This window comes from Adiantum capillus-veneris, chromosome 21, assembly GCF_014529385.1.
Source record: "Adiantum capillus-veneris isolate H3 chromosome 21, ASM1452938v2, whole genome shotgun sequence".
In the NCBI taxonomy this organism is placed as follows: domain Eukaryota; kingdom Viridiplantae; phylum Streptophyta; class Polypodiopsida; order Polypodiales; family Pteridaceae; genus Adiantum; species Adiantum capillus-veneris.
In genome coordinates this window covers 143817251-143943073 of record NC_140951.1, presented here as the reverse complement: position 1 = coordinate 143943073, position 125823 = coordinate 143817251, and the positions used below count along the sequence as shown (strand labels likewise).

The 125823-nt window shown below is 42.1% G+C and overlaps 2 protein-coding genes across 6 annotated transcripts; one reads left to right on the top strand and one right to left on the bottom strand.

Moving 5' to 3' along the window:
* Nucleotides 1-4528: 4528 nt before the first annotated feature.
* Nucleotides 4529-58920, top strand: LOC147431873 (protein ANTI-SILENCING 1-like). 5 transcript variants are annotated; one of them, XM_086494343.1, is made up of 12 exons: nt 4532-4710; nt 4802-5125; nt 35074-35245; nt 35390-36627; nt 36799-36825; nt 36899-36991; nt 55818-55890; nt 55973-56066; nt 56148-56256; nt 57770-57886; nt 58024-58117; nt 58224-58920. In XM_086494343.1, exons 2-11 carry the CDS (start codon nt 4811-4813, stop codon nt 58078-58080), a joined length of 2295 nt encoding a protein of 764 aa, XP_086350469.1. In that variant the 5' UTR covers nt 4532-4710; nt 4802-4810; the 3' UTR covers nt 58081-58117; nt 58224-58920. The 5 variants fall into 5 exon arrangements, with proteins under 5 accessions (XP_086350471.1, XP_086350470.1, XP_086350469.1 ...); XM_086494342.1 differs by having other exon boundaries at nt 4532-5125; nt 58229-58920; XM_086494341.1 differs by having other exon boundaries at nt 4533-5125.
* A 30730-nt stretch (nt 58921-89650) lies between these two features.
* Nucleotides 89651-91512, bottom strand: LOC147431872 (uncharacterized). The gene is made up of 2 exons (XM_086494340.1): nt 90667-91512; nt 89651-90438 (listed from the first exon to the last, which is right to left on the bottom strand). The coding sequence occupies exons 1-2, from the start codon at nt 91375-91377 to the stop codon at nt 90181-90183; spliced, it is 969 nt and encodes a 322-aa protein (XP_086350466.1). The 5' UTR covers nt 91378-91512; the 3' UTR covers nt 89651-90180.
* Between the last annotated feature and the right edge of the window lie 34311 nt (nt 91513-125823).

Here is a 125823-nt window from a genome sequence, read left to right as displayed (position 1 = left end):
TGCATGTTCGCATGTTTTCAATTTTATATTTTATGAAACATCTTTGCCATGGGTATTCTAATAGGGTAACATGGGTTGATTTTCCATACATGTTCATGATGCAAAAGCTAGGACTTGTAGATCCTAGGTTTTTGTTAGGTTTGATGAGACAGACAAGGTCAAGGTAGAAAGAGCACTAAGGAGCACTCGATTGGTAACCTAACAAGACATTATAGTGCCCTTTTACGTTCTTGGAGAAAAAGTCAACACTCTTGCTAATCATAAATTTTTGTACCATTTGGTCTTGCAAGCCTCTCAAGTGGATATATTGGTGCATTCCAACAAAAACACAACAATAGCAAGGTCAATCCAACCGTAAAACGACTTTATGAAATTTTCCAAATCTTCAAAGATTTTTTCCCATTAACTTCAATGGGTTGTTGTTCTTGATGCATGGTTTTTAACGCACCACAATTTTTGGTTTAGAAATACAATTAGCTTAAAAAATCGCATTTTCTCAATCTAATGACCTATTATTAATGTCTCTATACCTACGCTTACAATTACGATCGAGAAGATGTTTTCATGATATAGTTTTGTCCTTGACTTGCATATATTGTTATAGAAACTCTCAAAAGCATTAAAAGTTTCCAAATAGGACAATTTTGGAGACAACTATAAAGCAGTAAAACTGCATGCATGAGAAAATTGGTTTTTACATTATGTCCTTTACATTTAGTTGAAAACATACTAAATACTAACCAAATTATATGTGTATTAGGGAGTCTTTATATAAGCTACAAATTTATTATGCTTGCCCTATCAAATCACTTTTATATAGGATATACGCTCTCATCTAAAAATAACTCGATTTTGGTTCAAGCCAAAAAAATCCAATCATTCCATCTTTAATTATATGGGATATTAGGTGCCATAAAAAGGAAGAATGGTCATGTGATATGAAATCCATGTGCACGATCAAATTTGCATCCAAGTGATTTCCAACTTACATAAAAATCCCAAATGTTCAAATTTTGTCAATAAATCAATATTGGTCAGTTTCTTGTATATACTACATAACTTGAAATACAAACATCTACTATTCCTTTTAAGCACTCATGCACATTGAAATGACAATAACTATCTATATAGCACTTTAAACCTTGCAAAGATGACATTAAAGGTAGTTATATCATAAATTATGAAAAAAATCCAAAAACAACAAAACATTTTTAGCCTAGTTTAGGTTGAGAGATCAGTTGCAAACATAAGGCTGATGGTGGAATCCATATGCAACATGCCCAAGTTTCTTTTAGCTCATTACACAAACGTTTTGGATGTAAAACACCTCAAGAATCAATTTTATCTCTTTCAATAGTCCTAGGAAGTTGCTTGGTTAATAGACCACAAAATTGTCTTAGGACATACAAGTGTCATGTTACCAATCTAGTGTTTAATGCACAATGAGTTGTTTCGTGCTGGTTTAGAAGACCTGCCTTGTGAATTTGTTGGTAAAGAGTGAAGCAACTAAGGTTGAGATTGAACTTCCAATTGTTGCAGGGAAGCCCTTCTTGCATTAACTTCACGCACATGTTTTTTGTGGTAGCTTGAGAGGCGATAAATTTTAATCAAATGAGTGTACCTTAGAAGTAATTATGAGTGATAATTAAGTATTTTTCTTGTTGGAGTGTTTTAATCTTGGACGAGAAAATGGAGACAAAAAATAATGCAATGAAGAAGGTCCAAGAGAGAGAGCTGCATGTGATTGCAAGCTTACTCTGAGCAAGGGCTCTAGTACCACTTTAAGAGGAGCACTTCACAAAAGTGTTTATGCGATGGAATGGGCAATCAAAGCTACAACCAAAATGGAAGATCAACCACACTTTACATGCATAGTGTATCCATTGTTCTATAAGTATTGTACCCTAAACCCTTCTATGGGTTGAATAGATTGATATTCATTTTAAATTCATCGTTGTAGTTTAACAGTTTATATTGGTAGGTGGTGACACTGTGCCAATATGGTAGCATCTCGATTCCTAGCTTGCAAGAGCATCCTTCCAACACTTGGGTAGAGTGAGAGAGAACACATGGATCTATTCGGATGATTGAATCGATCAATTTAATGGTCACAACGCATGAAGAGATTGTCCATGGTCCTTAGACTATCCCGATGGTGAGTTTCTAGAGGCCAAGGCAAAGGTGTTCTATGGTAAGTTATCCTATTTCTCTCTCCTAAAGTGATGTTATGTTTTGGCCACTGTGGTTTTTTTGTAGCATTTCATAAAAAGTGTAAACAAAAGGGGAATAGTTATAATGAAGCCCTCAACCAGCCCAAAGACACCCTTTCTCCGAGCACCAACAACAGAAGACCAACCCAAAGGGAGCAAAGCAACAAACAAGCGAGAAGAGAGAGGGAACAAATGTTCATCTCAAAAATCACAATGGATGCTGCCTAATGGCCCCAAGTGGTGGTTTTTTTGTAGCATTTCATAAAAAATGTAGACAAAAGGGGAATAGTTATAATGAAACCCTCAACCGGCCCAAATACGCCCTTTCTCCGAGCACCAACAACAGAAGACCAACCCCAAAGGGAGCAAAGCAACCAACAAACGAGAAGAGAAAGGGAACAAATGTTCATCTCAAAAATCACCATGGATGCTGCCTAATGGCCCCAAGTGTCAATTGTTAAGTCCACCTTTGAGGGTCTGCAGGCAAACTTGGAGGTTGAGGAGAATACTTTCAATCAACACACCACATAGGAAGACAAGAACAAGGTAGTCCGCCTCTTAAGCTATGTGTCGATTGTTCTAAGTTATTTGGTTGAATTTGAAGAGAAGGCAGATGATGAGCAATGCCGCATAGGGCTACAACTCGCCACGATGAGAAACTACTCAAAGATAGTCGTGAGCGTGCTAGTGGAGAATCGATACGTCGCATAGAGAAAGAGGAGAGAGCTATGCGAAGCGACGGACTGCATATACTATTTTCTTGGCTTAGCCAAGGTACGTGGGCTTGACCACCACGTCCGAGAGGCTCATGAGATTCTAGGACATCCAACACCCTTATACCCTTAGAGACACATTTGATGTTTCAATGATTATGGTGGATACATATTATTGAGGGGTTATTGAGAAGGCAACACTTATTTTGAGTTATCATTTATATTTTTCTCCTTGTTTTGCAATTCTCGAAATGCTACATCAATTTGTGCATTGTAAATTGAGAGAGAGAGTCAATTGCAATAGGGTTGGTTTGGAACATCCCTTTAGGACTCTTCGAGAATCTGCGCATCGATTTCTCAAAAAGTGCTCGCCATGAAATACTCACCAAGAAACATGTTTTTGTGAATTCCCTTGAGAAAGTAGTGAAAACTCTATCTTTGGCCACACTCTCGGTCTCTATTTGGCATCTTTGTCTGATTGAGCATCTTGCTCTCTTCCTTTCCATAAGTATTTGTAGTATCTGTCTTTGAGTCTAGATCCAAAGCTCTGTTAAACATTAGAACCTCCTTCTTACCACATAGTATGCAAGACATCTATACATTTGGTGCTCCTTGTTTGTGCCTCAATCTCAAATGTGTGTGACACTAGTGGTTTTTAAAATAAAAAGAAGATAAAAGGTTTCCACAATTTAAAGAACAGTAAAAAAGCTTTGACAACATCTATAATGCAAAAGTGAAGGGTGATAGTGTGCCTAATGAAATTGGAAAGTCAAAAGACCTGGTACATATTTTTGGCTTTCTAAAAGAAGCCTCAATGTTGAGTTTGGTTAGGCATACTTTCATTGTTTCCAGTGCCATGATGGAGACTTACCTTAAATGTTATTTTCATTTTAAAAATATTAAATGAATTTTTTTATTTCACATCCTTACACGGCTTAACTTCACTTGCATTCTATTCTTTTAGAATGCTAAAGTGAAGCTTCACCTTGCATAATTATAGTAAATTCGATACATATACATACATACACACATAAATATATTTATTTATTTTACACACACACACACACACACACACACACACACACACACTAAATGAGCAAACCATGGTAAAAGGGAGAAAAATGGTGAATTATGTGAGAACTTAGTTAAAAAATCTTGCAAATTCAAAAATTCGATTATTATTTGTTTGCTTCTTTGCAAGGAGGAAACTTAGTCCCTTAATAAAAGAGATATTCATGAACAATGCTTTACCTTATATAATTCTAGTTAAACTCAACCTTATGATTTTATCATTTTCTTATTGTTTTAGAAAGTCACCGTGACCCTTTCACTTGTTTTATATAAAGGGGTTGTCTGGCCTCATCTATAAGGGTTTCTATAATTTAAAGAACAATAAAAAAGACTCGACAACATCTATAATGCAAAACTTAAGGGTGATAGTGTGCCTAATGAAATTGGAAAGTAAAAAGACTTGGTACATATTTTTTATATATAAAGGGGTTGTCTGGCCTTTATAGACGACGAGGGTTGTCTGGGCATACATTGTGAGTGAATCCTTTTGCTTTCTACTCTTCTTTTTATTAACGTTTAGCTTAGTCCTTTGTGCTTCTTAGGGTTTACCTAAGCTTAGTTTCATGTCCCCCTTGGCATGTCTTGGATTTAATTACTTCTAAAGGGGTAATTTAAGAGAGAGAGAGAGAGAGAGAGAGAGAGAGAGAGAAAAGAAGAAGAAAGAAGAGCATTCGCAGGAAGGAACATTCCCAAGTGGCAACGACATAACCAATCTGGCGAGTCTTGAACTGAAGAGGGAGAGAGAGAGAGAGAGGTTTTAAACCAAAAAGCGAAAACCGTGACGAACTCATTTCCAGCTGCATGCAGGGTGTAAGCATGAGCGAGGAGGCAGATATTCAATGGGGAACAATCCAGGTTTCTGCTACCAAAGCGAATATCTTTTACTATTCCTTCTTCAGTGAAGGTGTTGAGTACAAGCTCTATGACAATGTCCAAGTTTACAATGGTCCTAGAGAGCCTTACATTGGTAAAATCATTAAGCTCTGGGAGGAAAAACAGAGCGGCATGAAGAAGGTTTTGATTCGCTGGTTCCTCAGACTCCGTGACCTTGATTCACAAATGGAGGGTGACCCCAAGGAGCTTTATCTTGCTTTTGGCAAGGGCATAGGTGTCACAAATGAAAACGACCTCGTGAGTTCTTTATTTTGTTTGTAACGTTCTGATTATGTCTCGTATTTGGTATATATACTCCAAGGTTAGACGGCAATTCAAATTCAAGCCATAGGTTTTAGATGTCAAGATCCATTGTATTGTAGAAATGTTCATTGCAGCTAAATCCCTGAGCATGTTTCACACTTCTAGACATGACAAACTGTTCATTTTTCTTCTTAGTTGTATGTCTGAACATAGAAGGATATGTATTTACCGATTAAGTTCCATAGATATAGGCAAATGCGCTTATATACGTTGACATGTGCAAAACTGTTCATGGATTCTTTCTTTAATGTTTGCAGTTGCGCATACGCAAATGCTTCACACATGGAGACACATATGTATTTTCTTTGCGTTAGGTCCTACGCAAATGAAGGATAGGCATAATAATGTTACTCACCTACATCAGAACTGCTCATAGTTGGAACTTGCTATTGGCTCTTATTTCACGCTAGACAGGCATGCATTTAGGCATTGCATGGATGGGTTTCTTCTATGCATGGCGGCTTTTTGGTTTTTCTTCTCATTTGCTGATGCGTTGATCGGCTTTATGCCAGTATGCTCCGAGGGATGTTTGTGGGCGATTTGTTTTTACTTTTGACAGTAGATACTAGGTGACCTTCCTCCCATGGATACATGTTTTTTTTTTTTTTGGGGGGGGGGGGGGGGGGGGGGGGTGTTTCAATAATGTAGATTTATTGATGACTGTCAGGCTGGTATGCCCCCTTGTCTTACCACTGCCTCCAAAGAGAGCAGGATGCCAAGGACAGATTCTTGTTTTCACTCTGGTCTGTAGGTACTTGGCACTCACGTTCTTTTGCACGTAGTCCTGGTCAATGCAAGATTTGCAGGGTTTTCGTTGTCAGAGTGGGCACTTGCTAGAGCAGTTGGACTGTTCTTATGTTGGCAGCCAGCAGAATTGATAGGGGGCTTTGTATATTTGGCAAGTCTCTGCTTTTTGACCATGCCCCCCGTATCCTTGCACATTCTTTTCTCCTGCCTCTTTGCGCAAGGTTGTGGTTTGAGGAGTCTTGACTCTCTCCTCTTTGAAGAGAATCTCATAGAGCAGCTTATTGGTATTTGGTCTTCAGATACCCAGCTTTTTTGAATCCTTGGTTTTTGGCATTGATCTTACCTCCTTTCTTGGGGACAATGGTCTCTTGACAGTTCTTTTGAATTATAGGATGTTGCTATGCCACTGTTTCCACCAACACATTTTTGATGCCAGACGGATACCTGCCTCTATGTGCTTGACTTCTCTTCTCCCAAAGGAAGGATATGCTACTTTGCTCAGATAGTGGAGGCCCTTCACTCTTCTCTCTTGTGGCTCGAGTGATCAGTGCCTGGTTTTGGTCTTTCTTGCTAGATTCTATTCATGCTTTGCAAAACTGTTTTCTTCAAGATGGTTGTATTTAGGACGACATTTTTGCAAAATGAGGCTATTTCATGACAGACAGATGCTTTCGCTTTTAATTTTACGAGGTAAACTGCTTTTCACTTCCAAAGTGAATAGGGCCTGCTATTGTGCCTTCTATCAATTGGAAAAGACATTGGGGTCATAGTTCTTCAATTAGCAAATTCTAATGGTATACCTCCACTCAATATGGGCAAAGATTGATCTTCTTGTCAGAGTGTGCAATGGAAGGGGAGAGAGAGAGAGAGAGAGAGAGAGAGAGAGAGAGAGAGAGAGAGAGAGAGAGAGAGAGAGAGAGAGAGAGAGAGAGAGAGAGAGAGAGAGTGTTGCTTGGCATATTTCATTTGATGATTGCACTCCACAGTCATTGTGGTTTTAGACGGCAATCATGACGTCTGCTAGAGAGACTAGATAGATTTTATGTGGGCGCATGGGTAGCATCCCATGGTGATACAATTATGATTTGGCCTGGCACAGGACTCTCTGATCATGCCCCAGTTTCTTTGCTCTTGAGTTTTGAAATTTCCTTTATGCCTAGACGTGGATCGCGTATACCTAACTTGGTGTTAAGAGGATGCTTCATTGTCTCAGCTGATTCGGAATGTTTGGACACTACTTTTTTAGACCTAGCATCCCATGTGCTTACATGCATCACTGCGTCCTCTGAGGCTTGTAGACAGACCACTGCAGAGCGGCGACGACGCCTGTTTTGCAGAGAACGTACCTACAACTTACAAGACTACTTGAGCTGCATTCGTCGACAGCTTGAGGAGTTTCCAGGAGATGAGTTCCTGGGTGAGCGTGAGGTTGACACCAAAGAGACACTTAGTCACATTCAGACTGAGAAATCCGAACCCTGGGACTTCCATTAGAGCCTTACGTGATTGTGTAGAGAGATTACATACATATTTTGACGAGGTCCTTCACATAGCTTTGGATTATTTTGAGCATTTGTTTACTCTTGACCATCTTACAGATGATATTTTGTGTGCTAGAGAAGAGGTTTGGTCTCATGTGTAGCCCGTGGTTACGAGGCTATGTGCCATATGTTACTAGCCCCTTTCACTATGCAATAGATGCATGACGCAGTGGTGGGCTTGGATAGTGTCTCTTGTCCCGGAGAGGACGGGTTGTCTGGACAGTTCTTTTTGAGTTTTTGGGATACTCTCAGCCGACAAACAACTGACGTGTCAAGACAATGAAGAACAGAGCAAACCTTCAGATTACGGCCGAGGAGCCTAAACCCTAAGAAGAACAAGCAACAACAGAAGAAGAAGTCCTACCAACTTATGGGACCCAAGAGACAATGGAATTAAATTAAAGCAGGACCCTTACTCACACACAAAGGCTTGCGCAACCAACTGATGACATGGTAGACTTGTACTGGTGCTCCGAAAATTGCGCTGATATGATGACGTAGCAGACTATACGGATTTCCGCGTTTCGTTGTATGTTTGAAAACCTCGGAACGACGCAAGCCGATGCTTGAGGATCGTTTCGTTGTATGTTTGAAAACCTCTGAACGACGTAGGCCGATGTCTGGGGAGTGTCCATGCTAGAAAACCTCTGAACGACGCAGGCCGATGCCTGGGGAGCATTTGGTTGTATGCTTGAACCTCCAAGTGACGCAGACTGCAGTCTGGGGAGCGTTTGGTTGTACAGTCCTCTGAGCTCATGGCTTGGACCTTTTTAGGTTATTTGCGGGGGAAGTGGCGAGGTAGTCGTTCAGTAGCTTCATACCGTAGACCGTTTGTCTCGGGGGAGTGCTCAACGGTGTTGTTTGTTGTGTTTTGTAACATGCATATGTGAGCATTTGTGTTGCATTGTGATGTGCCAACCACTGAATATTCCTAATTGGACGAGATTGCCTGGGTATGTAACTTTAGTGCATCAAGACACCCGTGGAAGATCAATGCGGTCTCGGTGTGATGGCTAATTTTACTATGCCAACATATCAAGAGTTCCGATCTAGATGAAAGGAGAAGCCAACTCCTTGATAAAAAAAGAGCCGAAAGGAGAAGCAAACTCCTTGATCAAAAGAGCTGAAAGGAGAAGCCAACTCCTTAACAAAAAAAATAGCAAACTGATTGTCCCTCGGAAATTTTTGAGCTAACTTGAGTTGTTTTGCAGGTATGCTGTAATCGTGGACGATTACTCTCTTTCAAGAAGGGGGGATGTCACAAACTGCTGACCAGAGCCAACCTTAAGATCACGGCCGAGGGGCCTAAACCCTAAGAAGAACAAGCAACAACAGAAGAAGAAGTCCTACCAACTTATGGGACCCCATCCGATGGGGCCGAAGAGACATAAAGGAATTAAAATAAAGCAGGACCCACACACACACACACACTCACACTCACAAAGGCTTGCGCAACCAACTGATGACGTGGCAGACTTGTACGGACGCTCTGAAAAGTGCACTGACATGATGACGTGGCAAACTGTATGGACTTCCGCGTTTTGCGTTGATTGCTGACGTGGTAGTTGTACTGAATTCCGTGATTTACGTTGGCAGTTTTTGGACATTGCTTTTAAGTTCGAAGAATTTTCATGTAAATTGCTTTTGGGCCTAGGGCCTTTAAATATGAGGCCATGGGCTCATTCTCTGGCATGCTTCCTTGCGAAGGTGCAGAGTTTGGAGTACCGGCTTGTAGTTTGTTGATGCAATATAAAGAAACATCGAAAGGGGCGCCAAGGTTTGGGGCCAATACTCTCTAGGGTGGAATTCCGCCCCTCCATGTCGTGTGTCGTCTCTCTCTCTCTCTCTCTCTCTCTCTCTCTTTTAGTTCAGGTGTTATTGAAGTGCTAAAAGTTTGTTCAGTTTGTTCTTTTTTGTTGGCACGTGGTGCCCGCCCTGTGACATAGCCCCGTCATGCTTTCAGGTTTGCAACGCATATTTGACACAGGAGAGATGCCTGTCTCTATGTGTTCAGGACTTATTTCTCTTATACCAAAAGGCGGAGATGGATTGTCCCTCGACAGTGGAGACCGATCACCCTCATGTCTTCTGTGTATAAGAGCTTCGCTCGCACGATTAGTATGTGCTTGAAACCCTTAATGGCCGATCTCATCCATGCTTCGCAGACAGGTTTTGTGCAAGACTGCTGTATCTTAGATAACATCTTCACTTTCTATGAAGCACATCCCGACTGAGGGTCCTAAACCCTTAAAAGAAGCAATAGAAGAAGTAAAAGTTCTTGCAACCTTTGGGACTTGGTCCGATGGGGCCCAAAGGACCTAAAGGCATAAAAATAATGCAGGACCACACGCACACACTCACCTGCGTAAAGGTTGATGATGTGGCAAAGCTGTACGGAATCCCGGATTTCACGCTGACATGCTGACATGGCAGCAGTACTGGTTTCCACAATTTCCGTTGACAGTGCCAAGTGGCAGTTATACGAATTTTCGCAAAACGTGCTGCTTGTTTTTGGGCGCAAGCTTTTGAGCCAGTTGCTTTTGAGTTTCGAGTTTTTCATTAAACTGCTTTTCAAGGCCAAGGGCCTTTAAATAAGTACAAAGGGCTCAGTCTTTGGCACTCTTCCAGGTGAAGGTGCAGAGCACAAGTACCGGCATTGTACTAGTAACTGACTTCAAGTAATATAGAGAAATATCGAAAGGGGCGCCAAGGTTTGGGGCCAGTACTCTCTGGGGTGGAACTCTGCCATTCCCCATCTCGTGTCGTCTATCTCTTTCAGTTCAGTTGTTATTTGAAGTGCTAAAAGTCCGTTCAGTTTGATCTTTTCCGTTGGCACGTGGTGCCTGTCTCGTGATAGCGCTATCAGAGCTTCAAGCGTGTTTTTCTGGAATCATATCGGTCCCACCAAAGATCAGACAGAGCAAACCGGCGCTTTCAAAAGTTTACGCCTAATTTTATTCAAAGAATCTTTGTGTCCCGACCCCTGATTTATTAGCCACTCCCACCCTTACTTCATCCCGCATCGGGCGCGCTCCCGTCTTCACCGCTTTGTCTTATAGGGCATAAGCCATAAAGAATGTAACAAACTTGGACACTTCAAGTCAAGATTCTACCGCGACACAGCAGAGATTCTCTTCAAAACAATTCACCGTTCACAATTGATTCAACACGGCCCGGCGGAGTTCCGTGCCTAGAGATATTGGCCCCAAAGACTGGCATCCCTTTCAATATTTCTTTTTGTATTAATCTGTGTTCAAAGTACAAGAGAGTGGGAGGGTTCTCACTCTCAAACTCTGCGTCCAGATGCTCTGAGTTGTGAGGGCCCTGCCCACTTATTTATAAGTTACAAGGGATGCCCAAAAGCAGAGCCCCAAAAGCAATCAATGAAAAGCCTTGAAAAATAAAGGAATTGAGCCCCAAAAGCTGCCAATTTCAGCCCACTCAAATCAGCCTGCTTAAAAAGCAGATTTCCGTATAGCCTTCTGCTTTTTGTGCCGCAATTCACGGAGTTGTCTATAGTTGCCACGTGTCACAGCTTTCGCGTTTTCCATTGCTGCCACGTCAGCCTATCTCCACGTTTCACGAGCTTGCCAGTTGGGGGGGGTGTGTGTTCTCTGCTGTCTATGTCTAGGGCCATGCCACGTCACCCATTTGTAACATACCCCCCTCTTGAAAGCATTGTAATCGCCCTCGATTACGCTTGCAAAACAAACAGAGGCCATAAACTGTCTTAGCAGACACTGACTGTTAGTATCGACGCACTAGGAACAACACATCTAGCACATGTACCAATCGACAGTCACATACAAGACATCACAAGACAAATCGCATCAAAAAAATAAAATTCATTCCAAATTCAGACCGTGATTAATCGGCAACGTATTTAGTAATCGCATCTAGATCCAATCGGGACCTCACAGATGCTCGATTAACTAGTCCTTATTGCAATCATGTCTATAGAGATTTATCAGACTGAAATGCTGCAATCATTTCGTCTATTAGTTCTTGCACTTAAACAAGTCAAGTACAAATGAGTATCGTATTATCGGGAATCTCAAATCTTAAAGTCGTTATAGCAGAATATTGTCAACTCAGAGTATCCTTGAAACCCAATAGGGACATCAGTGACTTTATTATCAAAAATCGGGGCAATCTGTTGACAAAGGAGCGGAGTGACTCCCCTCTTGTGCAAGCCCGTTGCACCAAATTCTGCCCAAGTTGAAATCGGGGTTCTATCGGAATAGACTATACTAAACCGAATGCTTCAAGGTAAAGATTCACAATCTGAGGAGTATATGTCAGGTACTCCTTCTCCATCCATTTCGCATCCAATGCAGGATATTTCTTGAATTTAACCAAGAACCGCCTTCTCGCTTTACCTTTTATCTTTCTATCTTTATGTACCAATATCAGTATGGAACTAGTATCTCCTCGCGGGTTGCTCATTTGGCTCCCCATGATCGGGCACATCGCCTTTAAAAGGCTTCAAGAGACTCACATGAAAAGCATTGCGAATCCTCCAAGTATCGGGGAGCTTCAGTCTAAAGGGGACATCATTTATCTTTTCTTTTATCTGGAAAGGTCCTGTCGCGTGACACATCCAACCCTATGTGTCTGTGGACAAGCTACAACAAGACAAGGGTTCAGTTAGTCCAGTCAGTCTAGATTTAGAAGTGTTCTGGCACTTTTGTGAGTTTGTTCGCAGACCGTGCATGCCCAATCACTTAGTGTAGATGCATATCCTCTGATTGCACACAACATGATCATAAGCATTCCCATTAGAATCCATCAGAATCCTTCAGGGGAATTTTCCAGTGCATTTAGCCTATTTTCCCTATTTTTGACATTTTTCACTTATTATTTTTAAGCGACTTTTGTTGGAAAGTAGGTAGGGCAAATTGAGTAAGTTTGTATATAAGCAAACCTAGACTAGCACTAATTGGCAGAAGAGGCAGCAAGAGCACTCGCTCAACAGGCAACTTCTTAGCAGAACCCCAAGCCCTACCGTTTTTGCTTCACAGCAACCACCTAGCGTTTTTGGACTAGATCAGTGAGCGTTTTTGCTCTTGCAGATCCCTGGCGACAGAAGACTCAACAAGAAGCCTAGCGTTTTGCATTTGCAGGACATCCGGCGACAGCAGAACCATTTTCAGCCCTAGCGTTTTTGATTTGCAGATCAGCCCCAGCGTTTTGCAGATAGACCGCAACGGAACATCAAGAACCATCAAGTTTTCAGTTTTCAGTCCTTAGACATCGCAGATCAAATCCCGAACCTCGCAGATCTCACCTTCCCGCAACAGTTCCTCGCCGCACGGTCAGTTTCCACAAGGTTTACAGTTTCAGCCCGGAAAACGCAGATTTCAGCATCTGCCTTTTTAGCGCGTCGTCGTCATACCGTCGTCATCGACATCGTCACCGACATAGAGTCAGAATTCAACAAATACAAGATTTGCAGATTTCAGCCCTTAGCGTTTTCAGATTTCAGCCCATCTCGTCGTCGTCCTCATCGGCGTCGACATCGTCGGCAAGTCCAAGCATTGTAGAGATTGTGCAATCATAAGTAGACCGCTCTCGCCATGGAGAGTGGGGCCTTCGGAGGAGGGTTTGACAACATTCTGGTGTTGTATTCTCGTCTTTCTCTATCTCTCAGTCTCATGCACTTCCAACAGTGTCCATTCACTTTGTTTGTGTCCATTGCACTCTTTCACTAAAGGAACAGAAGGCTCTTCCTTTCATAAGTAAAAGGAACCTTGAGCACAGTTCGGAGCACTCATCTTGAGCAAAGTACAAACATTCATTCCGCTGCACCTTACAGGTCCATAGTATCTCATGCTAAGCTTTGGAAAAAGCTGCTCCTTTCCCTTTTTCTTTCTCAGGCGTGCCTTCTCAAAACGTAAGAGCACCCAATCGTTCTCCTTTAATTTCAAATCGCGACGATGTCGATCTGCTGCCTTTTTGTGTCTTTCTTGAGATTTTTGTAAGGCCTCCTAGACCTTTGCAAGAGCAGTGTCCAAGTCCCTCGTGTACTGGTCGGCTTCAAAAATCTTATCTTTCGTGCTTAAGAAGGGTGGAACCTTTGGAGCACCTTTAATAATCTCAAATGGCGCCTTCCTAGGCAAATTTCACCAAGGGCAAATACTTTTCCCATTGAGTCTTCTGATCCGAAATGTAAGACTTCAGTAAATCCAGAACGGCTGAATTTGTAATCTTAGATTGCCCAGCTGTTGAGAACTGCAATCGTGTGCCAATGTTCTTCCAAATTGCCTTCCAAAACAAACTCGTGAATCGGGGATCTCTGTCAAAGACAATTGTCTCAGGCATGCCATGTAATCTGAATATTTGGGCAATGACCAGTCTCGCTAAGTGATCCGGCTTGACTGTCTTCTTCACTAGAATGAAATGAGCTTGCTTGCTAAATTTGTCAATAACAGTCCAGATACCATCGTGCCCACTCTTATGTCTTCGGGAGATCAAAAATGAAATCCATAGCAATACTTTCCCAGGGGCGGGTGAGAATGGGTAAAGGTTGTAATAATCCTTGTGCTTTATGCTTGTCAAACTTGACCTTCTTGCATACCAAGCAACTGTGTACAAAATCGTCCACGTCCTTCTTGAGTCTCGGCCAAAAGAAGTATCTCTCTACACCTTTCAAGGTGGTATCAATGCCGCGGTGACCCGTAATTGGTGGACAATGGCATTCGGTTAGAACCTTTTCCCTCAACAGTTGTGTAACGCACAACATCGTTTTCTTCATCAAGCAGCCATCCCGAATGGAATATCCCGCTACTACCTCCCCATTCTGTATTCGACCGAATACATCTGCAAAATCAGGATCTGTGGCGTACTGATCGACCATATCCTCGCAGGTTCTATGGTGTATCGCGGAAATAGCCAAGACCAACGGCTTCCGGGACAAAGCATCTACCACCAAGTTCTTCTGTCCCTGCACATGGACAATCTAGAAGTACAAGATGTTCGCCCACCACATGTGCTTTTCCGATAGCTGCTTCTGTGACAAGAAGTAGCGTAAACTCTGGTGATCTGTAAAGACCGTAAAATCGGCTCCGAGGAGGTAATGTCACCACTGAGTAAGAGCATGGATAACTGTCAAAAGCTCTTTCTCATATATCTGTGCTGTCAATTCCGGCCTTGAAAACAATCGGCTCTCATAGGCAATGACATGGCCTTCTTGCATTAAGACCGCACCCAGACTATGACCACAAGCATCACAATATACTTCGAATGACTTTTGCAAATCCGGCAAAGTCAAAACTGGTCCTGTAGTCAATTTCTCTTTCAATGTCTGAAAGGCAGTCACCTCTGTGTAACCCTACGAGAAAGGGACTCCTTTCTGTGTCAAGATATGCAAAGGGGAAGCAACCTCTGCAAACTTTCTAATGAACTGCCAGTAGTAAGAACATAAGCCCAAGAAGCTTCTAACTTCATGGACATTCTTTAAATCCGGCCAATCACGTATAGTCTCAATCTTGGCCGGGTCCATCTGCACTCCTGCTACTGAGACAATGTGTGCCAAAAGGTGTATCTGTGGTAGGAAAAATCCACTCTTCTTTGCATTAATCACCAACTTGTGATCTCGCAATGCCTGAAAGACGTGTAGCAGACGTTCTCTATGTTTTGCCTTATCCTTGGAGAAGACAATAATGTCATCAAAGAAAGTGCCAACAAAAAATCTGTACTCTCTGAAAATACTGCCCATCATTTGGTTAAAGGTCACTGTAGCATTGGTAAGGCCAAAAGGCATCACCAAAAATTCAAATAAAGCGAAGGTCGTCCGAAAAGCTGTCTTGTAGACATCTCCCTGCGCGATTCGGATCTGATGATATTCGCTCTTTAAATCGATCCCGCTGAAACAAGAGGATCCTTGTAGTCGGTCTAGAATATCATCGATCCTAGGAATCGAAAATTTGTTCTTGATGCTGATTTTGTTGAGAGCTCTATAATCAATGCACATTCTCCAAGATCCGTCTTTCTTCAAAACCAACAATAACTGAGAGTAGTAAGGTGAAGTACTCGACTGGATAAGACCCTTTTCCAAGAGGTCTTTCACTTGGTTCATAATTTCTTCATTCTGGGCTCGGCTCACACGGTAAGGTGGTTGGTTCGGTGGTGTGCTTCTAGGTATCAGATCAATGGGATGATACTCAGGACGAGCTGGTGGCAACTTGCGTGGCAGGCCCTCAGGAAAGCAATTGGCATGAGTGTGGCGAAAATCTTTGCGTTCTTTATCAAGTTCAGACATATTTGTCCTATGTTCATCATTCAACTCTTTCAAAAAGATAGAGTAAACAAACAGACTGGATTTCATTAATTTTGAAACGACCGAAGCCGATACAATAGGGACAGATTCTCCTTTAAGTTTCACATCAAGTACAATGGTTCGGCCCTTTTCAGTAGTCAATGTCGCTTTCTTCACCTGATAATCGACCACGGCGTTGTTCTTATGGTACCAAGGGACTTCCAAGAGGACAACACAACCTTCCAAGGGCATTATGTAGAAGTCCTTATGCCCCAAATACCCTTGACACTGCAATCGAAGTTTGCCAATGAGATTATGAGACAGGTGTAATGGCCACGTCCCTGTCGGGTGCCGCTAGAACTGCCTCTGCTTGTGGTCCCATCCGATTGGGTGTAATCTTGAGCCGTGCCGCTAATTTAGGTGAAATGAATTTGGCCTTGGCTCCTTCATCAATCAAGGCTTCTTGATCTTCCACTTTGCCCCACGCTCGGCAAAGTTCTGTACTCTCATCAATCGTGCTTGGGTCAGTACCCATGCAATCTGGAACCAGTCTTGCTTTCATCTTGCCTTTTCGTCCACGTTTCTTAGTTGCTTTCGAACTCTCTGGGCCTTCTTCATCTTGTTCATTCTTTGCCTTTTTAGGGCACTTCGTGGAGATGTACCCATGTTCCTCGCATCCAAAACACTTCCCCTCTTTGATATAGTTGGCCCTCTCCTGAAGAGTGAGCTGGGGTCGTGCATCCTTATCTTTCGTTTCTTGGGGGCTCTTCTTCTTTCTACTTTCATCATTAGAAGTTTGTTCGGTTCTCTGAGTCATGATCTTATATGTTGGGTAAGTGAGACTGCCTGAATGTATGGCAAAACCTCGTTTCGCATGACCCATCAATTCTTGAGTAGAATCTGACTTTTGTTCTAAGCAGTGATTTCGGATCTCTGTAGGAAGTCCGCAGCAAAACCGCTCAATCTGTTCTTTAAACGAGATCCTCTTAAATAAGCAATTCGTATATCTCGTTCGTACTCCCGAGTCAGCCAAGAAGAAATAAAAAGCCTTTTAAATTTCAGCCATTTAATTGGGGCTTTCTTGTTCAATAGAAGGGTGGACCACCATGTTTGAGCATTTCCCTTGAAGAAAGAGGTAGCCCTCCGAATCTTGGAGTGCTTTGTGTAATGCCCTCCAGAGAAACCTATATGAAACTGCTGGATGAAGGCCAAAGCCCTCGAAGCATCTCGGAACCCAGAAAAAGTGTCAAACTTAATTGACTGTCCACCTTATTTAAATTCTCAAACTTTCTTGCTTTTATCTTCGAGAAAGTCATATTGATTGGCTTTATAGAAATGCTTCTTCTTTGCGTAAAATCTGCGATCACTGGAGTCCGAACTATTTGAAGACGAGTCCTTTGTAGAACTGTCAGAAACTGGGGGGAACTTAGGCTTCTTTGCCTTTTTCTTGCCCTTTCCGAAGCTTTGCTTTTTGCTTCGGTTTTCCCTTTCCTGTCTTCTTCGCTGGAGTCAGAAGAGCTAGAAGAACTGTGAGAAGAAGAAGAAGAAGAAGAAGAAGAACTGGATACTCCTTCAAATGCACATGCTTCTTCTGCTTTCTTGCTGAGGCAAAAGTAGATTGACGACCCAAATAACCCGGGAAGTCAGTTCCTTTCTTCTGTTTTTTGTCGTGCTTTTTGGCTTTGTTGTTCGTGTAAAAAAGCTGAGTAATCCGTGTATCAACCACCTTTTCCAATTCTTGCTCTATAAACATCCTCGGAGTAGGAGGTTTCTTGAGTGCTGGTTTGAGGGGTGGCTCTCTGGCCTTCTGCCTTTGCCACTGGGGGTGCACCTCGTCAAAGGATGTCTGAGTCAAAAATTTTGCAAATTTCGGATCCTTCACAAGGCTGATCATCATCTTTGGCGCATCGTCAACCAATTGTTGACATCCCATCTCTTCAATCTCTGCCTGAGTAGGCCAAGGTGGGCCGTACTCTTCGTGAGAATCTTCTTCGTGATCTCTTCCCGCATCCCCAGATGCAGAGGAAGTTGATTGTTCGTTGTTGGAATCCATAAGTGCCGCGAGAAAAGGACCGGATTTCCCGGTAGAAGAGAAATCGGCCGCGCTTTGATACCACTGTAACAAACTTGGACAATCCAAGTCAAGATTCTACCGCGACATAGCAGAGATTTACTTCAAAACAGTTCACAATTCACAATTGATTCGACACGGCCCGGCGGAGTTCCGTGCCTAGAGATATTGGCCCCAAAGACTGGCGCCCCTTTTGGTATTTCTTTTTGTATTAATCTGTGTTCAAAGTACAAGAGAGTGGGAGGGTTCTCACTCCCAGACTCTACATCCAGATGCTTTGAGTTGTGAGGGCCCTACCCACTTATTTAGAAGTTACAAGGGATGCCCAAAAGCAGAGCCCCAAAAGCAATCAGTGAAAAGCCTTGAAAAATAAAGCAATTGAGCCCCAAAAGCTGCTAGTTTCAGCCCACGCAAATCAGCCTGCGTAAAAAGAAGATTTCATTACAACCTTCCGCTTTTTGCACCGCAATTCACAGAGCTGTCGTATAGCTGTCACGTCTCACAACTTCCACGTTTTCCGATGCTGCCACGTCAGCATGTCTCCGGGTTTTACGGGCCTGCCAGCCGGTGTGTGTGTGTGTGCGTGCGCTCTGCTACCCCATGTCGAGGGCCATGCCATGTCACTCATTTGTGACAAAGAACCCAAGACATGGCGTTCATGGATTCAGCAAATAACTTGCAGTTTCTCCTCAACGAGCTTTGCGACATTCTTTCGCGGCATCCTCAGCAGTATCTTCCGATGCTGCAAAGTTTTCAACATTTTTGAATTACATGTTAACCCCTCTGATGCCCTAGGTGGTACCTCCTCCGGTACCAGACAGTACAAGAGCTTCCAACCGGAGAGAGAGAGAGAGAGAGAGAGAGAGAGAGAGAGAGAGAGAGAGAGAGAGAGAGAGAGAGAGAGAGAGAGAGAGAGAGAGAGAGAGAGAGAGAGAGAGATGAGATGAGATGAAATATTAAACGTCTTCAAAAGGCCAAAATGACCTATGAGACCAAATTGATACAATCTTGGTGGATCTAATACGATGTCTGGGTACAAACATAAAATGAAGTAAAGTGAAAAACTAAAATCTTAACTGCTAGATGTGAAATAAGCAGCTAGCTGGAATTGTGTAGGATATGAGTAGGGGGGGGTGAAAGTAGTGACTAGGGGCTAATACAACATAATGTGGGTGTGCGTGTGAGAATATAATGGGTGAGAGCTGATACAAGATGAGCAAGATGTACAATCCTCAAAAGAGCTAATCATCGGTCGTTGGCCGATCTCATCAATCTCCTCCATGGTCAATAGTTTGAGAGGGCGTCGTGTACATCGGGCCAAAATGATCCGAATCCTCTGATACAGCCTCCGTCGATGTTACTAGACCATCATGATCATATGCCCTGCTCGGCCTCGTCTTTTCAATGGCTCTCTTTACCATCTCAGTGGTAAGAAGGTGTTGGTAGGTGGGCATGGCTCTGTAGGAAATGGAAGGGGTCCTGTCCATGAACTGTATATAACGATGAGGTCCCACACATCAGGAGAAGTAATCACTGGGGGAGGGGACAACTGATACAAGTCTCGCTCCATTTGGGCCAAGTAAGCTCATTTCTTCTGTTGCACAAAGTGTCGGGAAGCAATCCGAGATTGTCTGTAAGTGATGACTCCTAAAAGAAGATCCCTCTGAAGCCGGGCTCTCATGATTCATCCCTCTGAAGCTGGGCTCATGAGCTCCCAAAATATTGCCTCCGACCCGGCTGAGTGTGTGGGTATGCCTTTGATGCTGCACCATGCAGTGTCTCAGTTAGTAAAGTGGTGCATTCCTTCACTGAGAGGCTAGGGCCAGCTGTGCATAGACGGCTATAGATCTCCTCTGTATAAACCGAGTCAGTCTTTGGTGTAAATGTATAACGGGTATGTGACCTGCCTCCTGATGTCTGGGTTGTACTATACCGAAATGAAACAAACAATGTCAAAAGTGCATGAATTACTGCTACGCCCACTGGTCTGGTTCCCACTATAAAATCCTGAACACAAGGAATAAAGCTCGGGCTGTGCCATAACATAGTCCAATGTACTGACCCCGTGTCTGTGTGGAAAGCATGTGAAACGGGTTGCTCCAAGAAATCGCTGTAAGCCATTAAGTATGGCTAACCCATGTGTAGTCGTCATCTCCGTGAGGTATCTCCCATACTCTGTCTGCTCTGTCACGTGAGCACCTATGAAGCCCCATGTCACAAGACGGGCACCACGTGCCAATAGAAAAGAACAGATTGAACAGACTTTTAGCACTTCAATAACAATTGAACTTCTAGAGATAGAGAGCACACGCGACACGGAGTGGCGGAATTCCACCCCAGAGAGTATTGGCCCCAAACCTTGGCGCCCCTTTCGGTATTTCTTTATATCGCATCAACACAGTACAAGCCGGTACTCCAGACTCTGCACCTTCTCCAAGAAGCATGCTAGAGAATGAGCCCTAACCTCATATTTAAAGGCCCTTGGCCTAAAAAGCAGTTTACATGAAAAGCCTTCAAACTCGAAAGCTTTTGGTCCCAAAAGCAATGCCAAAAGCTGCCAGCGTAATTTACGGAAATCCATACAGTTGTTACGTCATCAGCCAGCGCAAAACGCGTCAATACGTACAGCCTGCCACGTCATCATGCCAACCCAATTTTCGAAAATCTGCCACGTCATCAGTTTGTGTGTGTGTGTGCGGGTCCTGCTTTATTTTAATCCTTTATGTCACTTCGGGGCCCATCGGACGGGGTTTCCATAAGTTGGTAGGACTTCTTCTTCTGTTACTTGTTCTTCTTAGGGTTTAGGCCCCTCGGCCGCATCTGTAAGTTGGCTCCATTCTTTAGACTTTGACACGTCAGCAGTTTGTTACATCTCCCCTTCTTGAAAGAGAGTAATCGTCAGCGATTACAACATATCTGCAAAACAACTCAAGTTAACTCAAAAATTTCCGAGGGTCATTCCGAGGGACAATCAGTTTGCTCTTTTTGTTAAGGAGTTAGCTTCTCCTCTGGGCTCTTTTGATCAAGGAGTTAGCTTCTCCTTTTGTCCAGATCAAAACTCTTGATATTCCGGCGTAGTAAAATTAGCCATCACACCTAGACCATATTGATCTTCTGTGGGTGTCTTGATACACTAAAATTATATGCCCAGGCAATCTCATCCAATTAGGAATCTTTAGTGGTTGGCACATCACAATGCAACACAAATGCTCACATATGCATGTTACAAGACACAACAAACAACGCCGCTGAGCACTCCTCTGAGACAAAGTATGAAGCTACTCAACGACTACCTCGTCGCTCCCCCCGCAAATAACCTAAAAAGGTCCGGGCCATGAGCTCAGAGAACTAAACAACCAAACGCTCCCCAGACCGCAGTCTGCGTCGCTTGGAGGTTCAAGCATACAACCAAACGCTCCCCAGGCATCGGCCTACGTCGTTCGGAGGTTTTCTAGGATACAACGAAACACTCCCCAGGCATCGGCTTGCGTCGTTTCGAGGTTCAAACAATACCAAAATAGTATTTCTCACTTCTCCACCCGGGATTAAAATCACCAATCATTGAAACCAATATTTGAAACCAGAGTCAAACAATTCAAGTCGGCACCAAGACAGGTTTAAAACAGATAGCATCCATTTCAAACAAATTTCAAACAATACATTCTCAAACAATGTTCAAAAGTATCTAACTAGAAAACAACTAGAGAGGTCATTCAGGGTTTTGTTCGGACAACCGAACTTTGAGGACAACGGGCTTGCCCTTTTGCATCACGGTGATTGTTCGGTTCCGGACCTGGAGAGTTGCATCATTCTTGTCGTGCCAGTGCATGCCCAAGAGAACGTTGCAATTGCCCAACTTCATAATGTGGAAATCGGCTTTTCCATGATAATCTTGTAGTCACTGGAAGTGCACCAATGACCACTTTCTGAGTTTGCCCCGTGGCTAGCTCAACTTCAATTTCTCCACCTTCTGCATCATAATCAAAGTGCATCTGCTTCAAGAATTCTGGATGGATGAAGTTCTCCATAGCTCCGGGGTCAAAGAAAATAAGGGCTTTCAAGCGGTTGACTTTTCCATAAGCTCTGCATAATTCATTAAAACTCTCTAGGTTTATACCCTAAATATCGGGTACTAGTCCAATAGCAGGTCTAGCCTTCTTGGCCAGAGGTGGCCGCGGGAATCTGTCTGTCGTGGGAGTAGAAGGTTGGGCTGAGGACGTCGAGGCTCGCTCAGGACATGTATTGAACGTATGCCCTGTTTGGAAACATTCGAAGCATCGGTCTTCTTGTAACAAGGCCTCTCGTTGACGTTCTGTCAGACGAGGCCGTTGAGGTTGGTTTTCACGGGATTCCCAAAAAATTTTGTTCGTTGTTGCCGGGAGTTTTGGTTAGTGGCCGGACGTTCTTCTGTGGTAAACTCAAAACTTTCCTTTCATGAGCTTGTAGCCGACCGCGGCATGGTCCATAAGCTCTTGCATGGTAGAGACTTGCTTGGAGAGACAATATTCTTGCAATGGTGATGGTAGTCCAATGGTGTAGCGCTCGCACTAGTCCACCAAGGGAATGAACTTAAAGTTACACGTTGAGAAACCTTTGGTTATAGTCGTCCATGGTCGGTGGCAAGCATTTTCAAGTTGCCCCACTCTACCAAAATCCGGACTTCAAAATCTGGACGTGCAAAACCTGTCTTGAAAGCTTGCCAGGTCCTTGGAGCATGCGGTTGTGTCGCGATTGAACTCCACCATTGCATAGCATTATCTTTAAGAAAGCCCGTTGCTCGAGAAATCTTGGATTCTTCTGTATAGTTCCCTAAAGCATAGATGTTGTCGAATTGCTGTAGGAACTGCAATGCTTTCTTGCGATCTTTCACCCCGGAAAAAGTGAAAAATTTGATTGTCGTCCCACCATCGTCGAAGTCTTTGGGTTGGTTAGGCGCATGTCCCGGATATGGATAATAAGGGTATCCATATGGGCTCCAAACATTGTAGCCTGGTGGCAGTGGTGGTGGAGGTGGGGGCAATAGCGGTTGCACTGGATCAGGGTCAGATGGCTGCACCATATTCTTGAAGACTCCCCCGATCGGAACAGATGGCTAAGAAGGTTGCCGGTTGGAAGCTCTCGTACTTTCTGGTGCCGGAGGAGGAGGTACCACCTGGGGCATCAGAGGGGGTAACATGTAGCTCAAAAATTGTTGAAAACTTTGCAGCATCGGAAGATTCTGCTGAGGATGCCGCGAAAGAATGTCGTGAAGCTCGTTGAGCAGAAACTGCAAATATTCTGCTGAATCCATGAATTCCAAGTCTCGGGTTCTTTATGGCTTATGCCCTGTAAGACACAATGATGAAGACGGGAGCGCGCCTGATGCGCGATAAAGTATGGGTGGGAGTGGCTAATAAGTCCAGGTTGGAGGCTGAGGATACCTCGAATAAAATTATAATAGCTCTGTCTGCTCTTTTGTAGGACCGGTATGCTTTCAGAAAAGCACACACCTGATGCTTTCAGAAAAGCCAGGTTGGAGGGCGACGATACCTCGAATAAAATTCCAATAGCTCTATCTGTTCTTTTGTAGGACCGTTGGACGGCAGGATACCTCGAATAAAACTCCAATAGCTCTGTTTGTTCTTTTGTAGGACCGTTATGCTTTCAGAAAAGCACACGCCTGATGCTTTCAGAAAAGCCGAGCTAGAGAGCGAAGATACCTCGAATTAAATTCCAATAGCTCTGCCTGTTCTTTTGTAGAACCGGTATGCTTACAGAAAAGCACACGCCTAATGCTTTCAGAAAAGCCTGGTTGGAGGGATAGGATACCTCGAATAAAATTCCAATAGCTTCGTTTCTTCTTTTGTAGGACCGTTGGAGGGCGAGGATACCTTGAATAAAATTCCAATATAGCTCTGTCTGTTCTTTTGTAGGACCGGTATGCTTTCAGAAAAGCACACGCATGATGCTTTCAGAAAAGCCGGAATGGAGTGCAAGGATACCTCGAATAAAATTCCGATAGTTTTGTCTGTTCTTTTGTAGGATCGCCATGCTATTAGCACACGCGTGATGCTTTCAGAAAATCTGGGTTGGAGGGCGAGGATACCTGGAAAAAAATTCCAATAGCTATGTCGGTTCTTTTGTAGGACCGGTATGCTTTCAAAAAAGCAGACGCTAATTGCTTTCAAAAAAGCCGGGTTGGAGGACGAGGATACCTCGGATAAAATTCCAATAGCTTTGTCTTTTCTATTGTAGGACCGTTGGAGGGCGAGGATACCTCGAATAAAATTCCAATAGGTGTGTCTGTTCTTTTGTAGGACCGTTGGAGGGCGAGGATACCTCGAATAAAATTCCAATAGCTCTGTCTGTTCTGTTGTAGGACCGGTATGATTTCGGAAAAGCACACGCCTGATGCTTTGAGAAAAGCCAGGTTGGCGGGCGAGGATACCTCGAATAAAATTCCAATAGCTTTGTCTGTTCTTTTGTAGGACCGTTGGAGGGCGAGTATACCTCGAATAAAATTCCAATAGGTCTGTTTGTTCTTTTCTAAAACCGGTATGCTTTCAGAAAAGCACACGCCTGATGCTTTCAGAAAAGCCGGGTTGGAGGGCGAGGATACCTCGAATAAAATTTCAATAGCTCTGTCTGTTCTTTTGTAGAACCGGTATGCTTTCAGAAAAGCACACGCCTGATGCTTTCAGAAAGCTGGGTTGGAGGGCGAGGATACCTCGAATAAAATTCTAATAGCTCTGTCTGTTCTTTTGTAGGACCGTTGGAGGGCGAGGATACGTCTGCTAAAATTTCAATAGTTGTGTGTTCTTTTGTAGGAACGTTGGAGGGCGAGGATACCTCGAATAAAATTCCAATAGCTCTGTGTGTTTTTCTGTAGGACCGGTATTCTTTTAGAAAAGCACACACCTGATGCTTTCAAAAAAGCCGGGATGGAGGCCGAGGATACCTCGAATAAAATTCCAATAGCTCTATCTGTTCTTTTGTAGGATTGGTATGCTTTCAGAAAAGCACACGCCTGATGCTTTTAGAAAAGCCGGGTTGGAGGGGGATTCCCCATATCACTTAAGTATCTGCCATACTTAGTGTGCTCCTCATCCTGTGATAATCTAGACTGGCCCATTTCTGTAATATCAATCTCTTGCATCAACTCCTATGAGGTATCATAGAATACTGTCTGGTGATGGGTAGTCCTAGCGTTGAAATCCCCCAAGATAATAATGTCACCATCCCTTGAAAACTCCCATGTATCATCATCCAAAATAGAGAAGGGGGACTGTCCTCTAGGTGATGCATATATAGACGTACTCGGGGGAAAATAGCAAATAGCGATGTAGAGGCATCTGCCTGTCTTCGCCTTTAGTCTCACCCACATGTACCTAGCATGCTCATCCCTCCGAGCTATATGTATCAGAGTCTCCCTGTCTTCAAGGTCTCTGTAACAGACTTGGACACTCCAAGTCAAGAATCAATCGCGACAGAACCTAATAACCACTTCAAAACAATTCACAGATCACAATAGATTTGCACTGGCCCGGCGGAGTTCCGTGCCTAGAGATATTGGCCCCAAAGACTGGCGCCCCTTTCGGTATTTCTTTTTATATTAATCAGTTCAAAGTACAAGAGAGTGGGTCGGGATTCACTCTTAGACTCTGCGTCCAGATGCTCTGAGAAGTGAAGCCCTCACCACTTATTTAAAGGTTACAAGGGATGTCCAAAAGCAGAGCCCCAAAAGCTTCAAAATCAAAAGCCCTGAAAGCAAAAGCTCTTTTCCCTCTCTCACAGAGAGTTTTTGAAAGCAAAAGCATTCTCTCTCTCTTTCTCATTTAAGTAGAGAAAAAGCGAAATTTGCGTCGCTCATCATTTTCAAAAAAAAAAAAAAACAGCCTCTGCGATTTTCAGAAATTAGGGTTTTTGGCAAAAATTAGGGTTTGCAGGAATTTTAGGGTTTCTGGCAGAAATTAGGGTTTCTGCTGTCCGCCACGTCATCACTTTGTGACATACCCCCCTCTTGAAAGCATTGTAATCGACCACGATTACGCCTGCAAAACCGACAAAAGCCATAAACCATCTTAGCAGACACTGACTGTTAGTACCTACGTACTAGGAACACACATCTAGCACATGTACAAAATCGATAGTCACATCACCAGACATCACATGACATTCAACATTCATTCGGATCGTAGACCATGATTTATCGGCAATGTAGCTAGCAATCACATCTAGGTCCAATCGGGACCTCATCGATGTCCGATTGACTAACCCCTATTGCAACCATGTCTACATTCAACATTCATTCAACATTCATTCGGATCGTAGACCATGATTTATCGGCAATGTAGCTAGCAATCTCCATCTAGGTCCAATCGGGACCTCATCGATGGAGATTAATCAGACCAAAATGCTGCAGTGTAGCTAGCAATCTCCATCTAGGTCCAATCGGGACCTCATCGATGGAGATTAATCAGACCAAAATCACATGACATTCAACATTCATTCGGATCGTAGACCATGATTTATCGGCAATGTAGCTAGCAATCTCCATCTAGGTCCAATCGGGACCTCATCGATGGAGATTAATCAGACCAAAATGCTGCAGTCATTTCGTCTGTCAGTTCGTGCACTCACAAGAAGTCAAGAACAAATGAGTATCATTATCAGGAATTCCATTTCATAAAGTCATCCAACAGAATATTGTCAACTCTCAGTATCCCTGAAGCTCAAAGAGACATCAGTGACTTTAGTATCAAAATCGAGGCATTTGTTTGCAAAGGAGCGGAGTGACTCCCCTCTTGTGCATCCCACTGCACCGGATCTCCGGCCAAGCTGAATTCTGGGTCCCGTTTGGAGTAGACTATGCTACACCAAAAGATCGAGGTAAAGTTTCACAATCCGAGGAGTATTTGCTAGGTCCTCCTCCTCCATCCACTTCGCATCAAATGCAGGAAAGTTCTTGAACTTAACCAAGAACCCGCCTTCGGACTTTACCTTTCTTCGTATCGTTATGTGCCAAAATTTGTTCAGGAACAAGGATCTCCTCGTTTTCTTCCACATCAGGCATCCCATCATCAGGCACATCACCCTTAACAGGTTTCAAGAGATTCACATGCAATGCATTGTGAATCCTCCAAGTATCTGGCAGTTTCAATCGGAAGGAGACATCATTTATCTTGTCAGTGATCTGGAAAGGTCCGTAGTATCGTATACTAAGCTTTGGAAAAAGCCTCTCCCATCCCTTTTTCTTTCGTAGGCGTGCCTTCTCAAAATGTAAGAGCACCCAATCATCCTCCTTCAATTTCAAGTCGCGATGATGGCGATCCGCTGCCTTTTTTTGTCGTTCTTGAGACTCCTGCAAAGTCTCGCGAACCTTGGCAAAAGCCGTATCCAAATCTTGCGAATATTCATCCGCTTCAAATATCTAATCTTTCGTGCTCAGGAAGGATGAAACCTTTGCAGCACTTTCAACAATCGCACATGGCGTCTTCCCCGTCGAAGAGTGTATCGTGTTATTGTAGGCAAATTCCACCAAAGGTAAGTTCTTTTCCCATTGAGTCTTCTGATCCGAGATACAAGACTTCAATAAATCTAAAATCACTGAATTGACAATCTCAGATTGCCTGTCAGTCTGCAAGTGGAACGATGACGAGAACTGCAACCGCGTGCCAATGTTCTCCCAAATTGCCTTCCAAAACAAACTCATAAATCTGGGGTCTCTGTCGGAGACAATCGTCTCAGATGTGCCATGTAATTGGAAAATCATCGTGATCATTCTGTGTAATCGGGAGATCAAAAATGAAATCCATTTCAATACTTTCCCAGGGGCGGGTGGGTATGGGTAAAGGGTGTAACAATCCCTGTGCCTTATGCCTGTCAAACTTGACCTTCTGGCATATTGCGCACAACTCTTCCACGTCCTTTTTGAGTCACGGCCAAAAGAAGTATCTCTCTACCCCTTTCATGGTGGTAGCAATGCCGCGGTGACCCGTAAAAGGTGGACAGTGGCATTCAGTCATAACCTTTTCCCTCAACGGCTGTGTAACGCACAACAGTCTTTTTCATCATGTAGCCTTCTTGAAGGGAGTATCCAGCTCCTGTCTCCCCATCCCGTATCCGTGTGAAAATATCTGCAAAATCTGTATCTGTGGCATACTGATCGACCATATTCTCGAAGCTCCTAAGATGTATCGCGGAAATAGCCAGAACCAACGGTTTCCGAGACAAAGCATCTGCCACCACATTCTTCAGTTGCTGCACATGGACAATCTGGAAGTGGAACTGTGACAAGATGTTCGCCCACCGCATCTGCTTTTCCGAAAGCTGCTTCTGTGACAAGAAGTAGCGTAAACTTTGATGGTCTGTAAAGACAGTAAAATCCGCTCCGAGTAGGTAATGCCTCCACTGAGTAAAGCATGGATAACCGCCAAAAGCTCTTTCCCATAGATCTGTGCTGTCATCTCCGGCCTAAAGAACAAACGGCTCTCGTAAGCTATGACATGGCCTTCTTGCATCAAGACCGCACCCAGACTACGACCACAAGCATCACAATATACTTCAAATGACTTCTGCAAGTCCGGCAAAGTCAAAATAGGTCCCGTAGTCAATTTCTCTTTAAATGTCCGAAAGGTAGTCACCTCTGTGGGTCCCCACGAAAAAGGTACTCCTTTCTGTGTCAAGGTATGCAAAGGGGAAGCAACCTCTGCAAACTTTCGTATGAACCGCCTGTAGCACGAACACAGTCCCAAGAAGCTTCTAACTTCATGGACATTCCTCAAATCGGGCCAATCACGGATAGTCTCTATCTTGGCCGGGTCCATTTGCACTCCTGCTGTGCTGACACTGTGTCCCAAAAAGTGTATCTCTGGTAGGAAAAATTCACTTTTCTTTGCATTAATCACTAACGTGTGATATCGTAATGCCTGAAAGACTTGAAGCAGATGATCTCTGTGTTCTGCCTCATTCTTGGAGAAAACAATGATGTCGTCAAAGAAAGTGCCAACAAATAGCCTGTACTCTCAAAAAATCCTGTCCATCATCCGGTTAAATGTCGCTGGAGCATTGGTTAAGTCAAAGGGCATCACCAAAAACTCAAATAACCCAAAAGTCGTCCGAAAAGCTGTCTTATAGACGTCTCCCGACGCAATCCTGATCTGATGATATCCACTCTTCAAGTCAATCCTGCTAAAGCACGAGGATCCCCGTAACTTGTCGAGTATATCATCGATCCTAGGAATCGGAAATCTGTTCTTGATGGTGATTTCGTTGAGAGTGCTATAATCGATGCACATTCTCCAAGATCCGTCTTTCTTCAAAACCAACAACACTGGAGAGCAATACGGTGAAGTACTAGGCTGGACAAGACCCTTTTCCAAGAGGTCTTTCACTGGGTTCATAATCTTTTCATTCTGTACTCGGCTCACATGGTAAGGTGGCCGATTCGGTGGCGTGCTTCTGGGTATCAGATCAATGGTCTGATCTTCAGGCCCTCTGAAAAGCAATCGGCATGAGTGGGAGAAAAATCTTGGCGTTCTTTTGATCAGGTCAAAACATATTCAACCTTTATCCATCGTTCAGTTCTCTCCCAAAAGAATGAGTAAGACACTGAAGTTCATCAAGTACAATCTCTAAGCCCTTCATTTATCAAAGTCGCTTTCTTGGCCCGGTAGTCAACCACGGCGTAGTTCTTGTGGTACCAAGGGATCCTGAATAGAACGTCATTCGCGTGCCCTGAACACCCCTGTCATTGCAAACGAAGTTTGCCAATGCTCGGTGTAATGGCAACATCCCATCCGGGTGCCAGTCGAACTACCTCCGCCTGTGGCGTCAGTCTATCGGGCGTAATTCCAAATCGAGCCGCCAATTCCAAGTGAAAAGAAGTTGGCCTTGGCTCCTTCAAAAGAGCTTTCTGATCCTTCACTTTGCCCCAAAAGCGGCAAAGTTTGTACTTTCATTCATTAGATTCGGTGCAGGTCCCACGCCACGTGGTATCAATTCTGCTTTTCTATCTACCTTTTCTGCCACATTCCTCAGCTTACGAACTCTCAGGCCGGTCGTCGTCTTTATCATTCTGTTCTTTCTGTGCCTTATTAGGGCACTTCGCGGAGATATGTCCCTGTTCCCCGCATCCAAAGCACTTCCCCTCTTTGATGAAGCGAGCTCTCTCCTCAGGAGTAAGCTTGGGTCGTGCATCCTTTTTCTCTGGGTTGCTCTTTTTCTTTCTACTTTCATTCCCAGAAGTCTGTTCGGCTCGTTGTGTCATGGCCTCATCTGTGGGGTAGGTCAGATTGCCAGAGTGAATGGCAAAGCCCCGCTTCGCATGACTCATCAACTCCTGAATAGGAGCTGACTTCTGTTCCAAGCAGTGATCTCGGATCTCTGTAGGTAGACCCAAGGTAAACCGCTCAATTTGTTCTCTGAACGAGATCTTCTTGAATGAAGAGGCGGGTAGAAAAGAGCTCCAGAATCTTTCACAATAAGCATTGATTGTATCTTTCTTGGTCATCCGAAGATGGTTCCAAGCAGCTCGTATATCTCATTCATATTCTTGCGTCAACCAAGAAGAAATAAAAAGCCTCTTGAATTTCAGCCATGTAACTGGCACAGTCTTGCTTAATAGAAGCGTGGACCACCAAGTGCAAGCATTCCCCTTAAAATAAGAGGCAGCTCTCCGAATCTTGGAGTGCTGTGAATAGTGTCCTCCCGCGAAAGCGATGTCAAACTGCTGTATAAAAGACAAAGCCTTTGAAGCATCTGAGTATCCTGAAAAGGTATCAAACTTGATCGAGTGGCCACCTTCCTTAAACTCTCGGACTTTCTTGCTTTTATCTTCGAGAAAGTGATACTGGTTGGCTTTGTAAAAATTCTTCTTGTTCGCATAAAAGTTTCCGTTGTCACAGTTTGAACTGTCCGTAGACGAGTCCTCTGCAGAAGTGTCACTCACTGGGCCGAGACTTAGACTTCCTTGCCTTTTTCTTGCCCTTTCCGAAGCGTTGTTTCTTGTTTCGCTTTTTGCTTTTCCTGTCTTCTTCGCTTGAGTCTGAAGAGCTAGAAGAACTGTCAGAAGAAGAAGAAGAAGAACTGGGTAGCTCTTCAAACTTGACGTGCTTCTTCAATTTCTTTGCCTTGTCAAATGTCGACCGATGACGCAAATATCCTGGGAAGTCAGTGCCTTTCTTCTGCTTTTTGCCGTGCTTTTTGCCTTTCTTTTGCACGTTGAAAAGCTGAGCAATCCGTGCATCAACCACGTTCTCCAGTTCCTTCTCCGTATATTTCTTGGAGGCAGAAGGTTTCTTGAGAGCGGGTTTCGGGAGTGGTGTTGTGGTTCTTTGCCACTCCGTCTGTACCTCTTCCAAAGAGGTCTAGTTCATATATTTTGCCATCTTCGAGTCCTTGGCAAAATTGAGCATCATCTTTGTTGCATCATCAATCAATTTTCGACGCTCCATCTCTCTTTGCTCCGCCTGAGTAGGCCGAGGTGGACCATACTCTCTGCCAGAATCTTCGTTGTGATCTCAGCTCGCATCTCCAGATGCAGAGGAGTCGACTGATCCTTGCATGAAGCCATAGGTGCCGCGGAAAAAAAATTGGGGATCGGATTTCCCATAGAAGAGAAATCGGCCGTGCTCTGATACCACTGTAACAGACTTGGACACTCCAAGTCAAGAATCAATCGCGACAGAACCAAATAACCACTTCAAAACAATTCACAGATCACAATAGATTTGCACTGGCCCGGTGGAGTTCCGTGCCTAGAGATATTGGCCCCAAAGACTGGCGCCCCTTTCGGTATTTCTTTTTATATTAATCAGTTCAAAGTACAAGAGAGTGGGTCGGGATTCACTCTCAGACTCTGCGTCCAGATGCTCTGAGAAGTGAAGTCCTCACCACTTATTTAAAGGTTACAAGGGATGCCCAAAAGCAGAGCCCCAAAAGCTTCAAAATCAGAAGCCCTGAAAGAAAAAGCTCTTTTCCCTCTCTCACAGAGAGTTTTTGAAAGCAAAAGCATTCTCTCTCTTTCTCATTAAGTAGAGAAAAAGCGAAATTTGTGTCGCTCATCATTTTCAAAAAAGAAAAAAAGATTTTTTTTTCTAGCCTCTTCGATTTCCGGAAATGAGGATTTCTGGCAGAAATTAGGGTTTGCAGGAATTTTAGGGTTTCTGCTGTCCGCCACATCATCACTTTGTGACAGTCTCCCATCTGTATCCGCTCACATATGGCATGGATTGCCCTGGGGCCTGATGCGTCACAAGAGTAGAAATGATGTCTCTCCCTGTGAAACTATCCTCAAAGGCCCCTACATCAAGGTGCAAAGATCCATTACAATTCCATGTAGCAACTTTCAGTGTGGTCCCACAGGTCTCGCGCGGTCAGGCGGGGCGCTTCGCCAAAATAACCACTCGCCCATCCCTGTAGAAGGCCACTTTCCCCTTCTCTCGAGTTGTCATTATCTCGGGCATAACTTCTTTCATATGAGCAAGCTGTGAGAGTGTGTGGTCATCTCCAAGGAATATGCCCGTTTTCTTTAGTGTAGGACGCTTCTTCAAGAAGTCCTTCTTTGCCTCCATGGATGGGAAGCGCATGATTAGAGCGCTCTCGTTTGAAGTCTCCCCATTTCCTTGTGTCTTCTTCCCTACCCTCCATGCCTTTGTATGAGCTCTAGTCTTCCTTCGCTGCTCTTCTTCTAAAGTCATGTTGATGATTGTAGGAGTGGGGATAGATGTGGTTCCTTTCCCTTTTCTTCTTAGCGACTTCTATCCATTTCTCAGCCTCATCCGCCTTCTTCTGTGTCTTCGTGATTACATCCACCCACGAATACGTCTTTGCCACATTCTGTTTTTCTTCCTCTTTGATCATCCATACCTATTCCTTGATGACCTTGATTTCCTCTATCACCGAGGGCTGGAATTCACCTTCCTCTAGTCCATCGCTTGCTCTATCAGCAAGCTCTCGCTTGAGGGCTGAGACCTCTTCTTTGAGTGCTTGTGAATCCTCTGAAGTGCTTGTATCTCTGCGTGCAAATCCTTTCTCCTTCTTCCGTTGCGTGCCTTCGTTGAGGAACATTTGAAGAAGGTTGGCCTTCTCTTTCCACCATCCTTCCATCTCTGTTTTCCATTCCTTCATCTCCCTTTCCACTTGTGTTATCCGCTTGTTTGTAAGCATGAAGGTTGCCTTTGTACGGGACTTGGAGAGAGAGAGAGAGAGAGAGAGAGAGAGAGAGTTTTAACGTCCCTATGAGAAAAATCAAGTATACATGTGTATATGTCTGTCTATCGGAAAAGACAAAATAGTTCAAGCTGATACAAAATAAAAGAAAAGGACTTCTGGTGGATGATGGGATGTATCGGGATGGGTGGAGCTCTAGTACTAGGAATGTTTGCATGTCTATATGCTCAGAGTAGTACAACCATAGAAATGCATCGATGTAGCTAGCTCCATCCTGTGCTAATGGGGGATGTAAAATGTGGTACATGGGAGGATCGGAAGCAAGGGCTGCCCTAATGAACGCAGCAAGGTGAGCCATCATTTTGGCTCGTCTCTCCTCAGCAGCTCGATGTCCTCGGGTCCGGATCTCCTTGATCTGTTTGCGGTAGAGTCTTGGGGCCTAGCATCCGGTGGCACGGGGCCTTCGTGTGGCCTGGCTCGTCTTTGAGAGAGAGAGAGAGAGAGAGAGAGAGAGAGAGAGAGAGAGAGAGAGAGAGAGAAATGAAATGATGATATATTAATGTCTACAAAAGGCCAAAATGACCTATGAGACCAACTGATTACAACGATGAGTCTAGTACCAAGTCTGGGTACAAACAAAGAAAACTACAAACAAAGAACTGATAGGAGTGCTACCGACTCCTATGGGTGGCTGGTAGGCTGAGCAATGGTATCATGCCATAAAGGTACAAAGTGGGGATAAGTGTCACCATGATACAATATAGCAGTAGCATGAAGCCTATCCTGATGGACACTCTGGGTGTCGTGCTAGAATCCTGTGGATCCTCTGCCACAGTCTCCGCCGGTGCTGCGTGGCTCCCCTCCTCAGTCGCGGTCGTCTCGATCTCCCCAACTCTATAGCTTGATCAATGAGAGTACCGCTGGTGTGTGTATGGGTGGGAACCGAGCTCTGTGATGGTGGTGTCCCCTCTGCCTCTGTGGTACTCAGACTGAAGAAATCTGAGATGCGTCTCTGGGACTGTCTTTGTCTTTGCCCACTCAATAGAGCGTCTCTATGTCTCTGTATCTCAAGTAGGAATAATCAGAGACATCTTTGATCCTGATATCTCATGACTCTATCTAACGAGTCAAAACCATCTCTGAATAAACAATGAAAGTGTCCCCGTATCTCATAGTGGACTGTGCAGCGACATATGTTGTCAAACTCTGTCTCTGGCTCTGCATGGCATAACTGACATATCCTACTGTCTGCTGGTATGCCTCTGAATCTACCTGTCTCAATCCCAAGCATAGTGGTCTCGTACGGTCCCGTACGTTTTGTACACGTACGATGATGTGCGGTACTAAACGAACTAAAAAATATTAAGATGTACAATGACGTTACGTACGTTCAAAATAAAAAAACAAAGAATTCTTACGTCTAAGGCTCAGGCCCTTGGGTTTAAACTTTACACTTAAAGAAACTTGACATTATGAGATCTTCAATGGGAGCTTGAGAGGGAGAGACCCAATGGAGAGAAGATGGAGAGGCAAGACTCTAGTCTCTAGAGCTTGTCACTTGAGAGCTAGAACATGGGAGCATTGAGCAGTGAGAGCATTGAGAGCTTGAGGGCAATGAGCATTGAGAGCTTGGAAGTGTTGGAGAACAAGATGGAGAGGCATTGCTTAAATAGGAAGAGGCTAGAGCATGAGAGAGAGAGAGAGTTGGGCTGCTCAATGTAATCCATTCACAATTGTGAATTTTGCCCCAAAAAAAACCCCAACAAAAAAAAAAAAAAAAAAAAAAAAACGTACAAAACGTACGGGACGGTACGTGACCCGCAGTACGGAACGAGACGTTCCGTACGTCGTACGAAAACTACCTTGATCCCAAGCTGGTGTGAAGATGTGCGAATCTGGCCTATGTCACATCGTAACCCATGAGATAGATGTGTGTCCATGTAGCTGGGCCGTGTGACAAATCCGTCTGTCTCTATCCATGTCCTCTTGCTATCAAGCTGAGAGAGAGAGAGAGAGAGAGAGAGAGAGAGAGAGAGAGAGAGAGAGAGAGAGAGAGAGAGAGAGAGAGATTGATTCTATGTTTCGCTGGTGCTAATGAATACGGGATTCTTTTCAGGAGGTCATTTGCGGAAAAAGCAAGGTTTTGTGCACGAGCAAGGATGTCAGAAATAAACAGCCATCAGCTAGTGACCTTAAGAAGGCAGATTTTTTCTTTTCAAAGATATATAATGTGGATCTTCAGCATTTATCGCCCGTTCAGAAAGTTGTTGATAAGCTTGGATGTGAGGGTGAGTGTGAGCAGTGTTGCTTGATAGCACTCATAGACTTAAGAGCATGCCAAGGAGTTGGTGTCTTTGATGAAAGTATCCAGGAACCCATCTTACGGTCAATCAGGTACTAAAGTGCTGGCTACTTTTCTTGCATGATTGCAGCTGTTTATAACAAAGAGGAATGGGTTACGGAAACTCTGAAGAGCAATGACGAGCAAATTGTACAATCTAAGTCACTCCAAGTTTCCAACCATGAGACTCTTTCAAAGCAAGAACCTGAATCTACACACTATTTAAAGCCTATGCTGAAGGACGTGGGAAGAGACAAGGAACAGAAGCCTAGCCGAGGGTCAGCTCTTAAACGGAAGCAGGTACTTAATGCTGAAGAGGTCGGAAATAAGAAACTGAAGGCATCTGCTTCAATAGTGCTATCAATGGCAGGAGCACTGTCAATGGAATCTCGAACGCAGGAGAAACTGAAGGCATCTGCTTCAATAGTGCTATCAATGGCAGGAGCACTGTCAATGGAATCTCGAACGCAGGAGAATGCTACCCGTTCTAACGAGGTTATAGTGAACAAAAATTTTAAGGTAGATGGGCAACAAGTACTAAGCAAGGCGCATTTACCAGCTTGCACCCCTCCTCAAACTGAAGCAAATATGAAAAAATCTTGTCAACTGGCTGATACCATCAAGGTGGATGAACAAGCAGCACAGAGCAAGTTGGATTTTCCACCTTGTGATTCTCTCCTGATCACAACAAAGTCTGTGAATGTCGAAAAATCGTCGTCATTCAAGACAATTTCAGCTGGTGAAATTACATCACTTGAAGTAGATGATGCTCTTGAACGACCTGTATCAAACTCCCAGATTTCAAGACAACCAGCTGAAATAAAAGGTCTCTCAGAAGACGATCAAATTGCAAAGGAAGCAATCCCAACCTCATCTCCAGTTCATGATGGTCTTGGGCGAGCTGTAACAGGGTCTAGCAATCCAAGACAGCTAGTTGAAACTGATAGCCTGCCAAAAGTAGACAGAAGTGCTGTAAACTTAACTAGCTTGGATTCTTCAAATAGTAAGGCAATTATTTCAGAAGTACAAAGAGATCCTCCTAAGATGGCGGACAACTCTTCTGGCTTTGTGGAGGCAGAGAAGAGTCTAGTAAAAAGGTCTATTAGCAATTTGAAAGCGAATAGAGAAGCTGAAGTAAGTGCAAAAGTGACTGCTTCTATGATCAACTCAACTCTGGAGGAAAAGAACGTTCAGGAAAAAGTCAATTTTAGTCCTCTACCAGAGTCTGGAAATTTTGTAAAGGATTCCGATTCCAAGGAAGTAAACCTTTCTGTAAACTCTGGATCACATATAGAGATGAAATCAGTTCCAACAAATGAGCTGGTGAAGGTACATTTAAGTCTTGTTTCCATAAGTCTGACATAATTGTGGGTTTTATTCTTTGTTGTTAGCTTATTTGGCTGTATCATACTTTTGTCAGGACAGTCTAATCTATGTATTATTAATGGTTGAATATGCTTCTTTGGGTAATTTTCTGATCTGTGTTTCAATTTTTGCCAGGAAAAACGGAGAATCTTCAAGGAGCTGGTAAATGATTTGTATAAGGTTCTGGTTTTTCTTTGCAAAACATGCATTGATCAATTACCTTTCCTTATTGCAGCCATGGGAGGAAAACTTACTGCAAGGTTTAAGTTTTGGAAAAGTTCTTCTACTCCAGAATCTGGATCCCTCTTTGACGTCAGCTGATGTCCGTGTAAGTTGAATAACTTGATAGATTCCCATTGGTCAAGGTTAGGTTTTTGCTCTTCTTGATAACGGACGGCGGGCAAGCCATAGCAGGGTCAAAGGAGACTACGCCTTTTCATGTAGGTACTACTGGAATTCACTTAAAGACATCTCAAGTGGCATTTTGTTCCTTGTTGCGCAAAGTGGGGGGCAAGAGAGGAATAAAGTAACGGAAGACGGACCTTGTTGTTTATCATTCTTACTTGTTGGATAGAGAAGAGTAAAAAACAATTGTGCTTGTGCACTCTGGAGTGTGCTTTAGAAAGATAGAAAGAACGTGGAGAGAAAGAGGGGACTAAAGTAATAGAAGACGGATCTTGTTGCTTTGGCTTCATTGTGCAAGTTAAACTCTCATGCTTGTGCATTGTGGGTTATGCTTTAGAAAGAAAGAAAGATATATTGAAGCCTTTCAAAGGCCAAAATGACCCATGAGATTGGAACAAAGGGAAACCGATGATGATATCTCTCATGGTAATGTGTCACAAAAAGTGAAGCATAGACCTAACTAAATCCCCAGAGAGAGGAGAAAAGAAAAATCTCCTGATAAGCTTTGAAGCTTTAGGCTGCAACTCGCAAGTCTTAGTAGTCGTCTATCCTGAACACGATATCACCATCAAGGGAAATGAGCTGAGTTAAGGTGATTATAGCACCTCAACCCAATTGATTTATGAAGTCTTCGCCAAGAGAAAGGATATGCTCCCTTGTTCCTTCCAAGGTTGCATACCATGCGCATACTGGATGATTTCTACTGTTGTGAGTTGTATGTGCTCTAAGAACGTTTCTAAACTGGCATGGTGATGAGTCATGGGGAAATCTCTTTTCAGGAAAAGAACTCAAGCAGCCCTATCCTTTGTCTTCTTGGGCCTTTAAATGACAATAATGTGCACACGACATACTATTGGCAAGAACCTATAGTGTTTTTTTGGGGGAGAAACATAAATTCGTGCCTTGTAACTTTGGTCCCTTTGCACCTCTGCTTTCTCATTCATAAAGAGCCCTGAAGTATTTGCCATTGGTGGAGTTTGCTTACAACAACACTACTCATACTTCAACAGGGAAGGCACCATTTGAGATTGTCGAGGGTGGTAAAAAGGTTCCTCCTATTTTGTGCACCAAAGAAAGATATTTCAAGTAGATCACTTTGTACAGGATGTGGAGACTACCTGTGCCAAGGTTAAGGAGGCTGTGCAAAAATCTCAACAATGGCCTTCAGATTGAAGCTACCAAATACTAAGAAGATTCACAATGCTTTCATGTGAGTTTATTGAGAACTTTCAAGGGTGAAGTGCCATAGGTTAGGAAGGCAAAGGAGCAACCAGGGTAGAAGAATCCGAGGAGATTCTTATACCTAAACATGTCCTAGCACACAAGGAAAGTGAAGGGTAAGCTGATCTGCCGATAATCGGTCAAGTTTAGGCATTATCTAGTTTTTGATGCAATGTGGATGGAGGAGTACTTGGCAGATACTCTTTAGATACTAGAGCTTTACCTCGAGCTTTTGGTTTAGGTCCGTCTATTCCAGAAGTGCACATCAAATCAGCGGGTTGAATCTGATGTGGTGCGTGCCGGACAAGAGGGGAGCCACTCCATTCCTCTGCCATAGATTGCTAACGGGCTAAGTATTTCTCTTTGAGATTTTGGGGATGCAGACAGGCTAAGTATTCTGCCGAGTGATTTTATGATATGTTCGTAAAAGCATGCCATAATTAAAGTTGGGATTGAGGTTTGGATTTCCTTAATAGCTGAATGATTCATGCACTCTTACAGTTGTGCGTGGTTTGGGTAGTATATGCATATATGCATAGAGTCATTCATTGTCTACTAAGCTATTCTTATGTTCACTATCTATTCTGATTACCCTTCTCTGTGATGCCACAATGTGATGATGTGGCAAGCATTTCAGGATACCCCTCTTTGTCAGAAACTGCACTCCGAAGGAACATGTCAAATGTCATGTAACTTCGGGCAAAAATTTTCTTGAAAGCTTGCCAAGTCCTTGGAGTGAGCGGCTTGGTAGCTATAGACATCCACCAGTGCATGACATTGTGTGTGAGAAAGCGGTGGCTCGAAAGATCTCTTATTCTTCAGAGTAGTTCCTTGTGGCATAGATTTTGTGGACTTGCTATAGAATCTCTCTCTCCCGAAAAGGGAAAAATTTTGTGTGAAATTTGGAAGCACCATGTTGCTCTGTCTGCTCTTTGGAAGGACCCCTATGCTTTCAGAAAAGCACACGATTGAAGCTCTGATACCACTGTAATGGGAGGGCACTGTGTGCCAATGGAAAAGAACAAACTGAATAGACTTTAAGCACGTCAAAACAATTGAACTAAAAGAGATACACTGCACTCGAGACATGGAGTGGTGGAGTTCCACCCCAAGAGAGCACTGGCCCAAAACTGTGGTGCCCCTTTCCATATTTCTTTTTATTGCTTCAACACGGTACAACTCTGGAAGCACTCCTCTGTACCTCCACACGGTAGTATGCCAAAGAGTGAACCTTAGCACATATTTAAAGGTCCCTTTGTCATCTAAAAGCAGTTTACATGAAAAGCTTCAAGTCCCAAAAGCATCTGGTCCAAAAGCTAGCGCTAAAAAGAAGCCAACGCAAATTGCGAAAATTCGTACATTGCCCCGTCAGCATGCACAAAACGTGGACGTCCGTAGAGTTGCCTTATCATCAGCATGTCGGCGCAATTCAAAGAGGGTCTATACAACAGCCATGTCGTCAGTTTTTACGCTAGTATCTTGTGTGTGTGTGTGTGTGCGCGGGAGCCCCGTCGGATGGGGGTCCCTTAAGTTTCTGGGGGTTTGGATTTTAATCCTAACCCTTCTTTAATACTTGGCCACTCGGCAAGGATTTGTAAGTTGGTGAGAACTTCGTCTTCTTTAGGGTTTAGGCCCCTTGGCCAGGGTCTGTTGCAATGCCACTCAACTTTCAAAGCTTCCTTCTCAGCATCCATCTTCTTGTTATTGTTGTTGTGTTACTTACCCTTCTTGTTGTTGTTGTAACTTGTTGTGTTAGGTGCAGCGGAATGATTGTTTGCGCTTTGCTCAAGATGAGTGCTCCGAATTGTGCTCAAGGTTCCTTTTAGTTCTTATGGAAGGAAGAGCCTTCCGTTCTTATTGGAAAGTGCTACGATCACAAACAAAGTGAATGGACACTGTGTGTGCAAGTGAATGAGACCGAGAGATAGAGAGAAGAGAGATACGATACCAGAGACGTTGTAAAAACCCTCCTTCGAAGGCCCCACTCTCGTCGGCGAGAGTGGTCTACTATTGATTGCACAAAGTGGTACAATGCGTATGCAAAGGACTGATGCAACTTGGGACTATGCCGACGACGACGACGACTTTAGGGCTGAAATCTGTGGTCTTCTAAATGCTGAATTTGGCAGCTGTTTCGGCGGCTGAAAATGACTGTTTTGGCTGCGTTTTCAAGGGCTGAAAATGGAGATCTTTTGCATGCTTCTAGGGCTGAATCTGCTACGGTGGGGGATGCTGAAAACGCTGCTGTACCTGCTGCATTTATGGCTGAAAACCAAAAACGTTGGGCTGCCTGCTAGCGTTGTGAAAACGCTATGCAAATATGGGATTGCTGGCGATCATGGCTGAAAATGCCAGGGCTGTGGAGGTCTTGGCTATGTCAACTGAAAACGCTAGGCTGAGTATCTGTGGCGATCAAGCAAATCTGCAAAACTTTAGGGATGGGGAAGTGCTGAGGATGTCCAAAAACGCTAGGCTATGGGAAGCTTGGCGCTTGAGGGTTCTTGCTGAGAAGAATGCCTGTTGAGCGGGAAGCTCCTGCTGCCTCTTCTGCCAGAAAGTGCTAACTTGGGTTTGCTTATATATTTTCTTAGCAAAATTGCCCTACCTACTTTTGTTGGGAAGTCACTTAAAAATAATAAGTGAAAATACAAAAAATACAAAAAATACAAAAAATTGGCTAAAATCACTGGAAAATTCCCCTAATTGATTCTAATGGATTCTGATGGGAATCCTGATGATCATGCTGTGTGCAACCAGAGGATATGCATCTACACCAAGTGACGGGGCATGCACGGTCTACGAATAGACTCACAAAAGTGCCAGATCACTTCTAATCTAGACTGACTGAACTGACTGAACCTTGATCATGGTGTAGCTTTTCCACGGACACATAGGGTTGGATGTGTCCCGTGACATCCCCTCCTTTTCAAAGTGAGGTACTGATACCGAACTGTATGGCGTCGAGGGAGATCGCCGATAGCATTCGGAATCCTGGAAGGGACTCTTCGCCGGCCCACTCTGATGTGTGGGTCGTGCGGTACTTGAACTTCATAAAGGTGTGCAACACTTGCTTCTTTGGGCCGCGCCGAAAGCGACACAAAGTCTTTTGTGGCTCCTTCCTTGCTTCAACTTCGTCTAGAGACCTGCTTCTTTCGTCTTCAAGAATCTCCATGGCTGAAAATTCCTGAAACCATTTCCAACACAAAACCATGAACATACCCATTCCATGTAAAGTGAATGAAAAAAATCTTGTCTTCTGTAAAGACTGTGTATGCAATGTAGATGAACATAGAGACGGAGTGACAAACTGTTCATCAAACACATGCAAACAATGAGATCAAATCTTTCTCTTATGATCTAGATCAATCAACTGTGGCAATTCACAATGGAAATGCCCATGCTTGGTGCTCATACTTTCATGTGCTCGTTCGGAAACTGTGTCATGCCAAGGAAGAGACATGGAATGTGACTTCCTTACATACATACTTTTCAGCTTTTCATGAACAATCCGCATATATTCGTGCTCATTCATGAGTGAAACGTGCTCAATATACAATATGTCATGCCGAGGAAAAGAGATCACATAATGATGCTGACTAAAATACAGGAAACGATCACGAATGAAACATTCGAACAATGCGTGCGTACCAATCATGCGAACACATAATACTTCCTGTGAGGGTTCGTTGGACCTAGGCTCGAGAGCCAAGATCGCTTCTTCTTGAGGGGGTTCTTTGGACCTAGGCTCGAGAGCCAAGATCGATTCTTCGTGACTGATCGAATCTACAACGAGGTTAGCTTCGCTAGAAAAAGCATCCACTAACACATCGTCCTTGTGAACAATCACATCATCTTCATGCAACTCATCATGCTTGTGAGAAATCACATCTTGATCATGCAAATTATCATGCTCGTGAGAAATCACATCTTGATCATGCAAATCATCATGCTTGTCATTGGCGTCCAAATCATCATGCTTAGCAATATCATTCAAATCATCATGCTTATCTTTGTCATCCAAATCATCATGCTTGTCATTCAAATCATCATGCAAATCATTGTGCTTATCATTGTCAATCAAAACATCATCATGCTTCACATAACCATGCAAATCCTGTGTGTCATGCTTTGGAGAAGAAGAGACTGAGAGAGTCTCCTTTTCCCGAATCTCTTGCATCTGTGCCTGAGCTTGAGAAAAGAGTCACAAGAGCTTTTCCCTTCTTGCTTTGATCTCGCGATCAAATTCTGCTTGTCTTGCTTTGTTCTCTGCTTGTCTTTCTGCGTTGGCTTCTGCGTGTCTGCGTTTCATTTCTGCTTTTCTTTCTTTGTATTCACGATCCAATTTGGCTTGTCGTTCTTTGGCTTCCAAGCGTGCTTGCTCGTGCTCACGTGCTCTGGCTGCCATTCTTGCGGCATTTCTTGCTTCGCGTTGTAAATTCTGTTCCATAAACAACAGCTCCAACTCCTCCATAGGAGTTAGTGCAATCCTTGACGTAGATGGGGAAGGGTCTGAAAAACCTCTTGGTGGGGAAAATTCTTCTTCGCCTCTCTTATGCTCATCACCTCCAAGCGAAGTATCCATTCCGCTTCGAGTGATGACCATTCTGCAATCGTGGGTTCTTGTGGTCTTGGGTTCTGAAGTTCACGAGGAACTTGGGTTCTTGAGGGTCTTGAGCTCTTAAGTTCACGAGGAACTTGGGTTCTTGAGGGTCTTGGGTTTTTGGGTTCTTGGGTTCTCGAGGATCTTGAGGTTCTTGAGGTTTTCTTTCGCTTGCAAATCGCGTTTGAGAAGGATCTTCTCTTCACCCGAGTTCTACTCCTTTCTACGGGCGCACCCCTTGGCGGCCTTGCGCTCACACCAAGGTTGCGCTCACACCAAGGTTGCTTTTTCCCACCTCACGTCGATTGGCCGGCCGCTAAGTGCACGGTCCGCTCTCAATGAGTGAAAAGAGACACAAGGGGAGGCTGGACAAGCCCTTCTTTCTTGGGATTCCTGTCACTCTTCAACAAAACACGATTAGGAATCGACACGCCCAAGCAAACTTGGGTTCGGGCGACCTCAACAAGCAAAAAAAATTCTTGTGGTTCTTTCCTTGAGTGATACAGAACACTGCCAAAGCTCTGATACCAATGTTAGGTGCAGCGGAATGATTGTTTGCGCTTTGCTCAAGATGAGTGCTCGGAACTGTGCTCAAGGTTCCTTTAAGTTCTTATGGAAGGAAGAGCCTTCCGTTCTTATTGGAAAGTGCTATGATCACAAACAAAGTGAATGGACACTGTGCGTGCAAGTGAATGAGACCGAGAGATAGAGAGAAGAGAGATACGATACCAGAGACGTTGTAAAAACCCTCCTTCGAAGGCCCCACTCTCGTCGGCGAGAGTGGTCTACTATTGATTGCACAAAGTGGTACAATGCGTATGCAAAGGACTGATGCAACTTGGGACTATGCCGACGACGACGACGACTTTAGGGCTGAAATCTGTGGTCTTCTAAATGCTGAATTTGGCAGCTGTTTCGGCGGCTGAAAATGACTGTTTTGGCTGCGTTTTCAAGGGCTGAAAATGGAGATCTTTTGCATGCTTCTAGGGCTGAATCTGCTACGGTGGGGGATGCTGAAAACGCTGCTGTACCTGCTGCATTTATGGCTGAAAACCAAAAACGTTGGGCTGCCTGCTAGCGTTGTGAAAACGCTATGCAAATATGGGATTGCTGGCGATCATGGCTGAAAATGCCAGGGCTGTGGAGGTCTTGGCTATGTCAACTGAAAACGCTAGGCTGAGTATCTGTGGCGATCAAGCAAATCTGCAAAACTTTAGGGATGGGGAAGTGCTGAGGATGTCCAAAAACGCTAGGCTATGGGAAGCTTGGCGCTTGAGGGTTCTTGCTGAGAAGAATGCCTGTTGAGCGGGAAGCTACTGCTGCCTCTTCTGCCAGAAAGTGCTAACTTGGGTTTGCTTATATATTTTCTTAGCAAAATTGCCCTACCTACTTTTGTTGGGAAGTCACTTAAAAGTAATAAGTGAAAATACAAAAAATTGGCTAAAATCACCGGAAAATTCCCCTAACTGATTCTAATGGATTCTGATGGGAATATTGATGATCATGCTGTGTGCAACCAGAGGATATGCATCTACACCAAGTGACTGGGCATGCACGGTCTACGAATAGACTCACAAAAGTGCCAGATCACTTCTAATCTAGACTGACTGAACCCTGATCATGGTGTAGCTTGTCCACGGACACATAGGGTTGGATGTGTCACGTGTCAAGCAAGTTCCATCACAAAGAAGTGCTAACAAAGATTGTTTCCGTGGCGACAAGTTACAGTTTTTCTCTGTTTTCAGCCTACGAAAGTCGTAGACAGTTTTTCTCTGTTTTCAGCCTACGAAAGTCGTAGACGGAGCTGATTTACGAGAAGGATTTCGAGAGCACACCTCTTCTCTGTGTAGGATTGGAAAAGAAGGTTCTTTGTGTAAAGATCTCTTCTGGGAAGTTGCTTATTCAAGAACCGAGTTGTGTTCCGAGTGTCGAGACTTAAAAGGTAACGTTTTCATGTTTTGATCGTTGAGTGTTTGTTTGCACGAGCACTTCCTCTTTGCGAGGGAGTAGGGCAGAGGAGGGCATGAGCCTCTACAGGAGAAAAAGTGCTATAAGGCACTAGAGCCAGATCAGCCCAAGGGTTTATTTCGTACCCAACATTTGGGAGTAGATCCACGAATCTGAGAGTGGTAAGACTCTGGAGTTGGAATCAAGGAGTTGAGATTCCCAAGGGACTTCGCGTCCAGGAAAACAGAGTTGATGTTAAGATCTCTGTTGCGCGAAGAGGACTCTGGGAATAGGGTCGGAAAAGAGTTGTAGGGATGCCATGCCCCGAGTCTAGAAGGTGAAATCCAGAGGCAAGAACCTTGGTTCTCGAGGATTCAGAATAAGCAACGGAAGTTCCTTAGAATAAGGTTTTGCCCTGAGAATAGGAAGCCGAGGCTTCCAAGTACCATGGAGTCTGATTGTAGACTTCTCCCTAGCAATAAAGATACTCTATGTAACAAACTTGGACACTCCAAGTCAAGATTCTACCGCGACTCAGTAGAGATTCACTTCAAAACAGTCCACAATTCACAGTTGATTCGACACGGCCCGGCGGAGTTCCATGCCTAGAGATATTGGCCCCTTTCGGTATTTCTTTTTGTAATCCGAGTCAAAGTACAAGAGAGTGGGAGGGTTCTCACTCTCAAACTCCGCATCCAGATGCTTTGAGTTGTGAGGGCCCTGCCCACTTATCTATAAGTTACAAGGAATGCCCAAAAGGAGAGCCCCAAAAGCAATAATCCAAAAGCTCTCAAGCTTTTCAAAATAAAGCAATTGAGTCCAAAAGCTTCTCAAAATGCCTTGTGTAGAATTCAGCAGCGTAAAAAGCAGCTTTCCGTACACAAATGCCATGTCAGCAGCTTTCGCGTTTTGCGTCGCAAAATCTGCCGCAATTCACGGAGTCTGTACTAGCCTATCGGCGCATTTGACGGGCCTGCTTTTCCGGGGGGTGTTTGTGTGGGGGTGCTCTGTTGCCCCATGTCCAGGCCATGCCATGTCACCAGTCTGTGATATACCCCCCTCTTGAAAGCATTGTAATCGCCCTCGATTACGCCTGCAAAACAGGCGGAGGCCATAAATTGTCTTAGCAGACACCGACTGTTAGTACCGACGCACTAGAAACAACACATCTAGCACATGTACCAATTGACAGTCACATCACAAGACATCACATGACAAATCACATTCAACAGTCATTCCAATCTCAGACCATGATTAGTTGGAAACGTATTTAGCAATCGCATCTAGATTCAATCGGGACCTCTTAGATGCCCAATTGACTAATCCTTATTGCAATCATGTCTATACAGATTTATCAAACTGAAATGCTGCAATCATTTTGTCTATCAGTTCATGCACTCAAACAAGTCGAGTATAAATCAATCAGTTTCATTTTCATTATCAGGAATTCCAGTTCATAAAGTCATACAACAGAATACTGTTAGCTTAGGAGTATCTTTGAAACCTAAAGGGATATCAATGACTCTGTATCAAATCAAGGTATTGGGGCAATCTGTTGACAAAGGAGTGGAGTGACTCCCCTCTTGTGCATACCCACTGCACTAGATTCGCCCATGCTGAAATCGGGGTTCATCGAAGTAGACTATGCTAAACCGAATGCTTCAAGATAAAGATTCATAATCTGAGGAGTATCTGCCAAGTCCTCCTTCATCCACTTTGCATCCAATGCGGGATAGTTCTTGAATTTAACCAAGAACCGTCTTATCGCTTTACCTTTTATCTTTCTATCTTTATGTGCCAACATCTGTTCTGGAACGAGTATCTTCTCGTTTTCTTCCACTTCGGGTTGCTCATTTGGCTCCCAATCATCAGGCACATCGCCTTTAAAAGGCTTCAGGAGACTCACATGAAAAGCATTGTGAATCCTCCAAGTATCGGGCAGCTTCAGTCTAAAGGAGACATCATTTATCTTTTCTTTTATCTAGAAAGGTCCATAGTATCTCATGCTAAGCTTTGGAAAAAGCCGCTCCTTTCCCTTTCTCTATTTCAGGTGTGCCTTCTCAAAACGTAAGAGCACCCAATCGTTCTTCTTTAATTTCAAATCGCAACGATGTCGATCTGGTGCCTTTTTGTGTCTTTCCTTGGATTTCTCTAAAGCCATCCGGACCTTGGCAAAAGTTGTGTCCAAGTCCCTCGTGTACTGGTCGGCTTCAAAAATCTTATCTTTCGTGCTTAAGAAGGGTGGAACCTTCGGAGCACCTTCAATAATCTCAAATGGTGCCTTCCCCATCGAAGAGTGAATCGTGTTATTGTAGGCAAATTCCACCAAGGGCAAATACTTCTCCCATTGAGTCTTCTAATCCGAAATGTAAGACTTCAATAAATCCAGTACAATTGAATTTGCAATTTCAGATTGCCCATCAGTCTGCGGGTGGAAAGATGATGAGAACTGCAACCGTTTGTCAATGTTCTCCCAAATAGCCTTCCAAAACAAACTCGTGAATCGGAGATCTCTGTCAGAGACTATTGTCTCAGGCATGCCATGTAATCTGAATATATGGGCAATGAACAGTCTTACTAAATGATCCGGCTTGACTGTTTTCTTCACTTGAATAAAATGAGCTTGCTTGCTAAATCTGTCTGTAACAATCCAGATACCATCGTGCCTACTCTGTGTCCTTGGGAGATCAAAAATGAAATCCATTGCAATACTTTCACAAGGGCGGGTGAGATTGGGTAAAGGCTGTAACAATCCATGTGCTCTATGCCTGTTAAACTTGACATTCAGGCATAACAAGCAACTATGTACAAAATCGTCCACGTCCTTCTTGAGTCTCAGTCAAAAGAAGTATCGCTCTACACCTTTCAAGGTGGTATCAATGCCGCGGTGACCCGTAAATGGTGGACAGTGGCATTCGGCCTTTTTCCTCAACGGCTGTGTAACGCACAACACCGTTTTCTTCATTTAGTAGCCATCTCGAATACAACCCGCTACTACTTCCCCATTCTGTATTCGACTGAAAATATTAGCAAAATCTGTATTTGTTGCATACTGATCGATCATATCCTAGAAGCTTCTATGGTGTATCGTGGAAAAGCCAGAACCAATGGCTTCCGGGACAAAGCATCTGCCACCAAGTTCTTTTGCCCCTACACATGGACAATCTGGAAGTGAAACTGTGACAAGATGTTCGCCCACCGCATGAGGTTTTCCGATAGTTGCTTGTGTGACAAGAAGTAGCATAAATTCTAGTAATCTGTAAAGACCTTAAAATCGGCTCTGAGTAGGTAATGTTGCCACTCAGTAAGAGCATGGATAACCACTAAAGCTCTTTCTCATATATCTGCGCTGTCAATTACGGCCTTGAAAACAATCGGCTCTCGTAGGCAATGACATGCCCTTCTTGCATTAAGACTGCACCCAGACTACGATGGCAAGCATCACAATATACTTCGAATGACTTCTGCAAATCCGGCAAAGTCAAAACTGGTCCTGTAGTCACTTTCTCTTTCAATGTCTGAAAGGCAGTCACCTCTGTGGGTCCCCACGAGAAAGGGACTGGAAGCAACCTCTGCAAACTTTCTAATGAGCCACCGGTAGTAAGAACATAAGCCCAAGAAGCTTCTAACTTCATGGACATTCTTCAAATCAGACCAATCACGTATAGTCTCAATCTTGGCCGGGTCCATCTGCACTCCTACTACTGAGACAATGTGTGCCAAAAAGTATATCTTTGGTACGAAAAATTCACTACTCTTTGCATTAATCACCAACTTGTGATCTTGCAATGCCTGAAAGACCTGTAGCAGATGTTCTCTATGTTCTGCCTCATCCTTAGAGAAGACAATAATGTCATCAAAGAAAGTGCCAACAAAAGATTTATACTCTTTGAAAATCTTGTCCATCATTTGGTTAAAGATCGCTGAAGCATTGGTAAAGCCAAAAGGCATCACCAAAAACTCGAATAAACCGAAGGTCGTCCGAAAAGCTGTATCTTTCGGCACGATTCGGATCTGATGATATCCGCTCTTCAAATCTATCCTGCTAAAACAAGAGGATCCCTGTAGCCGGTCTAGAATATCATCGATCCTAGGAATCGGAAATCTGTTCTTGATGCTGATTTTGTTGAGAGCTCTATAGTCAATGCACATTCTCTAAGATCCGTCTTTCTTCAAAACCAACAACACCGGAGAGCAGTAAGGGGAAGTACTCGGCTACATAAGTCCCTTTTCCAAGAGGTCTTTAACTTTGTTCATAATCTCTTCATTCTGGGCTCGGCTCACACAGTAAGGTGGCCAGTTTGGTGGTGTGCTTCCAGGTATCAAATCAATGGTATGATCCTCAAGACGAGTTGGTGGTAACTCGCCTCTGGCAGGCCCTCACAAAAGCAATCGGCATGAGTGTGAAGAAAATCTTGCGGTTCTTTATCAAGTTTAGACATATTTGTCCTATGTTCATCATTCAACTCTTTCAAAAAGATCAAGTAAACAAACAGACTGGATTTCATTAATTTTGAAACAGCCGAAGCCGATACAATAGGGACAAACTCTCCCTTAAGTTTCACATCAAGTACAATGGTTCGGCCTTTTTAGTAGTCAATATCGCTTTCTTCACCCGATAATCGGCCACCGACGTTGCTCTTATGGTACCAAGGGACTCCCAGGAGAACATCACAACCTTCCAAGGGCATTATGGAGAAGTCCTCGTGCCCCAAATACCCCTGACAATGCAACCGAAGTTTGCCAATGATAGGTGTAATGGCCACATCCCTGCCGGGTGCCGCTAGAACTACCTTTGCTTGTGGTCCCATCCGATCGGGTGTAATCTCGAGCTGCGTCGCCAATTCAAGTGAAATGAAGTTGGCCTTGGCTGCTCCATCAAAGAAAATCAAGGCTTCTTGATCTTTCACTTTGCCCCAAGCTCGGCAGAGTTCTGTACTCTCATCAATCGTGCTTGGGTCAGTACCCATGTAATCTGGAACCAATCCTGCTTTCATCTTGCCTTTTCGTCCATGTTTCTCAGCTGCTTTCGAACTCTCTAGCCTTTCTTCATCATTTTCTTTCTGTGCCTTCCTAGGGCACTTCGCGGAGATGTGCCCAGGTCCCGGCATCCAAAACACTTCCCCTCTTTGATGTAGTTGGCTCTCTCCCGAAGAGTGAGCCTGGGTCGTGCATCCTATTTTTCTTTTCTTGGGTTCTCTTCTTCTTTCTACTTTCATTTTAAGAAGTCTGTTCGGCTCTCTGTGTCATGATCTCATTTGTGGGATAAGCAGACTGCCTAAATGTATGGCAAGACTCTGTTTCGCATGACTCATTAGTTCTTGAATAGAATCTAACTTTTGTTCTAAGCAGTGATCTTAGATCTCTGTAGGAAGTCCGCAGCTAAACCGCTCAATCTGCTCCTTAAACAAGACCTTCATAAATGAAGAGGTTGGTAAAAAAAAAGGGTTCCAAAATCTCTTGCAATAACCGTCCAAAGAATCTCCCTTGGTCAGCCGAAGATGATTCCAAGCGGTTCGTATATCTCGTTCTCCCGAGAAGAAATAAAAAGCCTTTTGAATTTCAACCATTAAACTTCGTGGGTACCTTCTTTGATGACATGATTGTTTACTCAAAGTCCGAAGAGGAGCATAGGGACCACTTGACTGCAGATTTCAATGAGTTACGTAAGAACAGACTAGTCATTAATGTGAAGAAGATTATTCTCGTGCACTTCTGTCTCACTTAGCGCGATGATTTGCTCTCGTGCATCTCTCTCTCCCCTTTGGCACATATGGTAATGCTTCACTAGTTAGGCTACTCAGATTAATATGTACAGTTCTGGGGGTTTACGCGTATTTGCCAAGGCAAGAGCCTTCTGAACAGGAATTGGGTTAGCTAACTGCTAATCCCCCCACAGGTACGCACAATTCCATCGCGAAAGATTACGAGTTTGGAGAATTTTCTTTCGGCCTCACAAATGCTCCCGCACTTGTGAAGGCCCATCTGTTTTCAATACCCAAGATCGATGATATAGAGGATAGGCTACATAATTCTGCATGTTTCAGTAGAATCGACTTGAAAAGTGGCTAGTAGCATCACATCACAATTGCTCCTAGAGATGTATACAAGACCGCGTTTAGGACGTCCTTTGGATTGTACGAGTATTTGGTGATGCCTTTCGGTCTCACAAATGCTCCCGCAAGGTCCTCTCCTCGAAGGCATGCAAGGGTTGAATGTCACCAGGAGGTGTATTTTTCCTGTTGTTTTCTTTAAATATGTACTACATATTTTTATTCTTTTTATTTTGGCTTGTTTTCCCCACAACCCTTGAAAAGGTGCAAGTGGACATTGCATGGCCAGTGTGAATCGGTTGTGGCCGAACGTGTTTCTCACAGCGGGAGTCTAGGTGGGTCGGTCTAGGATTGGTCGGGCCAGTTAGCATTGAATTCCATGAGTATGGAAGCCTGTGTGCCCCAAATGAAATCTGGGCCACTCGGAAAGTCACAACTTTATAAGTGAGTGGGAATCAGGGAATCAACTCAAAGGTGTAACCTGGACACTTGGCAGAAGGACAGCAACCTACAGGATACCTCAGCAAGAGGAGGCGCCCAAATGAGGCTGGGGGCTGATTTGACCTTCACAAGTGACCTAGAGTGTGTGTGAGTAGTGGGTGCAGGTTTACAGCTTTAATGGAAAGCTTGCCTTCTTCTTTGTCTCATCTAGCGCGATGATTTTATAAGTGAGTGGGAATCAGGGAATTAACTCAAAGGTGTAAACTGGACACTTGGCAGAAGGAGAGCAACCTACAGGATACCTCAGCAAGAGGAGGCGCCCAAATGAGGCTGGGGGACTGATTTGACCTTCACAAGTGACCTAGAGTGTGTGTGTGTGAGTAGTGGGTGCAGGTCTACAGCTTTAATGGAAAGCTTGCCTTCTCCTCTGTCTCATGTAGCGTGATGATTTGCTCTCGTGCATCTCTCTCTCCCCTTTGGCACATATGGTAATGCCCCACTAGTTTGGCTACTCAAATAAATATGTAGAGTTCTGGGGGTTTATGCGTATTTGCCAAGGCAAGAGCCTTATGAACAGGAACCGGGTTAGCTAATTGCTAATCCCCCACAAGTACGCACAGTTCCATTGCGAAAGATTGCGAGTTTGGAGAATTTTCTCGCGTGAAAACTTGTCCAATTCACAAGGGAACTGTCCCATTGCGTGTGGGAGCCCTTGGGACATGCGTAGGCGTGTTCTCTCCACTAAAAACGATCCGAAACAGAGAATTACAGCCTGCTGTGTTTTTTTTTTGCAGGTTTAGGGTTTTGCACCTAAACTGCAAGGGAACACCAAGGGAGCTCCGTGAAAGCTTTGGGATGCGCTTACAGGGTTTTGGGCACCCAATAGTAGAAAAACAGAGGATTATAGCACGCTAAAATTCTGTTACAGCTCACCAGAAAGCTTCTAAATTGCGAGAGAATCTGTCTTAGGTGTTTTTGACCTATAGGGGTTCTAGCACGGTTATGTTGCCAAAATCAGGTCGGAAACCTGCGTTTTCAGCCCTTGCAGGTTTCGACAGCTTTGTGAGAGTTAGGCCTAAGTGTATGGATTGTCAACTGCTAATTGAATGAAGAAATACGGAAAGGGGTGCCAATTTGGGGCCTACAGGGTGTCGGTCTCGTGTGCGCAGTAACATTCTAATCATTGGACGCAACTGTGTTCTCTTTTCTTCACAGTGCTCTGTGTAAAGTAAGCAGGTAATTGAAATAGTACCGCCCTCTACGTTGTATAGGCCGGTTATATTAAAGCCTCCCAAAAGGTGAAGATGTTATTGCCTTCCTTGACAAAACCTGTCTAGGTCCCATGTTTAATGCTCTCAAGTAGCGGCTGAATTCTCAAACTCAGAGCCTTGGCTAAGATTCGGACACCTAGCAAGTACATACCCCTGTTCCCCACGATCGTAACATTTATCCTGTTTGTAGTATTCTGCGCACTGTTTAAAGCGGAAGAATGTATCAAACTTTTTTGCTTGCCCACTTGAAATCTTTGGGCTTCTTGCCCTTATCCTTGAGAAAGTCGTACTGGTTGGCTTTGTATATGTACTTCCTCTTAGTTGAAAACATTGGCTCATCAGAATCCAAACTTTTAGAGGAGGAAGAATCCATCAAAATACTTCCGAGATCTTCTACGGGATCGGCTCTTCTTGCGTTTGCTATGTCTCTGTGTTTCTCCTCTTCTTGCTCTTTCTATCCTCATCGCTAGAATCATAGGAAAAAGAATTGTTCGAGCTGTTAGAAGAGGATGAGGATGAATTGGAAACACCCTCAATCTCACACGTTTCTTTGCCTTTCGGGCATTCTCAAAAGTAGCTTGGATAGTCTGTTGCTCGATTTAGTTTCCGCGATTGCCTCTTGGTCTTCATGAGTCTATTGACTCGCCATTCTACTGCTTCCACGAATTCATTTTCTGAGTATAACTTCTGAGTTGGTGTTCCAGGGGTAGTCGTCTTCTTCAAAGCTGACTTCATAGGTGAACGGATGGCAGTACGCCATCAAGAATGCATCTCGTCAAGTGGGCACTTGATAAAAAAAAATCATATACTAGGGATCCTTGGAATACTAGAGCATCTGTTTAGCAGAGGCGTCGACCTGTTGTTGACGCTGCATCTCCATTCTTTCATATTCGGTAGGTGGAGACGGCGGGCCATACTGTTTCGAATCTTCAGAAGTTGGTCGATGTCCGTTTGAATCTCCATTATTCTCTCCCGAACCTGAGTGGTCGGGTGCCACAGTTTCTTCATGGCGGGATTAATCAACTGAATCCATGTGTGCTGCAAGTAAAAGGGATCGGATCCTTTATAGAACAAGAATTGTTCGAGCTCTAATATTATTGTAAGACTTGGACACTCCAAGCCGAAGATCTAGTGCAACACATGCAAGAAACTGAAAGAACTGAACAAAAATGAAAAAGAGACGACACGGCACGACGAAGTTCCGTGGGCGCTCAGAGAGACTGGCCCCAAGGACCGCCCCTTCTTGGTATTTGTTTATTATTATGCTCCACAAAGTACAATGTCAGAGGGTCCTCTTCTCTCAGCAGTGCTCCCAAGCAAATCTGTGGGAGAGAGGCCCTGGCAATTCTTATCAAGGCCCTTGGCCAAAAGCAGTACATGAAAAGCCTCAAGTCGAAAAGCATCTTGCGCCAAAAGCTAGCGCTAGAGCTGCCAGCATGTTTTGCGAAAATCCGTACGGCTTGCCACTTCATTAGCGTAGAATGCGGATGTCCGTACAACCTGCCATGTCATCAGTGCGATTTGCGAGTGTATGTATAGTTGCCACGTCATCATTCCTTCTATGCAGTTTTGGGGGTCAACTTTATTTTAAAAAGGGTTTTTAGGCCCCTTGGCTGGGGTACCATAAGTTGGCACAACTTATAAAATTGATGATCTTCAATTCTAGGCCTCTCGGATAGGCTCTGTAAGTTGGTAAAACTTCTTCTACATCTTTCACTAGGGTTTGGACCCCTCTCCGTCCGGAGTCCATCCGTTAGGTCATGCCACATCATCACTTTGTGATAGATACTATGGCCCTTTCCAGATTCAGGAGAAGATAATTGATGCTTCCTTCAGACTGAAGTTACCAAATACTTGGAAGATTCACAATGCATTTCATGTGAGTCTACTGAGACCTTTCAAAGATGAAGTGCGAGTGGACAGGGAGCCAGAGGAGCAGCCCAAGGTGGAAGAGACAGAAGAGATTCTCATTCCAAGACAGGTCCTGGCTCACAAGAAAAGGAAAGTGAAAGGTAAGATGACATGCCGGTATTTAGTCAAGTTCGGGAACTACCCGGCTTTGGATGAATGTGGTTTAGTACGTCGGTACCTAGATTCAATGTCTACTGAACTAGATTTTGTTCTATGATTTTGCTAAATAAAGCTGCAATGATCATGATTCTCATCTAAGATCTCGACGTTGATAGTGATGTGAATGTTAAGTGACTGTCGTCTTCGTGCAAGTGCTAGATAAATGTGGTTTAGTACGTCGGTACCTAGATTCAATGTCTACTGAACTAGATTTGCTCTATGTATATTCACTCTAGGTATATATAGATTTTGTTCTATGTCTTTTTTGCAGGCATAATCGAGGGAGATTACAATTCTTTCATGACGGGGGTATGTCTTAAAGTGATGATGTGGCATGACCTAAATGACGGACTCCGGACAGAGAGGGGTCCGAACCCTAGTGAAAGATGCAAAAGAAGTTTTGCCAACTTATAGAGCCTACCTGAGAGACCTAAAATTAAAGATCATCGATTTTATAAGCTGTACCAACTTACGGTACCCCAGGCCAAGGGGCGTAAAAACCTTTGTAACATAAAGCTGACCCCCAAAATTGTGTAGAAGGCTGATGACGTGGCAGTTGTACGGACACCCAGGATTTGCGGTGTTGACTGGCAGGCTGTACGGATTTCGGCGATTTCCGATGGGAGTTTATGGTGCCAGCTTTTGGGGTAGGATGCTTTTAGACTTGACGCTTTTCATGTAAACTGCTTTTTGAAGCCTCAGGGCCTATAAATAAATTGCCAGGGCCTCTCTCTCATAGATTTGCTTGGGAGCACTGCTGAGAGAAGAGGACCCTCGGACATTGTACATTGTGAAGCATAATAATAAAGAAATACCGAGAAGGGGCGCGTGTCTTTGGGTCTAGTCTCTCTGGGCACGGAACTTTACCGTGCTGTGTTGTCTCTCTCTCTCTTCAGTTTGTTCAGTTCTTTCAATTTTCTCGCGCATGTCACACTAGATCTTGCATTGGCCATTTATAGACGTTGTTGTACTCTTCCTCCCCCCCCTCCCGCCCCTTCCCACTCCTGATTAGTAGAGGTTCTGCAGTAAAGTTGTCATGGAAAATCCTCATACAGTCACTAATTGATTGGGAAAATATTTGTACAGCTGGAGTCTTTTTGTAAAATGGGCTACATAGAATAATCAAGAAAACGGATGGTTTTCCAGGAAATGCTGAAACATATTCTTCAAGGTGTCTCAGATGTACGGGTCATACCTCAAGAAACAATATGTCCTTATGGTAATGTGCTGCAAAAACAGATCTCAAACAGATGTGTTATTTCTTTTAGATGTTAAACAATGACACGTTTTTGCTTTTTCAGGTCAAGCCTTGGCAATTTTTGATAGCAGATTGCTTGCAGATAATGCTCTGCAGGAGATGGAGATAAAATGCCTGGTTCTGGCAAGCAACAAGAGGTGAGCCTTTCCACTCTTGTCCTGCAGCATATGTTTTGGCCATTTGTGAGAGCTCTTATCATATCGTTTGTACTCAAGCAGGCCCGTAATTGCAACCAAGTTCAAAGAAATATCTAATTTAATGAGATTTCCAGGCCATCTAGCATTGGATAAACTCAGGCTGAGCAGGAACCTGGGCGCTGACGACTATGTATGTAATCTGGTGTATTTCTGAGAAGATCTTTTATTTGCTTGTTGTCTTGGTTATTTGTATGGCCTGAAAATGGCTTGATCAACAACTGTTACATTATTTCATGTGGAAGGACCATGCTTGATGCACATCTTCTCTTTGAAACACAATGTCACATTGTTTTATGGTAGTTCAGCATTTTCACATGGTTTGATTCAGAGTCAATTCTGCACCGCACTAATGACTGCAAATCTCATCCATTTATTGCAAAGAATGGATCGCAAGGCTGGCTTAACTTTCACTTTCATGAGCAACGTCAGCAGTTACTGCGGGTGACATTGTGTACACAACAAGATTGCTTGGACTCTCCAAAGGACGGTAGGAGTTCTAAATTCTCCAACGCACCCCAAGGAAAAAAAGGTCCAAAACTGCGAAATGCTTGATCTTTGTGAAGGAAGTTATATTCAGGGTTGTCACTGTACGGTTTTGTAAGGGAAAATATGGTGTATTTCAAATTATATCATACGCTTAGGATAAATACTGTGTGTTTTAAAAAAACAACTCTTTAAAACCATAAAAAAACATGTGCAAATTACCTCATGTCTTAGGACTATACCTAGGTCTAAGATTAAAGGGCCTAATAAACTTATGAAAAATGACCTAGGGATTGGGCACAAAGACCAAAGCCTCAAGGTACAGGCTGCAAAATTTTGAAAAAAGGCTGGACCGTATTTGTGTAAGTATGGCCATACGAAGATATACAGTACGACGATATGGGCATTCGTACAGCGTACGGAAACTTCGATGGATACATTATGCAGTTCAAATATTTTTCCTTCCACTTCATCTCAGAGGTTGGCACAGTTGTGAATCGAGAGCTTTGATACATATTTGTTAGTCTGTTTCTTCCTCCAGCCTGCCTTTTATAAGCTTCATTTGACGAAGAAAGACCTTGAGGACTTGAGCTGCTGTAGCGGTGCATTGAAGAATCAAGATATGCGAAAGGAACAAGAAGCAAAGGAGGAGTTCAATTACAGAAGGTTTTCTAGTGGGTTTCTTAAAGCATATTCACATCGTTTGAGTGAAGGGTCCTATGATCCAGAATGATTCTCCTGCACTCCAAAAATAGAACACATTTTTTCTCAGTGGAGGATCCTGTGATACATGTCTTTTATTACAAAATTATATGTATTACGTTTGTTTCTTTGTATGCTGATGTGTTGATTTTGAATATGAGCTGGGTGAAGACAGGAACTTTGCTGACTCTTTTCTTCAAATTGAAAGTGCAGTTTGTGCCATTCTCAAATATTAAACTTTTTGTCAGATCGAAAGAGTAGGCACTGGTTGGACTTTAACCAGTGCTCGGCTGCCACTTGGCGCATCTGTCTGCCTAGTTCTATCCCTACTCTACATTATTTTTTTTGTCCTTGTGTTTAGATTTGTTTGCATTAGTTCAGCTTAGAAATTATTCAGTGCTTTTTGTTAACTTAGTATTAGCTGTTCATGGTGCCATTCTAAGCTTGTCATTCTGCAGAAAAAGGCAGTCTCTACTTCCCATTCTTCTCAACCAAATACAATCGAGTATGAGATGGCTATGGAATGGAGGTGGCTACAAGAAATCACTGAGACATGTCAAGCAGAGCTGTTTGAGGTTCACAGCAAATCCACCCCCCCCAAAACCCCAATCCCAATCCCCCGTGCACCTTTTCCTTCTTTTTTCCCCTTGACATTACAGAAGATACATGATTGTTTCACTTGTGTTGTAACATCTATTATGCAATTGTCCAGAAACAAAAAAAAGAGATCGACGAAATCAGGAAAAGCTGTAATAGAAAGGGTTTCTAGCTGTTTGTCAAAGGGCATGACTTGATCGATTTTTTTGGTAAGTTTTGTATGTTAGATGCATTGTGAGGAAATTCGCCTACACAAAGATGGTTCATATTGTGTTTAGAAGCTCCTCTGAAACAATGTTTGCTTCACTGGATCAGATCAGGCATGCAAGGAACTGAGGTTCTTGAGCACGGACAGAAGAAGTGTAGTTTAAGCTTCGAATGCAGCTTCCCATAGCTTTGCTGAATCAAAAGACCATTCTAAACTGTCGTTCTTATCCATAGTGTGAAGGATATGCTGATGCTGCTGGGATTTCGTATGGCGGAACAGGTCTTCTTGAAGAGTTCTAATGGTCTACAAAATTGTGATGGAGGGTTATGTTACTGTTGATCGGATCGTTGAGGAAGTACTGAGCAGTGATATGACCATTCTGCTTGGAGGATGTGACCCATGGAGTTTTTTGGTTGCTTGTGCTGATGGGATTGCAGCCTAACTGCACCTGAAGTTGAGCAAGCTGCTGGATTTGCAAATTCTCTACCAACTTCCCTTTGCATTGATATGACAGGACTAGACAGAGATGAGTTGGATTTGAAAACGCGAGGCTTCATGTGGTTAATGATCATCTGAGAATGCATGATGTCCATAAGGAGCAAGGGCATGACATGTTCTAGATTTTACTTCTTGTAGACAGATAACAGGTTGAGCTTGAGGAATAAGCACACATGCAAAGAAAATAAGCCAATGGAATTCTATATGAGCGGTGAAGGTGCATAACGGATACACTTTTCTTTTCTCGTTTAGTCTCCTAATTCCTTCACCCTCCTAGATTTATAATCAACGCAACATTTTTCTCAAGACTGCTGACTGACATACGTGTGCTCTATCGTACATATCTGTTCACCAACCATGTATGCATTTGCATCGCTTTCACACACTTCATTGGAATGTCTGCCACTTCACTCTCTATAATTAGAGCAAGCAGCCGTGCTTGCTCATTAAAAGCAACACAGCCTACTTAGGAGCAACCACCTAGATGAAGGAACGAACCCACCTGCATTTCAGGTTGGAAATCTTGTTTATTTTCGAAGGCACTTTGGTCAAGCAAGGTCTCTGTTTTTGTTTTCTTTCTTCTTTTTGTGTGTGTTTGCGATGCCTATTTTCGAAGGCACTTTGATCAAGCAAGGCCTCTGTTTTTGTTTCCTTTCTTCTTTTTGTGTGTGTGTGTGTGTGTGTGTGTGTGAGAGAGAGAGAGAGAGAGAGAGAGAGAGAGAGAGAGAATATAATTTCAAAATAACCTATGAGACCAAAGCGTTACATCCATGTGTGACTCTAGCACAATGTCAACATAAAAATAAAAATAAATTGAGGGTACTTAAAGCTCTCAATCACTTAGGTGTTTTGTGGTTGCACTCCTCATGGTTCGTTTTCTCAAGTATAGCCTCTGTTTTGGATTTGTTCACGGTCAGCTCACTATGCAACCAAAAGTCTTTTGTTTGTGCATCTTCTAAAGTATGTGCTAGAAGTACTACAACATCCATATGCAACAAAAGGATGATTTATTATATTTGCAAATCGTAACCCCTTCAATGCTTTTTTGTTGCATAAACTCAAGTACCATTTGCTTCAATTGATGAATACATACCCCAAAGAGAGTTGGTGACAATGAATATCTTTGTTTAATCCCAATATTTCTTGCTAAAAATTTTGAAATTCCTATGTGCAATTGACGTATCACGTTTTCATAGATGTAAAACACAACAAACATAAACTGGCTTACGTGGTAGTTCTTCCATCCTCCACAAATTGATATGTGGAATGATATTAAAGGCTCTTTTGAAGCCCACAAAGCAATAAAACTATTGCTTACCTTTCAACGTGCTTTCCTCCATGAGAGCATAAGGAGTGGCAAGATGATCAATGGTGCTATGACGTGAACATAAATCCTCTTGTCTTTTTGCACATTTGCTATTCTTTTCAACCCATTCACTCAATTTTATTTCCATATGCACTTAGATGACTTCGCCATCAAACATCAAATCATTATACTTCAGTAGTTATTTACATTCTTTACAACTTTTTCTTTCTTCGGAGGTTTGACCCAACAAGTGCTCCAATCATAAGGCATACCATGTTAAACTACAAGGTTGAGTATATCACATATCCAACAATGTGATGTCTCTCTTGTCTATTTAATCATTTCATTATAGTTCAATAATTATTTATATTCTTTACATCTTTTCCTTTCACAGTCATAAGGCATACCATGTTAAAAATGCAAGGTTGAATACATCACATATCCAACAATATGATGTCTCTCTCGTCCATTTAATCATTTCTGGGTATATACCTTGAAAATCTCCCGCTTTGCGAGTGTCACCAACTTATCCTATACTTAAAAAGAGGGCATACATGCAATGAATCATGACATGATAGTGTTTGGTTGCTTATATAGTTGCTTACAATGTGTATGTATATATTCATAAGACTCAAGTTACCAAAACTCTCAATCCACTTGTTCTTTAGGTTTCCCCGAAATCTTCTACATGTGCTTTTTTTTAGTAAACAAACTCACAATTGACTTTCCATCTTCTTCTCTTCTTTCGAATGAGTGCCTTGTGTGAATGTAAATAACTTTGATAGTAATCTTTGTCCTTATTTAGCTTTATCAAGGACATGCTATCATTTTAAGATTATTTATCAAGCCACCTCTTGTATATGATCTACCTTTGTTGACACCTTTGATATGCTTTATAGAAAGCATTCTTTAGAATAAAAACAAATAACTTTTTTGAAGGCTTTCTGTCTAGTTTTCAATGGTGCTTCATGTTGGAGCTTTGCTATCTTAACTTTATGTCAACCATTTCAATATACTTCGGTGGTCATTTAAAATCCACACAAATAAAATAAAAAAATCTTCACTTTTTTGTCAAAACATAAGGTTTGAAGGTTTGAATCCATCGGCCAAGTGTAAACTCGTTATCTAAGTAGCATATAGTCAGTCACACTATCCTCATTGTGTTTTCTATATGTAAAGCCGTTGATTCTTCTCCATAAAGGTACTTTTATGTGGAATGAGTATAGTTGTACTATTGTAGCAATGTTTTTGTATTGGCATGCATGTTTCTAAAAATAATAACACCACCTTTGCCTTTAAAATGAGCAATGTCCTCTTCTAAATCAACAAATGATTTATCTATATCCATTCAAACATAAAAAGGGGACTAATGTCGATGAGGAATGTGTCAGTCCGCCACAAAACCACAAAAATGGGTGCTCTTTTTGATATCATAGGTTTCATCCATAACGTTTGTATTTGCCATTTTGTACAATTGATATAAAATCTTTCAATCCTTTCTTAATCACACATGCTACACCTCCTTTCTCTCTTCATTGCTTGAGATTTTATTACCACTTTAATGAATGTACATTACATTTCTCTTGCCCATTAATCCTGTGTGTGTTATTGTAAGAACTTGTGATGTGGTATTTCACTATCTTCTCAACCATGCATCTTTATAGATGTCCCCCCCCCCCTCCCTCCCCTCCCCCCCCCCCCCCCCAGTTTACATGCCACAAAAACAGGTGCTCTTTTTGGTATCATAGGTTTCATGCATACATAACATTTGTGTTTGTTATCTTGTACAATTGATATAAAATTTTCCAATCCTTTCTTAATCATGCATGCTACACCTCCTTGCCCTTTTCATTGCTTGAGATTTTTACCACTTCAATGAATGTACATTGCATTTCTCTCGACGATTAATCCTTTGTGTGTTATTGTAAGAACTTGTGATGTGGTATTTCACTATTTTCCCAACCATGCATCTTTATAGAACCCCCCCCCCCCCCCCCGGTGACTTTGCATGCCACAAAAATAGGTGATCTTTTTGGTATCATAGGTTTCATCCATTTATAATGTTTGTGTTTGTCATCTTGTACATCCATTGTAAAATCTTTCAATCTTTTCGTAATCACGCATGCTACACCTCCTTGCCCTCTTCATTGCTTGAGATTTTTTTACCACATCGATGAATGTACATTGCATTTCTTTAGCCCATTAATCCTTTGTGTGTTATCATAAGGACTTGTGATGTGGCATTTCACTATCTTCCCAACCATATATCTTGATAGAGCCCCCCCCTCCCCCCCCCCCCCCCCCCCCCCCCCCCAATCTCTTGAAGGAAAAATTCCCTTTTCTTTTGGTTGAGAAAAAGCTTGTTCTCCCTCAATGCTTGAAAAATCACTTGGAGATAGTTTTTGTGTTTCTCCAAGGACTTGGAGTAGATGATGATATCATCAAAGAACACTAGTGTGAATTTGCGGTAGGGTCTAAAGATTTTCACCATTACACGATTGAACGTGGTTGGTGTATTAGTCAAGCCAAAAGGCATGACTAGATATTTATAAAGACCGAACGTTGTTCGAAACGCGGTCTTTAGGATATCTTCATCCACTATCCTTATTTGATGATAGCCACTTTTAAGGTCAATCCTATTGAAGGTTTTAGTGCTCGATAATCCACACACATACGATATGTACCATCTTTCTTTTGCACTAAAAAGACTGGAGAACAAAAGGGAGAGGAGCTAGGCCTCACCATCCCTTTGTCTACTAATTCTTTTACTTGCCTCATGATCTCCTCTTATTGAGCTTGGGAAACTTGATATGGAGGCTTGTTAGGCGGTAAGCTTCCTAGTAGATGCTCAATTAGATGGTCATCATCCCCTCGTTTTGGAGGTAACTCCATAGAGATATGATCGATGAACTTATCTTGGAATCCCTTTACAAAATTAGACAAGTCGATTCCTACCATTTACATTTGATAAAACGTTAGGATCTTTTAGGGACTCTTTGCCAAAAATCATGTACGCAAAAACTGAGCTCTTCATTGATTTATCAAAAGCAGGTGAATTTATAAGTGGTATAGTACGACCAGATTCGGTAGCATCTATATACATGCACTTTCCCTTGTAGGTGAAGTAGATTCTCCTTTCAGGGAACTTCATGTTGGCAGCCATACGGTTGAACCATGCTGTCCCTAGGATACAATCCTCATGTTAGAGAGGAGAGATGAAAAAGTCTTCTTTGTCAACATAGCTTTGGACATGAAGCCTCAACTTCCCAATTCAAGGGAGTAACGGAGGCTTGTCCCTTGAAATTTGTGTCAGCAGTTACAATATCTCCCATCTCGAAAGGTTGAATGTCCAACTTGGTGGCCAACTCCGTTGATATGAAGTTGTGAACAGAGCCAGGGTCAAACAAGATAAATGCATCATGCTCCCTTACCTTTCCCCAACCATATGAGAGAGGAGATCCTTTGCAATGCATCTTCTTTTGGAGCTTCAATAATTGAAGCTCTAGGAGTCTCATTGCGAGCATTTCTCTTGGGACAAGAACGATAGTCATGTCCTTGCTCTCCACACTTTTTATGGTCCTTGCCAAAAGCTTCAAGCTCTTTAGGAGAGAGTTTACTTTTACTGTTGTAAACTCCCTTCTCCTTGGACCGATTGTTGTTGTTGTTGTTGGAATTGCCTTGGGAGAAATTTTGGGCATTGGTTTTCCCTTTTGCATCACTCTTGTCTTTGTTTTCCATGGGCTTGACATTCCGTCTAGCCCCTTGTTAGAAATTGATGCGCGAGGCAACCATGGCATGGTAGATTACTTCGGTGATAGAACCAAGCTGTTGAGAGTTGACGTATTTAGCCATCTCTTTAGGTAATCCCGCATAGAATTGTTGCTTTTGCTCGACAAAGTCTCTCCTTAGAAAGATAGTAGCCTTGAGATGTAAATCCCAAAAATTTCCTACATATTTGTAGATAGACTCATGAGAGAGAAGCTTCAAACTGTGCCATTTGATAATCACTTTGTCCTTTTGCATCGCTTGCAAGGAATTGCTTCATGATGGAAACCCGTAGAGTTTTCCATATCTTTGGGGCTTCGCCGTTGCCACGAAGGCTAGCCCACCATTGACAAGCCGATTTTTGGAAGTTCGTAGCTACATGATGTAGCTTGGAAGAATCCGTGAAGCCCTCGTCTCCTTGGAAGAATCCGTGAAGCCCTCGTCTCCAAAGGCCGCATCAAATTGCTGGATGAAGGCCAATACTTTGTCGGTGGCACCCAAGGTTCCATCATAGGTGAGAAAAGAGATACTCTTTCCTCCCTCTTTGAACCTCTTGAGCTTTTGTGACCTTCGCCATGCAGGGTAAGATTTACAATGTCCTCCCCTCTTGTATTCTCTAGGAGAATAGCCATAGCTTTCGTCGGAAGAGGAGGAAGGTGAAGAAGGAGGAGAAGAGGGTGACCTCTTTCTTGCCCTTTTCTTCCTTTGTTTCCTCTCTTCCCTTTCAGAGTGACGAGGAGAAGGATTGTGGGTTGACCATTTCCTCTTGGGATAAATTGACGACTGTCTAGACCGTCCTCTTCGTGGAGCCACATCTTCAGAGAAACTTATGGATTCATTACTTTCCGGTTCTTTGGATTCCTCCTCTCGTATGGGAGAGAGTCTTCTTTTGGGGGTCTCATCAAGGCCTCCTAAGCTCTCTCTCCTCTTGGAGAGGAAGGGAAATCCCATAAGCACGAAGCTTTTGAGTAACTTCGGCTTGCAAAGCAAGGTTGCCCATAGCTTGCTGCAACCTAGTAACAAGATAATTGACAAATATGGGGGCATCATCATTAGCACCTTTATGTGCAAAATCAAAGTTATCAATGTTCATTCTACTCTCTTGGTTATTGTCAGTCATGATTATTAAACTTATGTGTTTACTTAGTGTATTCTTTGGCAATTCAAAACCTTAGTTGCTACTCCTCTTAGCCTTTGAAAATAAGCACTTAAGTATCTACACCCACGGCTTGAATTGGTTAATAATAGAGTAGTGGAGTGGGTATAATATTGCAGAGTTGTCGAGGGATAGCTCCTTTCAAACTTCTTATGGCTCAATAATGATAAAGCCGTAGGCAAGTCTAAAAAGACCCCATTATTAAGACCAACATTCCCGAGGTGTGCACCATATCCCACATAGTGGGCACAAAAAATTCGATAATAGATCTTAGTCCCACTTACCCTGATATAATTAACAAAATCAACCATTAATAGGCTACTTAAGGACCTCTCTTCTTAAGCAAGAAAAGAGAAGCCAAATGCTATGATACCGATGTAATGGAAATGGCCTATGAGCTTCTTTCGGGAAGCCATGATTTTGAAACATAAAAACTTCCTCTCATTTTTTCCTTTTCTCACTTCTCCCCCCCCCCCCCCCACACACACGTAGGATACCCCCCTCCCTTTTTTTTAAAGCTTGGGAGATAAATGATTGGGGGCCTACCCCTAAATTATACGCTTATGTAACTTGTAAAAAAACCCCCCTCCCCTGCACTTACGTGGTTCAATAAGTTTTCCATGGTGAATCTCTCGGGAGTAGGGATTGGATTTGACTTTTTGAACACCTTACCTTCAAGCACCTTAGTCAACAAGCATGACAAAGTACCTCAAGCTTGGGTAGTGTTCCCACAAGGACCTCAAGCTCCCTAGTTGGCAAGCTTGGGCCGGGTTCCCACCCCAAGCTCGGCCCTAGCTTCCTTAAGGTCAAAGGACTTTTAACATTAACCTTTGGAGTTATTTAATGAAGCTAACCCTAAGGTATTTTAAGCTCCACTGGCTAGCCTTGCTCTTTGACAGACCATCTCTCATTTGGACCCCTTTACCATTGGCCCCGTGTTGAGATAGATTTGTAAGCACATGTCTGTATTCTAACCCTTGTTCCCACTTATTCTCTCACATTAAATGATCAGTTGAATATGAGAAAATCATTTGGGTTGGTTAACTATTAGATTTTATGACACGCAAAAAACCATGAGAAGTGGCTACATTACTATTACCACCTTTTCTTTGAGCAGCAATAGAGGCTTGTTCTATTGCACGTTGTCTAGTCCTGTTTTTTCTAGAGAGCGACTCTTGCAACAACAGTGTGCATAATGCATCAAACTTGACAACTTCAGGATTTCCTTGGGTCATACGTTTCCAAGTACTAGCAAAAGTCTGGTAAAAATCTGACAAGGCATCAAGAACAGTCTGCACAAGGAAACTATCTAAAATGACTTCTCCTGCAAAAATAAGTTGCTCATTGATATCCTTGATACCGGCAAGGAAAGTGTCTATGTCATCTTCCTCATGCATAATCTTCGACTCCAGCTCTTTACACAGCAATGCAATTTTTGCCTCATTGCGACTTGCATAAAGACCAGTCAAAATATCCCAAGCCTGTTTTGCAGATTTCGTTGAACGAATGTGAGGAGTAATAATGTGCTTCACAAACAACGCAATCAATGAATGAGCTTGCACATCTTTTACATCCCAACGAGCTTGTTCTATCGTAGGCAAAACAACTCTAACAGTAGCAATCATTGCAACAAGACCTGCAACATCGTCAACATTGCCAGTATCCTCAGAACCAGGATGTACATCAATGCCTTGCCCAATGTTCCAAACGCCCTTTGGCACATGAACATATTGCATCATATAAGACCACATAGAGTAATTGTCCCCATTTAATCTGTCCTCAACAACAAACATCCTGAACACATCTATGTTGTTGTCATCCATGATAAATGTTACACTTGATGTCAAAACTTTCTGAAAAGAGGAGCAACAAAGCGGAAACAACACGTGCTATATAGCACAAACCGTAGAAGACTGTAAGGGATCTGTTATGCAGAAAACAACATTGGCAATGTTGGGAAAAGGTATCTTCCAGATTCACTTTATAAATCAAAAGACCATTTAGATCCAGAATCAAAGGTCGAGGACCATTCTTGACATCATCTGGGAGAACATGATAGTCATTCTCAGTAGGTCCAAGTATCCTGCGCGAATCATTGTAGTGTGAGAAAGCCCATGGACATGAGGAAACTTAAACACATGTGCCAACTTCATGTAAAACATTCGTTTCAACTCCATGTACCTTCTCCACCTTTTAAATGGGTGATGTGTAATGAGTTTTTTTCCCCTTAACTTGGGTTTGATTTTGATGGTGATCATACTACTAGCACCAATATCAATTTCTTATGATTTATTGCATACACAACACCGTGTACATAAGGGGGATAATTTTTGGCAAAGATAACGCAATGTTTGCGGTAAAAATATTGGGTATCATATATAATGTGTCCTTGAAAAAGAAAAATTTACAAAGGTGCATGAGGGGAAAATAGACCAGCACCATGGTCTTGGCTCCATGGCCTTGGTTGATAGTACTTGTGTGATAAGATGAAGCAGCAAGGTCACTAGCCATAAGGATGGCTTGATCAACTTGCTGCACAGTAGGCATGCCACTATCGACACTCACATTATCAACCATCTCAGGAGAAAGGGCTTCACAATCTAGTCTTGAAAGCTTTGAGTACTCCATTGCCTGCATATTTGAAACTTAGCAAGAACGACTATCCCAAATCTGCGGAGGAAAAAGTTGTGATGGCTAAGGTTCCTTATGCTTCAGCTTGTGGTAGTCTCATGTATGCCATGGTGTCTACAAGACCTGACATTGCACATGCAATGGGAGTTGTTAGTATATTTATGTATAACCCTGGTAAAAAGCATTGGGATGTTGTCAAGTCGCTTCTCAGATGCTTGAGGTGGCACTGCAGATAGATAGTTATGCTATGGTCGTGGAGAGTCATCCATTTAGGGATTTGTAAATAGTGATTATGCAGGCTGTGTTGACAGTCATAAATCAACGATAGGTTGGATTTACACATTTGCTAGTTTTGCTATTTCTTGGAGATCCATTCTTCAAGAATGTACATCCATTTCTACCATAGAGACAGAGTATGTTGCATTGAGTGAGGCATGCAAAGAATATATTTGGCTTGCTCGCCTAGTGAAAGATCTTGGATTGGAGCAGTGTACACCAATTCTTCATTGTGACAGTCAGAGTGCTATTGCCTTGGCTAACAATCCAGTGTTTCATTCCAGAATGAAACACATTGATGTGCGTTATCACTTCAGTCATGAATGCTTGGAAACAAGAGCCTTGATTTAGTGAAGATTCCTACATCAGAGAACACAGTGGATGCACTAACTAAAAGTCTCTCCAACCATTAGTTTCAGTACTGTCGTGAGTTGATGGGCATTGGGTGAAACGTGGTTCTCTTGCATTCTTATGGTCTCCCACATTGGCCATCAAGTGGGAGAATGTTAGGTTTAATGGCCATGTGGCCGATTGCCCATCACTAATTGCTACTAATCCTAAGTGTACAACTATACACTCAAAGGATGTTTCAGATGCAAAAATTTGGCATGCACATTTTGGGCATCTGAATTTTGCTAGTTTGTTGCGTTTGCAAAGATCTAATATGGTTGCTTCTTTGTCGCCTCTTAAAGCACCTGTCAAACATCTTTGTGAAGGTTGTTTATTGGGTAAGATGCAGTGTTTGAAGTTTCCAAAGAATGGTTCAATTAGGGCTACATGCAGGTTGCAACTTGTGCATAAAATAGTGATGTTTGTGGGCACATGCAAACTCCGTCCTTGGGAAATTACCTGCACTTTGTGACTTTTATTAATGATTACTCCAGGCATGCATGGGTGTATCCACTTTAAGCAAAGTCCAAAGTGTTTATGTGCTTCAAACAATTTCTGGCTATGGTTGAAAATGTCTCAAAATGTACTATGGGCACCCTCCATTCCGATCAAGGGGGGGAGTACATGTCTCATGAATTTAATGCATTTTTGGTATTGTTACTGCTTTTTGGTGTGTTTTTTCTTTTGTGACTTAGATGGGAGCTCTTGCAGCACCAACTCCTTAACAAAGGGCACTAATAAGCTCATAGCAACTTCTCTTCTTGGGCTCTCATCACCACTCAAAGTGAAATCAACTAACACGATCCCTTTGATGAGTTGGGAGAGATAATCAGCTCTAGTTAATACGTTGGCAATTTTCTACTCAAGTTTCCCTTATCTTTAGCCTTGTATCTATGCTTTTCTATGAAATTCCAAGCTAGGTTATCTATTCCACAACCTACATAAAGTCTAAGCACTTTTGACCAACTGGTTCCACATCTCTCTAGCTCTTCATCAAGTCTAGAGGAAAGTTGTCTCGCCCATGTGGACTATAGAGCTTTGTGCAAGGCACAAATGTAGGTTGTAAAGTTTGATTTAGCTCTTCAGATCAATTTTGGCATGTGTTAGAACCTATACCAACCCATTCTTTGTCGTGTTCTTCTTAAATAGGCATTAGTGTGCCAACTCTTTCACCTTGTTTTCCTTTTTTGAAATTCTTGTGAGAGATACGTTGTGGTGCTAAGATTGGCTCGCCTTCTCCACCACTATCGTCGCTTCAATATTTAATGTTTGGCTTAAGTGCTTTTTAACATGTATGATCGGTATTGAGCTAGATAATGGCTAGTCTAAACTCTACAGAATCCGCACCATAAGGATGGTCATGAGCTTGTAGTTGTGGTGAATTTTTGCTTGGAAAAAATACATGGGATATTAATATTAATATTAAAATACATGGTCTTGGCTCAATATTAAACACTTGAGAGATGTGTCGTTAGTGGAAATATATAGCCCTTGCATCATTTGATTTGCAATTCTCTCCATGTCAAGGTCTAGCATAATCTCTTTGGATTCTAGAGTGGATTTGGCATTGCATGATCTTAAAAAGAATTTTTTCATCGTATTTTATGGCATCTTGACAACCCCTCATCAACATCTATAACTTTTTCACCAAATAGATGAGTGTGAATCTCTTTGCTCTCAATGAAAAATGAGACTAATTCCTTTGAAACTAGGCATTGCTATGCCATCTAGCAATGCATTGCTTCATTCAAGGTATGCAATCTCTTATGGGCTCATGTTGCCTTTGTTTAAGCTTAAATCTCGGTTGCAATATGCTTGATCCTTATTTGGGTGTTTGACTGTATGATTGGTGGACTACAATCCCAAAGTCGTGGAGTGCATTAGGTTCAAGCATTTGAAGCCAACTTAAAGCACTTCCCATTAGGCTTACAAAAGCCTTGCACCATTGGGTAAACTTTCCTAACACCTCTAGACAAAATTTGTGGAATACGGTCAAGTGATTGTAAGGAGTACTCTATCCTTCAAATGTCTCACAAATTAGCCCATTTTTAAGGCCTAATTGGCATGTTCTAAGCATAGGCTTTGCACCTAAATTGAGATATGTTGTGCTTAGCAACTTCAAGCCCATTGAAATTTAGCATTGTCTTCCCTTTGTTGTCTAGACGGCTAGCTCATAGGAGAATGGTTTTCTTGCATGCTACAACAATTTTTGGGCATGTTTTGATTGTAAGTATGCCCGTTCTCTATAATGTCAAACATAAATTTGTCCCCATTGTGGTCATGTTTTGTGGCTCTCTTGTAGCAAAAAAATTTGCATTTTACCATGAATTGTTAATATTTTCACGCTAGTTTTGAGCATAATTTTCCCTTGGTGCTCATTGTTCCCTTGAGTGTGTTGATTCTCACCATAGTTAAAAGTGGGCTTCAAGATTATAGACTTATGTTTGTTTTGAGTTCGGATGTGCCATGCCACTTTCTTCTCCCAAGTTCTATCACTACCTTGGCCATTTGAATTGGCTATTGGATGTTCCAACAATGTGCGCAACATGGATAAAGCACTGATAGGAGTAGTGAGGGGTCAAGAACTATGGTGTGGGGTATATATATATATATATAAAGGGAAGATGGTGATTTTTTAGCAAATGACAAAAGCCATGTGATACTTGAGTGGAAGGTGTGGGAGGATAAATGGCGAGCGGCACTCAAGCGAGAAAGGTAGAGAGATAGTAGGTGGATTGTCAAGTGCAATGAGATAGCCACTATTGACAAGGAGTTCAAAGAGAGATAGAGGCATTCCTTATGCATAGGATTAGGGTTAGTGTGTAGGAGTAGGAGAGAGAGAGAGAGAGAGAGAGAGAGAGAGAGAGAGAGAGAGAGAGAGAGAGAAGCTCGGTACTTTTCCATTTTCTCCTTCATATGCTCCTCATATTGCGGAGAAGTAACCTTAAACCATCATCTTCATTGAAGTCACTAGAGAGTTTTTGAATGACATGGTGTGTGGGGTATTCATCTTCACCACCACCTACGAAAATAAGGGCATCAATAAAATATCACTATTTGATTTATAAGTGAATGGGTGAATGAATCCTTTAGTGAGCAATCCTTTGCATAGTGGCCTAGCTTGCCACATTCTAATGGTATCTCCTCTACTTAAAAAAGAAACAACCTTGGGCTTACTAATGGTGAGGACCTTCATGTATATTGGAAGTAGTGGTCCTTAGGTGGTTACCAAGTAGTTGACTTCTTCTTGTTCATATAGGTCTTTTTTTGTACTTGCTGCAAGATGTTGACCATATCCTAAGCTTTGGATGTAGGCCATATTTCATAGTTCTTATTGACCACCAAGATCTTTGACTATCACATAAACCTTCTCATTCTCATCAACAATGCATTCCAAATCTGCAATGTACACGAAGAAAATTGACTTGCAAAACAATGCTTTTGCACACACAATTTTTAGGGCACCTTCACCTACACACTATCTTCCACACTCTCTGTTAAGCTTCCACAAGAGCATACATCACTCTCAAATGAGCTCACAAGATCCCAATTCCTTCTCACAAGCTCCCAAGATTTCTTAATCCCTTTCTACGACCAAGTCGGCAACTACAAGTCTAATACCACTTAAAGAGTGCGCATGAGCGGGGAGTGTTTGCATGTTATGTTCTCTCTCTCTCTCTCTCTCTATATATATATATATATATATATATATATATATATATATATATATATATATATATAACTGTGTGTGTGTGTGTGTGTGTGTCTGTGTGTGTGGTAATGGATAGGGTTACCATATACATGTGGTAGTGATGTGTGTGAGAAAACTTAGGACCGTCGAGGCATTTTTTCCTCACTAGGAGGGCTTTTCCCCCCGTGCATTGTATACACGCCCATCACTCTAGGGCTACCTTATCTTTCCATTGCACACTAAGTAATACTACTCTCTATTGTGTGCCTTGAGCTTCCTTCGTCTTCTCCAAGCTGTGTGTGTTTCCTTGTAACTCTATTTCCTACAATTGGTATCAGAGCAGGTTGTGTCCTCCCATGCTTTATCGCCAGCATTGTGGCTCACTTTCTTTTATTTTAGTGAGCATTAGCAAGAGTCAATAGGTCGACACATACTTCGGGTGAGCTCGTAGAGCATAGTCTGCTGAGATTTTCCAATGGGGCTCATCTTCGGCCTCCGTTTCCACTATCAGGTTGTGCTATTTAGCACGTGTTGGTCTCTCTTCTTTTCTCCTCTCTTTGGGTACTTTTCACATCAGGTGCATGCATTTTCCATGGCTAACAAAAACACAGATGTGTTTAAGATGTTTGCTGCTGAGGATAAATTGGATGGGGACAATTACCCAATGTGGGGTTACATGATGCAACATGTGCTTATGTCAAAGGATATCAATTATTTAGCCACTTTTCATGGTTCTTTGGTGAGTGGAAAATCACCTGTTCCAATGCTTTTGCAAGCAACACCTCGTCTGGGAATTTTGGTGAAAAGGAAAATATAAAATTTAACACCCTCTCTGCATCTCATAGTGGACATATGTAGGAAGACCAAGGCAATGAAGAAGCTACCATGGACACGTCAGAAGAGACCTCCAAATGGGTACACATCGGTTATGCTACCTCCAGGGATTTTATTAACGCGATCACAAACACACAAAAATATTAATAACATTGAATGATCACACCTCAAAAATACGTAATCACATTAGATATTAGCATAAAATTCCTGTTAGCCTAAGGAGCCCGCCTTAACCGGTATGCCAGCCAAGCTTTTTATGTAGCCCAACGAGCTCGTCGAGATATATAAAAATCTCAAAGGGCCATTTTGTATAAAATAAATTTTTTTTCATTTTTAGCCTTTTGACTAGGCAGATCCCTGGGGAGTGTATCCTTGTGCCGGGTACAATTAATTCTCTAGGTGAACTAACCTAAGGTTACTGACTCGCACATTCTAACAGTAGGCTAAACGTGATTCTTAATATGGTAACCACATCATAAATTATTAGAAACCGTGGCATAAGACAAAAGTACAATGCTATACAAATTGAGTCTCTTTAGGGTCATGCTCATTGTAACAAAGCCACTCGTCTGTAAAGGGATTGAAGTTGGTTTTAGAAGATGAGTATATATTAAAAATGAGTCGTTAGTCAGGGGTTGGATGTCATGTACTAGTGTACCAGGCATATAAAGATCCTTGAATTCTTGCATTTCACACCATTAGAGGTTTTATTTGATGTATGTTGTTTGTCATGACACAATTTGAGAGCTACAATCCTTAATTAGGTGAAAACAAATATTATATTGTTATCAAATATATAAATGGGCTACAATCCTTGATTGGATAAAAGTAGTCTTCAAGTGTGTAATCACATTGAAGATTTCATAGTTTTGTTTTATGCATAATGTCAAACAGAAAGTGCATTGTGTACTGTGAAAGATTGGTGCATGAGATTGCAATCATACATATTGATATTGTTGTTTGTGTTTTGCAAAAAGACAATGTGAATTTTTTACAATTGTGTCTTCTTGTTTGCAAATGGCACAATGTGTAATTTTGATTGCTTTCTGAAAATTTTAGTTTTAATATATATTGAAAAATAAGAAATTTTTTTTGCAAGTAAATATGTAATTCTTATGTCTTCATCTATAATTACAATCAAAGGAAGAAAATGTTGGCACAAGTAGTATACAGTCAGAAAAGGGGGAAAAAAAGCCCCCGACAAAGAGTGGGAGTATGCTCACAACATATGCGGTCGATATATGGAGTGGCAATGTCAACTATACTTGGTCACAAAATCAAGCAGAGATCCACATATTAGGGACCATTTTTGGGTGGCTTCAAACATCCTCGAGTAGCCGTAGTTACAAAGCGTTTGAGAGAGAAGAGCTCAAGAACAAGGATGGCAAGAGATACCACGTAGAGAAGTCTGTTATTAATGCATACCAAGAGTAGCCAAATTTGAACTCCAATTGTAATGGAATTGGCCTATTTAACTTTAGAGTAGTGGAAATTAATGAGAGTACTTTTGAGAAATGACTTTGTGAGCATAGCGGGTGAACATAATTGAAGATAGCAACATAATCATAGCAATTAGTTAACTTGGCATGAACAATACTTTTGCAAGAGAGAGAATTTAGAGAACATGACAACAGTTGAGAACCGGATTTATGTGGAGCCGGTCCCCCCTCCAATAGGCATTTGTATTATGATTTCTCCCATTAAGAGAGACTTGTTATAATACAATCTTTGTGTTCCTTGTAACCTAGGTGATGCAATGAAGATGGAAAGCTTCATGCATCACAAGCATAACATAAACTTGAAGAAAGCTTTAACTATCCCAAGGTCAGTCCCAAGACCTCAAACACCTTCAAAGGTGGAGAGAGCTAGCAGGGAATGAGGGTAGGGAAGAGAAAGAAGAAACATTTCATAGGAGAAAGAATTAGTTCCTCACTTATCATAACTCTTCTTGCTAGCATACATAATAGCATAGTAATGAAGAAGAAAGAGATGGCAAGCTTAAGCATTGAAGCATGGCTCTTGGTTGGATTTGCACTCCATAGCCCAGAGTGTTGGTGTAGGCTCTCAACCTCTACTTGCTTGGAGAAGGAGAGAGAGCTCTTTCACTTTTCATAGCACACAATGAGAGTGTTTGTGAGTGTGTGTGTGTGTGGGTGAGTATACCTTCTAAGAAACCCCCTAGCTTGCTTGGGTCGACCCCCCCCTTGTAGCTCATGCTTGAAGCTCATTGGACCCCTCCGGGCCTAGCCAATCACAAGCAGGAGGCATTACAAGCAGCAAGGGTAGCCTTGGGACAAGTGTCCCCCTTTCCATTTTGAGAGAGAGGACTTGATAAATGCAAAATCAATTAATTAAATATCCTAAATTATCATTGGACCCCTTGGGTGGCAAACCAATATGCTTCAGGCACACCATGAGGGCAACATGAGGAGGAACTTGACAAGTGTCCCTTCTGCTTTCTTTGTACCATGCATGGCTTGTGTGAGTGTGTGGGTGTTCTCTCTCATCCCCCCTCATGTAGGGCTCACCCCCTCCTTGTAGGGATTAAATATTTGACTTTTTGACACCTCAAGCCCCTCATGCATAGGCCCAGTTCCCACCACAAGCTTGGCCCTTAAGCACTTTAAGCTTGGGCTGGGTTCTCACCTCAAGTGCAACCCTAGCATCTCAAGCATGTCAAGCACCTCAAGCATCTCAATCATCAAGCACCTCAAGCATCTCAAGCATGTCAAGCACCTCAAGCATCTCAATCATCAAGCACCTCAAGCATCTCAAGCACCTCAATCATCAAGCAGGACTAGCACCTCGAGCTGGGTCGGGTTCCCGCCTCAAGCTCAGCCCTAGCTTACCTAAGGTCAAAGGACTTTTACACACATTATTGGAGGTTTTCAATGAAGCTAACCCTAAGGTATTATTCTCCATTGGTTAGCCTTGCTCTTTGATATACCATCTCTCATTTGGGCCCCTTTACCATTGACCCCGTGTTGAGATAGATCTATAAGCACATGTCCATATCTTAACACTTGTTCCCATTTATTCTCCAACATTAAGTGATCAGTTTAATACGAGAAAATAATTTGGGTTGGTTAGATATTAGATATTAGATTTTATGACACCAATTATGTTTATGACACCAATTATGTCAATCATGTGGTAACCCCAATGAGCACTACAGAACAACATGCGCAAGGAGACACAATACCCAGGAATGTTTTTTCTAAGCACAACAATGAGGTTGGGCTTGGGCGAATGCGACAAAGATCATTGCACCAAAGCTTTCAAATTCAGACACTAGAAGAGGCACAAAATACGCTTGCAAAAGCAATTTCCATCACTGGGAGTACATTAGTCATGGTTGACATTCATCATTGGAAATATGCATGGAAGAAAATTGGTAAGTACGGTCCGGGATTTTTAGCCCCTTCATATCACAATATACAAAATTATCTCTTAGACAAATATTACATCGAAGTAAAAGAACATGTTTCCAAAATAATTATTGAGAATATATCGCTTTCAAGGTGCACAATTGTCAGTCTAATGTTCAAAGAAGACCATTGATCAATGTTATATTGGTGTGTCCAAGAGCAGAGACATTCATAAAAGCTATTGATAGTTCCGATGCTACTAAAAGGGGTAAATATATTACAGGTGTCTTGATCAATATACTTTAATAAATAGGTGGTGAACATGTCATTTAAGTAGTCATGGACAATGCAAAGAATTGTAAAAATATTGATAACATAATAAAAAGGTGCTTTTCAAACAATTATGTCAATGGTTACAATACGCACAATTCAAACATGGTGCTAAGAGATTGGTACACTAGTGAAGAAACTACATGATTTGCCTTGACGTAGCGCATCAAGGTGTAAAATTTATCTTGAAATGACAAAGAGGGCTTGATATATACAGGATGCGTATGTCAGTTATGTTGAAATTGCCTACTGATACTCAATTTTTTAGACACTATTACACATTGAAATATCTCCTACGTAATAAGTACGATGTGATTGATACTTTTGGCTACACGATATTTGACGAATGGAAGCTTGACTAGTCTGAATGAGTGAAAGAGAAGATTACAAGTTTACGAGGATCCATAAAGAAGCTTGCTTGGTGGAGGAATGTAATGATACCTGTTATGTTTGTGATTCGCAACCTTGATCAAAAAGTGCCAAACCTAAAGAAAGTGTGGATGACTTGGTGGACAGTCCAGCAAAGCTTAGAAGATCCTGATGAGTTAAAAGACTCTGTAGTACGCACAATTCAAACATGGTGCTAAGAGATTGGTACACTAGTGAAGAAACTACATGATTTGCCTTGACGTAGCGCATCAAGGTGTAAAATTTATCTTGAAATGACAAAGAGGGCTTGATATATACAGGATGCGTATGTCAGTTATGTTGAAATTTCCTACTGATACTCAATTTTTTAGACACTATTACACATTGAAATATCTCCTACGTAATAAGTACGATGTGATTGATACTTTTGGCTACACGATATTTGACGAATGGAAGCTTGACTAGTCTGAATGAGTGAAAGAGAAGATTACAAGTTTACGAGGATCCATAAAGAAGCTTGCTTGGTGGAGGAATGTAATGATACCTGTTATGTTTGCGATTCGCAACCTTGATCAAAAAGCGCCAAACCTAAAGAAAGTGTGGATGACTTGGTGGACAGTCCAGCAAAGCTTAGAAGATCCTGATGAGTTAAAAGACTCTGTAGTAGAGAAATACCATCCTCTGTAAAACAATGAAAAATTTTGTCCAAGTACTTTTATGCAAGGTGGAAGAGTGCTCATAGCCCACTCCATAGTGTGGCGTGCATGCTTGATCCAGACTATTGGAATTTAGATTTGATTCAAATACAGTGGTGGTCAAAGATTTCTATCAAGTAGTAAATACGTTCTACTCCAATGCTTGGAATTGAATTAATTACATCAAAGAGATGAGTGAATTTAGATTTAAAGAAATACCTTTTGTAATGATTTTTTCCAATCGATGGCAAAAGAGCAACCTGCATGGAAGTGGTGGATGATGAACAGTGGGGAGCGTTACTCAACTTCACATACACTGGCAATGAAAGTTTTGGCGCAATGTAGAGCAAATTTGAGCTCTGAGAGAAATTGAAGTATGTACAAGTATGTTCATAGCACAATCTGTAACAGATTATTAGTAGACACAGCTAGAAAATTAGTTTACATGTTGTGCAATGAAAAGATATTGCATCATATCAAAAGTGTTGGCTACAAAAAAGAAATGCCTAGTTGGATGTACGATTGCCAAGCTAAAGATAAAGGTGAGTTCAATGTTGGCGTATCTCAGTGTATGATAACCAAAATCGAAGAGAACCTCAGGATAGATGTAGAAAATTTAACAGAGCAAAGCAGACAATGGACAGACTCAGAGCAAAAACGTGATTATACAAACTCAACATAAAATGTCGTAAGATTGCAAAAAGTGAAATTGTAACTAAATCTTATATTCTCCAACAAGTTTTGAATGTATACAATGTTGTTTTAAGGCAAAATTACAATGTCTATTGTTGTGAAGGTTGATTTCTGATTGTGCTTTTTTAGCGGTGAATATATTTCTAATTGCACTAGGACGCTTTGTTACGCTTGCTTGAATTTATACTCATTGGCCATCCCAAACATGCAATATACACCACGTGGAGCTTCTTAAGAATAGATTCCACATTGACTATTGTTTTGCATTAGTCTAATTAAGCAAACTAGGTGACAATAGTGGCCACATGCCAAAGAGTAGTAACCACTCTATCCATCAAAAGTCTTGTAGTATACTGGTGTTGAGAGGATAAAGATGCATTTGAATGTGATGCGGATACTAACTCTAGATGTACAATCAAGTGACTTATATGTGTCCCTTGAACATACGGGGGATTCACTCAATGTGTCAAGTTTTGAATGTCTTGGCCTACGTAATCAAGAATTTTTTTCATTCTGCCATCTGACGGTTGAGATGTTTGGATTACTTAAAGAAGCTGTGTGATTTCTGACTCTTTTGCAAGTTGTATCCTCAAAATGTCTTTGACCTTTTTCAAGTTTATCTTTGTGCCTTCAACTATTAGTGCCAACTCTTCTCGTGTGAATGTCACACACCTCTCCCTTATATCGTATGTGGACACGATTGTCTCGTTTGGGAAAAATTTACTATACACTACTAAATAAATTGTGCATATAACATCTTCGCAAAGTACACAGCACAATCTGCATTGTGTAATGGATGTCCAAAAACTTCCAAGTAGATCTTCTTGGTGTTTTCTCTTATTTATTTGTGCTGGCACTTCAATACTTTCCACATGCCCTTTTTGATCTCTACATCTTCACATGGCCATATTGTCTTAATCATTTCCTTGGTCACTTCTTTCTTGATGTCCTTTCATTGCGCGTGGTTCGGGTTTGCCCATTTCAATAGCCCATAACAAGAGTTGTGTATGTCGCTTGTTATGCCGACATGCCATGCACTAGAGACTTCATGCCATGCGCTAGAGATTTCATGCATTGAAAAGCATTAACAACTACTTTGTGTTGATCTGCTGGGGCCGGTTGTATCTCACATGCCTAGTCCTGCTCAACCATAGTGTCTCAGAATTGCGATTACTAAATAGACAAATATTAAATATCTTGGCTAAACATTATTCTCTCAAACATCTACTCTTTCACTCTTGAGTTTAAAGTGTTTATCAACCATGACAAGACCACATCAAACCAAAGATATCAAAATGCTTAAAAAGAGTGATTAACATGATTATAGACAGTCGGCCCAAACACTTCATGTGTAGACTCTAGATTAATCAACAAAATTGATTATAGACAATTGGCCCAATCAACATGATTATAGACAGTTGGCCTAATCACTTCATGTGTAGAGTAATCAACACGATTGATAATAGACAATTGGCCCAAATAAAAAACCATTCATGTGCACAATGCATACACTTGATTATAGACGGATGGTCCAAATGAGAAACACCCAGATGACAAATCATTTACAACAAATATTGGTAATTTTCAAGTGTTTAAGCTGGATAAAAAGACGACATAAGTTCAATGAGAGGCCGTTACACAGGGTTAGGATCTGTCTTTAAATGCTCTATCGGAAAAAACAAAATGTCTAAAGTATTTCTCTCTCTCTCTCTCTCTCTCTCTCTCTCTCTCTCTCTCTCTTAACTTCATCCATGTGTCCACCTTTTGTTGAATGGATTTAAGAGTATCGTGGTCAGCGTGACAAAACACTTCATCTTTGAAGTATACTCTCATAGCTGCACTCTAGAAATCTATCAATATCTCGTACAAAAAACCTAGCACATATATATCATTGGCCTTTGTGTATGCATCCAAAAATTGTGGATCATAGATTTTTGGAGCAATCCATGGCCGCTTTGACAACTCATATCCTCCTGCTTTCTTTGCCTCCAAAACTATTTCCAAAGATTGAGTTGCATTCTATACATAATTATTTAACACCCACTTGGTTGAGGTTTTATCATGCCCCAATCAATAATACCGATGTGAGGTTTATTTGCATTGGTGAAATCTAGCATTATGTATAATGCCAGCCGAGTGAGCGAATGTGATGCTGTCAACCAAAGTGTGCAAAATGGCTGGCATGTATTCAATTACTGCTCTGAGACACATATGCTTTATCTTTGATAATTGTTGATTTATAAGCGGTAATTTCTTCCAACCATACTAGAGTCTGTGTATGCAACGTCGAAATGCGCCTTCGGGAAGGGTATTGGACACATCAACTCTCCCAATGAATCCCCATTATATAGTATGGAAGGAGGGTGATCTAAGGGGCCTCTATAGTGAAACCGATGCATCTGACAAGGGAGGGATGCAATGTTTGCATGCCCTGCTCTGTTTGGAAGTGTTCGAACTTTGCTTTTGCCCCTCCATTATAGCATTTTCCTATGTAATTGATATGTTCCGGAAAGAAAGATATGCTTTTAACGATATATAAGTTACAAACACCAAACAAATATGCTCCAATCCTGGCACCTTCTACTAAAGCTTTGTGGGGAATACCAATCAAATGCGTACACTTAGCATTCAACGTTGTGTGCATCAATGTTCATGTACCAATGTTATCCGATCGGCCATCGATGGATCCCTCTACATCTTACACCATCTTGACTTGCTTAGGCAAAGTGGACTGATCCCGAACTTTCACTCTCTTCATCTTTACCTTTTGCTCCTCCCATTGTTTGTCCAATAGCTCTGCCATGGCTATATTGCAAGTGGGAGGAATGTCTTCTTTCAAGTTTCTGCAACACCTCTTCATGCTATCTGATTTTATGATGCGGGTTGAATTCTTTGATACGTGATGGCACCAATAACTCATGGTGGCCTTCTACATGCAGTCTGTGCTCTCTATTCTTCCAAACACTTCAATGAAAATGTCACTCTCATCAATCTGTTGGATTCTAACATCTATACACATTGAAACTGTATGTATATAGTCCTTGCGAATTGCCCGCATGATGATTTTATTTTGTTTAGGCATCGTTTTCACATTGGTTTTAAAAAAATATTTGCATAGAATAACATAGCATATCTAGGTTTCGCACATGGTAGACTATCAAAATATTAAATTAAAGACATGTAACACTTTTAAAAAACTATGTTAAAATATGACACAAACCATGATAATAACGCAAATCAAATACATTGACTCAATCTTTCGAACCATATGGGTTAAAACCCTTAAACACTTCAAAAAACTATGCTAAACTATAAGTTATTGGTCCACATTCTGATTGCTAACACTACTTATTTTCAAAGTTGATAAAAGATTACATAAACCATGACCATAAAACTAATCAAATACATTGACACAATCTTCCAAACCATACAAGTTAAAGACATGTAACACTTTAAAAAAGTAGGTTACACTATAAGACATTGGTTCATATTTTGATTACTAACACTACTTCTATCTAAAGTTGATAAAAGAAGGTACAAAGCTAAATGAACCAATGTCCAACTATCTCTCCATGGTCATAATTTGCGAAAATGGACAATTTTTGCCAGTTTATTTTGGAAGAAAAGAAAATCTTTAAAGATTGTTGATATTTTTTACTATAAATGAATTAGTAGAAGTTTATAAATAATTTATCAATTTGAGATAAAATATTTATTTTTGAGAGAATCATACATATATAATTTGAGCTTCTTTTTTTTCTTAATTCCATATGTAAAAAGTTTCATGAGGTTTTGATGTTATATAAGAAAAAATTATTCATTTACCAAAATCTATGCTCTGAGCAATTTTTGTGGCTCAAGCCTATTTTGTAACTCATTACAAGTTTGGCATGAGAGAGAGAGAGAGAGAGAGAGAGAGAGACGGGAGGGGACAATTAAAGTTTTATTTTGTGATAAATTGATATTCAAAGCTCAATATGTTCAAAAAATAGCATTATATTGTGAACAAGATATTAGTGTCACAATAAAGTTTCTTAACATGATAAAGATAATTGACAAATAGTTCAACATTGTCAAATAATTATGATTTTCTTTTACTTTTTATAGATACATTATGATTTGATACGAGATACTTTGACAAAAACAATCAACATGAACATTTATAGACATTATGAAAATTTGTATACGAAATACTCTTCACGATCGCATTACCGACCAAGTATTTCGTGTACATGGTACTCAAACAAACATTATATATGGTACATACAATTTATACGGCGTTCAAATGGCCAAGTCAACGATCTGAACGCCACATTTATGCATAAACACATGCTTATAACAAACGACACATATTAGCCGCGTTACTGACCAAGTGCCGCTCGAATCAAGAGGCAATTTAAATACAAGAATCATATGACCGCGTAACCGATCGATGCCCATATGTTTCTTTTGCATCGGAAAGGAAAGTTGACTCACCATAATGATACTAGTGTCCTCACATTACCGACGTAATACCCATATGATGAGCCAATACTTACCATAAAAACACCATATTCTCCACGTAAACGAGCTGATTCCCCCCGTGGTAAGCATCCTTCCATAGAACGACTAACGTACACACCCACATTGTGCGGTTAGCTACCCTGCTATTGCCGTGCAATACGACATAAGACATGCTACCACACAACGCGTGCGTGCACACACACACACACACACACGCAATACAAACACATGAGTTGTATGGTTTGCTACTATGCTACTACCGCGCATTGCTACACAGAGCACCTCCCACACGACCCTCTCATTCCCTCCCTCTTCTCGAGGTACTTGCAAAGGTCGTCTCTCTCTCTCTCTCTCTCTCTCTCTCTGAAAATGGCACCCTGCGGGCTTGCATGGGTCTGCCTTTTTATTATATTGTAGATCCGTCAAGCTTTTTATTTTTTTCACGAGCCTGCAAGGCTTTTGATATTTCCCGATGGGCCCAGCAGGGAAATCAGAAATCCCAATGGGCTTTTGGTGGGTTAACAGGTCACTTGTCATCGGCTTATTAACTGTGATCATGTGAAGTGTAATTAGGTAAATATGGTAATAACACATTGTAATCATATAACATTTTTACATTTTCACATTATTATTAAATCCCTGGCTACCTCCAACTTCTTACCTTCCGAAGATTAGCATCTTGAGCACAGTTTGCCTCATAGAAATTTGAATTGTAGACCACAATAAGTCCAAGAATCCCCATTCGTGAATTGTAAATACAACGTCAAAACTTTCCTAAACAATGAACTATGAAAAACATCATATCCATAATCTGGCCAACAATGGATTTGTGCACTCATCCATATGTTTTAGATACGTTCAATTATTTGTAGGAAGCTTCATTTTGCCCCTCTTTGTCACTCACAAGCCTCTCCCTGGCTGAAGCTAGTTCGACAACTACAACCTGACTCAAAATCTGGCATTGCGGCCACTATGATCGCCACCACATGTGCATGCCAATCTCCTCTATCAATTATTTATCATCGTTATCTATGTCCAGCTTGTCGTTACCTTTGTCCTCTTGTAAGTTCCTGCCTTTGCCTTTGGCTTTGCATTCCTGAGCCAAACAAAGTGTCTTCTTGCATTTATAACAACGGATCTCGGACCTCGTGGATACCCAGGCAGCTAACTGAGTCATGGTACTACAATCCTTGTCAAGCTTGCATTTGCGTCTGTTCTCTAGCAAGATCATGCATTTGCATAATTCCGAGCCAAACAAATCGATGGCTTCATGGAGAACATCGAACGAGCATAGGCTGCTAACTCGGTGTTAGCCGACCCACTTGCGATATCCATAGCCAAGTTGAACATATTGCTCGTTAAAATTGTTAGAATCTGAAGATCTTCGAAGAACTTGGTAGGATGCGGAGGTTTCACAAAGGATTGCTCGCGCACAATCTTCCACGACATTTTTTGTCCACAAGCCAACATTTCAAGATGTAGGCACTGGTAGGCTCCAAAACCCATGCATATGAAGAGCATCTGACGAAGATCGTGTAGAAACATTGTTGACATTCAAACCATTGTCCCCTCTCAAAGGCAGACAAAATCGTTGTCGGTCTTGGCCTCCCAAGTCTTGTGTCTTAGAACGCTTCTCCGACAAATTGCCCAAATCCCCTCCTTCTCTATCCGTTATCCATGCTCTCATAGCAAGCTGCATTTCAGAACGCTTCACAAACGGATCTACACCAGATCCTTGCCCTACCGGCATTTCAAAATGCCTACGACTCCACTACTGCTACCTCCTCTTGTTCTAGCGTTTTAAAACGCTGCATTAGAGACTGCCCGACAAATTTTGCCTTGCGTTTTGAAATGCCATCGCACACAGCTCCAATGCTTCTTTTTGCTTGCATTTTTTAACAATGTTCCACGCAAGGTTCATCTCCACAAGTCTTCCCCTTCTTCACCACGTGCTAGTTCTCCCTCGCTCATCGAGCACAAAGCTCTAATATCATGCAAAAGTCGACGATACAAAAGCATAGAGCAATGGGGAGAGTACGAGAGAGAGAGAGAGAGAGAGAGAGAGAGAGAGAGAGAGAGAGAGAGAGAGAGAGAGAGAGAGAGAGAGAGAGAGTTGAACCAACCAACCCTGGCAAAAAATTGATGATTTACAATGGGGGCAAGGTGGGGCTTATGTACTCACCTTAGTAAATAGCCCTACCCACAGTTTGACAAATAAATAAAATAAATACCTAAAGCTAAAACAAATATTGGGATCGGCTATTTACTTGAGATGCTATAAACTTTAACAAATATACCCAAGTAAAGTGGCTAAAATCATACACCACCAACATGAAGTAAAGAGCTCTGCCTAGGGAAGGATTCTACATCGGTCCACAAAGGTCGGTGTGAACCAGCTCCAAAATCGCAGTAGCTCAACTTGTAGAGTTCTTTTGAATAGCCTCTCTATGTAGCTTCCCACGAATGCAAGTAATATATTTCCCATGCTTACTCCCAGCATCTAGTAGCATTTGCTCATGAAAAGCAAGCCGAAGAGCATCATTGTTCAAGTGACCAAACCTATAATGCCAACAATCACCTGTGGGAATCCTTGTTGCTGAAGAAAGAGCATGGAGCCTGAAAAGACCATTCTCCACTTTGCCCCCTTTGACCTCCTTTCTGGAGTCTCGATCCCGAATGGACACTGCATCCTCTGTGAAAATCACCTCCATGCCAAGCGTGCACTCCTCGTGCACATACATAAGATGAAATCCCAAATATGGACCATAAAGAACCTTGGAGGTATGCATGCCCCTTTTGCCATCTGGAATCAACTCCATGTGTCACAAACTGCTGAATCAAGCCACTGAAAACATGAGACGACTTGCAGGTCTCGATCGAGGGGCTTAAACCCTAAGAAGAAGCAGCAAGAGAAGTTTTAACTAACTTATAGAACCTCATCGAGTGGGGAAATTTTTTAAGAAGTTTTCACCAACTTATGGGTCCCCGTCCGATGGGGCACAAGTGACCTAAAGCCTTTCAAATAAAGCAAGACCGACGTGCACACATGCTGACATGGCAGATGTACGGACACCCAGGATTTGTGTTGATGATGTGGCACACTGTATGAACTTCCGCGAATTGCGCTGCCTACTGATGACGTGACAGATTGTAGGGATGGTTCCACTAGCGCTAGTTTTTGAGGACTAGATGCTTTCCGCGTCAATGCTTTCCATGTACTACTTTTGAGATAGGCCCATGGCCTTTATAAAGATGGGTTGGGCCCTTCCTCTGGCATTCAACTAGGTAGGTGAAGCAGAGCAGAGTGCCAGAGTCCCTCAGAGTTGGATTGCGTTCAAGCATTATAAAGAAATGTTGGAAGGGGCACCAAGGTTTGGGGCCAATGCTCTCTTAAGGTGAAACTCTGCCTCTCCATGTCTCGTGTGTCGTGCACTCTCTCTCAGTTTAGTTGTTTTGAAGTGTTTAAAGTTAGCCTCGTTTGTTCTTTTCCGTTGGCACGTGGTGCCCATCCCATTACAATGGTATTAGAGCTTCAGGTGTGTACCACGAGAAGTGGAGGAATTCCACCCCAAGAGAGCAATGGCCCCAAACCCTGGTGCCCCTTTCTGTATTTCTTTATATTGATTGAACTCAATACACCTCTGCAAGACCCTCGGACTCTATTGTCCTTCACCTTCTCGATTGAATGCCGGAGGAAGCCTCTCTAGAAAGCAATACATGAAAAGCACTAACTCTAAAAGCATCTGGTCCTCAAAAACAAGTGCCAATGGGACCCTCCGTACAATCTGCAACGTCATCAATAGGCAACGCAATTCGCAGAAGTGCATACAATCTACCACATATTGTGTGTGTCCGTACAACTCCGACATCAACATGTTTTTACTCAAGCTTTGTGTGTGTGTGTGTGTGTGTGTGTGTGTGTGTGTGCGCGCGCGCGCGCGTGTGCGCGCGTGCCTGTGTACGCGCGCGCTCGTTGGTCCTGCTTTAATTTAAAGGCTTTAGGTCACTTCGGACCCCATTCAAAGTTGGTGGAAACTTCTTTAAAAAGTGCCCCACTCGACAAGGTTTTGTAAGCTGGTAAAACTTCTTTTGTTGCTTCTTAGGGTTTAGGCCCCTCAACCAGGACTTGCAAGTCGGCTCACGTCTTCAATGACGTGACTGGTCAGCAGTTTGTGACACCATGGAACCTTGGTTGTGAATAGGAATTTCAGATTTATCGCCAATGAAAATAGTAGCACAGTGTCGTCACATGTTGAACAAAAGATGCGTTGAAGGTGTCGCATGCCGTGAGGCACCACTATCCAGAATCCAATCGCGACCATCTTAAACCGCAAGAGTCGTCTCAACCTCCGATCTCCCCGGAGAATCCTTTGAGGGTAGAATCTCCAAATGAACAAAGGTCGGTGACTGCACGGCCGCTGTTGTAGGAGTCCAAGCATCTCCAACTCACTTTGGACACTTCCGCCAATAATGACCCTTTCCCCCGCAATGATTGCAATGCCAATCTACTTTTAAGCCATTTTTTTAAACATCGCTCTTCTTTGGATTGTTGTTGCATTTCTTCTTACCCTTCTACTTCTTGTTGTTATTGTTGGAAGAACCGGCCAAAGCTTTGGGAGTCTAGCTTCTTCCCCCGTATTGAACCGCTCCTCCTAGTCCAACACCATTGGAACAATCTTGTCCCAAGAAACAATATTCAACCAGCAAGTGGTAATCAACGAAGAATAGATATTGGTATACAAATGAGGTAACTGTGCCAAAAGTTGGATGGCCATATCCTTTGAATTGATAAGCTTTCCCATATGAAGCATCTCCTACTAAAGCTCCTGCATCTTATTAATGTGATCCCTCATGGATATGAGTGCTTCACATCCACGATCCTCAAATTGCACCTCTAAGGCTATCCGCTTCATTGGAGAGACTCGATAATATAGAGAAGAAAGCCGATCCCAAATTAACTTCGCGTCTTTCATTGATCAGATGTGACTAACAACAGATGGTGTACCATTGAAGATAATGAAAGATCGGATTCGAGCATTGACGTGAAGAATCCTTTGGGCTTTTGAAACTTGCTCAAAACAAAACCTCCAAGCTCCTAAGAGTCAAATACTGCCATCATGGTTGCTTTCCAAATAGGATTGTTGTCGCCATTCAATTGCCGATCCAAGGGAATCGTAAGGAACATAGATATCTTGATTGGTTGATCACCTACGTCGAAGTAAAACTAGGACCAATCCCCCCACTTCTTGTTGAGGGGTGGTTCTCGACCATTGTGTGCTATCTTGGGTCGTACTTCTTCATCACGGACCAAGTTCATGTCACAATCATCACTCCTCTTCAGTGTTCGAGAAAAGTGTGCATCAGCTTAGCCTTGACCCGATTGCAAAATCAAAGTAGCCAGTTGAGGGGAGGGCAAGAAGGAGAAAATTTCGCTTAAAATACATGGAAAATAGTGTAGTTTTGCAAAAATATTGGCTAGTATTGTAAAATTTTCGGTTCAGATGTCTTGGAGTGAAATGATTTTTCCCAAACACTGCTCCTCTTCATCATGTGAGAGCTCTTGGGCATGTCACGAGGCTAGGTTGAGGTAGAGGAAGGAATGCCCACTACAACTGAAATCAGCCCCAAATGAGTGAAAAACACACAAAAAACAACAAACCATCTCCTTTCATTGTACATTCAACACCAAAAACTTGCACAGATCAACAATCCGATTCGAGCACGCCATTGCTTTGATACCATGTCAAAGGTATACTGGAAAAGGGTGAATCGAGTGGCAATCTTGTTTGCAGCCGCAAGTAAACTCCTCTCATGATCGTACAACATTTCAGATTTATCGCAGATCTCCTCGAAATCGACTTCCTACCGCATACCACGCCGACAATGGTGCATACACCTCAAGAGAGCCTTGCTGTGTAGGGTGTCTAAGCAAAGAGAGAAGGAAGCGCTATATATATATATATATATATATATATATATATATATAGAGAGAGAGAGAGAGAGAGAGAGAGAGAGAGAGAGAGAGAGAGAGAGAGAAATCGATGGCAGCTAAAAATGCTAGAGAGAGAGAGAGAAATCGATGGCAGCTAAAAATGCTAGAGAGAGGAGAGAAAATGCCAAATGTAACTCTAGAGAGAGAGCACGCTAGAGAGAAAGAGGTCCAAATGCTGACAAACTCTAGAGAGAGAAAGAGGCCCACAACGTTGACTGCTCTGCATTGAACCTATGGTCAAAAATACAAAGGCAAATAGCAAAGTTGCCCTACCTACTGCAAAAATCCCACGATTTCCTAAATATGGCTTAAAATGCTAATAAATGTGAAAAACTCGTTAAAAGTGACCTAATGCACATATGTACTGGCACAATTGCAAAGCACAAGAGACTATGACCCCCAGAAACCCCAGGAACGGGGGTCTTGCCTCATGTCAACCTACTAAGTGGGCAGCATCAAGGAATGCGTGCCGAAAAAAAGTATGCCTAGGAGATATTGGACCCACCACTCGACAAGAATCTCTAGCAAGAACATCAAGAAAATCAAAGAATGCATACAAAAGAGTCTAAAGAACTTCCAAATTCTCCAGCATGTCTATTCTAAGTAAAAACATAAATAAGTACAATAATTTTAAACAGCAGCCAAAGTGACCATGCAAAAGTACACCAGAGGGGAACTCTCCAAAAGTCATGAGAAACACCAAAGTCAACCTACAAATATGAGATAGCTCATCACCTGGCCATTGCAACTGCTTCCTGCAATGTTTTGCTCTCCTACAAACATAATAAAGATCGTGCAAGCTACAAACCTTAGTTCCCACAAATGAGCTCGACACTTCCAAATTTCTGACAACATGCTTCCAAGATTAACGTCCATATCGTGAGTAAACCACTTTTCCTTTTCCAAGACCTTTGCAATTAATTCCAAGCCGAAGGAGACGCAAAACTAAACACCCTGAGACTATAATAGAAACAAAATGACTCCAGGATACTTGAGAATCTATCTTCTATAAACATGGGTAGCAGTAGACAAGAGACAACTAAAAAAGCTTTTTTAATACCGACAATGTCGTGAGCTGCTGTTAGCCGACATATGAAGAGTGTCAAGAAGGGCCACTGTATTTCATGAGCAAAATAGCAACAGACCCACAGGCCCTCATCAATCTACTGTCCGAAGAAGTGATCAATGCACTGATAAAATTATGGGGTCAATGGAAAAACTGATATTACAGTCTCACATTTTTTACTCGATCGACAAGCTTTGCTCAATCCCCAAATTTGGAGCCAATAACCATAGACACAGAGTCTCTTTTGAGATGCGAGTTTAGCTATTGAGTCCCAAACTAGCAGAGGTAGAGGTGCCTTGTAAGACAAGATCATAAATGCCAAATTACAGCATCCAGCAGTGTACACTACTTTGAGAAGGACCTGGAAGCAACTTGCCAGGCTCTCACCTGAATTAGGCAAATCCAGTAGGCAAATCCAGGCAAGCTTTCGAGAGGGAAGCAAGAATGGGGAATCAACAGCACATATAGCTGGATCACTTTCCTGGTTAAAAGCAGTACCTGCTAGTAATTAGTTATCCCTTGAGATGATTCTGTTAAATTGGTACTACTTCTCTCTGATACTTCTGTTTCCTTGTCAGAAAGATTGTTGGGTAGAGGAAGCTTAGATTTCAAGCAAAGAAGATACTGCGTCATGTCCTCCAAGCTTTGTTCCAAGTGAAAAACCTGCTTAGTCTTCTCTTTTAACCGTCGCTCAGTTTCCTCCAAGCGCGCCTTCAGTTCATCCCGCTCCATCTCTATGTTCAACGGATAGAGAGTGGCCTGTTTAGATGTGTACATGTTATCAAGGAGGACAGGTGCTCTGGAACTGTTTAAAGCATGCATACCCATGCAAAACACAGAATGTGGTAGGGCTGGTTGAAGTAGTTCAACATTGCTTAGGACAATGAACATTGCACCAGGTAGGGCTGTTGAAAACATACATACATGTGCGGGCACAAGTCGTGGGTAAAGATGAATTCAACATGCGTGGAGGGAGAAAGTGCATACTTGTTGATCAGCTTCTGAAAGTGTGAAGTATTTCCGATCCATGACTTGACAGATTGCTGCCTCGGCCGCCTTCTTAGCTGCCTCTGCTTCAGCTCTAGCTTCCTCTGCTATTTTGAGAGCAGCCACAGCTTGTGCAGCTGCCATTCCAGCAGCCAGCTCTGCAGCTTTGGCCCTCTCACTGCTATACGTAAGATTGTCCCTGGGATTGCTGAACAACTCCCAGTCTGTAATTACCAGCTTCCTCTTCACCTCTTCACGTTTGTCCTTACTCACAGAAATGCTGTTCATAGAGACCGCCTCAGCTATTAGTTCGTTGCTGGTGACAGATGTGGGCTGTGCATCAGAGGTGGTTGCATTCTTGATGAAGGCCTTGCGAAGAGGAGGGACAGTTGAGAGTTTGGAAGCCGCATTTTCACACATGTTGTCCTCAAAGGAATTCACCTCTTCTTCTACAAGAACTTGAAGCGCAACAGCCTCAGCGAGGGCGGCCCCTTCCTCATCAAGCCGCTGCTCTTCTTCCTTGCGCCTCTGCTTCTTCTTCTCCAGCTCTATTCGAATGGCAGTTGCCGTGGCTAGCGCCTTCTCGAGCCTGCGCTTCTTTTTCTCCACCTGTTTTAACCGATCCCGCTCTTCTTTCGCTTGCTTCTTCTTCTCCTTTCTCGAGCCTGGCCCTGAAATCGGACAGGACACGTTGTCAGACGAGGTCGACATCGTCGATCTCAGCCTGCCTGCCCCCGCCGCCGCCCAATCTGATGATGCTTATAGTTGTTGATCTCTGAAGATGTTTCATAAAAGACTCTAACTAATGCAAGGCAGATGTACGCAAGCGCAGAGAGAGAGAGAGAGAGAGAGAGAGAGAGAGAGAGATTTTCATCGAAACTTAGGCTGGGTTCAGACCGGGCAGCGGGAGAAGTGTTAGGATCCGGGCAATAAAAAGAAGGGAAAATTACCAAAATACCCCTCTAATTGGAGGAAATTCCCAAAATACCCCTCAAATTTCAAAAATTCCCAAAATACCCTTGTATCTATTTTGGTTGGAATGTTCAAGATTTTCTAATCTTCATTTGTTTTTGACAATTGAGATCCGTTTTTGAGTGCTCAGCATGTAATTTGTCACCAGTTACCATCGCAAAAAAGGCAATTATGTCTAAAAATAATGAAGCAATTCATCTCCAAAGCCTACGTAATCAACTCAAATTGTAGTTTTAGCATCTTGTACGATAGACAATCACTCTTCTTGTGAAGACCTACAGAAAAATTTATTTTTCGAGAAATTTAGTCTCCCAACCAGGGGTATTTTGGGAATTTTGGTAAATTTGAAGGGCATTTTGGGAATTTATGACAAATTATCAAGGGCATTTTGGGAATTTTTGAAATTTGAAGGGTATTTTGGGAATTTCCTCAAATTAGAGGGGTATTTTGGTAATTTCCCCTAAAAAGAAAGTTCATTTCCGGACCTCCCCTCACGACTAATTGACACCCAACTTTTTAGTAGGGATCAATCAATGGTCCCTGACAAAAGGTGCGAGCGGCACTCGTTACTCATTTATGCCTTCAGATTGAGAATGTGCACCGTTGTAATCACCATGTGATTGATCCTTTTGTGCTATAATCCTCATCTGAGCTACACAACGGGTGATCCAGATCATAGATGTGATCTCTGCGTGAACAATATGTGATCCATGTGTAAACTCCCAAACGTCAAAAACCCAACATTTACTTTATATTTTTGATTCGTCCTATGTCTATCAAGTCGGGAGCAATAGCTTAGTAAGGTGTTCGCCTACTGCCCTACCCAGACAACGTTTTTTTCCTTTCTAAGGGAACAAAGAATCCCTTGTGATTCTCAAAGCATTCCCCTTGCCCATTTGACAGATTTGGATGCAGCTTATATCCACATCGTTTATCCCTATTGGAATTTGGGTATCAATTAAAGGTGTGGCGAGCCTTGTTCCCCCAAAGAGACAAATTATCGTGCACTTGATGACTTGACCACTTTGCTAAGGCCCCTTGGATGCCAAAATCGCGCGTCTTTTTTATAGATGGTTTTGCCTCCGCCCTATGTGAACAACCAGGCGAAGGAAGCAAAACTTGGAGTTTCTCTCATCGGGCTTTCCTAAACCCGCTCTTATTCTTATATAATAATAATAATATAAAATATAATGGCGAAGGCTGTGGTAGTGTCACGTGACAACAAATCTCCCATTTAGTAAGCTCTTCCCCAGCTTCCTAGCTACTAGCAGGCAATGGCCTTTATCTCAGTCACTACATTATGTTAACCTTGCCCCACCTTTGGCCTCCTCTCTCTTGTCTTCGACTGATCGACAATCTCTCTCTCTCTCTCTCTCCAGCTTTTGCCAGCTCTATTATGGTAGGGTAAAAGAGCCGATTGTGAGATGGATGCCTTTCAAAATGCATACACCCCCCCCCCCCCCAACAAATTTAGAGGCAAATATTTGGAATGTACTTGGAATCTTGCTTATGTCTCAACTTGTGATTTGCTGAAAAGTGTACTATTACCTTAAGTGTCTCTAAGCTCTTAAAACCTCAAATATTGACTTTTCTAAAATTGAGCATTCAAAAAAATATCAATATTTGTACTATTTAATTCATCTTTTCGTGAGGAATATGATGCAATTTTCACATTTCAGATTTGTCCACATTTGTAAAATTGCCCCCAAAATTACTTTTTTTTCTTGAGTGTCTCTAAATTGGCTCCTCTACCCTAAGGAAAGTGAAAGGTTAGGGAGGATTAGTGAAAGTAGCATTCATGGCGCGCGCGCGCATGTGTATGTGTGTTGGGTTGGGGGGGGGGGATAGAAAGAGAACAAAAGACTCAATGTAGCCTAAACTCAACAGAAACCAGTCTATGCTTATTGAAAAGAGAAAATACAAGCCTCTTCAAAAAGGGTGACATCATGGCTATGCTATGGAAAGTAGAATGCGTTGCGATATTGAACTGTGAACTCCTCTTATCACATAGCCTATAATGGCTGTGACGAGGTTGATCGCCCTTCGATCATAGAGCCGTGAGGATGGGGTTCAGGGAAACACCACTCAGGCGGTGACGACATGCCACACACAACTATAAGGTCTCGAAATGAGGGGCACTCTTCATTCTCTATAAATGGTTGGGTGGAAAGTTGACGACTTAACCCTCTCATGCAGGTATGCCCATAGTGGCATTACAACATCCTAACATTGGTATCATAGTAGGCTCTCGGTGTCAAGGGAAGACGTGTGAATTGGGCCCGCCTACCTTAGCTTGTCATTAAGCTTTAATGAGGTTAAATGTGTGGATAAGCTCTCTGCAAAAAGAAACACATGGCATAGAGCTTTTGGGCCATGGTTGCATAGTGAAGTAAGCTCTCTCTCTGGCACTCACACACCCACACACACACCACGCCATATAAGCATTGGCAATTACAGTCATGAGAATGCAAGTTCGGATCAATTTTTTGCTAAATGCATGCACATTAGGTGTTATGGGCCCTAATGTTTAGAATAGGTAAATTTGGAGCAGCATACAAATTAATGAAATTGATAGATTATGAAGCATTTCTCACTATAGGTGCAGTATCTCTATTAATTTTGGGTCTACCAATCACCATAAGAGGTCATGGCTCAACTTTGTAATGTTTATTCAGCTCTCTATTGAATCTCTAAAGTTAACCAAGCTGGTTGTTCATAACATCGTTGAATACTCAATAATGTTGCAAGGAATTGTGACCCTAGTTTACTAGTCATTTTTGGAGGACTGTCTGTAAGCGGTTGGGAAACACTCTTCCCTCGTGCTCTCTTGGTTGCCCGTCGGTTCTCTCTCTCTCTCTCTCTCTCTCTCTCTCTCTCTCTCTCTCTCTCTCTCTCTCTCTCTCTCTCTCCCCCATTTGGTGTCGCCCCTCCTAGCGCTTGCACTGTCGTTCGTCACCCCCACTCACTCCAAAAGTGGCAGCAAGCGGCAACCCCAACAGAATGCTGCCACCGCCAATGGCGGTCGCTACCGCCTACCGCCACTGGTTGCCACCCTTTTCCAATGGTCATGGGACTTCTTCTCTCTGTTCTCTTTATTCAAAGAGAACGTTATTTGATGCAAGGCTTTAAGGTTCTAAGCTAAACTAAGGATATCTTCACATGTGTGGGCAAGGAGTGTTTTTCAAGATCCCTTTTCCACAATGAAGTTCGGCTACAAAGTCCACAATGGCATTGAAATACGAGACGAAGCTCTTGGTACAATGGACTCCCGCAATGGATACACACGCCAACTTTGACACCAGCTCACAATTCTCAAAAGAGAAGGGGTGACTATTTTTCCCTATTGCTCATTATGTAGTGCTTTTTTTTTAAATCTCCATTATTTTGTTTTTTCTTGCACTTAATTTGCTAGAAAAAAAAGAAAAAAATGTATGCTCGTCATATTGTGTCCTTGCCACCCTCTAGTTCTCTAGGATTTTTGGATTTACTCTCATTGATTGTGGGCTTGACCCCGACCAAATTGTACGATCGTAGATGCCATGTTCTCTCCCATTCTAGAGTGTGCTCGTCAATCGAGTCATGTGACCCGCAAATACCATCCACGTCTGTAGACCCCGTCTTTAGACTTGACTTGCCCACAGAGGCTACCAACCCTAATGACCCTCCTCTAGACGATGAGCGAGACTTTATGGATACCAGCATCATCGAGGGGGACAATGAGGACCTCTTGGATGATGAGGATGATGCCTATGACCTAGCAGACCCTACTGACGTGCTATCAAAGACGGAGCTCTCTAGCGGGATGTTTAAATATTTAAACACAAAATTTACCACCTTAGAGAAGGTATAAGCTGACGTACTTATGATGTTACAAAGCATCTCCACGCCTAGATGCATTGACAGCCACTTCGGTAGGCTCTTCTCTTCCTCATAGTAGGAGAACTCCCATGGCACGAGTGTGCATAACCTTATATGTAGTCATGGGAGTTTAGGTCGATGTGTCTACAGGGCCATATGTAGAGACATGCCTCATTTCTACTCACAGATTGTATATTGCCTAGCTTTGGAGGTGAGGAAAGAGAATGCAACAAGGATTCATCAGTGAATATGTTCTTAGCAAAGTTGTAATGGAATTTGCCTATTCAATTTGAGAATAGCGGAATTTAATGAGAGTACTTTCAAGAAATGATTTTGTGAGCATAGCGGGTAGACATAATTGAAGATAGCAACATAATCATAGCAATTAGTTAACTTGGCATAGACAATACTTTTGCAAGAGAGAGAATTTAGAGAACATGACAACAGTTGAGGACCGGATTTATGTGGAGCCGGTCCCCCCTCCAATAGGCATTTGTATTATGATTTCTCCCATAAAGAGAGACTTGTTACAATACATTCTTTGTGTTCCTTGTGACCTAGGTGAAGCAATGAAGATGGAAAGCTTCATGCATCACCATCATAGCATAACCTAAACTTGAAGAAAGATTTAACTATACCAAGCCTCAATCCCAAGACCTCAAACACCTTCGAAGGTGGAGAGAGCTAGCAGGGAATGAGGGTAGGGAAGAGGAAGAAGAAACATTTCGTAGGAGAAATAATTAGTTCCTCACTTATCATACTCTTGTTGCTAGCATACATAATAGCATAGTAATGAAGAAGAATAAGATGGCAAGCTTAAGCATTAAAGCATGGCTCTTGGTTGGATTTGCACTCCATAGCCAAGAGTGTTGGTGTAGGCTCTCAACCTCTACTTGCTTGGAGAAGGAGAGGGAGCTCTTGCACTTTGCATAGTACACCATGAGAGTGCTTGTGAGTGTGTGTGGGTGAGTATACCCCCTAAGCACCCCCCTAGCTTGCTTGGGTCGACCCCCCCTTGTAGCTCATGCTTGAAGCTCATTGGACCCCTCCAGGCCTAGCCAATCACAAGTAGGAGCCATTACAAGCAACATGGGTAGCCTTGGGACAAGTGTCCCCCTTTCCCCTTTGAGAGAGAGGACTTGATAAATGAAAAAAACAATTAGATAATTCAAGTAATTTATCATTGGACCCCTTTGAATCCTAGCCAATAGGCTTCAAGCAACACATGAAGGTAACATGGGTAGGGACCTGACATGTGTCCTTGCTGCCTCTTCAAGCTGGGGCTTCCTTTGTGAGTGTGAATGTGTTTTCTCTCTCTAATCCCTAGGAAAAGGGCTCGCCCCCCCTCTTGTAGGGATGCTTTTGACTTTAGGAGCTCAAGCACCTTAGTCATCAAGAATGACAAAGCACTTGGACTAGGGGGTATTCCCACAAGCATCTCAGGCAAGCATGTCAAGGCACCTCAAGCACCTTAATCAAGCGGCAAGTCAATAACCTCAAGCATGGAGTAAGTCAAGCACCTCAAGCAGGACAAACACCTCAAGCACGACAAGCACCTCAAGCAGGTCAAGCACCTCGAGCTTGGGCCGGGTTCCCACCTCAAGCTCAGCCCTAGCTTACCTAAGGTCAAAGGACTTTTACACACATTATTGGAGGTCTTCAATGAAGCTAACCCTAAGGTCTTATGCTCCATTGGTTAGCCTTGCTCTTGATAGACCATCTCCCATTTGGGCCCCTTTACTATTGGCCCCGTGTTGAGATAGATCTATAAGCACATATCTATATCTTAACACTTGTTCCCGTTTATTCTCCCACATTAAGTGATCAATTTAATATGAGAAAATCATTTGGGTTGGTTAGATATTAGATTTTATGACAAAAGTGGTCGGACATTCATGCGCTGCAAAAACAGCCTAGTCGTGTGCAGCCCATAGAGACTAACTTCTTGTTAACTGGTAAGGCACACAAGTGGTGGATGAATTTAACTACTCGTCATGCGGCGGAGTTCAAAACGATGTTTCGAAAAGAATTCTTGCCAAGCAACGAAGAAGAGAGAAATTGGGAGTTATGGGACAAGTCCTCGATGGAGAATAAGCCCTAATTCAATACATCTTAGACTATAGAGAGATAGCACTCAAGTTGAAATGGATCGATGCATTCCAGATGTTGTGGGGCTTCAAGATAGGGCTCACAAATAATTATCTTGAGTACATCAAGCCTCTTCAGCCAAAGGATTGTGTGGTGCACAAGAGGGGGCGTAGGGCCAAGGATAAAAGGGTTTAGGATTTAAAAGAAAAGGGTTTTGTAGTGGTAAGCAAGGGGACAAGATGGACCAAAGTTGTCGGGTTGGCCGCTGCCTAAAAAACCTTGCACCATTAAAAGAGAAAAGAGAGTCAAAAATCCAAAGAAAAGAGAATTATGCTAAAGCGCAAAAGGAAAATCATTGCTTTATCTGCAATGAGGTAAGGCACAATCAAGGGCACACCAAGTCCGAGTGTCCAAAGCTTAAAGCTAACACTAGTGGCCATGAGCCCAAGAGAGATGGTAAATCCTCTAGGCAGTTGCATACGGTATGGAGGCTTCCTCTGATTTTCGGAGAGTTTAGGGAGGTGACTGTATGCCTTTGTGATGAGAATCATGCTTGTTCAGTAAGTCTAGCCATGTGGTAGCCTAGCATAGGTCCTCACGACATGGTGCAAATGTATGGCACCATAGGTAGCAGTAGAGTCACTCTCTTCATAGACGATGGAGCTAGCCATAACTTCTTAAGCTTCTCATTAGTTAAGAACTTAGGGTTGACCAAGATCGCAAGCGATCATGAGTATAATGTTGGGTTGGCCAACGATTATGATAAGATGGTATGGAATATCATAGTCTTTGCACTTGGCCAGAGCGGACGTTTACCTAGGCAGGGAATGGTTGTCACTGAATGGGCCCTAGTCTAGTTCAAAGTTACTTGCATAAGACACTACAATTTGAGTAGGGTGGTAGGGTCATCACTCCACAGGGCGACCATAGTGTTCCCTCTCATGGAGCTACACAAAGCAGTCCGCAGAGGCAAGATAGCAGAGGTATTTGCTTGTTACCCTCTTTTAAATTTTGTTTTTTTAAATGAAAATAGTAAAAATGTTTTGTAGTTGAAATTATAAGTAATGTTTGCGTACACAAGCACGATAATAAAGATGGCTTTCGACGAGACCCATTGTTTGAAAACCCTGTTTGGAATGTATGTGATTCTAAAACCAAAAAATCCAAGGCAACATTGGATGGTCACCATCTCCGGAAGTAGACCATGGCATGGATGTTGTGCCACATTCAAAACCTATAAGTAAACATGCTTATAGATTAAGCCACTCCGAGGCACATGAAGTGGACAAGCAGTTGATAGAATACTTGAACAAACGAATTATTAGGCCTAGTTCTAGTCCATGGGCATCGCCTATTCTTCTGGTAAAGAAGAAAGACAGATTGATGCGAAGAATAGCTATCCAATGCCATGTTTGGATGAGTTCTTTGATCAACTCTTTAGATCAAAGTACTTTTCCAAGATCGATCTGAGATCTGGGTATCATCAAGTTAGAATTATACTAGAAGATGTTGCGAAGACTCTATCTAGAACTTTCTTTGGATCCTTTGGGTTCTTGGTTATGCTTTTTGCGCTAACCAATGCACCAACGACATTTAGGATGCTTAAAGACAGTGTTCAACGTCTATACTTAGAAAAATTGATAGTTAGTTTTTTGGATGATATTCTTGTGGATAGTAAAACTCAGAAAGAACACTTAGAGAATTTGCATCTAATGTTTGAGTTGTTACAAAAATATAAACTATTTGCAAAGGAAAGTAGATGTGATTTCTTTGAGACCAAGATTCATTACCTTCGTCAAATTATATCCGCTACAAAGGGAACTCACATGGACCCTGAGAAAGTGGAAGCTATTCTCAGGTAGCCAGTGCCAAGAAATCTCAAGTAATTGTAGTTTTTCTTGGTATGTTAGGGTTCTATTGATAGTATGTGAAGGACTACGCAAAGACCGCAGTCCTATTGATGGACCAATTGAGGTCAAAAAGTAAAAGTATAAGTTGGTGGGAAAGCCCAACAGAAGAGATTAGAAAAGCTTAATGTGGCTATAGAAGCCGCACCCATATTGACTATAGTTTATCCGAATGAGCCATTTGTCTTGGAGACAGATGCAAGTAATGAGGCCATTTGGGATGTACTTATGCAAAGAGGACACCCGATTGCATTTGAGAGTAAAAAGTTAAATGGCGCCCAACGTAACTCCTCGACCTATGAGCAAGAGTTACTAGCAATAGTACATGCACTTAAAAAGTGGAGACACTATCTATATGGTGCCACTTTTGAGATTTGAATGGACCATGAAAGTCTCGGTGGGCAAAGATCCCACAAGAGTTCGACCTTCAGATATGTTACCAAAGAGGTAAATATAACGTAGTGGCAGATGCACTAGTCGCATGCCGCAATTGATAAATTAAGCTTCACAATCTTTAAGAACGAGTTCTTGGAGTCAATGTGTGGCTTATGTGAGCATGATTTCTCTTTTACAGAGGTCTAGCATCATGTACGCAATCATTCCATCTCAAAGATGCGATCACCTCCCTCATCAGTGCATAATGCTAGTAGTCCAAAGAGATTGGTCGTAGTTGTCATGAGTATCGGAGCGAGAGTTAGTCCAAAGAGACTAACCAAGGCTTCGGGGTATAGGTTGGATCTAGAGAGCTCTGACATAGACCCTTCATCACCTTTGTCAGCTACGGCTTCAAAGGGGGGTGATAAAGTTTGCCGAGGGGGAAGTATGCTAACTATTTTACTGACGATGGGTACTTAGACTACAAGGGTAGAGTGTGCAAACCAAAAAAAGAGTGATGCACTTGTGAAAAGACAATTTTATTGGACTAGTTTATTTAAGGAAAATTCACTAGTACCTTTCGTATGGTGACACGTGAGTGCACAATAGGGGGATTTTGTACAATAAGGGGCGCCCCCTAATTTGGGGATGCATATACCGTACATGAGGTGGGGCTGTAGGTTTTTTCGCAAAATTAAGGGTATTCTGGGAATTTTTCCCCCAACGTGTGCCATCAAATGGCTAATTTGGGTTTTGAACCGGCTCTAGGCTAAGCTGAGGCAAACAATGGCTTATATTGCAAATCCTTGCAAGATTAAAGTTTTTCTAAAAGATAACCTGTAAAATTGTATTAGTGTTATAGCAAATACAAGTAAATGCTAACCTAGAAGCCGGCATAGTTTTAAGCATGTCATTTTTCCCATTGGTTAGAAGAGGGAAAGTTACCTTTTATATTTTGAAGAAAGGGCCAATCTAATTGGGAAGAGTACTTATCCATTTTGGAATTTTCTTACAGCAATTCCAAACATTCTTATGTAAGTAAGCAGCAATCTAATTGGGAAGAGTACTTACCCATTTTGGGATTTTCTTACAACAGTTCCAAACATTTAACAATTAGATTTACACCATTCATGTTGATGTATGGTTTCCAGCCAAGATCTCCTATGGTTGTAGGCTAGAGAAGGAAAAGATTCAACCTGTCAAGGATTTCCTTGAAAATATGAATGATATATTGAAGTCAGCAAAGGAAAGCATTTATAGTGAACAAGATTGTGGTAAGACATATGATAATAAAGGACAAAGAAAATTTACCTTTGTAGAAGGCGGCTTTGTATTCTTGAAGGTTCTTGCAAAGTTAGAAACCATGAAAAAAGAAAAGTGTGGCAAACTTTCTCCTAGATACTATGGTACCTTTAAAGTGGGGACGTAGCCTACAAGCTTGAGTTGCCGTTGAGTTCTCAAGTTCACCCTCTCTTCCACGTTAATAGACTAAAAAAACAAGTTCACGGGTTGAAGAACATAGTTTCTCCAAAGATTTTGGTTGACTTGATAGAACCACCAGAGATACCGCATAAATCAGAAAGAATTCTAGGGTATCAAGATAGAAAAACACGTCATAAAGTGTACCAAGAGGTACTAGCTCAATGGACAGACATAGATAAGGACGCGGCAACTTAGGAACATCATGGTGTGATTGCCAAGAGATTTTCCCATGTTGTTTTTTAGTACAAAAGCTCTTTATTGGGGTGGGGTGGGGGGGTAATGTCACGTAGCCTATAATGGCTATGACAAGGTCAATTGCCCTTTGACCGTAGAATAGTGAGGATGGGTCTCTCGACTATAGTGCATGGGGGCAACCAAACTAATGTGAATGCCATGGCACACACAACTATAAGGTCTGGAAATGAGGGGCACTCCTCATTCTCTTGATGGATGGGTGGAGAGATGACGAATTAACCCTCTCATGTAGGTATACATGTAGTGGCATTACAACATCCTAACACCTTTGATGTGAGCTCCTCTTGCTTAAACAAAACACTGTTCAAGGCCTTCATGTACTTGGACTTTAGATAATGGGATTTTTGGACTTCGCAATGTTTGGTGATGCGTGGCATATGTGTAGGTTTTGAAAGGAAGAAGGCATAAAAAAACTCATTGACGGATACAAGAGTTGGACTTTTTACCATTGGTGACAAATCCCACCATGCTTGTTCATATTGGAGTAGTCAAGTTCTTGTTGAAGTCAACCAAGAACCTCGTCTCCAACCTTCTCAAGAGAGTCTCCATGTTGGCAATACCCATTGCTCTTACCATGCATAGCATGTCTATATAAGAGGTCTGCACATACCCTTTGTCATTGATTCTACAAAATTACAAATAGAGCATCAATAGAGTCCTTCTAGTTGGCTACAAATTGCTACAATAAATATAGTCAAACCTATCGATTCATCTGTGCGATCACTGTGAGCACTTGTCATTTTCTTTTGTGATTCCAAGCATGGAGGCTTCTACATAGCAGTGGTACTTTGGGTCATCCTTCTAAGCTGATGTATAAGATTTGATGTCAACAAGAGCACTTTCACTTATAAAAAACATGGAAACCAAGAGCATTGAAATAAATATATACCTCTATCAATCTCAGTGTGCCATGCTTGTAGCCGACGGTTATTATCCCATGTGTACAACATTTTTCCTTGCCTGTATGTCCACACAATGGATTCCTACAATTTTCTTTTGAATGTTTCATTAACATGTACCCAGATTGGATCCCATGTGTTTCTGACCTCTTCCGTTATGTCAACACCAGGCAAATTGGGGATATACAAGGAATGTTAGGGTTGAGGCCAATTGGCCGGACATCCATCTTACTGACCATACTAACCTTGTCTCTATTCATTGGTAATATAGATCAATAAGGAGTAGTGAGGTATTTTTGCATCCTCACTCAGAGCCACACCAAGCATGCACGGATCCGCACACGCATGCTTCACAAATGGTATCAGAGCTTTGGCGACTTTGCGATCTACTCTTGGCATGTGCATAGGCTTTGAACAAGCTAAGGCTCAAGCCTTAGTGTGCAATAAGTTTTCTCTAAGGTTGACACAGTGTACTCGAGTAGCTGAAGTAGTGCAAAGTAAAGGAGAGAGAGGAAAATCTCTCTGTAGTGCATCAAAGAGTAGAGAGCTTGAGAGAATTTTTATCAATCTTGAAGGCAACACTGGCCACTAGAAAAGGAAGTCTTGGAAAATCAAACAATAGCACTGGTTCAAGCAAAAACCATAGCACTAGTGAGTAGTTGAGCAAGTAAAACAAAACACAAGTCCAAACTCAAGTATAGCGCTGATGATTTTTATAGTAGTGTTGTCTCAAATTAAAGCATAGTGCAAGGTGAGTTTGTTGGGTGTCCTGTGGCACTACAGCACGTGCACACACGCACACACAAGAGTGCAATAGACTTGGTAAGAGTGTGTGTCTGTGTGTGTGACATGGTCTTCAAACATAGACTTGGTAAGAGTGTGTGTGTGTGTGTGTGTGTGTGTGTGTGTGTGTGTGTGTGTGTGTGTGTGTGTGTGTGTGTGTGTGTGTGTGTGTGACATGGTCTTCAAACACAGACAAGAGGGAGACACAAGTCCTTGGCATCGAATACAAAAGTATAGACAAAGGTGTGTGCGGATACACACACACACAGGCTTTTCTTTTTGACATCAGAAGAGAGTAGAGGGAGAGAGATTTCCTTACTTCTCTCTTGGCATACATAGGAGAAAGAGAGAGGAAATGTGTGCGTAGTACCACACACACACACACACACACACACCTTTGATAGTTCTCTTTGCTTCTCGACATTGGCTCTCAACATTGACGCATTATCTTTTTGGATTGCAGCATAGGCGGTGAGTCTTTGTGGCTTTGGAGACATTGTCATAGCAAGCAACAGATATAGCACATCGGCTTTCTCGGCACTTGGCATCGATGAGGAATTTTTGTCTGACAAAGAAAATCGGCACGACATCCAAAGATTTTATCGGCATTGACATCAGCACTAGATTCGACATTGATACAACAATTTTTATAGCATCATCTAGAGAAAGAAGATTAGAGTTACTGCTTGGCTTCTTAGTGCTCTATTTTGTGAGTCTATTGTTCTTACCCTTGACAGGTGCTAATTATCGTTTGCATAGCATCTCTGGTTTGACTTTGAATAGCATAGTTGGTTATAGTTGGAAGGTTTGTCAGTGATAGATTCTAGGTTCAGTGGGAGATTTTTGACCAATGATTGCTTCTCTTTGGGAGATTTATGTGTATGGATATGTCTAATTAGCACCTTGTGTGCACTTGAGCTCTGTTATTCCCACTAGAAGTCTATTGTTCTTACCCTTGATAGGTGCTAATTACCATATGCATAGCATCTATGGTTTGACTTTGAATAGCATATTTGGCTATAATTGGCAAGTTTGTCAGTGATAGATTCCAAGAGATTTTGGACCAGTGATTGCTTCTCTTTGGGAGCTTTATGTATATGGATATGTCTAATTAGCACCTTGTGTGCACTTGAGCTCTGTTATAAGAGGAATTTTTTACTTCCCATAGGGAGTTCACTTTGGTCTAGATTTTGCTTGCATCTCATTGGCGTCTATTTGAGCACATATCCTATGGTTTTGTGGTGACATTTTCATGTTTCAGATGTACGTGTTACCATACATATGTGGTAGTGATGTGTGTGAACACACTTAGGACTGCTGGGGCATTTTTCCCTCACTAGGAGGTTTTTCCCCTCGTGCATTGTATATACACCCATCCTTCTAGGGCTAACTTATCTTTCATTTGTGCACCCAGCAATACACTCTCTGTTGTGTGCATTGAGCTTCTTCGTCTTCTTCAAATTGTGGGCTTCCATGCAACCTTATTTCCAACAATTGGTATTAGAGCAGGTTGCGTCCTCCCGAGCATAGTCGTCAACGTCACCAGCACCCGCCTACTCACTTTCTCCAATTTGGGTGAGCTTTGGTGAGCATCAGTAGGTGAAGAAATACTTTGGGTGAAGCTTGTAGGGATCGGTCTGCTAGCTCATTTTGGCCTCCGTTTCTACTACAGACAGTACAGTGTAGGCAATTTTGTCCTTTTGTGCAAAATTATTTTTCTACAGCTTTTTGCAGAGCAAGTCCATTACAATCTTCTTTGGGCTGTACTATATAGCATGTGTTGGTCCTACTTTGTTTTACCTCTTTTCGGCGAGTTTTCACATAAGGTGCAGTGGTCATGGCTGACAAAAACACATATGTGTTCAAGATGTTTGTTGAGGATAAATTAAATGGGGACAATTACCCAATGTGGTACATGATGCAACATGTTCTTGTGTCAAAGGCAATTTAGAATGTTGTGTAGGACATGGACGTACGTCCGGATTCTGTGGATACAAGCGTTGTTGAGGATGTTGCAGGTTTTGGTGGCAAGATTGCTACTGCTAGAGTTGTTTTTCCTATGACTGAGCAGGCTCATTGGGAAATTAGACATGCATAGGCTCATGCAATGATTGAATTATCTGTGAAGTGCACTATTAATTCTCACATTTGCTCAGCTAAACAAGCTTGGGATATTTTGGTTGGTCTTTATGCAAGTCGCAATGAGGCTAAATTTGTGTTGCTGCGTAAAAAACTGGATTCGAAGATTATGCATGAGGAAGATGACATGGACACTTTCCTTGCTAGTATCAAGGATATTAATGAGCAACTCATTTCTGCAAGCAAAGTTATTTCTAATAGTTCTATTGTGCAGATTGTTCTTGATGATTTGCCAGCTTCTTACCAGACTTTTGCTAGTACTTGGAGACATATGACCCAAGGAAATCATGATGTTGTAATGTTTGATGCATTATGCACATTGTTGTTGCAAGAGTCACTTTCAAAAAATAAAAGGGCCAAACAACATGCAGTTGAACTTGCTTTTATTATTGCTAAAAAAAAAGGTGGTAACAACAATGTAGCCACTTCTCATGGTTCTTCAACGAGTGACAAATCACATGTTCCTAATGCTTCCACTCCCAGCACCTAGTCTGGGAATTCTGGTGAAAAGGGCAAAAGGAAGATGCGTTGTCATTATTGCAAAGCTAATGATCACTTGATCAAGCAGTGTCCTAAATTGAAGGCAAAAGAGGCCAAGAAGAAAGAGGCAGGTTCCACTATAAGTGTAGCTTTTGTAGAATCTTCTGTGAAAGGAGAGTGTGATGTTGATGTAGATACAGAGTGGGCATTTAGTACAAGTGCACTTATGATCCTTCTCTTCATGATGCATGTATGTAAGTTGTTGCACATTCACATGTCTAATACTTTGATAGTGGTGCTACAAAGCACATTACCTCACATCATGACTTGTTTGTTACCATATACATGTGGTAGTGATTTGTGTGAACACACTAGGACCGCCGGGGCATTTTTTTCCTCTTTAGGAGGTTTTTTCCCCCGAGCATTGTATATACGCCCATCACTCTAGGGCTATCTATCTTTCCATTGCACACTAAGTAATACACTCTCTATTGTGTGCCTTGAGCTTCGTTCGTCTTCTCCAAGCTGTGTGCGTTTCTCTGCAACCCTAATTCCAACAATTGGTATCATAGCAGGTAGCGTCCTCCCGGGCTTAGTCGCCAGCTGCTCCAGTACACGCCTGCTCACTTTCTCCGATTTCAGTGAGCTTTGCTTAGATTTTTGATTTGGGCTCATTTCGGCCTCCGTTTCCTTCCACTACATGTAGTACTGCACAAGCTATTTCTTCATTTTGTGCAGAATTTTTGTCAGTGTCGATTTCTGCATAACAGGTGCCTTATAGTCTTCTACGGTTTGTGCTATATAGCACGTGTTGTTCCCGCTCCATTTCTCCTATTTTCGGGTAGTTTTCACATCAGGTGCAACATTTACCATGGCTGACAACAACAACACAGATGTGTTCAAGATGTTAGTTGCTGAGGACATGTTGGATGGGGACAATTACCCCATGTGGGCTTATATGATGCAACACGTTCTTGTGTCAAAGGGCGTCTGGAATATTGTGCAGGGCACTGATGTACGTCCTGGTTCTGAGGATGTAGGCGATGTTGAGGATGTTGCAAGTCTTGTTGCAAGGATTGCTGCTGTTAGAGTTGTTTTGCCTACGGCAAAACAAGCTTGTTGGGATGTTAAGGATACACAGGCTCATGCATTGGTTGTGTTGTCTGTGAAGCGCACCATTGTTCCTCACATCCGTTCAGCAAAATCTACAAAACAGCCTTGGGATATTTTGGCTGGTCTTTATGCAAGTCGCAATGAGGCTAGAATTGCTTTACTGCGTAAAGAGCAGGAGTCAAAGATTATGCATGAGGAAGATGATATGGACACTTTCCTTGCTAGTGTCAAGGATATCAATGAGAAACTTATTTCTGCAGTTCCCTTGTGCAGATTGTTCTTGATGCCTTACCAGATTCCTACTAGACTTTTGCTAGTACTTGGAGACTTATGACCCAAGGAAATCCAGAAGTTGAAAGTTTGATGCATTATGCACATTGCTGTTGCAAGAGTCACTTTCCAAAAAAAAAGGACTAGGCAACGTGCAGTTGAATAGGCTTTTATTGCTTCTCAAAGAAAGGGTGGTAACAGTAATGCAACCACTTCTTATGGTTCTGCTACGAGTGGCAAAACTTCTGTTCCTTATGCTTCTGCTGGTAGCACTTCATCTAGCAATTCTGGTGATAAGGGAAAAAAGAAGATGCGTTGCCATTATTGTAAGGCTAATGATCACTTGATCAAGTCTTGTCCTAAGTTGAAGGCCAAAGTGGCTAAGAAGAAAGAGGGTGGTTCCACTACAAATGCTGGTTCCACTACAAATGCAGCCATTGTTGAGTCTTCTGTAAAAGGAGACTGTAATGCTGATGTTGATGCAGAATGGGCTTTTAGCGCAGAGTGCAGTTACAATCCTACTGTCCATGATGCATGCTTGTGAGTTGTTGCAGATTCACATGTGTGGTATTTCGACAGTGGTGGTACAAAGCACATTACCTCACATCGTGAATTGTTTACCTCTCTTGAGTCTATCCCTCATGGGAATTCAGTCACTTGTGCCAACAATGCCTCTTATCCAGTTCAGGGAGTTGGAAAGATTGTGCTTACTAGTGCTAGTGGCAGTTCTTTCACACTTGTTGATGCACTTTATGTACCTGGGATCAAGAAGAATCTCTTGTCTATATCCGCACTTGCTAGACTTGGGGACTTGTAGTCAAATTTGTGGATGACAGATGTACAGTTCATGATCTCAGTTTTGGTGATGAAATTGTTGCATTTGGCCTTTTGTGCCGTGGCTGTATAAGCTCACTTTGTATGACAAGTGTGGACAAAATTTTGCAAATCCTGCAGATTCAAGGGCTATTTCAGATGCAAAACTTTGGCATGCACGTTTTGGTCATCTGAATTTTGCCAGTTTGCTGCGTTTATCGAAATCTGATATGGTTGCTTCTTTGCCGCCTCTTGAAGCACCTGTCAAACATGTTTGTGAAGGCTATATTTTGGATAAGATGCAGCTTTCTAAGTTTCCAAAGGATGGTTCAGTTCGGGCCACATGCAAGTTGCAGCTTGTGCATAGTGATATTTGTGGGCCCATGCAAACTCCGTCCTTGGGCAATTACTTGTACTTCGTAACTTTCATTGATGATTACTCCAGGCATGCATGGGTATTTCCGCTTAAAGCAAAGTGCGAAGTTTTTATGTGCTTCAAACAATTTCTGGCTATGGCTGAAAATGTCTCGAAATGTACTATGGGCACCCTCCGTTCCGATCGAGGGGGGGAGTATATGTCTCATGAATTTAATGCATTTCTGGCAGCCGTGGAATAAAACACCAATGTACAGTGCCTTATACACCTCAGCAAAATGGTGTTGCTGAGAGGAAAAACATGTCACTCACGGAAATGGCACTATGTATGGTCAAAAGTCAAGCTTTGCCGCATTCTTTTTGGCTTGAGGCCATCATCAGTGTGCCACTTATGTACTTAACAGGTGTCCTACGAAAGCTTTGCAGTCTATTACTCCATATGTAGTATGGCATGATAGAAAGCCTTTTATTGAGCACATGCGTGTTTTTGGTTGTTTGGCATATGCTATGGTGCCACAAACCCAGCGAAGAAAATTGGATGATAAGGCTATCAAATGTATTTTTGTTGGTTATAGTGCTGAAAGCAAAGGTTATAGGTTGTATCATCCGCAAACAAAACGTATTCTGGTTTCACAGGATGTAGTGTTTGTGGAAGATTCTGTTCGGCCCTTGCTGTCATGTACTAGAGACAATAATGTGAGCTCACAGGACATTTATGACACTTTGTTGCCTCTTTTCAGTGGTGGAAATACGAATGTAAGTTCCAATGAGGCAAATGTACAGCCTATGGGGGTTTCTGAAAATGTTACAGATCAGCCTATTACTGATGCAGATGTACATGATGTACTTGATGAGGAAAGGGTTGAAACCGAGAAGCAGGCTAGAGGTATGCCAAAATGGCTGGTGCACACTTTGCATGATAGTAAATTGGATGCACCTTTGTCTAGTCATACTCGTTCATGCTCTCGCCATGCATCTTCTGCATCAAATTGTTATGCTTTGGCTATGTCTAGCTTACATGATGTTGAGGAGCCTCTGTCTTTTGATGAAGCACAGAATTCAAAAAATTGGATGGCTGCCATGCAATCAGAATATGATGCACTTATAGAAAATGACACATGGACTTTATGTGATTTGCCTCCTAGCAAAAAAGGCCATTGGTACAAAGTGGGTTTACAAGTTGAAACGCAAGTCGGATGGTGAGATCGATCGCCATAAGGCTCGACTTGCTGCAAAGGGTTGAAGCTCCTAGCAAAAAGGCATAGATTATGAAGAGACTTTTGCTCCCACTTGTCATATGACTATTGTGCATTTTCTATTTGCATTGGCAGCTCATTTTGGTTGGGATGTACATCAATCAGACATTGTTACTGCTTTCTTGAATGGTGGCATATTTGAGGAAGTTTATGTAACACAGCCTCACGGTTTTGTCATAAAAGGACAAGAGGACAAAGTGTGCAGATGTAAGAAGGCTTTGTATGGGTTGAATCAATCTCCTCGTGCTTGGTATGAGAAAGCTGACACTCATTTGGTCAAATGAGGCTTTCGTAATAGTCCAAAGAAAGCACATCGTATGTAAAGCAGAGGGTGATGTACTTCTCATTGTGGTTCTTTATGTCGATGATTTGCTGATCACTGGATCAAATGAGAGACATATTGCTGAATTTAAGGTTGATTTGAATGCTACTTTCAAGATGAAAGATTTGGGGTTGTTGCATCATTACTTGGGTATACAGTTTAAGCAGTGTGATGGTGGTATTGCCTTGTGTCAGAAAATTTACTTGGGCATACAATTTAAGTAGTTTGATGATGGTATTGCCTTGTGTCTCATGTTTGCCAAAGAAGCCGTCGGGGTCCAGAAAGAACCTAGCTACTCAAGCAAACTCCCTGAGATCAAACCAAATGTCGATCGTATCTTTGCCTCTGCCAAGATCAGAACCTGTAGGGACAATCCAATACAATGTGACAAATTGCATACATACTCGGAAGAGCACATATACTCCCAATGTTGTAACTTTCTTCTTAAAATCTTCATCAAAATTTCCTTTGTATTTGTGCTGAGAAGAATATACCCACAACTGAACTATGCAATCAATATTCAATACACAACATAACTCCAATACTCAAACAGAGAGTAAAGGAACCGGCTTGGGGCCATGAGGAATGTTAGGGCTGATTTGTATCATGCAAAAAGCTGGGCAAAACACTACAGGGGAAGAACCTGATATAACAGTCAGCTATGGCCAAATCTGCACACCTGAAGAAGGGTTGCCCCCAAGGTTGAAGCTCTCCAAAGGAAGGTATGGAAGGAGCATCCAAATGTTATTGACTATGGCAGTAGGAACTAGGCTCCCCACCAACTTTCGACACTACCTACAAAGCTGTCATCCATAGGATCTCGACAAATCTGTTGTCGATCACTAAGAAAATTGCCCATATAAGTTTGCAAACCTGGTGCTAAAAAGCTGACAAAAGGGCAAAGAAGTGACCAAATCTAAAGGGCAACACTACCACCAGGGAAAAGAGAGAACATGGAGAAAGGAAGGGTCCATACTCCAACAAAACCTCCTTGAACTGTTGTCATTGTTGGCTAAAGGGTCTGGCACCACATGCTCCACCTCTAAACCTCATCCAAGGAGGTTAGATGATCAAACAAGAAGTGGTTCTTGAGATAAAAGTATCCCCCTCTGCCTGTCAAAGCCAACTCCAACACATGCATTGGAACATGCATCTGAAATCTTGTATACCAGATAAATAAGAGTCTACTGAAACCAGATCTAGAACTTCCATCCTTAGATGGAAAAATGAGAAATCAAAGACCATCCTCTGTTTTCAAGATGGGAAGAGATCCCCCTCAATCATCCATAATCTACAATATGGTACAAGAGTGCAGTTGAATCATCGTTCTGCTACCCATCGGATAGGTAGCTCCGTTAACAATTTCAAGATAGATGTACATTTGCAAAAGGCAAAGTAAATATGCCAATCCATCTCCTTAAAGAAAACGTAGCCATAGAAGACTCATTCAAAAGTGATGAAGAAGATCCTATTGTTGTCCAAACACTTCTCTCTAAAGAAGAAGCTGAAAATGAATAGCTCCCCCTCTGGATCCAACAACCGCATGCTTGCTCCCCTTGTGGGAAGGCACGGTCACATGTTTCCATCTGGGATAACCAAAGCAATCTAGCACTACTACACATCCTCTAGCCTCCATCGAGTTCCCCTTGGTAAAGAGAGGTTGGGGTAATCAAGGTAAAGATGGGTAAGTTGTAGATGAGGATCCAAGGCATCCACATACCCAGAGCTTCCCCAAACTTGGAAAAAACTAGAAAAAAATAGCAAGCCTCTTCTCTCTCAATCATGTCAAAAACCACACCAAATCAGCCACATCCGAGCACTCAAGTGGTCGTATCACCATAGGGCTTTGATATCGTGTCAAAGGTGTCAACAATAGATGCAATGAAGACAAGAACTAGCTCGTGATCCATTGGGTACCTCGACTCCAATCTAGAACACTTGCAATGCCAAACACATGAACAAGGCACATCTGTGGAGAAGAGAGATCACTGAGGTAGAGAAAGGTAGGGCATCCAAGAATGAGAGAGAGAGAGAGAGAAAGATAGAGAAAGAGAGAGAGAGAGGGAGAGAGAGATGGAAAAGGCTCTTCATGCTGATAAGAATCTGGTCATACAAGTGACCAAGGGTGGTCCAGCATTGAACTGACATGCCCAATGGATATACTCGAGGTGCATACAACTACGACCGCCATTGACTCTGCCAATTGCTCCTACGCACGACACCAATGACACATGGGCTAGACTCCCCAACACAGATCCTCCTCCTATTGGCAAGGAAGGACCAATAGCAACACCCGTCAAATGGGCAGCCTTCAGGACAAATGTGGAAGGGGAGAGTTGTTGTTGCCCATCACCAAGCAGGGGATCACCATATGCAGCCCATCATTGCTCCATGGTGATGCAAAGCCCACCTTGGTTGCCCTCCCAAAATCGCTAGGAATGGTTGCCTCTGGCTACAAAATGATGGCCACGGAGGCAGCAAAATGCTGACTATGAGGCTACCCAAAAACGTTGGACAGCCCCTCCTCATGCCACTGGCAACGGGCCATCAAGGATGCCCAGTGGATCACCCTATGGAGGGTGCCCTCTCTAGGGCTGGTGTCTACACAAGAGAGGCTCCCCGCCCTCTCACCTATATAGGCTCATCATTAGCTACCTGACCCACTCATATGTCCCCTCCACAACCATCATAAATAAAGGGGAATACAAGAGGGGAGCCACAGGGCATATGGGGGACCTAGGAATCGAGGGAGAAACCCTTTGTGCCTATAGGAGCCAACATGGCCATGGAATAGAGCCAAACCCTAAGCTAAACATGGCTAGACACAACCCAACATGAGAGACGTACCTCACATTGGCTAGGCACATCCACAAAACAGACCTCACTCCCTGATCTGCTCTTGGGAGATATCGGAGCTACCACCAGGTGGGAAAATGAACTCTAACAGTTCTATGATTTTGATTGCATCTCATTGACACTTGTTTGAGCATGTGTCATGCGGTTTTGCAGTGATAGTTTCATGTTTTAAATGTTTTTTGCATTGTTGGCTACCATTGTACCTCGTTGTGGAGCCAATTTTTGCTTGTTTTGGCAGTCTCGGTCGTTTTTGAGACTCGGTCCAAACGAGACCTTTCTAAGACTATGGCTAGCTATATTTGCATAACCTTTTGTGAGGGTTGTTGTGTGAGGTATTTTGAAGCCAAGCACTGGGGACCAGGTTACCCAATGTGAGGTGGATTAGGTTGCTGAAGATCCCCATCTGTGGCCTCGCGATAGGACATGTATAGATAGGTATAGGTGCTTTGATGCCAAATTGGCAATCATTGACAATTTCTTTGAGCAATATATGCTAGTTTATGGTGAGTCAACACTCTTTGTTAGTCCATGCACTTTTTTTGGCTCAATTTTTTGTGAGATTTTGATCTCCGCACATAGGAGACTCTGCCAATTTTTTTTAGCGAGTCCTCTAGTTTGCTTACCACTCTCTTTTGCATTGACATTGCAATGATTTTGCTGAGTTTTTGGTTGAGATTTTGATCTCTAAACGAAGGAGATTCTACCAAAATTTCCACATAAACTTTGCCATAAATTCTTAGTCTCACTCTTTTCCATTTTCTCTTGTCGGTCATGGCTTGAAATTCCAAGAAAGAAGAGTATTATATAAAGAAGTTTGATGGCACAAACTTCACGGTATGGAAGAAGTGCATGCTTAATTTATTGGTCAATAAGGGCCTTGCAATGCCATTGAAAGAGCTTAAAGAGGGTTTTTACAGTGATGATGAGTGGGAGGAGCTTGATGCTCATGCTATCGCAACCATTTTCCTACACCTTGGTGAGTCCATTTTCTTTACGATCATGGACAAGACTAATCCAAAGGAATTATGGGAGTCATTGTGCTCAGCTTGGGATGGTAAGAGTACATAAAACAAAGTGTTTTTTATGAAGAAGCTTACGTGCTTGAATATGAAAGAGGGTAGCGGTGTCAGTTTTCATTTGAATGAGTTCAAAAGTACTTTCACACGGTTGACTTCTAAAGGCTAAATTTTGATGATGAAATGAAAGCCATTTTCTTGCTATGCTCTTTGCTTGCATCATGGGATATGTTTGACACTGCATTATTAAATTTTCTCATGAGGGCAAGCTTGTTTTCAGTGATGTTATTAGTGCTTTGCTCACAGAAAAGATTGTACATCAATCCCTTGACAATAGTGGGCATGGTGATGCGTACATGGCAAGTCAAAATAGCCAAATGAACAATCAAAGGTAGAGAGGTCATATTCACGATTACAAGTGTTCTCAGGACCGCAAGAATGCATCTAGCAAGAGTTGTGGACATGACACAAGGAACATTGAATGTTGCCATTGTCATAAGAAAGGACACATGAAAAAAGATCGTTGTTTATTGCAAATAGAAAAGGGTAAAGCATTGTCGTAAGTCATGTACCTCTTAAGAGCAGTGTGAAGATAGAGGAGTTCAATGTCACTGAGTCTCCACATGTTGATGTTATTCCTGACGTGCCACAGCCATTAGATGTACTAGTCTTCACTTCTAATTTTAGTCTAGAGGCGTTATTATCTCTTGACAAATGCTATGCGCAGAATTGGATCATTGACTCAGGTGTCAATTTTCATGTTACTCCTCACAAGGAGCGGTTTTCTAATTGTGCTTCCACACATGGTTCAATTAAGTTGGGTGACTCATCATCTTCAGATATGTGGCATTGGAGATGTGAATTATGCATAGAATCGTGCTTCTGATGGGTGGTGCTGGTTATGATTGATGATGCCTTGCAGGACTCATGGCGTACAAGTGCAGAGCAACCGAGAGAGAGAGAGAGAGAGAGAGAGAGAGAGAGAGAGAGAGAGAGAGAGAGAGAGAATTTGACACAGAAAGAAAAAAAATGATATGCTATGTATATTATTTTTTCTTTGTAAACCTTACAATGTATATAAAGACAAAAGAGGCTGCCATGCAAACTTGACTTGCAATTGCATGCTTATCTGCATGCCATAAGGGCATGTGCCCACGGGTAGACTGCTAATTAAAATTGGATCCAGCTTGAATACCCAACAATCCCCCCCTCAAGCCTGAACTAGACAGGCAACTCATGATACCTCAAGTTTTTGGTGTACTCGTCAACCGTGAGTTTTAGGTTCCCTCACAACCAAGGATTTCTAGTGTATCCATAACCTGGTGCTATGATAGTAGAACCCCCCCAAACAGATAGGGTGTAGGTCAAAAATTAGCTACCAATAGATGGAGTTTTTGGTTCACTGCCAAACCTTGGGTTTAAGGTGTACCCAGTAACCTCATGAGAAGCGGGACAAAAATGGGACTTGAGAATAAAAATTGATAATTTGGGAGGTCTTACCACTCATGTGTGGCAGTGTCTAGAGTATGGCATGTCACAATGGGTCATAAGGTGCTGATCACTCTAATGCTATCAAGATAATTAAGGCGCTCCTCTTCTTCAACACCGCCCCTCGAAGTGGGTGTAATCAACACTTTTCTCATGTGTAGAGCAATGAAGGAGTGTGACTTCTCCGTCTTGAACCTTTTCTCGAGTGAAAAGGTAGTGAACTTTGATGTGCTTAGTTCTAGCATGGAGAATTGGGTTGTTGGCAAGGTAGATGCTTGAGAGGTTGTCACAAAATAGCTCTGTAGGATCTAAGATGTCAATTCCTATGTCTTCAAGAATTCTCCTCAACCATATGACTTCATAAGTGACATTGGCTGCTCCTCTATGAAAGAGCAATTGTGGGTTGCTTCTTGCTTGAAAAATTGATCAAGTCACTTCCAAGTGAGCAACAGTAACCTGATGTAGACCTTGTATTTTCAATGTTTTTGGCCCAATCAACATCTGTGTGATGTGATTCCCTTGGCATCTCCATGAATTGGCTTACAATACTCATGACATATGATATGTTTGGTCTTGTGATTGTAAGATAAATGAAACTTCCAACTAGCTTTCATAATATGAGAATCTACCTATTTAGATCCACCATCCTTGACAAGCTTGAAGTTTTCTTCCACCTTCGAAGGTGTTTGAGGCCTTGGGACTGAGGCTTGGGATAATTAATGATTTTTGCAATATTTATGTTATGCTCATGATGCATGAAGCTTAGGTCACAAGGAACACAAAGATTGTATTGTACCAAGTCTCTCTTGATGGGAGAATCTATAATACAAATGCCTATTAAAGGGGGGACTAGCTCCACATAAATCCGATCCGCAACTGTTGTCATGTTCTCTAAACTCTCTCTCTTGCAAAAGTATTGTTCATGCCAAGTTAACTAAGTACTATGATTATGTTGCTTCCATCAATTAAGTTCACCCTCTATGCTCTCAAAGTAGTCTCACAAAAATGTTCTCTCTAATTCTCTTAATTTCTCTATTCTCAAAGTTCATAGGTGGGTGGACTGGTTTGCAGCTTTCCATATTGAACCTATTCAAAATGTCTCCGGCATAATTCCTTTGAGAAATTGTGATCCTCTATCCAAGAAAGTAATGGATTCCTCTAAGGTCCTTCATCTCATACTCCCTTTGCAAGAAAGCTTTGATCTATTGCTTGATTGCTCCTTGTAATAATGAGATCATCCACACAAAGTACAAGAAGGATGATATCCTCTCATATAGAGAGTGACATTTGCAATGGGACTATGAAATCCAAGAGAAATAAGAAACTTATGAATCTTCTTGTGTCACGCTCTTGAAGCTTGCATATGACATGTCTCCTTCAATAGAGAGAGTGGTGCACAATACACAAGTATAATTGCAAAAAGATCACACACTTGTGGTTCAATTTGGACAAAACATGCCTCATCCAAGCACATCATCCACTCCTCATCACTTTGTAGCACCCCCCTAGCATTGCAAGCATCCTTGAAGGTGGGATAAGTGCAACCATCAATTGTTTGGAGATCTTTAAATTAAGTACCAACCTTGCAGATAGTAAGTAGCGTGCCTAAGTAGTACAAGTCCCCAATAGTTGAGACTAGATTGTATTTTTGACCAATGTAATCACCTTACTTATAGGTAGTCCAACATTTTTTTACCTTTACTAGTATTGCCAACATCTCTCTCTCTCTCTCTCTCTCTCTCTCTCTCTCTCTCTCTCTCTCTCTCTCTCTCTCTCTCTCTCTCTCTCTCTCTCTCTCTCTCTCTCTCTCTCTCTCTCTCTCTCTCTCTCTCTCTCTCTCTCTCTCTCTCTCTCTCTCTCTTCGTGTAGCCTGTTTCTCCTTGTTGAGCGTTGTGGGCTATAGGCTACACTGCTTGAGGTTGGCCGGAGTGAAGAGGAAGCAACACGTGTTCGACGAGGGGGCCATAATACCTCCCCCCATTATATGTAGTACAAATTTCAAACCTATCTTTTAGGAAAGTGTTAGTAAAGAAGATTGTTTGTAGTAGGATCAATTTGATTTGCAAAAAAACATTCTGTTAGTGTTGTTCTTTTGTTAGCATCATTTCTCACAACTTCTCTAAAGTCAACTGTGTCTTGAAAGGTCACAATGTTGCCTCTTGTAACAGCAAAGTGATCAATTCATCAAACTTAACAATATTATCATTGCCCTACGCAACAAGCCGCAATAGAAGAAAAAGTCTAATACATATATGGTAATGCATCCAAGACAATCCGCATAAGTGAATTATCTTTATCATATCAGGAGGTGGTGCCGACACTAACTATGCTCGGGAGGAGGACATGCCCTACTCTGATACGAGTTGTTTGAGTTAGAGTTGCAAGAATGGATACATAGCTTGGAAATGGAAAAGAAGCTCAAGACACACAATAAAAAATGCAATACTAAGTGTGTGAATGTAGGATACAAAGTAGGAGGAAAATAACTCCTAGTGAGGAAAAACATGCCCAGCGGTCCTAAGTCTGTTCACACTTAGAACTACAGATCACTACCATATACATGCTAGCATTTTGTTTTGAAAAAGATTACAATAAAGATAAATACAATGATGACACATAATCTTGCCAATAAGGTCGCTTTGATGGTGCCAACATAATGGCTTTCTCTGATCAAGCCAATAGTTTCGTCCATCTATGATCAGAAACATAAACTCATGGAGTCATCTCATCGAAGAAGCATAATATTGTTCCTTCTTCATCAATAGAAGAACCATAAAAACACACAAAGTTCTTAAAAACATGTGCATGCTTCTCTTTAGAAGAGTTTTACTTACAGTGGTTCATGCATAGTTCATGCATGGCAACTAGCTTCTTCATCATCTGCTTCAGGACTAGTGAGAATAATTGACGAGCAAAGATGTTGTTACAAAAAAATGTGTGATCTTGCTAAAACATAAGAGTGATATCATGGATGCATAGGTCTCAAAGAGTGGTGTCATTTGAGTACTAGGCTCCATGATTTTGACAATCAACACTCAAATTGTGGCCATTTTCATGAGCGACTTCCCTGCACATGCGGCTATCTACTTCTTTGAAGTTACTTACCTTGCAAAAATGCTCTTTCCACCCTCTTTTTAGAGTTTTTCACTTATTTTTAAACCAAACTTAGCCTACATGCTATATTTATCCCAAAACATACATAGTGTTTAACCTTAAAAAGTGAGCAATCAATCATCATGATTCTCACATTTGATGACAGACTTTTTATCGTGAAGTTGTTCTCTTCAAGAAAACGTCAAAAAGCACACTTGCTTTTTGAAAACGACTTATTGTCTCTCATGAGAAAATAACTTCTAACATAAATTCAAATCATTACTCTCATAAAAAGCATTCATAAATCCTAAAAACATACCGTAAAAAGCGTAACTGGTAACATTACCTCTATGAGTTACTTACCTGTGGGCGGTATTTGTATCACTCGTGAATGCTCCAAAGTTTCATGGCTCCAAACTTTGGCATGACTATTCTTGTTGATTCCATAGATTGAAATAAAACTTTACCGAATATTATCTCTCTTTGATTGAGCTAGATTTTTAATCACATAGATATATCCTTAATCAATGGCTTTTGAAGGTTCCAAAAACATATAGCTCATCTAGAGTCCGGCATGACCATTCCTATTGCATTTGCATCTTTGATTTAAGCATTACAAATTATTTTCTCCCCTTAGCCTAAAATGAGAAAATTATTTTTCAAGCCTCAAACTTTCTTCTAAATTCCTTGAAACATTGTAGGATGTTAGAAAATGAATTCCATGATCAAATTTTAATGGGGCTCTTACCAAAGTCCAATTTGGTGACATTAAGCCTCTCTTGCATCATAGTCATCCTTGAATATAAGTCATCTTAAGGAAAAGACGGATGTCGTGCTTGTGGATCATCATTTGAGTAATAACATCATTCCACGTAGGTAGCTAGTCCCAATGCTTGAGGACATAGTTTGCTCCAAGCATATTTCCATACATTTTGCCTACATATTTTTCCACAGTAGAGAGCTAGCCTATGAGGTGCTTGAGGCACATAATCCACCACAAGCATATCTTCTTTCATGCAAATGTTCCAAAAATCAGGACTTTAACAAATACATAAGTGCTCCGATTAAGGCAATATGCAACTCTAAATTTTCCTTCTGAATTCACACCACAAAAGCCCCCTTTAAAATGTAAAACTTCCATCCTCCCTTGTTGCCCATGCCTACAACAACACCTCCATGGAATCCATATGGTGTAGAAGGCATACCTTCTCTAGAACCTCATTAGGGCCCAAACCTTTGAGGCCTCCCTTGTTGGCCATACTTACACCATGCTAAAGAAGTGTGGCAAAAGAACCCAAATCTTTGAGGGCTCCCTTGCTAGCCATAAATATGCCATGTTGAAGATCTACAACATGAGAAGACAAATAATTGAGGAGCAAACAAAAAAGAGGCCCAATCACCCATCCCAAACCTGCACACACCATTAGTGTTCACACTCAAAAAATACCTCACCACGTCAAAATTTTCACGCTTAAAATTTTTTCAAAACCCTCAAAAGGAGCTGACACAATGTTAGCTGGTTGTAGCTCCCTTGGATCCTTCTTGATAGTTGGGAAAGGTCTCCTACTAACCTTTCACAAAATCCATGCTCCCACATTTTTGCTAGTCACTACATGGTCACATGGATTCTGGGGAAAGGTCAAAAGAAGACCTTTCTGTGGGGTATGTGGCCTTTGTAAAGCCTATGCCACTACTATTGGTGTGCACTACCTCTTGTCTAGTCGAATCCTATGTGACATAAACGATGTGAGAATCCATGTGATAGCATGTGTACCTTTACACATAGGATGATGTAATGGAAATGGCCTATTAACTTTAAGAATAGCGGAATTAGGAGAATTAAAGAGAGCATTTTTGTGAGGCTACTTTGAGTACATAGAGGGTGAAATAAATTGACGGTAGCAACACAATCATAGTACTTAATTAACTTGGCATGAACAATACTTTGCAAGAAAGAGAGTTTAGAGAACTTGACAACAGTTGAGGATCAAAATTATGTGGAGTTGGTCCCCCCTCCAATAGGCTTTTGTATTATAGATTCTCCCATCAAGAGAAACTTGGTACAATACAACTTTGTGTTCCTTGAGACTTAGGTGATGCAATGAAGATGGAAAGCTTCATGCATCACGAGCATAACATAGATTTGTAAAAAGCATTAACCATCCCCAACTCAGTCCCCAAGGCCTCAAACACCTTCAAAGGTGGAGAGAGCTAGTGGGGAATGAAGGTAGGGAAGAGGAAGAAGAAACATTCATAGGAGAAAGAAATAGTTCCTCACTTATCATCACTCTTCTTGCTAGCATACATAATAGCATAGTAATGAAGATGGATAAGATGGAAAGCTTAAGCATTGAATCATGGCTCTTGGTTGGATTTGCATGCCATAGCCAAGAGTGTTGGTGTAGGCTCTCAACTTCTCTACTAGCTTGGAGAAGGAGATGGAGCTCTTGCACTTTGCACTTCACACAATGAGAGAGAGAGAGAGAGAGAGAGAGAGAGAGAGAGAGTCTGTGTGTGTGTGGTGGAGAGTATATCCCCCAAGCTAGCCCCCTTCTTGCTTTGGTCAACCCCCTCTTCTAGCACTCTCTGGCACTTGATTGGACCTCCTCTAGCTTGGCCAATCACAGGCTTAGTGCATATCAAGCAACAAGGGTAGCCCTTGGACAAGTTTCCCCCTTTCCCCATTGAGAGAGGGGACTTGATAAATGCAAAAAATATTATTAAATAACGTAAATTATCATTGGACCCCTTGGGAGGCTAACCAATAGGCTTTAGGCACACTATGAGGGCAACATGAGGAGGATCTTGACAAGTGTCTTATTTGCTTTCTTTGTACCAAGCTTGCCTTGTGTGAGGGTGTGTGTGTTCTCTCTCTAGCCCCTACAATGAGGGCTCGACCTCCCTTGTGTAGGGATATGCATTGACTTTGAACACCTGACCCCCTCAAGCACCTTAGTCATTAAGCACCTCAAACACCTTAGTTAGCAAGCACGACAAGCACCTCAAGCTTGGGCCGGGTTCCCACCTCAAGCACAACCCTAGCTTACCTAAGGTCAAAGGACTTTTAACACTAACCTTTAAAGGTCTTTAATGAAGCTAACCCTAAGGTCTTTAAGCTCCACTAGCTAGCCTTGCTCTTTGACATACCATCTCTCCTTTGGACCCCTTTACCATTGGCCTCGTGTTGATATAGATTTGTAAGCACATTTCTATATTCTAACCCTTGTTCTTGTCTATTCTCCCACATTAAATGATTAGTTTAATATGAGAAAATCTTTTGGGTAGGTTAGATATTAGATTTTATGACATTACCTCTCTCTTGAAATCATAGTCGTCCTCGACTAAGGGAGAAGAGATAAAGCTTTAGTCATTAGTCAATTTTTCTTAGTGGGTAGAGGATCTCTTTTTACCCTATGACATCATTGCAAGATGGATGACTAATTTACTTGGTGCTTGGGAGGTGTAGCTGCCGTCACAAGCATGTTTGCTCTTTAGTGCATTTCATTCTCCCAAGTAGAGTGACAAATTCTACTTGGTGTTTGAGAGCCATCGTCATCACAAACATGACTCTAAGCATGCATACTATTTAAATTTTTGCACAATAAAAAGAGAATTAGTCTATAAGACAAAAACATTGGTCATTTAAAAGAATTTTGTACATTTTCTTACTCTAATGTAGCATTGTAAGCATTGACAAGGTTTATACTATACTTTAGCTGTATTCCTTGCATCCATCTAGCATCTTCAAAAGGATAATTTTTGAACTTAATAAGATACCATCGTATAATCTTACCATGTCGTAGTACCTTGTCTTCATGCCGAAGGATAGCTTCGAGTTGTAGCACCTCTTCTTGGTCTTCGATTTCAGGAGGGTCTTCAATAATTGGTTCATTTGGTGGCTCTCCTTTATAGAGATTAAGTAGGCTCACCTGAAAATCATTGGGTATGAGCCAATGGGTAGACAACTTGGGTTGACAAGCCATCTCATTGATTGGTTTTAAGATTTGAGAAGGACCACAGTATCTTTTTGCTAGTTTAGCATAATACTTTTGATGGCCCGTAGGATTTTTGCCCGTCGTTTGCCTCAATCGAGCCTTGGGAAACTTAAGTAACACCCAATCATTTTCTTTAAATGTTAAGGCCCTTTTGTGCCTGTTAGCAACAACTTTTTCCCTTTGTTGAGAGATGGATATAGTCTCCTTAATCTTTTGGAAAGATTCTTGTAGGTCACGGCTATACTCATTGGGAGAAAAGATCTTCCCATGTACTTTAAGTAGCAAGGGACTTTTAGGTCTTCCCTCAATGGTTTGAAAAGGTTCTTTTCCTCTAAAAGTATGGATAGTATTATTGTATGCATACTCTACAAGAGGTAAGTACTTTTCCCATTGTGAGCGTTGATCTACTTTTATAATCTAGGTCTTTAATAGATCAAGAATTGTAAGATTGGCTATCTCACTTTGGCCATCCGTTTGTGGGTGAAAGGCCGAAGATAAATTCCATCTTGTACCTACATTTTCAAAGAGACCTTTCCAAAAATTATTGGTCATTGTAGGATCTCTATCTGACACGATGGATGTTGGCAATCCATGGTGTTTGAAAATCTGGGATATGAATAGAGTTTCCATTTGGTGTGCCTTAATAGTCTTTTTGACATGAATAAAGTGTGCTTGCTTGCTAAACCTGTCGACTATTGTCCATATTGCCATATTCCCATTGATAGACTTGGGTAATCCAAAGATAAAATTCATGGATATACTCTCCCTAGGTGTGTTATGGATTGGCAATGGCTGGAGTAATCCAGGTTGCTTCCCTCTATCATACTTAGTCTTTGGCGTACCACGCATTTTGAAACATACTCTTGTATGCCCATTTTTATGATAGGCCAATAGAAATATGTCTCTACTCCTCGGAGAGTAGGTTGAATGCCCATATGCCCTGCATAGGGAGGAGCATGGGATTCATACATGATGTTATCAAGAAGGCAGTGGGTAACCATGGAGAAGATAACCATCCTACAAGGTGAATGGTTCCTCTTTCCTCCCCAAAGCAAGGGATGGCATTATGTCTTTAAAGTCAGGGTCAGTGGCATACTCATCTATCACAGAAGATAGATCATTGTGAGTAGCTATAGACACTGCATTAACTTTTGGTCACCGTGAAAGTGCATCAGCCAACAACATGAGCAATATGAAAATAAAATTGCTAAAGAAAATTTTCCCACCTCATTTGTTTCTCGGAAACCTTGGTTTGTGTCATGAAGTACTTGAGACTTTGGTGGTTTGTTTGTAAAATAAATGGACTCCCCAATAGATAGTGATTCCATGTGTCTAGGGCATGTAGAACAACTAAAAGCTCTTTTTCATAAATTCCCAAGACCCGTTCATCCGTATTGAGCCTTCGACTCTCATATGCTATGGCATGCCCTTCTTGAAGCAAGACTGCTCCAAGGCAATCACCACAAGCATCACATTGGATCTCAAATGGGGTTGAAAGATTTGGAAGCATAAGGACTGGTTGGGAGGTAAGCTTCTCTTGTAGTCCATGAATACTTAACGTTCTTCTTTGTTAAGTCATGTAATGGTCCTGCTATTTGAGAGAATTTTGCTATGAAACGTCTATAGTATGCACACATACCAATAAAGCTTCTTAATTTCATGTAGATTCCTTGGATTAGGCCATGCTTTTATTACCTCTAACTTCAACTGATCCATACAAATACCATCTTGAGAGATAATATGACCTAAGTATTGAATCTCTTGAATGAAAAATTCGCTTTTCTTTTGATTGAGAAAAAGCTTGTTCTCCCTTAATGCTTGAAAAATCACTTGGAGATGTTTCTTGTGTTCCTCCAAGGACTTGGAGTAGCTGATGATATCATCAAAGAACACTCCAATGAATTTGCAATAGGGTCTAAAGATTTTCTCCATTAAACAATTGAACGTGGCTGGTGCATTAGTCAAGCCAAAATCCATGACTAGATATTCATAAAGACCAAATGTTGTACGAAACTCAGTCTTTATGATATCTTCATCTACTATCCTTATTTGATGATAGCCACTTTTAAGGTCAAACCTATTGAAGTACATAGAGCCTTGTAGCTTATCAAACAGTCTTCTACCCGAGGCACAGGAAATCTATTTTTGATAGTGATATGGTTTAGTGCTTGATAGTTCACACACATACAATATGTACCATCTTTCTTTTGTACTAAAAGGATTGGAGAACAAAAGGGAGAGGAGCTAGTCCTCACCATCCCTTTGCCTACCAATTCTTGTACTTGCCTCATGTTCTCGTCTTGTTGAGCTTGGGAAACTAGATAAGGAGGCTCGTTAGACGGTGAGCTTTTTGGTAGAAGCTCAATTCGATGGTCATCATCCCCTCATTTTGGAGGTAAGTCCATAGGGATATCATCAATGAACACATCTTGGAATTCTTTTAGAAAATTAGACAAGTCTAACTCTTTTTTATTCCTACCATTTAGATTTGATGAAACATTAGGGCCTTTTAGGGACTCTTTGACAAAAACCATGTACACAGAAACTGAGCTCTTCATTGATTTATCAAACACGGGAGGCTTTACAAGTGGTATAGTATGACCAGACTCACTAGCATCTATATACATGCTCTTTTCCCTGTAGGTGAAGTAGATTCTCCTTTCAAGGAACTTCATGTTGGTAGCCATGCCATTGAACCATGGTGCCCCTAGGATAACATCCTCATGTTGGAGAGGAGAGATGATAAAGTCTTCTTTGTCAACATAGCTTTGGACATGAAGCCTGAATTTCCCAATTAAGGGAATAACGGAGGCTTGTTGTCCCTTGAAAGATGTGTCGGCCATTTCAGTATCTCCCATCTCAAAATCTTGAATGCCCAACTTGGTGTCCAACTCCATTGATATGAAGTTGTGAGTAGAGCCAAGGTCGAACAAGATGAAGGCATCATGCTCCCTTACCTTTCCCCAAGCATAGGAGAAAGGTGAGCCTTTGCAATGAGTATCCTCTTTTGGAGCTTCAATGGTGGAAGCTCTAAAAGTCTCATTGCAGACATTTCTCCTGGGGCATGAACGATAGCCATGTCCTTGCTCCCCACACGTAAAACATTTTTGTGGTCCTTGTGAAAAGCTTCAAGCTCTTCACAGGAGAGAGAGTTTATTTTTACCTTTGTAGACTCCCTTCTCCTTGGACCGATTGTTGTTGTTGTTGGAATTGCCTTGGGAAGAATTTTGGGCATTGGTTTTCCCCTTTGCATCACTTTTGTCTTTGCTTTCCATGGGCTTGACATTCCGTCTAGCCCCTTGTTGGAAATTGATGCGCAAAG

What these genes read in the sequence shown, in the direction of transcription:
- LOC147431873 (XM_086494342.1), top strand. Translation starts at nt 4,796, where the DNA reads ATGCAGGGTGTAAGCATGAGCGAGGAGGCAGATATTCAATGGGGAACA. An exon ending in CAACAAATGAGCTGGTGAAG is followed by an intron (nt 36,628 to 36,798) that starts GTACATTTAAGT and finishes AATTTTTGCCAG; the next exon opens with GAAAAACGGAGAATCTTCAA. An exon ending in GGAGAATCTTCAAGGAGCTG is followed by an intron (nt 36,826 to 36,898) that starts GTAAATGATTTG and finishes TCCTTATTGCAG; the next exon opens with CCATGGGAGGAAAACTTACT.
- LOC147431872 (XM_086494340.1), bottom strand. Translation starts at nt 91,377, where the DNA reads ATGTCGACCTCGTCTGACAACGTGTCCTGTCCGATTTCAGGGCCAGGC. An exon ending in TTTCAGAAGCTGATCAACAA is followed by an intron (nt 90,439 to 90,666) that starts GTATGCACTTTC and finishes ACATCTAAACAG; the next exon opens with GCCACTCTCTATCCGTTGAA.